This window comes from Camarhynchus parvulus, chromosome 9 (genome assembly GCF_901933205.1).
Source record: "Camarhynchus parvulus chromosome 9, STF_HiC, whole genome shotgun sequence".
Taxonomy (NCBI): domain Eukaryota; kingdom Metazoa; phylum Chordata; class Aves; order Passeriformes; family Thraupidae; genus Camarhynchus; species Camarhynchus parvulus.
The window spans coordinates 17,097,863-17,242,041 of NC_044579.1; the positions used below are offsets into that span (position 1 = coordinate 17,097,863).

Sequence of the window (144,179 nt, forward strand, 5' to 3'; positions counted from 1 at the left end):
TTCGCCCGCTCCTGCGGCGGAGGGCACGGCCGCAGCTCCAGCACCGGCAACACGCTTCTCCGGTCCTTTCCCCTCCTTCGTGATTTCTTTCTCTTTCCTTCTTTCCTTCTTTCCTTCTTTCCTTCTTTCCTTCTTTCCTTCTTTCCTTCTTTCCTTCTTTCCTTCTTTCCTTCTTTCTTTTGCTCTTTCTCATTTTCTCTCCTTTTCACTCTCTTTCTCCTTATCCTTTCCCAAATTTTAATTCAGTTCGTCTTTAAAAGTATAAGCGGTGAAATCATATAGCTGTGGGCGAAATACCGATTAATGAATTCAACGTCTGTGCTAGAAGGGCCGCTTCTCCCTTAATATCGTTAATTCCTGGCTCAATCATATTGGACGGAGGGTGAGGAAGCAGGGAGGGAAGTAAGAATGTCCCGGGAGACGTTTGGGACCTTTGGGATGGAGTGCTGGGTGCCTGCCGGTGCCTGTCTGTTGGCAGACCCGGAGCGGGTGGCGCAGGGCCGCGGGTGTTCCTCGTTTGTCCGGCCGCTGTGCAAACCCCTTGTTCCGCAGGCGAATGTATCCGATGGTCCGAGCTTCGCGTTCCTGCAGCCTCATGGTCTCTGCTGCAGTGAAACTGCCGGTGGAAATCCATGGTGACACTGCTGGGATTAATAATCTCTGGTGTTTTTACAGGTAATTAACGAGGATTAGCAATGGGGCCGTTAACTGCGGAGGAGGCGCGGAAGGCAGACGCGGGATTCCCGCCGTGACCCGCCCGTGTGCGGGGACCCGGCCCTGCCCTCCCGGCGGGGACACAGCACTGCCGCCGCTCTGTGACACGCACCCGAGCTCGATGGTAACATTTAAAACCATAAATAAATGAGTTACACCGCCTTTCCCTCCCGTGTGTTGGCAGGGAAGGACGGTCCCTCCCCAGCCCGCTGGAAGGAGCCCCCGGGGCTCTGCGGTCCGGGGCCCGCAGCCGCTGCCAGGAGCGCAGATGTGTCCCTGTCCTGGCTCGGAGGGCACGTGGCAGTGCGGAGTGGCAGCTGTAGGATCGCTTACTGCAGGATCTGGTAGCAATCAGAAAGGTGAGGAGTTAGTGGAATACATGTTGTATTTATTGCCATTTTACAGGGGGACAGAGGGCGGCCTTCGCCCACGGGCAGCCTCGCCGCTGACGGGGGGATGGATTTCGGCCCTTCCCGGGGCCACCTCTCACCCCCTGGCTGTTTGCTCCCTCTCACGGCTCCCTTCGGGGCCCCTGGGATGAGTTCTACCTCGGATATTCCCGCCACGGAAATATTTTGCCGTTCCCCTGCAGATTTCTCTTCCGTCTGTGATGCTGGCACAGGCGATCCCCGAGGATGTAACCCTCGGAGGAAACTCTTCCTTAGGAGTGACAGGGGCAGGGTGCCCTCCTTTCCCCTCGGCCCGGCCAGCCGAGCTCGAGAGTGGTCGCGGACTCGGCTCGGGGATCGCGGGTGTTCTGTCCCCTATTTCCCCTATTCCTGGCCTTCTGCAGACCCTCCTCCCGTACTGAGCTGCAGCTCCTCCGACTGCCAGGCGTACTGTGGCTGTAAATTAACGAAAACGTAACAACTCAAAAAGGAAAAAAAAAAAAAAAAAAGAGATGGTGCTGAAACATGCGGATGGGACATAAAAGCGATGGAAAAAGGTTCAAAGCTTTCAGTGATGACTTTTCAACCTTTATTTATGTGCCTATTAATGCAATATCCATCATGGAGATACGCATCTTTATCCTTTCAACTGATATGCTGGGAATCAATTGGATATGCAGATTACATTTCATAAGTTTCCAAATGTTAATCTCCCCGGCCCTTTGCTGGCAATTTCTTTTTTTTTTTTTTTTGCCAAATAGTGTTATGTTTCTGCCACCAAAAAAAAACCCAAAATAAAATAAAACAAAACAAAATTTAAAAAATAATAATAAAACAAGAAAACAAAACAAAACCCTCAGTAAAAATAATTAATCTTTAGGCTACTGTCTCTATTTACTGCTAAGGCTTGGGCCCAGGTGCCAGCCCAGGAGCCAGCCCCTCCTGTTTGCTCCACCGCCGGCTCGGGCCCTCCCAGGGCACCGGCCCGGTCCGGGCTTCTCCGGGGCGGAGAGGCCGCGCTGCCCTCGCAGCTCGGGGCTCTGGGGGCCGGGGAAGGTGTCCGAGCGGGTGCTTCCCCCTCCTAAACTACGGCTGCTTCCCTCCAGCCTTACAGCCTGGCGGCTGGGGAAGCGTCCCGCCGATCCCAGTGCCCCGTCCCGCCGGTCCCAGTGCCCCGTCCCGCCGGTCCCATCGCTTCCCGGGTGGCTGCCCCAGAGCACGGCGCGGGGCTCCGTCCCTCACAGCCCCCGGCTCCATGAGTGGTGTCCCCGGACACCTCTGGGTCTATAAACGGGAGGGGTGATGTGCGAAAACAGGGCACAGAGCGGCTTTCCTCGGAGGGCTCCATGGCGGAGCTGATCTCTGAGGGTGACACTGGGCTATGCGGAGCTGCCTGTCGCTGTGGTCGGGGGCTGTCGCGGCGGGGTGCCGCGGGATGCCACCACCTGCTGCCTCCCTACCTGCTCCGCTTCTCCGTCCCACCAGCCCCGACACTGCCCATCGCGTCCCCTCTCGAAGCAGGGGGTTCAATAACCGTTCATATTACACTGATGCCGAGTTTCTTGAACAGTATCGAAGTTTCTCTTCTGTGCCATTTTACAACTCGCCGTCCTACGGGCGTCACTCTCGTCCGAGCGCGTCCATAGCGGTTTGGTTTAACGCGCCTCTGGTCCAGGGCAGCCCTCGCACGTCCCCACGCCTGGCTTGCGGTGGGGAAGGATCCCCCTAACGCGGAGCACACGCTCGGGGCGGGACAGCGGTCCCTGGAAGCCGCAGCCCCGCAAGTCCAGCTGCCCATCCCGCCGGGCACACGCTCCTCTCCGGCGGGCAGCGGCTCCCGGCTCTGCCCCGTCCGGGAGGCCGTGAGCGGGCGGCACAGGGTCCCCCAAACACACACACACCCGCTCGCTCTGAGGGAGGGGGTAAGAGGGAAACCTGTGAAGGGAAAGCCGTGAGGCAGAGGGAAGCTGAACCGAGCAGCCCCGAGGGTCTCCTCGGCCGGAGACCCAAACCCAGAGGGGCTTTTTTTAGGTGTTTATGGCGAGGACAGCGTGGAGTACGAAACAGCAGTTGCAGGCGTCTATACTCAATAGTTGTGCCAGTCTTGACTTCCTTCGTTCCTTTTGGGGTTTTTTGTGTTGGTGTTTTTCAGTTTTCTTTCTTTCCTTTTCTCTTTCTTTTCTCTCTTTCTCTCCTACTCCCTCCTCCGCTTTCTCTCTTCCTTTCCTTTCCTTTCCTTTCCTTTCCTTTCCTTTCCTTTCCTTTCCTTTCCTTTCCTTTCCTTTCCTTTCCTTTCCTTTCCTTTCTTTTCTTTTCCTTTCCTTTCCTTTCCTTTCCTTTCCTTTCCTTTCCTTTCCTTTCCTTTCCTTTCCTTTCCTTTCCTTTCCTTTCCTTTCCTTTCCTTTCCTTTCCTTTCCTTTCCTTTCCTTTCCTTTCCTTTCCTTCTCCAAGCATATTTTTGATGTATCAAACTCTGTAATCTCCTCTCTACCTCCCTTGGAAATAGCCAGGGACTTCGCTTCGAAACCCGTATGAGAAATGAATTTGTGCACGCAAAACCGGAAACAGTGTAATTGATTTTTTTCTAATAGAGGGGAGACCAACACTGTTTATCGTTCAGAAATGATTGCCTGTGTTCTTAATAGCTGTAATTTTCACTGTCCATTTGATGTGCTGCAGGTTTAATATAGAGCACTTACTAATCCAATTAAAAGTGCACCTGGCCTGGAAGAGCTCTGTAATTAGCAGGAGCGTTTTTAGCTATTTCCACTGGAAAACCGTGAAATCATCTCTGCTGGCCTAAAGGACTGTAATATGGGGGTGGGGGTGAGGAGGGGAGGGAGGAGCGGGGCCAGGCATTCGTGCCTAATCTTTTTGCCTTGAATTTTTCACAGTTCCCGTGCGGGAAGATGAGGCTGTTTCATCGCGGGGCACTGGTGTCTGGTAGCGCAGGACCGCGAGGGCGAGACTAGGTGGGTTTCACGCGGCATTTTCCTGCCGTCCAGGCAAGCCCGGCCCGGGAGCCCGTCCTGGGGAAGCGCGGCTCGGCTTTGGGGCTGCGGGGTCGCGCTGGGGTTGCGGGGGCCCCGGCAGCCTCACGGGGCCGGGCGCGGAACGGGCAACTGGAGCTGCGGGAGCTGCCAGCGCTGTCGGGGGAAGCGTCCAGGCCCTGCCCCAGCCCCGAACGATCGCGGGGAGCAGCTCCGGAGCTGCCGAGAGGGTTTGTGGCTGGGCGGCACGGGGTGGGCCTGGGGCGGCCCCGGGCGCGACAGCGGCTCCACGCAAAAACACGCGGCACGCACAGCAAGGCGCGGCGCTAAAGGAGGGGGGAAGCAGCTGTGAAACACTGCCCAGGCTGGCTCTCCTGCCGGGATGAGGGGCTCCGCTCCTCCTCCTCCGCGGGTGAGGGGTTGAGACAGTCTCAGTCCGCACCCCTCCTCGCGTGGACGAGGATTACTGCCCACAGCATCACGATGGCACCCGTCCGATGGCTACCAAGGGTTTCTGCTCCCGTGCTCGGGGCCGCAGCGGTACCGGTGGGCAGTGAGGTGGCCGCGGGGATGCTGTTAACGCCGGGTGCACTTCGTGCGGCCCTGCTCCCCGCCGCGGGGTTCCCGAGCGAGATTTAAACCCTAAGGAGTTTAATCTCTTTTTTTAAGTGACACTTCTACCGACTCCCTCCAGTAACAGGCGCGTGGCGAGTGCCGCGGCGTGGTCCGTGGAACGACGGCTTCTGCCGCCCCGGCCCGCGGGCGCTCCGCCGCCCGGCTCGGCCCGGCTCTCACCGGACTGGGTTCCCATAGGGCTCACTGACGGGTTTCCCACCGCGGGGTTTGTAGGACACAACCGCTTTGTAAAATACACGCTGACTTTCACTGAGCGTGAACTTTTCCTGCTAGCCTCTTCCTCGGGGTGCGGGAGCGTTCCCGGGCAGCAGCCGGTGTTTGGGACTGTTTGTGTGCATTTGAAAGCAATGGAAACCACTCGGTTTGATGGCCGGCGCGTGGGGCTGGAGAGAGAGGGACCACGGGCCAGCGGCAGCCCGGCGTGCTCTGGGTGCCGCTTCTTCTGCCCACTCCTCGTCCCCCACTGCCGAGCGGATCTCGATGCAGACTCCGAGTTTCCCCGGGGGCCGCGCCGTGCTGCTGCCGGTCCCTTGACGGCCGGTTCGCTTATTATTAAGGCTCCGGGTTTCTGCCTAAATAACGCGAACCCCCGCCCACCCTGGGGCCGGCCCCGGCCCCGGCCCCGCAACGATCGTCCGGCTCGTAAAGGGAACGCGGACTGGGAGCCCAGAAAACATTTTCCCCCTTCATTTCAAAGGAGGAAACCTGAGCGATTCTCATCCTTTTGATTGATTAAGGTCTTGAATAACTTGAAGCTCGGGAGTGACAGTTCCTGAATAGACGATTGCAAATAAAGAGCCCTGTGGAAAGCCGGGCTGGCACTTCGGAGTGTAAAGGAGGCGAGTTTGCTGGCACTTACCAAGTTATAAATAAAAGGCCGTGCACAATGGTACCTTCTCTAAGGACAGACAGTCTTTACAACACTCCTGGCGTCATATCCTGCTGTGGGCACTCCAGCTCCGAGGCAGACTTTACCTCTTTTATTTTTCCAGCAGTTTAGTTTGAATACTACAATAAATTCCTGGGAACAAACGCTTGTTAGTAAGACTTTAACATGCACTGCCTTGCACCCATGCACATATAAACGCTCACGCACACGCATGAAACGCAGGGACACCCTTATCCCACCGGTTTTTAAATGCAGACATCCCCACGGAGATCTCACTGGCAGCTCTTCCTCTCCAAACAGTGAGCACCATTTGTTCCAGAGATGTTTCTTCTGGACGGAGAGAGATTTCGGTTCAAAGTAAATAAGTAAAAGGAAAGAATAAAGGAACACTTTTTTCTTTAAAATTAAAAACGTTGTTGCCCCCACCCCGCTGCTGATGCTCGGGGAGCAGAGCCAGGAGAAAAAACGCTTCATGGCAGCCAGGCGTGTGCTGTCCCGGGGAGTCCCGCAGTGACACGGGGTCCTGAGGGGTGCGATGTCCAGGCCGGCCCGGTTGGTGCTTCTCTCCCGGGGCTGGGGCGGCCGTCGGGGTACTGAGTAGATCCCCATCCCCGGCCGCCCTCCGCTTGCGGGGAAAGGATCCAGCGCGGCTCTGCCCGCGGGGTCAGCGCGGGGCCGTGCCGTGTCCTGCCGAGCCGAGCCGCGCGGTGCCGGTGCCGGTGCCGGTCGGGCCGCGCCGCCGTCGCGCCGGCCGGGCCGATGGGCGAGAGCCGCCGCTCGCCCAATCAGCGGGGGCGGCGCGGCCGGGCCGGACGGCGGTGGCCAATCGCGGCGGCGCCGCCGCGGAGCCGCGCCGGGCACGGAGCCGATAAATGCTCCCGGCCCCGCGGCCGCCGCTCCCCGCCGCACCGGGGACACCGCCGCCGCCCCCCGCCCCGCGCCCGCCCGCCCTCCCTGCGCCCAGCCCGGCGGGGCTCCGGCCCGGCCCTGCCCTCCCGGTGCGGGGCAGCGCGGGTCACTGACAAAGGGGCAGCGGCGGAGCTGCCTCCTCCCCGCCCCTCGGCGGCATCCCCCACCCCCTCCGGGACCGCTCCTGATTCGGCGGGGCCCGCTGACAGCGCGGGTCTCCCCTAGATCAGCCCTCACCTGGATATAACCCTGCCGGCCGCTGCCGCTGCGATGACAACTCTGGCCGGAGCTGTCCCCAGGATGATGCGCCCCGGGGCCGGGCAGAACTATCCCCGCAGCGGGTTCCCGCTGGAAGGTAAGGCCGCGCCTGTGCCGCTCCCGGTCGGGAAAGGGATAACCATTCCGTGCCGGGACCCCGGAACAAAGCGGCCCCCCCGGCCCGCCAGAACCGGCGCGCGGAGTCCTCCAGGACAGCCGCTCGGCTTCCCCCTGGGCCGTCAGAGCTGGGCTTGTCCCAGGACGGGCACGGCTCGGACCGCTGCAGCTCCGGCCTCGCACCCCGAGCGGCCCGGCCCGCGAGCAGGAGGTCGGCCGCACAGCCGGCCCCGGTTCTCTTAGTGGAGTGAAGGGGGGTGATTTGGGGTGCCCAAAGCTGGGGGAAAAGTTAGGGAAAAAAATTAAATTGGGGTAAAAGCGATGCGAATCGAAAGGAAATTTAGAGCTGTGGGTCGGGCCGCTGCGAGTGGCCGCTCTGCAGGCAGCGGCGGCGTGAGGGCCCCGCGGGGCCGGCACTGCCAGGCCCGTGCCCGACGGAGGACGGGCGGCGGCCGCGGCTCCCACCGCCGCTCCCGGGGACACTGCGGCCTTCCCGCAGCGCTTCCCCGTTCTCCGCCGCAGTCGGGCGGGCTCTGGAAGCCGGCTCCGGCTGAGTGCAACAGGTGAAGCCCGCGGCCGCCTCCCTGCCCTGCCCGCCGGGCCGGCGGCGGGGGCTCCCCGGGAGCTGCGGGCCCCGGGTGCGCGGCGGGGCGGGCGGGGGTGAGTTGCTTCATAGAAAAGCAACGACAAAAAAACAGTAACAACAACAACAAAAAAGACGCAGCAGGATCCGAAGGAGACGTTAACGCCATTTACCCCCCTGCCTCCCTTCCCTCCTTTTCTAGTCTCTACCCCTCTAGGCCAGGGCAGAGTCAATCAGCTCGGAGGAGTGTTTATCAATGGCAGGCCTTTACCCAACCATATCCGGCACAAGATAGTGGAGATGGCCCACCATGGCATAAGGCCCTGTGTCATCTCCCGCCAGCTGCGAGTGTCCCACGGCTGCGTCTCCAAAATTCTCTGCAGGTACCAGGAGACGGGCTCCATCCGGCCGGGGGCCATCGGCGGCAGCAAGCCCAAGGTGAGCCTCTCCTGCCCGCCCGGAACCGGGCAAACCCCGGTCGCGGTGGCGGGGAGCGAGTTCCGACAGGGACGCGGCCCAGGCTGGTCGGCACCGGGGTTTACAGGCGGGACGGCGGCCCCGGGAGGGCCGGGGGACCGTGCGAGGCCGAGGGTGGGTGCAGACATGGACGCAGCACCCCCGCCGTGTCCCCGCCTGTTGCTCTCAAACTTCCCGAGGTTTTAGAAAATATTGTTGGAGTTCTCGGCAATAATATTCTTTTAATTAAGGTAATGCTATTAAAAACAACTCAAACGAAAGTAGGGCGAAAAGGGCATTTTTTTTTAGCGCTTGGCTTCCCGGAGCCCCGCGTGCCCCACGGTCATTTTCCCCGCAGGAGCGCTGGCGGGCTCGGGGCTGCGGGACGGACCGGGACGCGATCGGTCCGGTGCTGGAGCTGACCCAGCACGGCTGGTTCGGACCCTGCCCGCTTTCGTTGAAAGCGCCACAAAACGACCTGTATTTCTGTCGGTCTCTTTACTGTTCCTTCTTCTGCTCTGTTTACTTTTTCTCTCTGCTCTAGAGCTGCGTGTATTTATAGCTACGCCACCGAAAAGTTTGCGCTAACAATAACGGAGACGAAATTTTTTCCTCAAGATTAGGCTTCTCCTTCTCTAGCATTTTTTTCCCACTAAAGCCAAGTATAGGCTTGAGTTTTTATTGGAAAATGTTGCTAGATTCTCCCCCCCTCCTTCTTTGATTCTTCTAAAGTAGCAAAGCGATGCCCGAACTTTTCCTTTCCGTGTTAGGAGTAGAGGTAATTTTTTATAAGCGTTCTACTCAAACCTAAGGCTATTGCCAGCTGGGAGATCGTTCTTTTTGTTCGGTTTTTAGATTTATTTTAAAATTACGAGGCTACTGAAGAAAAATGCCGACACTCGAACTTCTCCGCGTTTTTATTACGCTGGTTTTTGTTCGGAACTGCGAACTTTGTTCAGCCGAAACTTTACTGACCTGGAGCTTCGTTGCCCGGAGTCCTCCGCTGGTCGCAACCTGGTATTTTCTCAGCCGCACGGCAGCCGGTGCTGCCTAATTCGGGGTTTTCCATGCCCAAGGCTCTGTCCCACCTTCCCGGTAACCCCGGAGGATTTTCTGGGACGTTTCGTTTAGCGCGGAGTGTGTTCGTTTTATGCGGCCCGTTATTACTTTCTGCGTCCCTCTTTCTTTACCCTGCCCGCTTTCGGGTGTTTTGTATCGGCGTTTCTGAACGGGGCCGGTGTCGGCTCTCGCTGACGACGGCGCGGGCGGCTCCGAGCGCCCCGGGGCTCTGGCGGCGGCAGCCCCCGCTGCCCCGGCCCCACAGACTGTGCCCGCTCGCCTTGTCTTTACTGAAGCAGGTGACGACGCCGGATGTTGAGAAGAAAATAGAGGAATACAAGAGGGAAAACGCGGGCATGTTCAGCTGGGAGATCCGGGACAAGCTGCTGAAGGACGGCGTGTGTGACCGCAACTCGGTGCCGTCAGGTACGGAGCAGGGGGTTCGGGGTGTCCCGGAGGGTCGGGGGCGGCCCGGGGAGGGCAGCGCGGTAGCCGGGCGAGCCCCGTGCCCTCGGGATCGGAGCCCCGGGCCGGAGCGGTGCCCACGGAGCGGCCGGCGTTAGCACGCGGTGCCTCCCTCCCGGGAGGATTCCTGCTCTCGGCGGGGTGTTTTCAATTAAATCGCAACTGCATCCCCCTCCCCTCCTCCTCCCGGCGCTTCCCCGCCGTCCCCTCCGGGCTGCTGCCGCAGGAGGGCTCGGAGCTCGCCGGAGACGCGGAGCTGGGAAGCAGGAGCTGGGGAGCAGCTCCCTGTGCCGGCGGGGTGTTTGCAGGATGGGGCGAGGGGCACACGGAGCCGGAGCAGTGTTTGTGAGGGGTCCGGGGGTCTTTATCACCCGGCATGCGGGCTCGGGGGGAAAAACATTCTCGGGAACCGCTGTGCCCGTGCTGGAGTCCGGTGCGGGACGGTGCCCGTGAAACCCCCGCGGGGTCGGGAGGGACAGGCTGCCTGCCCTAAGTCCCGGCTGGCAGCGGCCGAGGGACACAGGCCAGTGGCTCTGAGGGGGGACTCGGCTTCCCGGGCTGGCCCGAGAGCCGCGGGGGGCTGCTGGGGACGAGCCGGTCACAGCTCTGCACTCCCCCCCCCCCGAAGTGAGCTCCATCAGCCGCATCCTGAGGAGCAAGTTTGGGAAAGGCGAGGAAGAGGAGGCTGAGCTGGAAAGAAAAGAGGTGGAGGAAGGCGACAAGAAGGCCAAGCACAGCATTGATGGCATCCTCAGCGAAAGAGGTAAAGTCCCGCTTGCCCCTGCCCTCTGTGGAGCCCTGCGGCGGCCAGTGCCAGCGGCTATCACTCCCCATCTCCCCGGTGCCAGGTGCTGGTGGCTGTCTCCCAGAGGCTGTCCTGGGGCCAGCCCAGCGGGAGGTGCGGGGCGAGTGAGCCCTGCCAGGCTGGCTGCCACATCCCATCGTGTCCCACTCCCCAGCAGAGCGACCCTGCTGCGTGTGGGAATGGCGTAGGGGCTGGAACAAAGATGGGAGGCACTGCTGGTTTGGCTTTCAGTAACCAGGGAGGGTTGGGGCCACCACAGAGCCCCTCACCACAGCCACAGAGCCCCTCGCCACAGCCGTGCAGGGGTTCCTCTCCCAAACCCAGCAAAAGGCTGCAGCTGCATAGAAGGGGCAGTTGTAGGAAAAGCCTGCGGAGCCTCAAGTCTCTGCAGTCTGAACAGGGCAGGGAGACACATGTTTTGTTTTTTCTGCTCTTAAAACTGCTGGGAAGAGCATGTGTTGGTGTTTGGCCCGGGACTGCTCGGAGGTTGCAACCTGCACGAGGCGGAGGTGAGGGGCTGCTCGGGGGACAGCTGCTGCTCCCGCCGCAGCCGCGCCTGGCTCCCGGCTGGGGTGCAGGGGCAGACGAGGGCCCGGCCCGGCCGCCTGTGTGTGGAAGTCTCTGCCCAGCACATGCACAGGCGCTGGAGAAGGCGAGACAAAAGTACCAAATGAGCTGGTCAAACATTTGTACAACTTTTCCAGCTTTTACAAAGAAGGCCTTCTATACACAATCTACACTTGGAGATGAACTTGGAAAACAAAGAGGGGGGAGTCCATTGAAACTCACACTTTGGCTTTGCACAGACAAAGCTTCAGCTAGCAGCAGCTTGATGTGAACAAAAGAAGGCAACCTTTTTATAATTCAAGGAGAAAAGAAGAGAAAACAGCCCCACAAAAGGCTGAGAAAAGACATTATGGGCTTGCAATGAGGGATGAATTATTCAATGAGCCCCTAATAGCTGATGCTCCACACAGTTTTATGGACTCTCAAACGTGGAAAAAAATAGCTGTTTTTAGAGAGAAAATGTTTATAGCATTTCTAGGCATCAAGGGATGCTGGTGTTGTGCAAGGACAACAGAAATCTGTTCTTTGACAGTAGCACATGTCCTTGTTTCGTTAGAACAAACACATAAACCCTCCTAAAACTTAGTTTTCAGCTGTTATTAAAACTCTCAGGGAAGCCTCATCTTCTGTGTGTTTGTGTTTGCAAGGAGGTGTGTAATACAGACATGCAGAAGATGCTAACAAAATTAGAGATTTTAAGACAGAAGGCACAGTTTGATTGTCTAGTCTAGTTGCTCCCATATGATGGGTCCAGAGTTCCCTCCAGCATCTCCTTCAACAGAGGATTTTTCAAGAGGCAGTGCACCAAGGGGAAAATGGCTAAATTCAGTGCCCTAGTTGTCTAGCTTTGCTGCCTTCTTCAATTTCTTGACAGAGATTAGAAACAGAAGATAAGTAAGCCTTGATAATATCACTGCTTTATGGGAGAAAGAGTGGTTAATAGAGACAGCAAGAGAAAAAATACTGTTATCGATACAACCCATCCTTCTGTTTCTCTTTGAAACAGTCTTCCTGTTCTTTGACTGTCTGCCTTTTAAAGTGGGCTTCCTGATTTATTATAAATCAGTGTCTGGGTGCATGGCTGCCTGCCACCAGCCTAGAGGAACCCCAAAATTTTTGCTGGAAAGCCACTGGGGCTGGTGATGCCTTTCTCCAACAGTGGCTCGCTCGTGCCTCCCAGCCCAGTCATAGGAGGAGGCCGCAACGTACCCTCTCTTTCACTTTCTGTGGATGTGAATGTCTAACTTTATTTGTTTTGAGTTCAATCAGTAGCAATTTTCCCCTTGATTACACGGGGTAGTGAAGTCCTCTCCTGCCCTAGGCATGCAGATTTTTGCTGTGTGAACGTGACCGGACAGTTCTGTGGAAACGGCAGCTTTGGTAATCCCATCTGTTCTGTGACAGTGGCTGGGAAGGCTTGGCAGTGTGAGGGAGAGTGTGCTCTTCCCCACAGCAATGCCTGCTCCCCCTCCCTGACTAGCAAGCTGTTGCTTAATCTCATTACTGGAGTGGCTGGGATGCTGCAGTGCGAGCGCGCTGCTGCTCCAGAAAACATTTGTTGCCACCCTCGTGCCCTGCATGGAGTGTGATTCTATAGCCACAGCACACCAGTGACACCATTACAAGAAAAGAATCACCATAAAAGAAGCCCACCACTGCTTTCTGTATCTGACCAACAAAAAAAAGTTCTGCTTCAACTCCATTGGCAGCCAAGGAGCTTTGATTTCACTCCATCTATAAAAACAATCCTGGTCTGTTACTAAAATAACTGGCAACACTCCTAAGGATTTTGATGCCACAGGATCATATTTGCCAGCACCCACCAGCTTGGCTACAAGGCCTGCTGTGGCAGAGGGTGCCTGCTGGCAATGCATCTCGGATGCCTTTCTGACATTCGGGTTGTTTACAGAATGTCCAAAGGGTGTCCATGTGCTGGGCATCAAACCCCTCAGTGCCAGCTCAGCGCTGAGTGCTCTATGTTATAGAGGGGGGAAAAGTGCAGGATTTTGTGCAACATGAGGAGTTTTTGTAGCTCTGTTCTCGGGGTCTTGAGGTATCCTGGAGCTTGAGTGCCAGGGAAGGCTGTGGGATAGGGCAGAAAGTGACTGCTGAGGCTGTTCACGATGGCTTTTCTGTTCGGGAGCACACATTAGTGCTGGACTTTTGCTGGCGCTGCCTGAAATCCCCTCCTCACCATGGGCCTTTGGGTGGCTCAAGGAGTGGCATTTTTTCCAAGAACAAGGACAAGAGTTGTCATTTTAATGTAGCTAATGCAAGATTTAGGGCGTATTTACAGCAGAGTGGGATTAGAGAGAATGGAAACATGATATTTTTAAAAAATGTGTGATAGAAACAGTGAATCATTGGGATCTCTCCCACCACATACATGGGTGTAGGTAAACTTTTGTATGGCTGGTGTGATTCCGTTTCATCCTCTCTTCTTGGACACTTACACGTGACTCTCACGCCGTTTACAGATGCCACATGTGCAGCCCTGTACGTGCTGTATTTCAATGTTTCTGCCAGTGTCACCCTCAACTCTGATTCTGAGGATATATTTAAAGAAAACTTGATTGTCAGAGTGTGTATCAGGAGGCTGATAGTTCTGTAACAGCATATATGCATTTCTACACACGTGATAATTTTTTTCTGAAAGGCACAAGCCATAAATATAGAACACCAGAAAGGTTTGTGCCTTTATGTGGCACATCAGGGCTTATTTTTAGCATAACCACTACGGAAGAGGGACTTGCTTGTACCTTTGGGGGCAGTTCTGAGCAGCATGGTTTGCTGACTAATCCGATAACTCCCCCTCCATAGGATAGCTGTTGTTTCCTGGCAGCACCCAGCGGCTTTCAGCACCGCAGTGATGGGGCAGAGCTGGTCCCCAGGCTGCTGTGAGCGGGATGGGGAGGGGGCTGGGGCCGGGACCCCCCCTCCTGGCCTCAAAGGGGGCCTCTGTTCCCAGCCAGCGGAATTGGCCCCCGGGCCCTGTCCTGGCGGATCCTCCCCCAGTCATGCGCACCCGTCCAAAAAGGGCCCTACTCATCCCAAGCCTCTACCCTTGGCTCTACTGAGAGCAATTCAGGCTACAGCAGACTAAATTGCCTCCTTTATTTTCTTCTTACTTTCATCTTGGACCAAACCCTTCCCCCTTTCCCTCCCCTTCCTCTTTTCTTTTTTTCTGTGTGCCTGAGGCTCACATTAATACAATTTCGGCACCACCCCTATTTTAGTGTGTGTATGTGGGGAGTTTGAGGGGGTAGGAAAAAAAAGAACCTTAGCACAAAAGCCCTGCTCAACAGCTCGAGAGTTCAAGCTGCTGCTGCCTCTCTAGCTGTGTGATGCTTTTCCTGTTTGTGAGTTTTGGGAAACATTTTTGCTTTGTACTGTAATGGAATTAGAGGACAGATGCTGACTGTAAATGGGACACGCGACTACCAGCCCCTAGCTTAAATATTTAGATGCAATGTTACAATTACTGACTTGATGCAGGAGGCTTTGAAGTGGTGGCACATGATCTAAAGGGTAGTTCGAGCTAGATGGGCTGGCAGATGTTTTGATTAGGGCTGGTCAGTATCATGCAACCAGTTATTTTTAGATTGCTAAACTAATAAAGACATTTTATTAAGGGAGAAGATTAACATGGAGGCACCAGATATCACTTTGAGTCGTTCATTTCTATATAGAAAACTGTTGGATTAGTGACTGGAGCATGGGATGAGTCAGATGCTGAGTTAGATTTTGATTTCAGGGATTGTCTTGGTTTTTCTCCGGTGTCCTGTCCCAAGGTGCAGTGGTGGGAGGACTTAGGTGCTGTTTGAAATGCTGCTGTGGGCTGGGAAGCACAGTTTGTTCCCCTGCTCAGTGTCCATGGAAAAGATTCACTTATTGAGTGAGATGTGATGGCTGTGGCTGCAGGCAGTTTTCTCCTAGATAACTGAAATTTTGTGCAGTACTTGATATATTTGGTCACTAGCAGGTCTAAGAAATCAACTCATATCACTTGAACAGTGTTGTTTCCGGGGGTCTCAGAGCTGACAAGAAAACAGTACTTAATTAGAGAAAATCTCCCCAGTGAGTCCAGAATTTGGCTCAAGGGAGACAGTGCCAACTATATTTTCTGTCTGTCTTTTTCCCCTTCTTTTTCCTCATATCTTAATAGTGAAAATCCAGGCCTGGGTAGAAAAGCCAGGTATTGCACAGGTGCAAATTGGTGCAGGCGATTCCATGCAAACCCAACACAACTTTGTTTCTTCTGCCTGACCCATCATCACTGTGGGGCTCTGGGCCAGGCTTCTTCTTCCAAATAATTATTTGAATAATAATAATAATAATAATAATAATAATAATAATAATAATAATAATAATAATAATAATAATAATAATAGTAGTAGTAGTAGTAGTAGTAGTACAACCAACAACAATAATAGTAATAATAACAACTGATGACCTCAGCAGTGAATAATGGCCTCACCATCAAGTGAGAGTGTGATGTCCCCGCAAGCTGAGCATTTTTAGAAAGGTGCTAAATGTTTGACTTTAGGGTGACTTCAAAGTGGAGTTTGCTCTTCCAGAGCTGCCGGGGGCAGTCCATTCCCTCCTGTCTTGAAGTGGGGGATTTTGAGGAGAGTGCTAATTGTCAGACTAACTGCAGGCTAATCGTCTGACAAAAGCACCAGTAATATTTCCAGCTGTGGGAAGAAAGGGTGTTAATCTAGCAGCGACTCTGAAGTAATATATGTACACATCATATCCTTGGCTTGGAATCATGATTTTATTAGTGGCTTTGAATGTTTTGCCATCTGAGGGACGCTCTCTTCAACTTAGGAGTCAGCGCCTGTTCGAGCAGAATTGCTGTTGGGCATCCTTTCCAGTTTTCCTAATTGCATATATCTAGAACAAAGCTGAATGTTATTTCAGCAAATGTCAGGATTGCTTCACACACAGCAGTCAATTAACTTGAATTTGTACCCGAGTTAGCACCTTATTTGGTTGCTTTGAAGATTTTCATCTATTAGACTAAAAGGGTGTCGTTCCAGAGAGGCAGAGGCAACAAACAGTTGGTTGACTTCGGTGTGGCTAGGACTTCCTCGGAGAGTGTGATTTATGTATTTGGTTTCCAGATTCTCCTGTGGTTGCAGGATCTGTGATGTCAGTAAGAATTTACCCTAATAGACATCAGGCTTTTCTTGGCACCAGCCCTGTGATGTGCTGAGGACCTGCAGCTCTGGGGGAAATGCTCAGGTTTGGGATGTGAGAGGGGTTTGGTCACTCTCCAGTCCTGCAGATGCTGCACGGACTGTGCCGAGGAGTCCCCTCAAAGGGCCTATTCATGTGTGTAACGCTGCTCACGTGGGCTGGGCCAGCCAGGAATGGGGCCCAAATTTGTTCTGTTCTGTCAGTACAAAGCACCCACTGCACAGAGTGGGACTTTCATCCCCAGTGAAACTCTGGCAAAACTCTCACTGAGGGCAGGGATCTTTGTGTCTCAGTTTACACAGAGGTAGCAGTGGAATCGGAAGAGAGACAGAGGTTTTAATCAGATAAATAGCTGATTAGCAATTAATGCTGTAAGTAATAGCCAATACCGATAAAATTCTTAAAACAAATAATTTCCCGTGTCTGAGTTTGAATAGTGATTCTCTGTTATATCATGCAAATACTTTTATCTAACACTTATTTGGGGAACATTTAGTTTAGTTTGGGTTTACTTATTGATAAGGGTTGGAACAGGGTTTAGGAGAGGGAAGCCAATAAAGCTGATAGTGATAAATTATCATGAGTCCCCAGAGCTGTGTAATAAAACTGCATTGGGAAATGAAGCAGAACTACAAAGTGCTCTCTGGTTAATTTAAGAAGAAATTGAGTGAAACACAAAGCAATAAATCAGAGCAAGCCAGTCAATGTGAATTTCTCCATGTAAATGTCACTTTAAATCCTATGTAGCAAACATATATGGCCAGAGAAAGAGCAAAATATAGAAATAAAAATGCAGGATACTTCCAAGTGGTCCCTGAACGCTGAGCTTTCTGGCTAATAAAAATGATGTACAGTAATGTAATTCACCACAAGACCTTGTTTAGCCTAGTGTGAATGTGGCATTTTACTTTACGTGCCCTGGAGTCCTCCTGCCCCATGCTGTTAAACTAATTCAGTTTAAATCACTCTGCCTAGAAAAAAGTGAAGCCTAATGAAATTAAAACTCACTGAGGACACATTAGAGTTAAAGTGTGTCATGTGCTGAGATTATTTAGTTAGGGGAATTTGATGTAATTGTTGACAGGTCGTTTATTCATCCTAGTAAATAAAGATTCACGAACTATTAAGAATGTGCATATATAACTAGTAAGACAGTAAAAGGCAATTAAGCAGTCAGTTTAATGTCTTATCTTGCTGGTTGCCCTACAGTTGTTTTACAACTAGGAATTAAAATTTGAAAAGAAAGTTTTCAGTGTCCCTGGCCAAATATTGATTAAGTAGTTGTTTGCTGATGCCATTGTGGCACATAAAAAGGCCAGTGGTTCTGCCCCTTGTTGTTCATCTTCCATTGTTGCTGATTCTTAACCTCGGAGATCAAAGGAGGATCATTTCAGTTTATCTGTCCTGGAAAATCCTTCTTTGCTCCTAAACCCGTATGGATTAATGGCCAAATTGTCTTTAATGAGATGTGAAATTTGAATGGAATCCTTATTTTGCATGGTCTGTTGAATGTATACACTGTATACTCTTACAGTTTTGTGTTTTTGGTTTTTTTTGTTTGTTTTTTTTTTCTTTTGCATTACTGGATTTGATTTTGTTTTAATCACTTTATTTTTAGTATACAGTGCATTGAAATGTTACTAGTGTAGCAGGTAAAATACAATGTACTTAGCTGAATTTTACTGAAGCTATTTGTATTGCGCAAAATCTTTTTGATAAGTGTAGCCTGAAGGGGGAAAAAAAAGTTGTCTTCGTATACCAAATCACAGAGGAGATAAATAATCCAGGGCTGCCAATAAAAGAAAGGGAGCTCGAGAAGCCAGCCCATTCTCCAGACTGGAATATAGGGGACACAAACAAGCTTGCAACATTTGTTTGGTCATTTTCTTCAGTTTGGATTTTACGGCCCCTACTTGCCTCAGCTAGAATAGTTGTGCTGTGCCTTCTCCCAAAAAAAGGGAAGTTGGATTGACGAGGCTGCGCAGAAAAACAAGCAAGAGCCCTTGAGAACAATCAGTTCCTTGTTGCATGGCAGAAAGCTATATTTATTTCAGAGACAGTAAAATGTATCCCACCACATCCTCAGTAGAAGAGGCTGTGCAATCTGGATGTGTTTTCTTGTTATTATGACACGAGTTTTCATCTGAATTGTGAGGTATGGGAGTGTTAGATCCAGGTCCCACTGCGTCCACCAGACACAGTTTGTGAATTTAGCCTCACAAACAGTAGTAAGAAACCAGGTGAAACCAGAAAGCCTCTCCTGGTGTTGCATTTTTAGGTGGGTGGGTGGGTCTCCTCTGCTGTTGTGCAAAACAGCAGAGTAAAGGACAAGACAAAATTTTCAAATAATCTTTTTCTCATTCCCTTTCTTAAATACATTCTGCTTCCATTCTGTCCGGTTACTGCTGATTAAAATATCAGTCTACGCATGCTTTGCAAGTGCTCAGCAACTTTAGGAGACATTTTGTCCCAGAGTAAGAGCTACCACTCTTTGAAAACATTTTAGATACAAATTTCCTCAAAGTCTGTGAACTCACCTTTTTTGTTTCCATAGAGAACACAGTGATATTCATGCTACTTTTGATTTTTTTTAACAGATTGTTGCCTGGTTATAGACTTTCTGGCAAACACAATCAATGTTTATATCATGCACAAGCCCATATAAGGACCAGTCTTAAGGATTTTTATATTTATGATATGCCTCATGTTGGATGTCTGATCTAAAAATGACTATGCAGTAATTTCTTTATCAGATATATTGTCACATAGGTGGTTGTGCTTTGAATAGTATGAGGAATAAACTGTCTGTGGCTGACAATTCTGCAAGCAGACAGCTTATTCAGCCCCTGTCAAATCTTATTCACCTTACTTAAATGAGCAGGACTGTTCATGCCAATATAATCAGAATCTCTTCCACGTACTAGCCTGGAAAAGCAACAGCAACCACAGCTCTTTTGGCAAAATTACCCTGCACTTTGTTAAAAATGTAACCCATCTACCCCCTGCGAGGCAGTAGCACCAGCCATACTCAAATTGTAATCAAATTGTACTTAAAATTGGTTTTCATCTCTGTTTTTAACTGTCCTAGGGAGGATGGAGATGTGTACAGACAGGCTTTACAGAAACCAGGCTAGCAAGTAGCAGGGAATGTTTCCACAGAAAATCCGTTTTTACTGAAGATGGTGTGGCAGGACTTCCTTTTCGTTTTGACCTCAGGGCTGGCTGTTTGATCTGGTGTGAAGTGCTGAAGGGTCAGAGCGTGGGGTGGGAGGATCTGTGCCCCAGTAAATACTCTGACACCTACCCAGCCCCTCCTGTCAGGCTGAGTGCTGAGAAAAAGCTCGCACAGAACTATCTGGAAGTCGGGACTCAGCTGGTTTCACAAACAGCAAAATAAGTTATTTTCAGAAGGAAGGTGTTAAAAAAAAAAACAAACAAAAGGAAGTGGAAATTATTCAGCTCAAGAAAATGGGAAGTGAAATACACTGTTTCACAATGAAATCCTGAAAAGTACAGATTTTGGAGGAAAAAAAATATCTCTGGAATTCCATTTACCAAGGGATAAATCAAGTAACTCCACTGCAGATGGTGAACTGATGCTGTTGCGTGAGTGAACGTTGACTTAAATTGTCAGTATTTGCATAGAAAAAGAGATACTTACAAATAACTGCTAGCTAAGCAGTGATGGTTTAAGTGAGCAGTCATCCAATCTTTATGGTGTGATGTTATAGATGGAGATCTACTAATTTTTTCTGTAGAGTTTTAACACATGTGGTGCAGAGAAAGGCATCGTGTGTACCTCCCTTGCTGTGTGGTGGCTATTCCCTGTATGGTATATGACTTCACTGTGTTCTTTGTCTGTGGAACTGGAAAATAATAGAAGAAAACATTCAGGAATCTATTTAGAAGATTATACAATAGATGTCACAGTTAGGAAAAAGCCCTGTGGGTTCATCCCTGCTTTAGCACAGTTGATTTGACCTGCTCTCTTTTAAATCAACAGGCTCAAGCAAAAATGCTCGAATATTTGGCAGCTGCATAGAAAACCACACAAACCCCTGTTGCTTTAGTACCCACAACTTGTTTTCCAACAAATACAGTGTTGTCTTTTGAAAGCCCCTTAAAGCTAACTGCTTTCTCTTCTGAACAGCACTGGGACTGGTGTGAGCTGCGTGTGTGTGCTGGGGCAGGGGCTGAAGCAGCCAGAAGCATTGCTGGGTCTCAGGATGCTCACATGTCCTGGGGGAAATGCAAAATGGCTGCATCCAGCAGACATATTTTCAGTCTTTTTGTTATTTTCATCTCTATGTTTTAAAAGTTTCTTGAGACCAAATGGTATTGGCATTTACATCAGAACAGTCCTGTGCTCTCAGCAGGGCTGTGCAGGTTACTTAGCATTGGATTTGGCCCTGCATGAAAGTTTAATCACATTCCAGATTTGAGGGAATACCTTCACTTTCTCAGACTTAGCAAGACCTTGTAGTGCTAAACATCTATTTTTGCTGGTAAAGACCTGACACAGCCAGTAAGTGTAGTTAAAATGCTGCAAGCAGAGCAAATTAAAAAAAGCTGCTTTAGAGAATGGCACTTAATTTTTCTAACATATGATTTAGCAAAAAAAAGCACACAACCCCCCTAGCTCTCTGCTGTAAGGAGCTCTGTAACCAATCTGCTCCACCAGTCCTGGCAGGGTGGGAGGCAGTGCTGCTCCCTCTGATTTCTGGCTCCTCCCTGGCTGAAGGGTATCAGGATGGGAGGCACACTCTGTCCCCATATGCAACATTCCTGTCCTTGGTCCCAGTCGACACAACAAATGAAATTTTTGGAAGGACACCATGTAATTTGAATGGTTGTCAAACCTTATACTATGATGGGTGTAAAGAGGGTTTGTCCCAAGGCTGTGGGAAGTCACTTAGCCAAGGAAGAGCTTAAATCAGAATTCAATGTTACTGTGCTTCTCCTGTGTTGGCAGTCAAAAAGATGGAATGATGATTGATGACATAAATACTTCTGTTAATCTGATATCAGAAACGAATTTTCAGCCCTGAAAGACTAAATCAGAGACAGAAATTTAGAGTGAATATTACAAAAATCATGACTATAGCTAGTATCTGAATCCTGGTAATGATAGTCATAAATAAAACACCCTAGGAAAGTGTTATGAGGGGGAAAAAAGACCCTCCTGGTGATGAAATTGTAGGGGGGGCTCACCTGTTCCTATTCTTGAGTGCTACCATGCAGAAAAGTGACCCCTATTAAAGAAATAAGCCAGCTGGTGCTGAATGCTTGGCTGCTGGCAGCACAGGGGGGCCTGTGCAGCAGAGGCTTTCCAGGATGGCAAAGGGGGAACCCCTTTGGATGCACTTCTGTGCTGCTCCCCCTGTTTCAGCCTCGGGGTTTCTGTGGAGTGCCGTGCCCTTAGGGTGCCTTGGGCCCCTTCTCAGGGCCAGATCCTTTGGCTGAAAGAGCCATTGTGCTTCTCTGAGTGCGAACTGAAGCAGTGAGCAGAGTCCCTGCAACTGAGGGCTGGGTGCAGGGCTGACTCCCAGCCCAGGTGGGAGCTGGGGCTGCCCTGTTTGCAGCCCAGGCAGCTCCTCACTTGGCCCTGTTCTTCTGAGAGGCTTGCAAGTGATTTTTTAATATTTATTGTGAGGTTTCAAGCTTGCACAGGACCGTTGTGCTCTTGGTCACACACACGGGGGGTCACAGTGGTGCTTTGCAGGCAGTGCTTTGCACTTGGTGACATTCAGCTGTTGCAGTGGATGCCTCAGGTCCCTGGGGTTTGGGCTGAAGGGCTTGCTCCCACCCTTGCACAGCTGCTGCTGGTTTGCCGCTGTAGAAAAGGGGCTGCCCAGCCCACCTTTCCATAGGCTTTGACTTTCTTCTGACTGGGCTGGGGTGAGTGTGGTTCTCTGTCTTTGAATTGGGCTAAAGGAACTTTTTAATACCCCTTTCGAGTAGTAAGGAGCGATCTTAGTGACTAATGTGTTTATAAGTAAGCGATACCCCTATACAAACAAACAACAGAAATGTGGTTATAGCAAAATTGGTGCTGGAAGAGTTGGCTTTAGTTTGAGGGAGAACCGGTTGGAATTGGAATTTGCTCTGTGTTTCTTCTAGTGACTTTCTGCATTGCTTGTGCCTGGGGACAGCTGAGATAGGACTGCTTGCTCCTCCTTCCCTCTTACTGGTCTCTTGCTCCTCTGTGGTTCAATTTTCTCCTTGTATCTGTGGTGGTTTTTTCTTTTTGCGGTTTTTTTTTTTTTTTTGTGTTTGCATTTGTTTTTTAAGACATGGGACCAATGATATTTTCCTCCCTCAATGGTATTTCCAAATGTCTGGTGTCCAGGAATCAAAAGTGTTCCACAGGTTTAACTGTCATCATTCATCTGCTGAAACTGCAAATCCAGATGGAATGATACTTTAGAATGAATGTTTGTGGCTAGAGAGGATTGCAGCCTGTCCTTGGAGGAGCAGCTGGGCTTTCAACTTCGGGGTTTGCAGAGTTGGGGAACATCAGGGGTTGTTTGTAGAGGGGACAGAGGGTACCCTCTCGTTGACTCACCAGAAGCACAGAGCAGCAGAGATGTGCTTTGGTGAAGTGGTAAACACTCTGCACCTTTATTTTTAGTGGTTTTATTACTATTTTTTAAAGCTAAAGCAGATCAGTAGCTAGTGTGGTCTGGGATTAAGTCCAAGAATCTGGAGGTGTTACCTCAATTTCCATTGGGGCTCTGAGCCACCATGTATTTACTGGAGTACAGCAGGAATTGATACATATTTTATGCTGGTTTTGCTGAGTCTCCCATGAATACCCTGCAATTCTCTCAAATATGTGGTGTGAAAAATCTATTCAATAATATGTATGAATAATCATTGGTTCTAAGAAAGTATTCAATGCTTGAAATTTATGTGGTTGTGACTGGGCACGCAGGTCTTGCACTGATTTCTCTTCTACAACTGCTCTTGCACTCACTAAAAATGTGTATTTCCTGGATAACTGTTAAAACTTTTTTTCTTCTTTTAAAATTATATCTATTTTTTTACTGTTGTACTTGTTAAAACAGAAACATGTACTGAGCAGAAAAAGGAGACAACAATCATGCTTTAAGCATTCTTTTGTTGTACATTGCCAGTATTTATAGTTTAAAACTGTAGCTTTCCATCCTTATTCAAGAGACCGCGTTTCTCAGTGGTGGGATTTTGTGTTATTGGTTTGATTTTAAACTTTTATTAAATGAAATCTGTAATTTATTTTATAAGCATTATTCTTGACAAAGAGAAATAGTCCAGCAACTTGGACATGAAGTTATGAGACAAAAAGTCCTGGGAGCCAGTTGCAATTGATAGACTGGCTTAAACTTGTCAACAGGTCTTAAATAAAGAAAAGTTTTAAACCTAAAAACTGCAGTACAACTTGCAGTAAGGCAAGATTTGATTTCTAGAGTTGGTGAAACAAATATTTTGTACTGATTTCTAAAATTTCAAGGAAAATTGTATTGTTACAGTGTATTCCTTAAACAGTAAATTTATAGGTTGGTTTTGTGTGTTTTTCTTCTTTCTTAGCATCACTAATTCCTCTAATTAATAGTGTCAAGCATGTGAGATTGCTCATAAATCTGAAAAAAGGCCTATTGAATTTAATAGTGAGACTTGCATTGTCTTTAAAGAAATTTGGTCAGACCCTAAACAGAAAGGTTTTTTTCCCCATCTCTCTCTTTGTTTTTTCTTCCCCCCCACCCCCTCTCCTTTCCTTGAGGCAGAAAAAGTTTTGAGTTTTTCTGAGGAAACTGAGGAATTTTAGCATTCCTGGGCATGAGAGGAGAATACTGATTAGAATCAGGCAGAGAGCAAGCAGGTGCTGAGCATGTTCATTGCTTAACCCCCTGCCCTGCTCCTGCATCCCTGCCTGACCCAGCGCTCAGACCCTGCAAATAGCAGCAAGTTGCCAGATGTTGGAGATGTTTTCAGTAGGGTGATTATTCACCAAGTCTTGTCTGAAACCAGGAAGTTCCTACAATGCCTGTATTTCATGTTTAAAGCTGGGCTGAGTGAGCCATGGGAGAGAGTGCTGAGAAAAATACAGTATTTCTGGGGATGGGAGCTGGCTGTTCTGTTGCTGGCTGCTCTGTGGCATCCTTTTGCAATAAACTGACAAGCAGAGTAGATTGCCTGAGGGGGAGAAAGCTGTCTATTTTTAATTTTTTTTAAATAACAGAAAAAGATTTTATGGGTTAGAAAGAGTGCACCCTAAAGAGAGGTGTGTTTAAAAGTTAAGACTCGAAAGCTTTTGTCTGGAGAATAATACACTTGGAGTAAAGAGCTGCACAATGGAAGTCTTTTCTTCCAGTTATGTATGGATGAGCATCAGTCAGCCAAGGAAGAACTTCAAAGGACAATGTGAACCCTTGCTAGGCTCTTTCTTTCCTGACAGGTTCTTCTTGAGGTAAGATGGGGAGAGCTGTTTGTGCTGGGAGCTGGAGCTCCCCTCCTGCAATAAATAATGTGCAAACAGAGGTACCCAGCCTCAGACATCTCTCTCTCCAGATCTGCATTTTTGAAAGTTGCTAAACCATCCCACTTCATGAGTCTTTTATTGCTTATTCATAAAGAGGTCTCAAATTCCACTTTTGCCTTGCTGGAAAGGCACCATGCCAGATGGAGGGGGAAGATGATCCATTTCTCTGCCTCCAAAAAGTCTCATTATTGATACACTGTAATTTGCTTTTAAGGTGGAAAAACCAGCCTCAATGTATTTTAATATAAATGGTCCAAGGGTATAGCTGCTGTGCATTAAAACAGCAACCAAACTTCATGCCTGCAAGAAGACATGGAGACATGTCTATGGAGAGTGTCCGGGCTGGTAAAGGAGATGCTTCTCTAATATAGGAAGGAGAAACTCCAAATAGCATCCAGAGAAATCTCTTCAACTTGACCTAATAATTTCATTTTATGAATTTTAAAATACTTTACTTGGGTTGGAAATTTATTTATGTTCAATACTGCAGTCTAGAGTGATTTATCTCATTTTAAAATGGGTTTAAGGAGCAATTTCAGTGTTACCTGTGAGGCTGTGCTCAGAGGCACTACTTTAGAAGTCTGTGTGTGTCACATCAGTCTTTGTTAAAGGCAGACACACAACAGACAAACCAGAGGATGTCTGATGGAGAAAGCAGCTCTTCAGAGTTCCCAGGAGCACAAAGCAGAGCAGTCTGTACTGCAAGCCCAAACAGGGCTGATGCTCCTGCTGATGCATACAGTGCTATTCACTTTTTGGGGGGCGGGGTAGGGAAGGCCAGGCCCCTTCTGTGACAAAAGAAACCCTGCAGCGTCTTGTCTCTAATATCTGAGAAATGCTTGCCCAGGTGAGTGGGTGACCCCTCTGCCAGCCCATGGCCATGAGCAGTGTGTGAGCATCCCTGGGTGCCACTTGTGCAGCCACAGAGCTGGGGCCAAGCAAAGCTGTGGGAGCAGAGTGCTGGCTGTCCTTGCTCAGGAAATTTGTAGCAGTTTTCCTGAGGTTCAGGAAAGGGCCACGTAGGATGTTCTCAAAGTGTTTGTGGTGCAAGCCTGGATTTGGGACTTGACTGCTGCAAAGATGAGGCTGTGGGGTTTTTGTGTGCTTTCTCTCTGTTCCTATCCTCATCATCCAGCTCTGCCAGACAACATTTGAGTCCCTTTCCATGACAGCCCTCATTCATTTAGCTATGCATTAGGCAGGGAAGAAGAACCAGTAATTATAAGCAAGCTGGCAATGCTGTGTTCCAGTAACTGTTTCATGGTGTGTTTGAGCTGATGGCTGCAAGAATGGAAAATAAGTCTTTGGGATGATGTGGAAGATCTCTGTTTGCATGCTCTGTCTCTTGGCTCAAGCCTGCCCTACGTGCTCAGGCACCCTTGGCTTCAGTCAGGCTGTTTGAAGGAAATGGGGTTTCTCTGAAGGTTGGGTTCAAAATAAATGATTTGCCCACAGCAGCAGCAGTTGTGATATTCTCTAGGAGCGCATTGCATGACTTATCTAGACACAGCCTATGAGCTGCTTTGAAGCCAGCAGTGGAAGGTGGCAGAAAAGCCAGATGAGTGTTGGCTGGCTTAAATTTTCTGTATAAGTCTTTGCACACATACTGAGAAAAAATTCTTTGAATGAAAAAAATATGGATTCCCACTGCATTAACGATTTCAGGTGAGTTCAGCTTCACTGCTGGGAAAATTTCATTTAGCAAAGCAAAGGGGTGTTTCACACAAGGAAGACATGCAGTTGTGGAAAATGATCATTTGAAACAATGATACTTTGTAATAAATTTCAGAATGTGCAATCCTGCAACCGATCCTTTTTTTTTTTTACTTTCAGCATAACCCAATGCCATCTAACTCCTTGAAAATCAAGTATATGAACATTCACTTACATTGAATTTTATCTTTCATTTCAGGAAAAGGGTGAAAGAATAAATAGGATTTAGAGCTGAAAACAGGACAATAGAATTGAATTTTGTAGGGTGTTGTCAGCAGGATTTTAGTTTTTCAAAAGTAAGGGAAAGAGGAGCATTTTGGATTTTTGTCATGTTGTGGGCTGACAGTCTTAGACCATTAGTAGAAATTAGATAATAGTCCTTGTTTTGCATCAGCTGTACAGAGCTTAAAATGTATTTAGGAAATTAAAGAATTTGGTTCCTACTTTCCTGAAACAATTTTAGACTCTTGCAATATAAATGGAACATTTTTGACCATGATAATATCTCTATAGTCCCATCTCCAAAGTGCTTCTTTTTATAAAATAATAAATGTCCTTTGACTTCCCTGCTGGAAAAATTTTAGATAAATTTTTACCCTATTCCTTCCCCAAATTTAAAGCAGTCTCTGTTTGCTAAAGATTGAGATAGGCAGAGTTAAGGACCAGGAGTGATTCTTATTGTGCTGCCACTTTTCATCAGATGTTCATCAGTCATAGAGTGCCACAGGCACTTGTAGAATGAATTTCTAAAGATATCAAAATAGAATACAAACTTGAAAATTTGTCTAACAAGTTTCTGTTACACAATTATTCAGGAGATGTTTGAGCATTTATCTGTCTCTGCCCTTGTTGCATGGGGAGGAGAGCTGCGTAAGGAGCTCAGCATCAGCTTCAGTCCATGTAGATGCAGCCATTCTCTCCTTTTTCCTGTATATTTGTGTAGTTGCTGTGTATCCCTGATTTGAATTTTAGTAAAAGAAAAAAATTTTAATGTCTTTTTGTTTTTGGTTTTTTTTTTGATGGGTTATAAAGAGTAAACCAACATAATCTGAGGTATTCTCTTAACGATTCTTGTGGAACAAGCAATAGTGGATGGAGGAATTACAAATTTGTATTTTCAGGTAGATTTTCCAATAATCTGTCAGGAAATAGTGCTACAGCATAGAATATGTTTTTAGATCAGATCCTGGACCTGGCATCAAATCAGAATGGTTCCTTTGTTGAAGTTCCTTGATTTCCAGGAATATAAGAGATCTCAACCCGGCTAATGGAACATTTTGTAGTTTGAATAACTGAGGACTCTTTCCTGAGCAAGGGCATATAGAATGCACAGCCAGATATTGGATTATTTGTGCTGTGAGGTTAAGTTATTTTTCTAATTTTTCTTTGGAGATAATAGTTGCTTTTATAGCGAATCTCATTCTATTTAATAATATAAAACAAGTTATGGAATCAACAATATTCTATTTTGGGGAGAATCTGAAAGATTTCTAGTCCCTTTTAATGCAGCTTCTGTAAAAAGGTGGTAAAGCACACTTCAGTGTGATATATGTGCCTGCTGGTATCAGTCTCCTGAATGTATTGTTAAGGAATATTGCAGATTTTGAAGAATGATGCTTAGTAACTTCTGCTTGTTCTATGTGTCACATTTCACACACATTCTGCAGGTATACACAAACTGTGAAGCTGGGTTTCAGAGCTAGGTCTGGCCAGGCACATTGTTTGTACAGCCAGAAGAAATTTGTGTACTTGGTACAAAAGATGAGTTTGTAAGTGTTTAAGCAAAGCTGTACCTCTTTTTATTAGTAAAAGAATGCAAATGGAGGATTTTATGCAGATTAAGAAACATTTATTTTGCTGCTCAGAGGGCTTGCTGTCAGCACCCATTAAAGTCTCCAAATTAAAATAAAAATAAAACAAACAGAGCAACAAACACCCCCCTCCAATCCTCGAATTTCAAACAAAACCAATCCTATGGATATGCTCTGTGTGGTAGATAATTTAGGAAAGTAGGCTATATCCTCAAGACGTTCCTCTGGCACCTCTCCATGTGAACACTGCTAATATCCTTTGAGTTACTTGGTGCTATTGTCTGTCTAAATGCTATTTGGAGGTTGGGCTGCTCTGGAGATCTCGGAACTGTTTTTTCTGCTGGGAAGATACAAGTCCATTGAATGTGAAACTCTGTCAAATCATGACACTTATGGCAACATTTTGTTCTAAAGAAAACAAAAGGAAGAATTCAGGCTACATAAAATCACTCTTTTCAACATTTGGCAAAACAAAATATTTTTGTTCGTTAATTTTAAAATTTTGTTTGTAATTTAAAAATTTTTATTCTTAGAAAATGAATATTAAAGACCTGATTATTATTCTGAATGCAAGTAAAAAACAATTTTCCTCTGCAGTTTTTTACTGTTGAGACATATTTAGATTTCTCTTAGCCAGAAGGAAAACAAATGCTGAGATACTCAAACTCTTTAGGGACAGTTTCTCACTCCACAAAGTGTCCTTTAGAGGGCTGGCTGAGAAGAAATGTCAGAAACAATCTTTTCACTTTTCCTTGCCCCAGCAGACTCTGGTTTGCCCAGGTCACTCAGCCCATGGGATGTGCAGAAGTTGGCAGCCTCTGGCAGGGTGAAGAACAAGAGGGATTTTGTGGTGCTGCTGAGCACAGGGAGAGCAGCCCCAGAGCTGGCAGCAAGGACCCAGAGTGTGAGCTCTGCCTTCCCCAGCTGGGACAGTCCCTCAGAGGAAAAAAGAGGCTGTCACAGCAAACAGTAGGAGTACTCATTTGCACCAGAGCAGCCGATTTTCTCCGTCCGTGCAGTGTTAATGTTGAGCAAATTTGGTTTGCACTTAGCTTAGAAAAAAAAGCCATTACAGCTATTTATGCAATAGCTGTAATGGCTTTTTAAGTTTGTTTTGCAGAGTTTTATTAATTTAAAATCATAGGAGCTGTTGAGGGAAATAGCAGACAACTTACCAGCAAAGCAGTTAATTATGACTGTGCAGTGGTTTGGAATAGAGACATGAATATTAATTCTTTTAAAGCTGCTTGACGTATAAGCTGAGTTTGATTGGGGCTGCTTCTTTCTCTGTGTCCCTTTAGCATTCTTTCATTTTTTCATTCTTTTGTCCACTTGACACACAGCCTCTCAAAAGTGGTTTTGCAGAAACTGTTGGCATGATCCCTGAACAGTTTTTCCGTGGAGTAAATTGCTCCCCCAATGCATAGCCCGACTTTTAATTAAAAAATCTGTCTACACTGTTTCAAACAGATGAAGAAGTATCTCTTGGTGTGAAGGCGTGAGTAGAAGGTTGGTGTGGTACTGACAGTACTGAGCATCTCTGTGCCTATTGGATGTTGGGGATAAAAAAGGTTTGTGGTGAAAAAGATGTGGAGTGTTTTTTTCTTTTGGAAGATTTCTGGGGCTGCCAGAAGTTTGCAGTGAGGCTAGATTCAGTGCTTTTGAAATTTAAATACAGGTTGAGAAATGAGTTTTGTTTATTAACTCAAGTTATGGGTGCTGCCAGTCTTCTGCAGGGGGGAAAAAAAAGGAAAGAAAGGTGTAACTTTAAGCACACACTGATTTGTTCTTATTACATAACAAAAGTCTATTTCTTTATCATGTTATCATTCAGTTAATAAAAATTAGCTACAATAACAGCACCAACTTAGAAACCCCTCAAAGTCCAGGGGATTTTCTTTCACAATGAACATGAATACTGTTCAGAAATACAAACAGTCAAAGGATAACTTTAGGTCTGAAAGAGAAACCTGGCAAGGGTAATTGAATAAGCCTGGATCTCCTGAATATGTCATGGTGAGTGCAGTCAACATGTCATAATTAGGTTTATTGAGGGCCATTCCAACAATCTGCTTCTATTCTTCCTGCCTTATTGTCCACAGCTAGGCAAATAGCCAGGGGACAAAAGGAATCAAGTGCTGACAAAACATGAAAGAGGAAAAAGATTTAGCTGCTTTTATCAAAGAAACTGAGAAGGACTTTGTGTAAATAAAGTAAGTAACTGGCCATCCTGCATTTAGGCAATGCCGTTTTCATTAGAATTAATTCTTGACATATTGGAAGGGTTCCAAGGGAAGGATTTCTACTTCTGACAAGTTTAATTTGTAAATTAAAAACAGTTGGTTAAACATGAGCTGCCATCAACAAAACTTAACTAAAGCCATACATGGTCAAGTCCTAAGCAGGTGAAAAAGAGAATTACTTTGAAAACAAAGTATTCCCCAAAATTATGCAAATTCTTAGAATCTCATAACAAATGTTTTCTATTGAGACCTTCAGTAGATAGCTGTTTGGAAATCTTTGGATCCTGTTTATTTTGCTATTTAAATTCTGTTAGCTTGCACAGTACTTGCTGCTTGCCCTTTATGGTGGATAAGAAAAAGTGACCTCAAGGTTTTGGGATCTGTAGGGGTCTAATAGTAGAAAAAAAAAAAGTAGGGTTGATGCAAATGCCTGTGCTTTGGGTAGGAAGTGGAGAAGAGCTTTTCAGGTGGGTTTCTCCTGCCTCTCCTTTAACTCTTCCAGTGGTGGTGATTCAAATGATGGCTTTGTTTGGGCACAGGGGCAAATGAATGTTCTCTGGATTCACACATGGTGGTTTGATTAAGAGCAGCTCAGCACTGCCATCCTTGTCTGGGAGCTGCTCCTGGAGAATCCTCCTCTTCCTGAGGTCAATGTGAGCTTCTTCCTGCATTGGTGGAAGTGGGATTAGTCCCTCTGGGCTGAGCACAGTACACATTATATCAGAGCATGTGCTTTGGGGCCATACCAGTGGTCTTTAAAGAATTAACATATGGTCACATTTTCATTCTACTGTACAGCTTTTAATTTTCCTTTAAGAAAACTAGGTTGTGTTGTATGTGTGAAAGCTAGACACTGCTGTTCTGTAACTATCTGAAGTGTTTGTTTTCTGAAAAGTTTGCCACTGAACATTTCCAGACCAAAAACCTCCAAACCCTTTTGTTAATTTAGCCTTAAGGTTAAGCAGATGTAGTATGAAACCTTTAGGGGAAAAAAAAAATAAACACACATAAATCCCTTTTTTCAGAACTTTAGAATGTCTTGAAATTAAATAGGAAGACTGAAATTTATGAAATAAAAATTCAGTACAGAAAACTTCATAAAATGTGTCCAAAGCCTTTTGGTGCTTCCTAGGACTCTGTGAAGTTAGAACTAACAGCTTTGGGAGAGCAGCTGTCCTGCAGAGGAGCTGGCATGCCACTGCACAGATCAGTTTATCTGGGTGCTTTCCCATGGATTGGAGTTTTGCTGGAAATTCAAACTTGTCTTTGAGTTTATATTTTTTCTAAGATTCAATTTAATTTTCAGCTTCAGTGATATTTCAAGATTTTTCTTTTTGTTTTTTTCTTAAAAAAAATTTCCAGACTTGGTTTCATTGATCTTCTGTCCAGAAACATCCTGGGCTCTTAAAGACAACCTAAAAGTTTTGATAAAATGTCTGGCAGCAGGTGGGGCTTGGGCAGGAGATGAAGGAGGATGTGCCCATCTGCATCAGGCTATAAACCCCAGGAGTGCTGGCACTCTTGGTAGCAAAGAGCAGATTATCTGACTTTTGGGACTGTATTCCCACCCACAGGACATAGATGGTAGGGGAATGCTGTTCTCCAAAGTTTAAGTTGGCTACTTTCAGTCAATTCCCTGATCATAAGATTAGATGGTGCTTATTAAGCTCTAAAGTATTTTGGTTTATTTTTTTCAGTTTATGTATTTAATTTCTTCCCCCCTTTTTTTTTTTTTAGTAACAGTAATAAACCCACTGCCAGTATTAAATTACTTTGTATAGGATTTACTACTGAAGTTGCAGATAATAAGAAAAGCTGGATAATCAGACATTCAAGCGTGGTGGTGAAGCTATTTACATGAAAACCAAAACCAGAAATAATATTACAAATGACAAAAAGCAGAGAATAGCTGAATCCAGTTATTACAAAGCGGTCTTGTGGTGTTTGTCACACAATTTTCAGGAGAATATTGTCCAGGAGCACGCACGCCCCAGGCAGTGCTGGAAGGACAGCTAATTGTAGGGGAGCGGGGCTGGTTGTGTGCATGCCCCTGTCCAGCGTGAAGTGGTTTGTCTCTATGAATGGCTCTGTTCTGCTTTGTATCACCAAAGAACTGATGTAATACAAAACAAATCCATTTGCTTATGTTTCAAATTTTATGGTGGTTCTTGATAATTCAATAATGATAATGATGATAATCAATGGTCCCTTTGCTTCACAAAACGTTGTGATTTATCTGTTTTTATGGTAGTGAATATGTAAGATGGCTTGACTAATATTTTTCTGGTTTGCCCAGCATTAGGCTATTCTAGAACTGCTATTATCAAAACACTGTGTATGTTTTATGTACTGATAGAGGCTAGAGTGACAGATTGGACAAAATACAGAATAAATTTAATAGGCAAATAAATATTTCCCCCAATTTCATGTTGGGAGGGTTAATGTATAAGGGTAAAGCAATTTACCAAAATTTGAAAGATGGAAAGCATCTAAGCTATTTGTTTTATTTTATTGGGTTGATTCTTAACATGTTCCAAATGGAAAGTTTATGTATCCTTGTTGGAGACTTGTGTTTAGCTTTGCATGTGTAATTTAGACATTATAGTTGGGAATTATTGTGGCACTTTGCTGTATTTCTAGACTGTGTATAACAAATAAGAGCAGTTTGTACAGGCTGTAAACCCCACTGTACTGCTAGTTAAGAGAGGACAGTCTGTGTGTTTGGTGCTTGTTTCAATAATGTAATAATTGTGGCACTTGGTGTGTGTGTAGATTTGACCTATTAATTGTCACCTGGTGGGGGTCAAAATGCAGGTCTCAGCTCCTGTAATGGCACCGTGGTGTCTGTCACGGGTGAGATCCCTCATCCCTCCTGGTGGTGAGGCTGGGGCTGTGCCACCTCGGGAGCCCCTGCTGCCTGTATCCGAGCCTCACCTTTGCCTTGTGAAGCAAACCAACCTGGTGGCACCTGGCTGGGGCTGCTGCTCTGTCCTCTGTGGGGCTGTGGCATGGAGGAGGGTGCATGGTTCAGGGCTGGGAGCTGACTGAGCAGTCCCTCAGCCTGGAGCAACCCTTGGGAACAGCTTTGCCATCTCCAGCCCCGAGCTCCTGCCACATGTCAGGCAACCTGCTGTCCCCATTGCACCCGCAGCCTTGCTCTGAAGTGCACTGCATCTGGGAAACATTGCTGTTCTACGAGTGGAGGTGGCATATAAATGATTATTTCTAAATGTACTGTGATGCAGTTTTACTTCCAGTGCCCTTCAGAGGCTGGGATTTCTAGAAGAGGAATCCAAGTGGGGCAGAATGTTTTATGTTGACAGCTAACAATGTCATCTAGCCTAATGTACAGAGCTGCCTGTGAATATATGAAGAAAAGTGAAATTAATAACGTGAAGTTTGGAAAATATAGGGAAAGTAAATTAGCTAATATTTTTTGAAAATTGTGTTAGAAAATATAACACTTCTAAAACAGAAGAGCATCAGGAGTTAGAGGAGCACTGCAGCAGTGGTGTTTAACATTAAATGAAATAAATCTCTGAGTTAATCCAGAGTTTTGAGGGCCTTGACTAATGTTAGAGCAAGATTGCAAACTAGGGTAGCTCAAAAAACCCCATCCAAATTTCAGTAGTACCGTTAATTTAATGCAGTGCAGTTGAGCAGTTTTCTAGCAGGCTGCTCAACATATGGCTTTGTATTCCAAAAAAAGAGCAATTTAACCATGCTGGTGCTGGCAGTGAAACCTCCAAGTCTCTTCTGTCCCTCTTCTGCAGCTGAGACCTTTTCTTCTGTTGCATGTTTTTCATTTCTGTGCTGCTTCTTTCCCTTCATAAATGCAAGATGCTTTTCCAGAGTTTGTCAGTACTGAGTTTCCAGCTGGATGTTTAAGGTCAAAGTTCTCCACGTTCTGGTGAGTAAGAAAGATTCTGATCCGGGGTTGAGGTGATGAACACTCTTGCTAAGCAAGGCAGGGGAAGGGTAGCAGTGGAGGAGTAAAAAAAAAAAAAATCCCAGGAAGTGTTGGTGAGGGAAAGTCTTGTGACAGGTTGCACACAGAATTAGGCTTGAGGGGATGCAATATTAATGAAAAAACCTTTTTGAAGAAACGCGGCTAAAAATGTGGTCTGTGTTTTTTCCAGGTTGTTTGTCCTCCTACAGCCTTCTTAGTTATGGGAGATACCAGCACAATTCCTGGTGTGAATGCACTCATAAGTCACTTTTACACAGTTATGAGTATAGCTAATCCTCTTTCATGGGGGAGTAATTCTTCTGCAAGGAAACAACCTTGTATTTGTTAAGTAAATTATTTCTGTGTAAAGAGAAGTCTGAGTCTATAAATAATAAGTCAGAACTTATAAAGAGGACACCTGGGAACTTCTTGTTTCTGTGTACTTGCATTGTGGCTGTAATTATATTACATTATATTTTATGTTGAAGCTTCTCATTTCAATTTTATATTCTTGCTACTTTAAAGAGAAAACAGAAGACTTCTTAGGCAGAATTTAGTTCAATAAGATTTCCTAGTGCAGCTTCCTAAGTCTCAAATAATCAAAACTTATCAAACCAACTTGACAAAATCCCCAAGTATTGTAATTTTAACCAAAATATTCGAGACCTTTAGGCAATTAAGAAAGTTGAGCAGCCACACATTTTAACACGGTACTGAATTAATTAGGAAAATGTAAATCAGTAATAATTTAAGTAAAGACTTTTTTATTCCTTAGGCACTAAAATGCAAACTACTGAATGTGCTTTGTCTCAGGAAAAAAATAAGCAAAGTTAAATTGCTGATTCCTTTTCTTTATAACCCTGGAAAAAATACATATTAAAACTATTTGTTTCTTCGGTCTGAGTCTAAGGGTGAAAGTTTAAACCCCAAAGTGTTTTTTGTGGAGGGTAAGGGAAGCAAGCAGAGGCTGAACTGGACCCCCAGCATTTTGCCAAGGGTTAAGGCCTTATGAACACAATGGGATGTTGATGCTTTTTTAACACATTCAGCCATATTAACTTATTTTCTGTTGTGGGGATGTTTGCGTTGTTTTTTATTTGTTTACTCTTGTTTGTTTGAACTAATCACCACTTAAGTAAAAGCCTCACTGCCTGCCCTGCCTCCTCTTCACCCAGCATTTAGCCATGGTGACCAGTCAGGCATAAAAACGTGCTTATCTGCAAATGAATGGCAGCTCTTTGCTTCATTAAAGCCTCTTTCTCTTCTGGCACTCGCATTGTGACCCTTTGATATTAATTCAAAGGGCAATTAAAGAATGCGGCCCATCTTTGAAGTAGAGCATTCAGGGCAAGGAATGGGATGAACCTGGGACTCTGATGGACTGTGCACATTCAACAGGCCTTTTCAAGGCAGTTTGAAGTGACTCAAAGAAAATGGGCAGGAGAAGGTCAAAGAGAAAAAAGGGGCTAAAGAAACAGTCTGTATTTGTTCGAAGTATTAGCCAAGCAAACTGCAAATAGCAACAAAATGAAACAGTTAATAGAGCAGCCAGACAGAGGCATGTCAATCACTTAACTTGAACAGCATTGGGCTAACCAAGGCTTCAGTCCACTGTGTTACCTAATTATCTTGGGAAAGCCAGTAGCTGGAAGTAATAGTATTGTATTTCTTTCTGCTTACTGCTCAGAAAAGGTGATAAATACTCACAGCTTCATAATTATTCAACATATATACATAAAGAGTGGTGGGTTGGTGGATTGTAGGCAAGCTGCTAGTAGAAAACCAACAAAAAACCCTTCTCGATTAACCTGAGATGCAGAATGTGAGCATTAGCATGTTTAAAATCGTGTAAGGGTTTGCTTATGGAGCGAGCTAAGACACGCATGGTTTCCTCTGGAACAAACCTTAAAGACAAACACATTTACAGACCTTGGAGCGTCGTTTTCGATCTTTCCTCCAAATATAGTTTTAAACCACACATAATGTGAAGGGTCAGACTTTAAACCACAATAAACAATGAGATTAAGAGCCAAGACTGCAACTCTCCTAACTTAGCATATGCTGTTTTACCTAAGCGATGTAGCACACATGGTATGAGATTCCTGCCTCATTTTGCCCTAACAGGGTAAATTAAGGACAAAGTTTCACATTTGCCTCACGATTTTTCTTGGTATTGTTGGTTAAATTATCCCCATGGGGCTTGATTTTCCACTGGCCCGAATTTGCACATGAAAAGCATTTTATTTTATTTGCCCAAATGGATGTGCCCATAAACTGGCATATTTTAAAGTCCTGGCGTAAGAAGAGATTCCTGAACTTATCTTCATAGTTGCATTAAATTGTCAAATTATTGAAACAAGGAAATAATAATGAATTTGCAATGTGAGAAAGTGTTCTGGCCTTGGTTCAGATGATGCAGAAGATTGTAAATAAATATGAGCAGAAGTGTGTGGCAAGAATCATCTTGAAATATATGAAGTTTTGCAACATTACCGAGCTACTTGCATCTTGGAGGTGCTTTTTTGGTCTTGATATTTTTATCTTTCCTTTTTTTTTTTCTGTTTTTAATGTGAATGGATTTTAATTGGAAAGAGTGGCTGTTGCTTTGTGCTGGTTAAATCTACTGCACAGGTTTGCATCAGTTTGCAGGTTCTGCTGTGGCCACCTTGGTGTAAATGTAGCTTCAGTCTCCAGTATGGTCCTGTTTGGTGGGATCCCACTTGTGTTCACAAGCCCTAAGCTGTGTAGTAAGATTGGGTGGTACACTTGGTTTAACGTGGTAAAGGATTTGTAGCAAAAAATGCTCCACACACATGAAATGGACAATATACAATATGACTTAACGCATGTTAAAAAAATACTCCGTCAACAGCTGGTAATGGTTTACTGTGGAGGAGAAGGAAGAAATAATTTTTTGTTGCTGTTGTTAAGAAAACAAAAGCATTGGCACAGTCAAAAAAATCACTTTTGTTGAGATCTTGCATGCTAAATTTTAACCAGAGGAACTATTTTTTTTCCTGGCTACATTGCACCCTCCTTTGAACTTCAGTCTAACAAATAATCTAAAAGGCTATTCAGTGCGGTTGTGCTTGTATGAAGGGTTTTGCCATCATACAAGAAGAAATATCATCTTTTCTTTTATAGTGGCCACTGTATTTTCTTTTTTAGGACCAGAAGAAAGAGGAATTCTTGTATATGTTAGGCATAGCACTGTTTTGAAGTTACATAGTAATAGAAAAAATGGCACCGTGTGAACATTTCACTGTCTAAGAATTCCAGCTGGAATAACTGTACAGAACCAATGACCATTGTTTTATATGGGTCCCTCCTGATGTCCATAGGTTTTAGCTGTAGTTCATTGGAGTCAAAGCCATAAATTATATTAGTTCAGTTTTAAAAGGTTTTCCACTTACAGAAGAGATAAGGCTTTATAAGGATCCCTCTGAATATATCAAGACTGACAAAGTATCATTTCATCAGCTGAAAATAGAGAGAGTTTCTACAAGGAGCACAGAGCCTGAGCTGGTATAAGCTGCCTTGCTTGTATCTCCAGCTGGACTTGGACCAGGATCTGTGGCAGTGGCAGCCCTGTTAGGTGTAGTTGTCTAGTGGGCTGTTTTCATCATCACTCTCCTTTGATTTTAGCTGTTTCCAATATTATCTAAACTTCTTTCTTCTGCTGCAAATGGAAAGTGCACTATTCTCACTCCCTGGGGGAGCTGTATCTGCCCAGAGCAAGGAAGGTCAGTGCATGTCCCAGACAGGTTGTTCCCTCCCCTGCTGGATAGCATACCAGTTCAATGGGCTCTGCCAAGGTAAAATTGCAAAATACTGCAAAAGAAAGCAGTAGTCTTCATGTTGTGACCAGAGCAAAAGAAGGATGACTGGATGGAGTCAACTGACTGACGAAACGAAACAGAGAAAGCACTGAAGTTCCATGACATGTGTTACCTATTATCTGAACATACAGCAAACCCCTTGGGGTTTGAACACCCTGTTCTATGGAAACTTGGAGAGTTGGGATATCTGCCCAAATCTCATTTGCATGAGTTTTGGGGAGCTTTGTTTCCTCCTTAGATTTTGGTTTCAAACCAAGCGAAGCCTGGCTGCAACATGCCTTGGTGGGACAGGTGCTGCAGCCAGGGCCTTGCTTGGAACAGGTTTTCTTTCTTTGTTGCAGTTGTCTCTACCCTCATGGTTTTGTCCTACAGAAATCTGTTCCCATTGCCTGATCCAAGGGAGCCATCAAAACCCCAAACACTAAAAAGACTACTCCAAACCTCACATTTTCTTCCTTCCAAAAGAGGGGTATTTCCTCTTTTGGAAGGAGGAAAGAGCATTTTAGGTCTTCTCAGATGTGCATAAGGATTTAATAAAAACCCCAATCTTTGACTTTTTGCTGCTTGCCTGGTAGAGTTTCCTAGGTGCTATGTGTGTGACTGAGTCCCTCTGTCCATGAGACGAGTGTGCTTTGAGGCTGGACACTGCCCTGAGCCACTCCTGATTGTCAGCCAGGGGACCTAAGATGTGAGGTGAGTGCTTGGGTTGCACCCCTCAGGGGGTAGTGGGATGCTTGAAAGCATAAAATTTCTTATCTGGCTATTCCCCCACCCAACTAAACTGAAGTCTAGTTTAGCCGCACGACAAGAGGTAGAACCTGAGCATGTTTTTCATTTAACTGGGGCCTGTTTTTTCTTGTTGATGCAAGTGCCTGATGTGTCCAGCATCTTTGATTTCTTCAGTGAGTGTTGGTTTGTGCTATGTGGATTTAGCTTTATAAATGCAAAACTTAATTTTCAGCTGCTTTTCTCTCAGAGCTTTTGGGAAATATTTTTGCCTAGCAAGAATGAAGAGCCAGCTCTTAGAATACGAGGCTATACTGCATTTTCTGAACAAAAATAACAGGTACTCTCTTTGCTTTGCTAAAACCCCTCATTTGCTGTGTCCCAGGGCTTCTCCTGGAGACTGGAGGCCTTTTATTTGCTGGTGCTCCTTCCCAGATGTTGGTTGCTGTAGTGCTGTGTGTGCAGCGTACACTCGATACATTGTCTAAGCACTGGAAAGCGTTCATTCCCTTTGTGCAGTCTCTCAGGCCTGATGTAAAACAGGCAGAAGTGCAGCAATTCCTGCCATAATGTAACATGATTCCAGGAATTAGAAATTTCCAACTCTGAATGTACCAGGAAGCAGCAGCACGCCCTATGCCGGCGGGGATGGCCTGTTGGTGGGTTCCTCAGCCTCTCCTTTTAGTGCACAGTGTGTGTGTATGGCTGAAAGAACAGAGGCTACAGAGGGGAGGAAAGATGTCTATATAAATGGATTTTCTTTTTACTGTAAACTCTGAAAGTTCTTCCAAGAATTAAGTCTAAAAACACCAAGTGTTAGCTAGCAAGTGGTTCTGAGTGCCTCAGCTGAAAGGCTGGATCCTGCTGACATGGGAATCTATGGAAGTTTTGCCTTTGGCTTTTTTGGCGGTGGGACTGCATCTGAAAAATGCCATAAAGTGATCTGAAAAAAGTTGTGAAGCTGCAGAAATACACAGACTAACCTGAAAAGCATGAAAGGAGCCTTTTTAGAATATATTATCATTCATGGGCAGGTTTTTGTAATGTCAAAGTGCTTGAGTGTTACTGGGAGTTTTACAAAGCTTGGAAACAAAAGATTAAACTGTAAAGGAGTATCTTTAGGTTTATTTTTTTTTTTTATCTGGAAACCCACTAAATGAAGAAAACAACAATTTTACTCAAAATCAAATAACAACAAGTTAAAAAGAGACAAGAAATGCTTAATAAAACATGTCTAAAATTAATTATTACTAGAAAATAAGTTTTTTCCACTTGAAAACAATTGACAGGGTTTAGGAATCAAGTCTGGGGTCAAAGGGTCTTGATGGCCAAGTCAAAGGGCACCCAGAGATGTATATTAATGCGTGTCAGCTTCTAGATCCTAGAGTCAAGCAGAAGTTCATAAAAGAAACAAGGCATCTGAAGGAGAAGTGTTATTAGCAAACATCAGGTCAAAGTTTATCTTTGGGTCAGTGTGTACGGGAGGGTCATCCATTCATGTTCCTAACGCAGGCGTTATCCTTAAAGCTGCCTTGGTGCAAGGTGTAAAGGGAAAATAGAAAAACTGTGAAAACTTGGTTATTTATCAGAACAATTTGCAAGACTAAGACTCAAATTGAGCATCCTTAATGGAGCAAAGGAAAATAGGATTTTTATTTCAATTACTCTTGGTAGTGTTTTTTGTTCAATTATTTTTTAAATCGAAAGATAAAACTTTATTTTTGTATGGACATGTAGGATTCTCAGCAATGTCTTTGCACTCTTGCCTGAGTCAGAGTTGACGCTATAGGGGACAGACACGTCTTTCTTTTGAAAGGACCAGTATAGCCAATGTCAAACCCTTTGATGTGGAGGTATTGTAAATCTTTACACGTGATCCTTCCTGGAAGCCATGGATTTCCTAAGAAGCGCGTTGACCAGTTCATCCCATTTACAACGCTGCTTCTGCAGCTCTGCTTTCTCCTCTTCCCACCGCCTTGGGTGTGGGAACCCTGGCGCCCAGGGCAGCCGTGGCCGGGGGCGCTCCGCCACTCAGACCTGGAGGAATGCTCCTGCTGTGCTGGAGCACACAAAGGCTGCCTACTTGCTTTGACAAGCCCATGCTGCAGAAAATCCTTGCAATCTTTTGTGCTGCGTGGTGTTGACTTATTTTAGTTCCACGCTAAGATGCTCCCCATTGAAACAAGCCAAAAAAAAGAAGAAAAAATGGAATACGGTTCTTTTAAAAACTGTTATTCTGATGCCTTTAGGAGGCACTTTGCCTGACTTTCTAAAGAGATGTGTTTGAACGGTGCAACTTTGCTTATGCTTTGGAGGGGAAGAGAATGGCATGGTTGTAGGAATAATAAATATGACTGTTCACTAAAGCCCATTATGTTTGCATTGAATGGCGATTGGAATATAATGTGCAATGATAACTGAGTATTTCTGGGAACCAGTGTGACAAGAGGTGACAGAAGAGAGATTATCTGTTGGACCTTTATTTGTATAGTGTGAATATTGTAGACCTGAATTGTGCATTTAGTACACACGTTGTGCGCTGGAAAAGTCCTGAGCTCCAGAGACATCAGCATAATGGAAAGCCTTGGAATGCTCAGGAAACAGTCATGTGCTTGCTGCTCTTCAGCGCAGTTATAACAGAAGACTCCCAGCCTCTTAATTAAGTTTTTCATTAAATCTTTCTGAATTTTGAGTTGGTAAAATATATGAGGAAAGTCTTAAGAAAAAGCCTTGAGCTGTAACAAACTTCAATATTGTTTAGACAAAATGCTTTTCCTGTTGGACCCTGGCAGTCGGAAAAAATGACTTTTTTTGGGAGCACAAAATATTTGCTAGGAGAAGTTTCTTGACTCCAGATGGAATTCCTGGTTGGGAGTAAGGGAGAAAGTGCCTGTCCTGTCTGCTATGAGCAGGGCATGTCCCTGCATTAGGAAGGGAATGTGTTTCCCTGGCACTGAGGTAAAAGCTGTAACCAGACCTCTCTAGGTCCTCCAAGTTCCTCCACTTCATCTGTTTAGCTGCACTCTACTGGGAATTTGGAGTGTGGGAGAGTAAAACTCAGATGCTTGGGGCTTATTTTGGGGTGTGTGTTGGGTTTTTGTTTGGTTGGTTTTTGATCTGACTTTTTTCAAGCACTCATTGAACCTTCTGAAGAGTGGAAATATAGAAGGAGCTACTGGTATCCTAGACTGTTCCGTTGGTCTCCACTCTAAAGCATCCTGAGTGACTGCCATGACCACATGCCTCTCCCTCTAGAAGACAAATGACTCCTTCTCTTTCCATTTTTCACAAAAGACTTTAACTAGATTTTGGTTTTTTTTCCACTAGCACAGAATTGGGAAGGCGGGGGAGAAAGCTTGGAAGGAGAAATGTGAAATGAAGAGAAGGGCAAATATTCCCTTTCTCACCAAGTTGCAACCATGGTCTGAAAGCATGAAATGACATCAATTGGAAACATACCCAAAAGGCAGAGCAGCTGAACCTTTGCTGCTATAATCTGTCATGGCTCCACCAAAGTTAATTTGAAAGTCTGCCTGTTCCTAAATAGGTGCAAAGGCCTTCCAGTGAATTGTGTGTTACCACAGGAAATCACATTAAAGAGAATGGCATTTTGGGAGTCAGTAAGTCGTCGCTTCTAATGGTAGCTGCATTGAGTTTGATATAAGCTCTCAGGAAATTTGTGGCATTGACTTTAACTTTGTGAGAATATCTTTTCTGCTAAACTGAGGGTTGAAACTCTAAAATACTTTGTACTAGAGCCTGGTCCTGACAGAATTCTGCTAAATAATGTGAGCTGTGTCATGGGAACAGACTCCTGAAACCATGTTGTACATGTGGCACAGAATTCAGAAAGCCAAAAGTTTGTTCAGTGTCTTCATGAACTCCAAGGCTAAGGAGGACTGTGGCAATTTGCTTCCTTCAGTGTCTTAACAGGATCAAATTTACTTCTAATTCTGGTTGCAAAAATTAACCAAGTAACTTGAGTTTATCAGACAAAATTAGGAGTTTGTCATGTTCCTAATGAAGCTTATGGCAGCATTAGTTTACTGCAAGATGGTGCCCACTAAAATAATAAACAATTACTTTAAAAGAGAAAAACAACTGAATGCCAATTAAGACAAGCATCAGAATGACAATGTTCCGTTTTCCCACTGTACAGAGAATGATTTGTAGCCAAGGGATTACTTTTGAAATTGTTTTGAATTCTGCCCTTTAATTTATTAAATGAATCCTTCTTAGGAACTTGATTGCTAATTCACTTTAATTTAGAAAAGCCCCACTGTCTTTGGATGTAGGCAGAGCCCTCAGGGGTCTATAAAACTGTCAATAGGGCTGTTAATTTGGCTTTTCTTTTTTTCTTATGGCTTCAAGCTTAATTGTGAGAGCTGGGAAGATGCCACAGTTTTGGTTTGCAGGGACTCAGTGTCTCATGGGTTTCAGATCCCATCAGAAGTCGTAGGAACCCTCCTGCTGCTGCTGACATGCCAAGCTAGCAAAGGTGCAAAAGTCTGGGGTTTGCTGAAAGTCCCACCTGTTTTTTTTGCTGGAATCAGGGATGGACAAGAACCAAGTCACTCAGTCTAAATGTCCCTCAGCTTTGGGCGGGTCTGGATCCTGATCAGGATCTGAACTTTTTGTGCCTTAGGCTTGTCTCTAATTGAATCCATGCAAAACCAGACATTTCACATGACTTTGATGCAAAACCATAAATAGGCCCATTTTTTATTCAAAACGAAGTCCAGGCTGGCTTAGAAAGATCACAAACCTCCTACTGAACCTTGATGGTCCCAGATTATAATGAAAATTGAAGTCTCCAATGCAATAGCATTCCTGGAGGCAAAGATTTTGTCTTTCTAGTTAAATGTGTTCCTGTTCAGAGGCAGGCAATGATGTCCCACTTGCTGCAAGTTGGACAGAAGATGGTCTAGACCCTTCCTTATACAGACCCTGGTTGTAATTAGGTTTCTTGGGTTAGATCCCAATAAAAAAAAATCTTAATGGTACTTCTAGTGGTTTTGTGTCTGACATAAAACAGTATAGGAATAATTCCAAATGATATGGGATTAAAAATGCAAAACAAAGTATGGAAGCTTGGATGAGATTTTGTTTGGATTGAAACAGTCTTTGCAAACTCTTTTCCTGACTAGTCAGATAGGAAATAAAACCCAAAACTCTGGATGTTTGAATTTTGCAAAACAATTTTCAAGTTGAAGGTGACTTTCAAAAAGTGCAAGGATTTTGGCAATACAAATTCTAGTACCTGAGCAGAACAGCATGACTGTTATTTAATTTTAATGACAGATGCAGGCTCTTCTTTGAATATCCCAATCTGAGCATTCATTGTGAAATTTTCCACTGCACATATCAGCTAATCCATTCATAAATGATCATGTATGTTAGAATTAAGTGGACGTTCATCAGAACACAGCCTGGGTCAAAGTTTGTTTGTAAAATATATTTATAAAATATTGTTTGCAACTGCCCTTAGACTGTGATTTGGAAAGTCTGATTGGAGTGTCTGAATAGGTAATTGTCACTGAAAAATCAGAAATGTTTCCAGGCCATCTGTCACTCAGCCACTTGTTGTTATTTGTATTTCTATGGTAAACAGGAGCCCTACTCGTGGACTGCCACTGTGCTGGGAGCTGCACCAACACAGATCTTGGGATTTCTCTGTGAGAAGGACCTAATGATGTAAGCACATGAAAGTGCACAGACATGTTTAGACCTTTAAGTAGAGATGGGGGCGATTGAGCTCTATGATGAGCACTGGTTTCAGCTCACTGGTACCCAAAAACTGCAGCAGGTGATGGCAAGCTGTCACAGTAGCAAAGCCCCTCTAGAATTCCTGTCTCATTTGATGTCTATTGAGACAACAAATGTTCTAGGCTTCTGCTGTGAGGCCACAGGCACATTTATATGCTACCAGGCACAGAAGAACACTGATTACTTGTCCAACAGTAGATGAAGGCAAAAAGTCCACTACCCTCACAGGGCAGCCCTCTTGCATTTGTTTCTGTGCTTTGTGATCCCCTTGGGCAGGATTAGACCTGGGACCCTGGATCTCCCTGTCCTGCTTGTCTAACAATAAAAAGGAAGCCACTTAGAAAAGCTGCCAAGAGCTGGTTTCTCCGTTGATGCTGGTTTTCCTTTGCAGACACAGGAGGCTGGCTGGCAGTGTGCAGCTTTTATTCTTTCCTGTCTCTCTGCTATTGTGCAGGGTTCACTCTGGCAGCCTCCCCCTGGACGCATCTGGGGCATCTGTCAGGCCCCTCCTCGGGCTCTGTCCGGCTGGCTTGCAGGCCAAGTTTTGACTTCCTAATCTGTATTAACCACTTTGATGTGGCTCTCAGCAGGGTTTGACCTAAAGCAGGCAGAGAATCACATTGCACAATCCATAGGGTATGAATTGAAGGAAAAAATTAGCATTTTAAAAATTTGCTGTCAAATAAAAAGAGCATGATTTTTTGCTGAAATTCAGTAGGGTTTGAATGCTTGTCTTTTCTAAGCTTCCTAGAAAAGCCCAGCAAAATATGTGCTGCTTGTTTGCATAGGAAGGGAAGGCAGGCTCTGTGTTAGCGGTTGATGTTCTTCCACTATTCATCATGAAGGTATTTCTCTTTGTCTGGATTTACAAGTTGAGATTTTAGGCTTCAAGCTTCCATTTTAGGACCTGTTATGTTTTCATATGGTGGCAGGAAAATGCCAAGCACTCTGCAGAGTCTACTTTCAAGAAGCCTCTTGGTTTTGAATATGCTATAATATGATATTTTCAGGAGAAATTAGAAACAAGGAGGACTACTTTTATTCCCACCTAAGAAAGCTCTCTTGTTGCATGTTTTGTGATGGAGCTTTTAGGGCTCTCATCTGTGATGTTCCTGGGTGCCCAGCAGTGCACATAAGAGTGCTTGCAGGCTGTGGTGCTCTTAGCTGAGTACAAGTGGAAGCGAAAAAGAACTGAGTGGTGCCAGAGCACTGGAAGGCAAGATGAAGCAGGAGCCAGGATTTTTACGGATTACACGAAGCTTCTCCCAGATCTTCTCCTGCTTCCCGCTGAAATGTTGAGGACCTCTGGGGAAACAGAGAACCTTTAAATAGATGCTATCAATTAACCCTACAGCCTAACAATTTAGGACAGCTGATTTTACAGAGATGAAAGACTGTATTTTAGCTTTTCTGGATTCATCAGTTTGTATTTTGGCGATTTTCCCCTCTAATTTTAAATATTGCAAATCTGTTTTGGAGCCACTTTCACTGTTATCTTTGAGAATTTGCCCTATTTCTGGAGGGTAAAATAATCAATTTTTATGAAACCATTGATTTTCAGTCTGTAGGAGATCATCAAAAAGTGAGCTCCTCTTCATTCTCCAAAAAAACCCGCAGGGTTTTTCCATTGGTTTCCCTGTTTGGGTAAAAGGAACTAAAGTATAAACCTTGTGTTTTCTGAGTGTGAACATTCCTGATGCCTGAGGGTGGGTGAGGGATACATCTGAGTCTCGAGGGTGGATCCAAAGACCACTGACAGAATGTGGCTTGCATTTAATACTGGGAATGTAGAGCTAGATTCTTCAGAATATCTTTTTTTGGGAATGGCAGGGAGCAAATGAGTTGTATGTGTGGTTTTGTACCTTATATATACTTAAATACTCTCTTTAGACAATCACATAATTTTAAGTCATTGAAATTCTGGATGCTTATGTTGTAGGGACACTGTGGGAGTAGAAAAAAAGAAAATGAGTGAACATATATTTTGTAATGTTAGTGTCCAAGCAAAGCCTACAGGACTCATCAACAGGCATCCTGCCACTTCTGCTGTATGTGTATGGTGAATAGTTAGGAGAAACCAGTGTGTTTATTGCACTAAATTTGGTGCAGAGTTACTTTTTCAGTTTTTGGGACTGCAAATAATTCAGAGAGACAGTTATAAATTGGTTAATATATGTAGAGATTTCAAAGCTGGTGATATTATGTATGCGTATATTTAGTCAAATAATTTTTGACATCTCTGCCATTAGGCATTCACCAGCAACCATCCTTCCTGCAGGTTTTCAAGAACATTTATCAGCATCTGTCAACAAGCAGTAAATGAGAGCAAATGTAAGGGAATTACATATGTCTGTGGTGTAGAGACTGGGATCCAGAGTGACTCCCAGCAGGCACGTTTTCCATGCTGTAAAGGTGCTGTGGGGCTGGCTGCAGCCCAGCACAGCCCATCACTCTCTTTTACTGACTGCTCTGAGGTCAGCTCATGCAGCGCTTTGTTCTCTTTTTTTTATTTGGACTGAAAAATTGAGTTTTCTTTGGAAACGAAGCTCCCTCTGTTTCTTTGGAATAGATAGCAATCTGTATACCTTGCTTCATTATTAGCAAGCCAAGGTCCATGTCCTCAAAGCACTGTGTGTGTGCTTTATTTTCTTGTGTTTGTTTAGTGTCTGTATTATGGCAGTGCTCTGGTCAGGTGACATCTGTGAGCTCCAATAGCTTTTGTGAAGTTGGTAGAAGACAGTCCCCAGGAAATGTAATTAAAGGATGATGCCAGGAGCTCATGGGCGTGCAAACCTCACAGGGTGAGGAACAAGGAGCCACCTGCAGGTGACCAGTTCTTGGATGGACTCAAGGTAATTACTGTAACAGCATCACAGGCACTGTAATGAATGAAAGAGCATTGTGTGCTTCAGGGAGTCTTGGGCACAGTCCTGCACCCCCTCATGCTGGCACCCAAAGTAGGGGCTGGAATGAGAAACCCCAGAGGGAGTAACACAAAGAGACACTGAGCACCCTGCTGCTATCCTGTTGTAGGGTCCTTTTATCCCAAACACTGCAACAACCATAAAGGCAGGGGCTGTCTTTGACCAGTGGGACTGGAGGGCTCAATACCCAGTAGGACCTGGTTTCATGACAGAAGATGATGGATTTTGAGGTCAGCACCCCAATTCTTATGTAGTTGTGATGGAAGTGACCTAGAGTTACTAACAGCTTTGGCTGGAAAATAAGTATTTTGCAGGAGTAGGTAGTGCCTTTGGAAATCAATCATAGGAAAAATATTTGATGAAAAAGATCAGCTATTTTTATTGACTGAAATCTGAAAAGCGGAGGGGGAAAAAAGTCAGTACTTTTAGTTTTCTTTCACAAAAGTCTCCTGCAGAGTTAAGTAATTTCTAGAGGAAATGAAGTTGTATTCAATGACAAAAACCAATATTCTATTTAAGGAAAAAAAACCCATCTGGAAATATTTTGGCCATTCTAAGTCCTGAAAGCGATAAATAGAGATGGTCATAATACTCAGTGTACTTCTGTAGTGGGTGAAAGTGGCTTGAGGGGTAGTCTGGCTGCAGCTGTGGGTTTAAGAAATGATGATAAACTTGATTTCCCACTGAAACTTTGAGGTCTGTAATCATGACATGGAGATGAAGCTATCTATAACAGCTCGCTCTGCTAGTTTTTTTTTGGAATCAAGAATGTTATTAATTTAGGTGCCAGAACTAGTTGAGACAAATAGGAAGTTTATTAAAATATTCTATTTTTTTTTTTTTTAGCCATCTGTACAGTTTTTGTTTTCTTCAAAAATGTTTTAACATTACTACAAGTGGAATCAGTGAAGAGATACAGAGCTGATGTTGGAAAATGCTTGTAAGCCTTTTCTATCTTGGTGTGATCAGTAGTTTGATCAACTCATATAACTTTAGGAGTTCTTTTTGCATGGTGTTGCTGCAAAGGATTGAGGCAAATATAATTTATAGATTTTTTTTTCTTCTGAAAAATCCACATTGCCTTAGACAATTGCAAGATTGCTGACAACTCAATTATTTGCAGTGCTTTAACTCACTAATACAGTCTCATGATTTATCCAGAGACCCCTTCATTTGCTTTATTTAATTTCTCAGCTGACATATTCCATCTCCCAGGATACTCAGTGTTTTCAGTCTTAATTGGTTATCAATCAGCTCTTCCATCAGCTGATACTGGCTTGAAGACATGACACCAATCCTTTCTTAATATGTTCTGGGATTTCTGCAAGAGACATCTCACTTTCCTTTAAGTCTCCCTGTCTTATATTAAAATATCACCTAAAATTCTTAAAGTTTCTTGGGAGAAACTCAAATCCCAATGAGGTTATTTGGTTTCCTTATTTTTTATTTATTTTTTTTTAAATTTAGGAGACAAAGTTCTTTAATCCTCTGGAAGTTTTTCCTTGAAATGTCCTAGTATTCGTAAGTGAACAGACAACATAACATGCCGCAACACTTACAGTTCTCAGCGTTACCAGGGATGCTCCCTGTGGGCAGGGCTGGAAAAACCCCCAGACGTGGGCACTCGTGAGCTCCCGGAGAGAAACAATGAGCGGTGCTTTTGCTTCGTTTTGCCGCTTTTGCGGAGCCGCTCGGGGCGGCCGGGCCGGGCACGGTCCGGGCTGCGCTCGGAGCGCGCCCGGGTCACCGCAGCGCCGGCTGCCGCTCACTGCACTCTGCCCGCGTCCGCCGGGAAAGGAGGGACAGACAGACAGACTGAGCAAGGGGCAAAGCTTGCCTGGATCCAGCTTCGCTCGTGTACCACTAGAAACAGCAGAGCATTGAGGCTAGTGAATGGAAACTCTGCACAGTCAGCGAGGAAGTCTTGGTTTCGTGGGGAAAACTGTAGCAACTTAAATTTTATTTAGTCATTAAACCTGAGCTAACCCTTATATAAATACCAGCTTCTGAAACCACAGGGAAACCTCCCACAGGCTACATGACTTTTACCAAATCACAGTATTTATTTGACTATTTTTATTTTTTTTATACATGTGTGTATGTACTCCCTGTACACAGGATCTAAGTGCTAACTGCAGCTCCTTTATATTTAGTTTTCAATGTAAGTAATAAGAATAAATAATAATAATGTCAATAATGATAATAAGAATAATTATAATAATGACAATAATAGTAATAAAAATAGTAATCCCCAGTGCAAATTTACAGCAGTGAAAGTTGGGATCAGACCCACATGCAAAGCTGGTAAGTACTTTAGCGTTACTTGTATCAACAAAGCAAATCTCTTTTTGGCAAAGGAGGTGGGGGAATAAGAAGAGATTTTTGTAGTTGTATTTGCAGTTTCCTTTTCCCTTCCTTTCACTCTAGAAATTCTTTATCCTTTCATGCACAGTTGAGAATTAGCCATTTATTCTTAGTGCTGGCGATGCAGTCTTTGATATTTAAAATGGAATGTGTTCCTTTTTGATGCTCTGTGATTTTGAATGAAGTACATGCTAGCAGATTAATGGTGCAGAACAGTTAGACACTGTACATTTTTTTCTTTTTCATATTATTTCATCATTGCAAAAAAAATTTAATATATTTTTAAAAAAGAAGAGCCTGTGAATTGTCTACTGTTTATGCGGTAAAATTGTTTTCACAGTGTTGTCATTCTCTTCTAAGCTGAAATCATTGAATAGCTATGAGCTGTCACATTTTTTGTCACTTATAACTGCATCAAGCTGTGCTGACAAAATGTCCCTGCATAACTGTTAATATGCATTGTCATTTTAAGCATGAAACAGTTTAGCTAATGATTTATCTCTTATAATGCAGCACTTGGGGCAGCTGTATGATTTGTCTCTTTAGCAAGTCAAGTAATTTCTTTAACAAAATGTTAAGCACAGATGGGCCATAGGCTGTCAGTTAACCATTATTGTGCATGCATCTGCTTGCCTTCAATGCACTGTTTTATGTATTCAGCCACTTACTTAGGCACAGTTCTCTGAAAAGCGGAACCTACTCTGATTGGCAAATAAAATGTTCATTTGTCTCTTCTTCCTATTGTTTTGTTTTGGTAACACATGTCAGCAGCTCAATTACCCAGTTCATTAACAGCTCCCAGTGGACATGATGGCCAACCCATGATAAGGAGGGCGATTGTGGCACATATGGTCAATAATAGCCTGTCTCTTGGTAATTGTAAATAAAAGTCACTGTTGGCCTTTTCCTTTTACTGCAGCTACTGTTTTCCTTTTCACTTTGCCGTACAAAGCACATTTCTCTATGTGAATCAGCCCAAACAAAATAAAAATACCATCAATTTTTCTCAAGAAGATCACTTTTATCACTGCTATGGTGGTTGTTTCGTTTCTGTGCTGACTTTTCAGCTTAGAGCTCACAGGATACGGGCTTGATCTTTTCCAATTCCAGCAACGGATTAATTGCTGTTATCAACGAGTTTACTTAAGTAGCAACATATTTTCTCAACATTTCTCTCATTCTCTCATTGCAGACTTTTTTTAAAGTGTCTGTGGAGTTAAAGTCATTTACAATTTTTTTGTAAGTATGCCCTTTACAAATAGCAGTGGTTTTCAAAGGAGTAATTGAAGTGTGACTTAATCCCTGTTAGATGAGCGATATTCCTGTCTAGAACAGAGGCTTTCTTTTTGGTTTCATTTCTCCTTCTTTGATATATCATAGTCAAAATGCCAGTAGAACTGGTTAAAAGCAATTCTTCTATTTGTGGGTATTTCCCATTGTATCAGGTACTCTGCTGCTTTCTACCAAGGTTGAGAATTTCTTTATATATTTGCTGATTCCTAAATTTTCACTTTTAATAGGAAAAAAGAAGCATGTAGCAGCAGCATTAGCATGTTTTATCGTAAACCCATCTGAGAAATCTTTTATGGCTTCTTGTTTCATTCTTTGTTTCTTGAAATCTGATTTCATTTTTCCTTTCAAAGAAAAGGAGTCCAGTTGATAACAAGTTTTGTGCTGTGACTTAATAGGGTGAAACTTAGTGTATCCAAATCTCCCTTCTGTCCTCTTACCCCACGGATGTTGAAGCACAGAAAATGAACATTGAATCGGGTAAAACTGCAGCTCTGAGTGTCAGTAACCTTGCCCAAAAGTGCTTTGGGGGGAGAACCTAAACTTTAGGGGTGCTCTCCTGTTCCTTGAAGCATGCTTTATCTTGGATAAACACAGCTTCAGTTGTGTCTAAAGAGCTCACAGGTGGCTGTGGGGTGACTTGGGACCCCTGAGCTCGTCCCCTGCTGCCTGCCATATTCATAACTAATCTGTAGTCTCCTCCCCGGGCTGCAGGCACTCGGGGAGTTGTTGAGTGTCAGAGTTTATTTGTCCTGTTTGATTAGCACAGACCTGGCAGGGCGTATTTTCTTTTTAATGGCTCCTTGCTGTGACAGTGAGGTTTTGAGAGGAGGAGGAGAGGGGGGAGCCTGGCGTCATGTTTCCCCAGGCAAACACAGAAAAATGAAGGGCTCATGTACTGGGAGGGAGAGAGGCGCTCCAGAGCCTTCATTATAGTTTGTATCGATATAAGAGCCTGCCCCTAAACAGGACTGCTGAGAGGGAAGGAGAGAGAGGGATAAGGATGCCATTTTATCTTCCTGTGGACTTTATTTTGAGGAAGAAAAGGATGCATGGTGCCTTTCTATCTTGTTGAGTGTTAAAAGCCAGCTGCTGAAAGCCTACCCTAACACAAACAAGGATGCAGGCAGGAATGCCCTACTGCTCCATGGTGGGGAGCCAGCACCAGCCATGCGTTCGGGGAGCACCTCGGGTGCCTGTGACACCCCCATCCTGGGGCAGTTCTGCCGCTCTCCCTCCCTTTCCTCCTTAATTCCCCCTCGGTGTGAGGAGGGCTGTTTGAGCCCCTCACCTCTGGTGGAGGAGGCAGTGTTGGAGGGACGCCTCCAGGTGCGGAGGTTTGGGGAGGGGGAGCTGGATTAACCCCTGCTGTGCATCCCCTTCACCCGGCTGCCCTCCCCAGCCCCCCGGCGCAGCGCCCCCGCCTCCACGGCAGCCGCCTTTGTGCCTCCCGCATCCTGCCAGGCAGGTGTCAGAGCCCTGAATGCGGGCAAAGGCCCCGCTGATGGATACCACAGATGGAGCGTGGAAATCGGCCCAATAGGCCTCAGCCACAGGCCATTTCTTAGGACCCAACAAAAGCCTCCAAATAAGTCAACAAAAATCCCAAAGATCACAAAGAGAAAGTGTCATTTGTCATTTGCTGTGGGTTTGTGTGGGGGTGGCGGCCCCGCTGCACTCCCCTTGCCTGCACCCGAGCAAACACGAGGAGGTCACTCGCCATGCCTCAGCCGGGATGGCTGTGGGGATCACACGGGCGCCGGCAGCCACTGCTGCCATGGTGAGCCCCGGCGTGGCAGAGAGAGCACCCCAGTGAGCCCCAGGGCTCAGGGAGCCCCAGGCTGGCAGAGAGAGCTCCCCAGGGAACCCCAGGGTGGCGGAGAGAGCTCCCCAGTGAGCCCCAGGCTGGCAAAGTGAACCCCCCAGTAAGCCCAAGGCTGGCACAGAGAGCACCCCAGGGCCTAGGGAGCCCCAGGGCCAGCCGAGAGAGCACCCCGTGAGCCTGAGGGTGGCAGAGTGAACACACCAGTGAGCCCCAGGCTGGCAAAGTGAACACCCCAGGGAGCCCCAGGGCTGCAGTGGCACAAGAGGGAGACTCTGAAATTAATCTTGCTTAAATAAAGAACTGAGAAGATGGATGTGTGGAGGGTAGCTAGCTAACAAACCCCTAGCTACCGAACCCCTCTCTGGCCTTTGCTATATTTTTTCATTTGCCTTATTTTAGTGAGATCCCCAGCTAAGCAGAATTCATTCTGGCTGTTACACTAGGAGGAAGAGACTGTGTAATATGTTATTAAAAAAGGCTACAGGGTGTGAAGAGCTGTGAGAGAGCTTCTGCTTCCCTAGGTTGCAGATGATAACCTCTCCATGATAACCCCTCTGCCTGCCTCTGTCAGGTGCACTGTGTTGCAGCCCTAATGCATGGGCTTTAAATGGTTGTCATGTTATTGTTATTTAATTATTCAAATGAAATGTCTTGCTGAGAGGAAGAACAGCCCACAGAATGACCCCTTGTGTGTCATTTTGTTGGGTTTTTGCCTCATGTGTCTATTTACAGTGTTTGGAAAAGGGATGGTTGCAGAACTCCAGGTGACCAAATGCCTGTGACATTGGGCAGTGGGGTTGTGCATTTGTGGTGATAATCAGCATGCAGCGTTTCCTTAGGCCACCAGATAGGTCATGAGCAGTTAAGGGACAAATAATTTCTCTTTAATTTTGTAATTCCTTTTTAAATTACTCTTTGTGACTCAGCAACTGGTAGTGCTATTGCTGTCTCTCCAATTTTGAGCTGTATAGTGAGAGAGGTCCTGGTGATCCCAAGGAGCCCAGCCAGGCAATCTCCCATGGCAGTGAGTCTCCTTCTATTTATGACTTGAGGGGTTGGAAAATTAGGATCAGTAGGACACATGTAAAGGTTAGTGATATGCATGTTTTGTGTTTGTGGAGGTGATGGATGTAGAAATGACCCAGCTAGAATCTCACCACCTTTGTCAGTGCTGAATAATATCTTTGTATGTCATGGAAGTCAGTAGAACTGAGTTAGTGAGATACTGCTTAGAGAGAGGGCAATGCACTGTGACTATTGAACATATATTGTATGTATATTGCTTGTCTAAAGGCTGAGGTGTATCCAATTTTTGTGCTCAGCCAGTACTCTGACCCTTCTCACTATACAAAAGTTAATAGGAAAAAATAAGAATAAAGGCTTCCTTGATGATAGTGGTGTTTAAGAATACTTTGTAAGAAATAAGAACACTACAGTTTGTAGTACAGACATGTAGCTATCCTTTGAGATTACATTTGTCTGACTTTCATACTACAGGGCAAATAAGACAAAATAAACCAATGTTTTCAATAAAGCTGCGTATAGCAGCCAGGCCTGGCAAAAGGTAATGCCAATGAGAACAGATAGATATGAAAGTAGTTTCATGTTATATACATTTTCTCCCTACTGTAATTTTATTATTTTCTCTTTAAATTCTTGCCCTTGATTACACATATTGTTCTGGACTCTTAGATGCTATAGAGTTGGTTTTTAAAATTGGTTTACCTTTGTGCATTTTATATACTGCTAATGAAATACAAAATGAAAATGAAATGAAGTCAGGGTTTTAGTTCTACATTCTTCTGCAGAAAGGAATGAGAGCATAGGGAAACATGTCAAGATTTTGCCAAGTCTTTATAAAATATTTTAAAAAAGATAATGATATGTCTTCTGATACTTCCACTCAGCTGGTGAGGAAGATAATTTCAGGAATTCAGCAGTAAATATCCCCTTTAAATTGCACAGTTTAAGCTGGCTTTTTATAGGCATATACATAGATGTGTGAAGAGGTTGTACTCATACATGTAGAGCCTGTAAGTGCATTGAAAGTGCTCCTGACATCTTCCTGATAACTTCCTTTACTTTTAACTCATTGTACACAATTAAAGCCAGCTTTTGTCAGAGAAGTTGTCTCCAAAAGGGACATTTCTGAGCTTTGTTTCAGATCTCACCCCACCAGGTAAGGGCAGAGTGCAGTGGTAGCCAGTGTGACCCTGGTACCCAGCGTGGCTGGTGTGCTCTGCTCCAGCCTAGCTGGGCACTAAGAGCTGTTTTGCTTAAGGTGGGTGATTTGTATCTCAGAGGGACAATGGGGAACTATATTTAAAATAGTCTATATTTCTTTTTGCTGCTGGATGACAGTGTGGAGCCATCCTGCAGGGTTGTGACTTGGCAGTTGATGAGGAATGCAGGTGTCTAGCTGAGAAGGTTTGGGATTTGTCACTAATTCAGACAATGTATGATGTTAATTTTGGGATACTCTAGATTGCCTGTTTAATAAGGACTGGACTTGAACTGTTTAGGATAGGATGTTTGTGCTGATTCTCCTTTGTTCTAGAGAACAATATTCTCAAGAATGAGAACCTCTTAGTCCAGTCTTGGGACAAACCTTCACTGCAAATAAGTGACTCTGGGAGCTGATGTTTGTTCAGTATATTGATGCTGAGATCCACAGGAGTTTTTCCTTATGTCTGTGTTTGCTGCGTCCAAGATATTGATGCTGTCTGGAAAATGAAGACACCTTTCACAAAAGAGCCTCTGGTCTAGCAGTAATTGGTGATTTGGTTTTTTTTTTTTTTTTCCTGGTGTGCAGAAATTAATAAACTTTTCAGCTGAATTGTCTGAAAAAGCACTTAGTGTTTCTCATGCTCTAAGTAAACAGATTAGCTGTATTTATTAGCTCAAACAGCTTGAGTGAAATTGGAAATGTAAGATAGCTAGAAATGAACCTGGTAGGGGGCTTTAGCTGGAGCTTGAGAAACAGTTTGCTTCCAAATAAATTACATTAAAAGGATCATATTAAATCAATGTCTATATCAATAATTTCTTTGGCATTGTTGAAGTAGTAGCAGCAATGCTTGTATTTCCATTGAACAAGCAATTTCACCATCGCTGGGGAGTGTCTGCCCTCTTTAGGTGGTTTCCCTTGAAGACTCAGGCAAGAAGGAATGCTGGTTGCCTGGACAGCAGCTGGTGCAAGTAAAGACTGGCTTTGAAAGTGTACTTTTTTGGTTCATTACCATTTACTGGAGAGAGTGAGTGTGGTTGGGTACTGGAATGGGTTCTTCTGCCTCCACAGTTATAGCTCTGAGTTCAGCTGTGGCTGGAGTTCACTTGATGGCCAGGGGAAAAAAGCAGGGCTGCTGGGATCTATCTGGCCTGTCTGTGACCTCCCTATCTGCATGTCTGTGCAGTCCAGAAGGAGTTTCCATATTGATTTCTCTATAAACTGCTGATTGCAAGAGTTGAGCCCCTTCCTGGGTCATGGTCATGCTGGATGCGTTTTTTTTTCTTGCTGACTTTTCTCAAGTTCTCACTCAGGGTTTGTGAGGGGCCTTTGGTCCAAGACAGCCTCCATATGAAAGGATGTCATTGACTGAGTCAATATTTTGCTGTTCTTTCTCCTTAACTAAAGCTAATTTTGTCTTTTTTTTGTTTATTTTTTGAGCATCAGCACCTCAGTCTGATGAAGGCTCTGACATCGATTCTGAACCAGATTTGCCTTTAAAAAGAAAGCAGCGTCGCAGCAGGACAACCTTCACAGCAGAACAACTGGAAGAGCTGGAAAGAGCTTTTGAGAGGACACACTACCCTGACATTTACACCAGGGAAGAACTTGCACAGAGAGCCAAGCTCACAGAGGCTCGTGTCCAGGTATGTATAACACAAGCTGCCTAATGAAAGGAGTTTCCTTTTCTGTTAGCATGTGAGTCCTTTTATATTCCTACATGATCCTGCTCTGGAATCGAAGGAAAATGTGAAACAACATTGTTTACAGCTGTAGGATTTTTACATCTATACAAGGACTTTTTTTTTAACTGTTTAAGAGAACTGCTTTGAAAAAACTTTTGTGTCTTCCCATTAATTGTTCCATACTTACCATGAGTATAGTACAGAATCTTTGAAGAAGAAGAAAGTCTGATATCCCCATTTATTTGCTTTATGCACTTGACAGCACTCTGCATGCAGCAGCTCAGCTGTGGCCAGTTTATAGTTACCTAACTGATTTCATCTGTTGTTGTCTGGGTCTTTCAGGCATTAAAAAAGGAGAGACAAACATTTTTTAAAGGAAAATATATCTATAGAGCCATGCAAGTGAGAAAGGTGGCTGGTGCACAATCTACAGTTCACTTTTAGGTTAGATTTTGATTAGAAGTTGACTTGGTATAAATTCTGTAATATCTCTTTTATCCCCACTCTCAGCTAAATTCAAAAGAAAATAATTTCTCAAATAACTTCTAAGTCTTCACAGCCTCATGTATATCTGGGTTGTCTAAAGCAAGCTAATGTACCATGAGCAGTTACATGGAGTTGATTTAAATTTTTTTAAAAAGCATGAGCCTGGATTTTTAGCTGTCTAAACCTAGGAAAATAGCTGCCAAATTATCCTGGAATAAACTGCACCTCACAGTTCAAGTTTTGATTACAACTTCTCCTGTTTAATATCAAAGAAACACATGCTGTGAAAAGTTTAATACTGGAGGCAGAATCTTCTGCTGCTCTTTCACCACTTGACATCTACAAATTGCTGGGAAAAGTTTAAAATCCTTTTAAATCAGTCTGAGTTGCAAGTGTTACCAAGCCAATGTGATTGGGTCACAAGCAAGATGTTGAAGCATGTGATCTAACAAAGGAAGAGAAATGAGTGGTGACTTGTGGTCTGACCAAGGATACAGGTGAATTTGGTTTCTTTGGTAAAACTCTTATTATGGTTTGACCTTTAAAACACCCTGATGCATTCAGACTGTGCAAACTGAAATAAGCAATACAAAACACCTCTCTGACTTTTGAAGACAATCACACCTATTGCAGCATGGCTGCATTATTGAGTGTCTGTCTTGAAAAGCTCAGATTTTTACCTGCTAAATGTTTTTGCAGAAAACTTCACGCCTTACATTTCTTGTAAGTGTTTATTATGACTGTGGGAGAAAATCAGATGTGTGGATGAATTTGTCTGGAAGGCAAACTCAGTTGTGCATGACTCTTTTCTTAACATGTTTACTGAGTGAAATGCTTGCAAAACAGCTCCACAGATAGACTTGGGCCAGGTAAGACCAAATCAAGCCCCAGGAATCATTTGCACACAAACATAACAAAGATAACTTGCTTCACAAATGTTGTTAGCAAGATGAATGGGATCTCGGAGATGATGTTTTGGTCTACATTAGCTTCAGTGGAAAAATACGATAAAATGAAAAAGACCTTGTTCATGTTTTTCTAAATCAATGACCCACAGCTAGAAGAAAAGCAGAACTCTCATTAACATAACAGCTGTCTTAATGTGGCTTTAACCCTGTGACTTTTTGCATTCCTCATGGCTTCCTTGGTTCCCTCGAGACACATCCTGTCTCACACCACTCGTATGATCTACAGCCTCACGAATTCCCCAGTACCTCTGACATGGATATTTTACCTAACCCAGCATGGAAGAGAGTTCCCAGTCAATCAATGATTAAAATACCAGAACAAAACCTTTCTGGATTAAAGATGAGCTGGGGTTGAAGTAACCAGCCTGTGGGCAGTTTCCTAGTGCACTCCATCTGTCTGGTACACTTGAAGGCTGGCAGAATGATTTAGCAGTGGATTAAGGGATACAGGATTTGCCTTATCAGCATTCAGCACCTCTCTATAGCCCCTTAAAATAGCCACGTATTATGGGCATGAAATAAAAGACGATCTGTGAAAAGAAAATAACCCTAAGAGACTTGAGGCTGAGAGGGCTGGATAGCCATACTGAAGTAGCATTCAGGCTTTCTTAGTCACACTTCTTTTTTGGTAACATTATGATAGAGATCAGAGATACCAAATTTTATATGGATATATACACAAAGGTCTCTTTGACTGCTTCCCAATAAAGCATTATCTAAAAGAGCTGGCTCTTGCAGCCTGAATCCAACTAAGCCCAGAAATTTATTTATTTATTTCCTTTGGAGCTGTAAGGTCCAATTCTGTACAGTAATTTTATATTGCTTAGGCAGTTATTTAGTTGATAACAACTGGATCAACCTTGCTATTCCCCCAGTCCTGCTGTGTAGTACTTGCATCTCATGTTTTGTTTTCTCTACTCTGCCACCCTGTGCTTCCCCTTTCCTTCTGTTCTCTGAAGCTGTCTATTACTCTTGTGAAAGAAAGAGTCTTACACCACTGAACCATGGTTTTCCTCACTTTCCCGCTGCTGAAGGGCAACCAAATGCGTGTTTCTAACCTGGTTGCTTGGAAGTGGAGGAAAAAACTTGCCTCTGGTCTAGGATCAAGACTAGAACATGTCAGCCCCTAAGGGGAATTTTTTGAGAGCAACAAGCAACTGAAAACAGACTTTACACTGTGAATGTTATTTGTGTACCTAATCATGGGAACAGGAAAGGCTTTTGGGGAAAGAAGTGTTCCAACAAGCTCCACATTGTAAGAGTCACAAGATGTGTAACTGTAATCATGGCAAATATCTCAACACTGGGTGTAATAACGAGTTAAAATGCTCCCTGCAATTCCTCCTGCAGCACCTTTCCACTCAAGGACCATTGAGTTTTATCCCCCCTGTGTTTGAACCTAAATGTGATATAAGCCAGGAAAACCTCTTCTCCTGCCTCTTCCAAAGGCACTTGCTCTTCTCTGCATATTAGATGCAGAAGGAAGAGGAGAATTCTTTGGTCTTGTGAGATTATCAGATAAAATTCAGAAAGATAAGTACAGTTCCAAAGGAGGACCTTTCCTTTAAAAAAAAAAGTGATGCTCTGGGAATGTGGAATTAAAGATGCATGTTTTTGAGCAAAAATTGCAGTACTTTACCTGTCCAATTTAAAACCTCATTAAAACCATCATTGTGTTGCATTGCAGGCCCTTAAGGTCTGTGGCCTGTTTTTACTGACAGTCTGAAGGCAAGTTTGAAAAGTGAATTTATCTCCATTGTAGATCAAAAGGGTCTTTCTGAGCTGTGGAGTTATGGCATCAGGAATGAAGTGGGTAGTATCTTTTCTGGCCACCTTTGATTCCCACAGCAGACTTGTTTTTAGATGAACTGGGCAAGCTTTGGCAGCAGCTTGGGCCTGTTTCAGATCGATGGTGGGGAGTGTTTACGTCAATCTTTTGGCAAAGGATTTTTAAATAACGATCAGGTTTGTCCTGTGGCTGGCCAGGAACCTGTCTTGGCCAACAGGGGCTGGCCATGCAGGCAGATCTTTTGGGGCTGTGTTGATGGCAGGCATCCCAAATTGCCAGAAATGTGGGGCATTTATTGGATTGTATTTGGACCATGTTAAGGAGTGCCCCAGCTGTATGGATCCTTGGGGCAGGAGGCCCTGCTGTGAGAAGCAGCTGGCACATGGCCCCCCTGTTTAATTCCAAATGCAATAGGAAAAATTTGTTTGGATTCTTTTTCATCCATGAATAATGGTGAAAAAGAAGGGCAAGTCAGGAATAATTCTGAATCATGACTATTTCCCACCCTGAAGAGTTTCTTCTCAGCCAAATCCCAGCTTTAAACTGATTTGCCCGAAGACATATGAAAAAAAAAAAAGTTGTTTATCAACAGAGCATGTCTGAAAATTTAGGCACATCTCTCCAGGCTACTAGCATGGAATTGAATGTTCCCATGTCAAACTTGTAATCAGCTTGTTAGCTATTGTAAAAACCTTATTATAACCTCAACAAATAAGTCCCAAGAGCTCAGTTGTCTTGAGTAGCTAGAAGAAAAATTATTAAAAATTTATTTTAAGTGTTGTGCTTGGATATTATTTTCTTTGCTTCATTGTGGTGCAGGGAGGGAAAGAGTTTGGAGAGGAGTAAGGGGAAAGGTGAGAGAAGTTATGACTCTTGAGCTAGTAGTAAAGTTTGAAGGCTCTGGAGTCCAATTTCTCAGTTTTAGTAGTATTTTCTCAGTAGAAAACAGTGAAAAGCACTCTCTGAGAAATCACTGGGGAGGGGGAATCTGTGCCAAAGAAAAGTCTTAATTTGCTTTCAGCTCCTCTGAAATGGTTTGAGCATTTACTGAACTGCCCAGTCCTGTGGGAAGATGGGGCGAAGGAATGCAGGATGGATTCAAGAACACTCAAGACTCACTTTCATCAGATCTTTAGTTATTCCTGATGTGGTTTTATGGAGAATTTCTGATGCCTTTTCTTGAGACTGAATCTCTTGCATCACAAAAAGGCTAAAGAAAGAAAAGTCTGTGTGCATCCTTGCAGCAGATAACCCTGTAATTACAGGTCCCCCCTCCCCTGTAAAGGGGAAATTCTTATGGGTAAATTAACCAACTGCATTCATATGCAGGCCCAAGAGGACATTTTAAAATATAAAGGAAAAGAGGAATGTGATTTTGATTGTCTCTTTCTGGTCCCTGCTGCCTAAGGGCTCTAATTAGTGTCACTTTAACTTATAAATATACAGCTCAATTTGCTTATTACTTAATCATTTTTAGAACTATTCAGCTGCAGATTTTTAGAAGTATTTTTGTAGGACCGAGTCAAAGTTTTCTCAAAGAAACCTAAGAGATTAGAATAAGTTGGATCACACTGGGAAGTAAGTGGTTGGGTGTCCCTATTCCCTTTGGCACAGGCTAGTGACTTTTTGGTCTGTGTTGGTTTTTTTGTTTTATTTTGTGTATGGTGTGTTGGGTTTCATTCTGACTTTCTTTGCTTTTGGGGTTTTTTTTGTGTGTGTTTTTTTTTGTTTTTATTTTTTTGTTTTTTTTTTGTTTGGTTTTTTTTTTTTTTTTGTTTCTGTTTGTTTTTTGGTTTTGTTTTTTTTTTTGTTTGGTTGTTTTGTTTTGGGGTTTTGTTTGGTATATTTTTCCCTTTTACTCCCATCTCCCTCCCTCCCCCCTGTATGTTTTCAAAGAACTCTGGTTTCTAGTACACTGATAACTTGTAGTATCCTGAGCAGCATCACTTCCCATGTCCATAAAGAGCAGGCTTTGGCAGGCAGGGAACCCCCAGCTTTGTGACATTCCCTTTGGTGGCCGTGGCAGTCTGCTCTCAGCAGGTTTTGGGATGCTGTGAGGGAACATGGTGTGCATCTGTATGCAGTGAACCTTATCCCTGTGAGGCTGAGAGTGTGCAGATGTCACAGTCAAGCTGATTTTTCAACTATGTGCTAAAAAGCAATTCTGTTTCTACTCTTTCTTCATCCTGTGGCTGCTCCCTGGCAGTGCTCTCCCTGCAGCTCATAGTACTGATACCCTGGTGAGCCAGGATGGAAGCTCTCCCTAGTGCAAAAACAAAGAAAAGGGAGGATAAAAACTTGTTTCCTGTGCATGCCCTTGAAGGGCTGCTGAAGTAAGCAAGGTCTGGCATCTGTAGGGGACTGCAGGAGCAGACCCTGAAGGTGTCTGTAGCAGTCACACTGCCATGTTTTGCAAAGGTAGCAGAGTAAGTTCTGCCTGGGCTGGTGAAGCTCAGCTTTGTTTGCAGTTTCCTCTTCAGCCTCCCCTCTTCCCAAGGCACACCTGCTGCTTCTGGCACAGCCCACATTCTCTCCCTGGTGGAACATCCGCTGACTCTGGCTTCCAGGATGGTCAGACTTTGTTTTGAACATATGAATTTTGTGGGAAGGGAGAGGTGGGGAATAAGAGGGTGGGGGAGGCAGTTACCATGAAAAATATCATGAGGAAAAGCCAAACCAACTTCTCCCTCCCCCCATCTAGAATCCATCTAAAATTAGAAGTGCCATTAACAATACATCAGTCTCTCGACTTTTGCGTTTCTGGCACTTGTTCTTGCAATGGTCAGGACTTCATATAACAAAATATGCACGGGTTTTTGTAACATTCACATCTTGAATGTTTTTCCCTGTTGAATCAGAGATCTTTTTGCCTTAAAAGCACATAGAGCACTCTGTGTTTATGATCAGACTGTCGAAATGTCAAGGCTAATTACACTAGTGTGTTCCCAAGTGAATAAATGCATCTTCTAAAGAATATCCTGTTGAGATCAACAAAATAAGATATTGGCATGATCACTTGCAAACTGCTTTAAGAAAAAATGATAATAAGATGCAGGATCCAAATATCAGGAAGTAGAGATGGAAGAAACCTATTAGTTCACCTTATCCAACTACATTGGTGCAAAATACAGTTTATATATTCTGTGGCAGAGTGATTTCTTTTTTGGTCAGTCCAGTCCCAGGTGTTTGGAAAACTGGAGCCTCCAGTACTTAAAGTGCTGCTTTCCCCCATTTTGTTCTGTATTTCATTCTCTTCAGTTCTATTTTTGAGTTTTAAATGTTGGCCAGATATTGGGATTCAAGTTTGTTTCCAAATCATCTGGATCATTTACATTCCATCTTTGAAAGTGACATAGGAACCGAGGAGTCCAAGCCTCACTACAGTGAGTGTGACTTGGCTTCTGTGCAGACATAGTTTCTGAATGCTTGGGTCCCTCAGCCAAGCTGTGTTTCCTCTGTCCATTTTTAGGTAGTTTAGAGTTTGACTTCTGTGGTGCCCACTGCAGGGTGGCGCTTTCTCACAGGATGACACTTGGGATCCCCTCCAGGGGCTGCTTTGTACTGGAAGCATCCCTACAGTCAGGTGATGATTGTGCCCCTCAAATGGAGGTTGTGGGAGAAAGGAGCATCCTATGGGGACCTGCTAGATTTGAAAAGGCCACTCATAAGATGAGAATTTTTTCATGTTGGTGGAAGTTGAAATCTGTTGCACATAAGGGGACATTGCGTTTAAGTCATATTGGAAATGCATAAACAAGAGAAAATATTCCCCCAGGTTTTTACAATATGTTTCTAAGCAGACACACTGACTTGTGGTGGCTGAATTTATTTTTAAGTCTTGGCTTGAGATTAGCAAAGTTTTTCAAGATTTCTTTAGTGGTAGTATTGTACACGGATTTTTCATGTTACATGAGGATTTAAGCAATGGAAAAAATTCTGGACTCTTGAAATAGATCAAGGCAACTGACTGTAGTCTAAGGGAAATATTATGATTAAAAACCCCAAAAATTTCAGTTAAAATAACATATTCTTAATATGTTCTGAATTCAACATTCACAATTCTGTTCAACCTTCTGAATAAAGCAAGGGATTTGACTAATTTTAATAAGTATTACATAAAAGGTAAATAAAATACTCTAGGCTTCAGTTATTTAGGTTTTGGTTATTTAGTTTTTAGTAACTTTTTCTTGATTTGGTGGCTTTTTAATTTTTGTTTTCTTATGTGCCTCTACCATTCTGTAGTGATGAACTTGTATGGTATTAGTGGCAGTAAGTCTTCCTCTGCAGTTTTGAACTTGTTCAAGGGGTTTTGGTGAGTTAATTTTGGACTAACTCTGGTACTAGTCAGGTGCCATCTGCCCTCCTGCCACCAGGGAAAGCAAGAGGCCAGTGCCAGAGGACTGTGCCTGTGCCATGTGACATGGGTGCCCATCAAGTAGCACTCATTTGGCACATCCCAATCACACAGGACTGAGGTGGGAATACACAGCCTTGTTTCTGCACCCCTGCAGAGTCTCACTCAGTATAATGGGGCTGCAGGTGGCAACAAAGCTCTGTGTGAGGATGTCCATTGTGTGGCTGCTGCAGACTTTTTGATACCGTTGAGTCTGTTCCTTTCAGAGATGTTTAATACACAGCTGCAGTTGTGGAAAAAATACAAGTCTACAAAATGAGCCAAAAAATCTGTCCATAAATAAAAAAAAGAAAACTTGTCATTTATGTGAATTGCTTACTACTGAATTAAAGTTTGGGATTTGACTCATTTTAATAAACACCTGGAGTTTGAAGGCAAATGCTTATCTGTAGAGAAAACAAAATCTTGTTACCTCACTTTTCTGAGTGAAATCCATTCATGTAGCCTAGTTCTGCTTGTGTTCCCAAAGCACTCAGAGATCATGAGATAACCCTCTTGACCTGAAGAAGAGAGAGTGTCAAGGCAAAACGCCAGAGTTAATGACCTGGGTCAGCTAATTACAACAAGGCTTTGCTGTTCCCTGGCCACTCTTTGACCTCCATTATCCTTCCTAAATGTTCTTTGGATCTTTAGCAAGGTCCCTTTCTTGCTCTGCAGGCTGAATCTAGACCCATCCTCAACTACTGCTCATTGCAGGTTTTGCATCTCCACTTTTGCCTTGTCCCTGCCAGCTGCTTTCAGAAATGGTTCATGTGGAGACAGGGGGCTCAGTATGTACAGCTAAACAACAAGAGAAGGATTTGTGACATAGAACAGAGGGTCCACCTATCCCTCTGTCCTAGATCTTAAACTGGAGTGGGAGTGTATAATTGAGGAGTAGATGCTGCGGCCAAAGGAGGAGGCAGCTGTGTGAACTGAGCATCTCATTCTGAAAAGAGGATGAAGTCAGAACAAACTACATGGTGACAGATGGCCTATGGCAGAAACCAGATGGCCCAGTGAGTCCCACCACTCCTGTCATGGAATAGCAAGCACAGGAGAAGCCCACAGTGTAGCCCAAAAGGTTGTTACCCTCTAGTGTGAGGGCCACTCATGGTTTATAAATGGTGTTACACTTAGAATCCCAATCTGTGATGCCTGATTCATAAGCCAGCAAGGGCTGCTTGCTCAAGGGTTACAGATCTGAGTCCCATCTTCTACAAACACATCTATATGTGGCTCATCAGCTAACATGCCTCAGTGGCTTTCAGGCCAGGCTGCCTTACAGGCCGTGCAGATCTACTTTATCAGGTATTAACACACAGCTGAGGTCTTATCTCCTGAATTGTATCTATAGATGAGCACCACAGCTGCTTCAGGGTGTAGGCTTATGAGCAACTGGCTGCTTGTTTACAAATGTGTGCAGTCTCTGTTACCTGAACCAACCATTCTTTCCCTCAGTGCTCCACCTGGAGCCGAGAGCTGTAGTCAGGAGTCTGCTCCTACCCCACAACAAGGCAATGTGCCTCACCCTTCTCCAGGCACCCCTGCACTCTTTGCCCTTCCAGTTTGTGTTGTGTGGAATTTTTATAATATCAAAATTAACAATTAATGTATTTTGCAAGTCCTATTATGTCTGCATTTGTGATGTCTTGCCTCTTTGCATCTTGGATGTAGTAAGAACTATCCAAGACTTGGAAAGCTTAAAACACAAACTGAGAATGATGTGAAGAAAAGCAGATTTATAGCTAAAATGTCCCACAATCTAAACACCATCTGGTTGGTGTGCAGTCCTGGGAACGGATTTCAAAGTGGTTCTGAAATGCTAATCTAGTACTGAAGTTCTGACCTACTGTTTTGTACATATGTGAACACATGAAAACTTGCTGGGAGGGATTTGTGTATTTTGTACATGGGGTTTGTATTTTTCTAATTAAAAGCTTGAAGTTCTGTTGGTCATTAGGGCAATATATTATCCCAATATATAAGTATGTGCACCTTCTAACAGTGCATTAAGCGATGCCACTAACTTGTCAGCAAGTTAAAGACAATACAGTACAGATGAAATAGCTTTGGCCGGCACTTAGATGAGAGATTTCCCCCTTGTCGTTAAATCTGGAACAGTAATGATAGTGATTAAAACCACTAAAACTTGAAAGAGTAGACAGCTTTTTTCTCAGGAGAGGCTGAATTTGAGAGGGAACTAGGGATCAGAATTCCTGTGTTGGATCTGTTGGACCATGGAAATGTGTGCCAAGGACAACTTTCTTGTCTAGGAGTACTGAGTTCAGTGTGCATCTTCTGCATCTCTCATCTTAGACACTGCCCGTGTTTGAAATGCAATGCCATTCTTTCTGCTACATCTGTATTAAATGTGCAAAAATCAAATGTTCGTGTTTAAAACATTTGCAGGTCTGGTTTAGCAATCGTCGTGCCAGATGGAGGAAACAGGCAGGAGCCAACCAACTGATGGCTTTCAACCATCTGATCCCTGGAGGATTCCCACCCAGTGCCATGCCAACTTTGCCAACGTACCAGCTCTCTGAGCCCTCCTACCAACCCACCTCCATACCCCAAGGTACAGTAGCCCACAGGTACTTGGTTAAAATAGTGTTACTGGGGGGTTTCCTGTGCTCATCCGCTGTAGAAATATTTTATTTTTTAATGAGTTGGCTAATTTAGGGTCTGACTCAGGGAGGATCCTGCAAGCCTGTTTATTTTAAGAACATAAGAACTGAGATTTGTTTTGCTGAAAGAATGGGGTGGTTCCATGTGAAGGGTGCTCTCCAGAGAAATAATCACCTTCTGCCCAGCAGGAATGCAACTTTGGTAAAGTGATGGACACTCATCCCTGTCCTGCCACTGCACTGGCCTCCTTCGCTGGAAGTGTCTGGTGTGATGTAGGAGACAGGTGCACTCTGTCTTTGTTGTGGCTATCAGTGCTGGAGCATTGGAACTTCTGTAAATACTCTGAATATTTATCTGAGGGTGGAAAAAACAGCTATTCAGACAACCTTGTTTCACATCAGTCAGTAGCCAGTCTCATTAGGGTAAAATTTTTTCTTAATGTTACCAGAAATTCTGTGATCTTTGATGGATTTGAGTGAGAGGGAACAGACCCTCAAATATAGGCTTTGTTAGATTTTAGTATTAAATAAAAACCTTATGAGTGAGATTTTATAAAATAATTTGTGTCCTCTTATTGCTTCATCCTTGAGATTTGGATCCTAACTCTCAGTGGAGGCTCTAATTGAGGGAACTTTTCAAAGCCTAGGGCTTCTCCTGTCCATTGCTTGACTTGATACAAGCCATGGTGGGATTTCTGAGCTGTGAGCAGGAGGGGAAAGATGGTCCTATAAGTAAATAAATATTTTCCTTTATTTTGATATATAGACATATTAAAAAAATTGCTGACGATATGTGCTCACTAAGGGTTGTCTGAAAACCACATGCCTATTGTTATGATATTTACAGTCTGTTTAAGAATTTTTTGTGTAAATTCACAGGCTGGTTAAATATCTAGCAAAATTATAGATTTACTTTTCTACTTAACCAGTATTTAGATGCAGGTTCTGATGCAGTTCTCTTAGGCTGAGCTTCACACAATGAACTTGTTATGCCAGAAGTAATGGAGGAAAACATACCAACATATTTCTTCTGCTTCCAGCCGTGTCTGATCCAAGCAGTACCGTCCACAGACCTCAGCCTCTCCCTCCAAGCACTGTACACCAAAGCAGCCTCCCTTCGAACCCCGAGAGCAGCTCTGCCTATTGCCTGCCCAGCACCAGGCATGGATTTTCCAGCTATACAGACAGCTTTGTGCCTCCATCCGGGCCCTCCAATCCCATGAACCCTGCCATTGGCAATGGCCTCTCACCTCAGGTCAGTCCTGTGTTTTCAGACAGAGGATTTGCTGTATACCAGAACCAAAGAGTCTATTCCCTCAGGCCACAGTATAATGAATTGCCAAATTTAAACCATAATGTATTCTTTATATAAGCCACATGATTTCAGTTTGCTAGTTTCCTTTTTTTTTTTTTTTTTAATATTTTTTCCTCCTACTGGCTGAATAAAGAGTCATAGCTTTTATTTAATTTCAACTGATTTATAATGGAATCATGCAGACTTCATGTTTTCATTCAGTTGTCAAGCATTTGTAATGTACTGCTCTTCTCCTGAAGATCCATGGCTAGGTACAGAAAACAGAGCTTGTATTTTTTCTGTGAATAAAATATCTCATTAAAATAACATCATCAAGATTTTACCAAGTGGTCCAGGAAAATTATGGGCAAGTTGTTTGAGAAGAGTTCCAAGGACTGAGAAATGTGTGTTGAGATGAGCTGTAATCGAGTTATAAATACATAAATTAGAAGTATTACTGCTCTTTGGCAAGATATAAATGCATGAATACCATAATTGTTTTTCTAATTTGCGTGAGCTCTTTTAAGGAAATCAGGTTAATAAATTGCCTTGATAATTGAGTGTCAAAAGATTGGTTACATTTTCCTACACACGGCATCTGTCTGAAGCTGACATTATTAGTTAAAGCTTGAATAGATGGTATTTTATTTTATTAGCAAGAGCTTTGCCCAGGTGCTTGGAAAGAGATGTCCACTAAATTCTGAGGAGTCACAAAGAAGATGCAATCTATAATTACAATCAGGAATCTCTTCAGGGCTGAAAGTGAGAGTTTTAACAGCTTTATCTGCTTTCTACCCTTTTTTCCTCTCAGTGGTTAGAAAAACAGAGAGAAGCTCAGAATGACACAAATGAAAAGTGAAAAGACAATTATACTCAATTACACACTAATCACTGACTATCACCACTGCCTAAGCAGGGAGAGGGCATTCTAATAGGCAGAAAATGAGATTTTAATGGCACAAAGGGTGGCCAAAATAACGACTCGTATATCTGTGCCTCCTTCGTTTTCTTCAACTTGTGGTTTGCATCTCGGGAGTGCAGTTCCTGGTTCCTGTGCAACGGTGATAACTCTGTGCAGCTGAAAAGTTCAAAGGCTCTGGAGTTGAAAAGAATGAATAACAAAGGCAATGAAATAAACATTTTTGCCCAAAGGCAAAAGTTCATAAACCCTTTTTTGTAACGGTAAATGTAATTAAGATTCACAGATTCCTATAGCATGGAGTGTGGTACAAAACTTCATGGCTTGAAACCTCAGGAAAAAAATGCCAACAGAAAAACAAACGGATGTACTTCCAACAAGACTTGAATAGATTTTGTTTGAAAGAATTCTGATTTCTATATGCAAACTTCATCAAAATCCATGACATTATATTAGTTGTTTCTTTTTTTTTTTATTAATGGCTAGTTTCATAGTGTGCAAGGCTTCCACATTTTTGACATAATTATCTATCTGGTTTTCAATGTTAATCCATAAAAAGTAGTTGTTAGTGTCAGTTTAAATGTGTGTTGGTTCTCGTTATGGAAAATGTGGTCTCTTTTTTTCTCCTTTCACAAAGCTTTTATTGTCTGTGACACAGAAGTGGAGCACAACAACAGTAAAGAAGTCTTGTGATGGCTGGCTAAAATGGGACAAAAATGTGAGGCCAGGTCTCTTCCTGCCAAAGTCTTGCTGATTTGAGGTTTGATGTAATCAAAAGGAGATTCTGTGCTTTTTTACACCTAGCCCTGTCTTTACCCCAGGAGACTTCTGTTGCTTTATTGTTTATTTGTTTTCCTTAGACTTCTGAAACCTTTTTCTAACCCAGAGCTTAACACTTCTGGCTGTGTCCAGCAGCCCTACCAACAGATACAGCTAGGTTTCGGGGGATGCTGATCCCTTTAAAGTTGACATCATGCTTCCATTGCTCAGTGCATAAAGGAGGTTACTTATATCCATTTAGATTTGGAACAACTTCTTGGTAACTAAATGATTATCTTCAACAGATGTTAAAAATCTTCCCATCAAACAAACAAATGAAAAACCCAGACCTGAATTCATGTGGCATTGCCAAAAACTCCTCTATTCCAGTTTTGGTGCCTAAACAGTGAGTTAGAGACATGCATAAAATGTAGAGATGTATAAAGTGAATGACACATGCAGATTTTGTGTTTATATAATGCAGTAATACAGCCTCAAACGTAAATTGTGTGCAACAAATTGTGGGACTGTAGCAAACCAGTGAAACTGTTGATGCCCAAAGGAGCCTGAGCTGCTGGTCACAATGTTGGTGTGTGAAATGTCCCTTAGTTGTGGGGTGTGTCACTGTGCATCCCCTCTCCATGCTTCCTCAGGGCTCTTCCTGAGGTGCTGGAAGAGAGGCTGAGGTAAGGTAAAATTGAAGGCCAGCTCTGCATTTGGGGTTTCATGAAAAAGGGAAACAGGACTTTTCCTGCTGAGTGGGCATGTTGCACTGCCCTGCCTGTGTGCATGGAATTTAGATGAGAAAGAGAGAGGGTCTATTTACTAGCCAGTGCATTTTTGACCACAATAAATCTGGGTGTGTGAGCAATTAACATAATGTTTCCACCCATCCATGTGTCTCTTGCTGGCAAGTGCTCCTGACAAATTGAGTGTAAAGCTGAATTTGTGGTGACTGCAGCAGGGAGGGGGAAGGGGGGCTTTGTCTGAAGCCCAGATAATATTTTGTGATTAAGAAACCCCATCCTTAGAACATACAAAACAAAATCTTATACTAAGATACACAGGATCATATTGTTAAAGACTTAAACCTCTCTCTCCTCTTTGTCATTGATTTATTACAAATGAGGGTCTGACACAAAGACACCAGGGAAGCTTTATTTTCTATGTAGAATGGTTCCATTCTAACTTTTTTCTTAAATATGATGGACAAATATGGTGTTTAAGGCAAACACTGGTGAAGGTAGAAGATAAGCAGAGACACCTAGGGTGATGTTCGTTTGTTTTTATTGTGTTAGCCTTGAATTTTGGGGTGAGAGGGGACTGTATTTCTCAGTTCTAGGAAGCAGAATGCTCCATTTCATACCTGTCTTGCAAGCTGGGTGTTGAAAAGTTGTTGATCTTGTTTAAAAATAAGAGAACAGAAAGGGTTCCACCTTGTTTAATACTTTTTAACATTAAGACAAGATCTGCAGCTGTCCTTCAGATGACTGATTATTCTCCTTGCTCATCTGGTTTATTCATTACTACCTGGATGTGGTGAGAGAACCCCTGTCTTGCAGGCATGCAATGGGTTGACTTTTGCTGAAAAAAGTCAGGGATTAATGTCTTGGGGAGATGGCAGCCTGGAGTGTTTGTATTTCATGAAAAAGCAACTCAACTGCAAGCATGCCATCTCAGCCAGGGCTCTTTAAATATAATGTCAGAAAAGAGATTATTAGTGTGTAATATATGTAAATTGCATATTTTTATGTTTTCTATGCCTATTATGCAGCTTCTTGCCTGTCATGAATACATTTATGGCAATATTGTATTTCCTTTTCAAATTAGGTTTTAGTTGCTCAGTGAATTTTCTTTTAACAAATGTTTTTTAACTCAGAATTATGAGGGGATAGCATATCTGGATGTTAATGTATGTACACAGGACTTAGGCATGCTTTTGGATTGGCATGGTACTTTATGATTAGTGGCCATCACTGGCTTTTTGCTATGAAGCAGAGCAGTGACTGCAGAAACACTTGTCTCCCACCCGCAGGTGTATGGTCTTGGTGAAGGGCAGATTGTTTTAAAGACAGGATATCAGTATTTTGAACTGCTTCATTTAAGATAAGGAAAAAGGCTTTTCCGGTGTACATCAGCATCCCTTGACCTCCTCATGTGCTTTTTATTAGTGTGAGAGCAGCAGAGCTTGCCCTACACCAGGTCAGGCAGTTTGCTGGTTTGGAGAGTGCTGCTCTGGCTGCTGTGGATCCAGGTGGAGCAGCAATATTCTGCTGGGATTGCTGCCCACAAAGCTATGTGCTTCCTGTATTTAACCTGTAGGATATTTAACTTGTAGGATATTTAACCTGTAGGATAATCCAGGCTTAAACAGCACTTCAGTTTTAAGATTTTACTGGGAGAAGAGCAAACGTGTAACCTGTCTCCTGCTAGGCATAATTGTTTTTCCTCCTTGCCCTCTAGAAAACTTCTCAGATCTACTGTTTCCTCTTCCTTGCCTTCTCCCCCCATAATTGAATCAAACCCATAGCTTTAAAGGCTGCAGTTTGAAAATGGGAAGTGGATTGAATATTGAATTGGCTGTGTAGGAGATCATAACAGTCTTTAACAAAGTTTGCAGTTTCATGCCATTACCTGGAGCTCAGGAATAAGCTTGATAAGAAAATCCCAAACTTTTCCTTGAACAGTAGTAAAGAGGCAAGCTCTTTCAAGGTTTCTTTCTTCTACTGTCAAAACATTTCACTGCCTGAGTTTAAGAGTTACCCTGTAACTCCTTTTGGTGAGATGGATCTTAGGCGATGGGCTTCTCTTAAGTCTTTGAGAGCACTTGGTTTTCATTAACCTGACGTATGGAACTGATGGCAGCTGTCGAATCAGTTAGATATGTTCATATTGTCTTGTTAACTCTGTTTTTAGGGGAGGCACAGGAACCAGGGCTAAAAATTTTCATTCCCTCATTAAGAGGGACAAGAGCAGTGAAAAAAGCAACTATTAAAGCATTTTACTTTTCCCCATACCTTCTGTTGGATTACCTTGAGCTGGTTGCCCACAGAAACATTTAATTTGGGTTCAAGTCCCACAGCATTGAGAAGCTCATGATCTTTGGCACGATGCACTTGGCTTTGAGAGCTCTTTGCTTGATGACCCAAGAACATGAGACAGGGCATGGATTCCTTAGTAAGAAAGTTAATTCACATGACACAATCTTCATGAACACGAGTTTTTGTTCTTTTTTTAAATTTAAAGCTCAGACAATGGGGTTAATTATTTTTTGTTTCTCTGAGTAAAATAGATGAGATTCAATAGTATTGTAATTGTTACTGAGTAAAAATAACTACAAATATTATTTATTTTGTAAACATACTCATATTTTATATAAAATATTCTATATCTTATAGAAGTATACATTTTTAAATAACATATTTACTAAATACATTAATATAGCAGAAAAAAGAAACAGGTGACTGTTTAAACTGTATCTTTTTGAATGTCCACCTTAACTTTTCTCTTTTGGTTTGTTTTGCTTTCAGCCATAACAAATCCATATATCCCAATTGTTGAGGGAAGGTGTGCGAGAGCTGAGCTAGTGACAGCTGGGTTGGTGTTCATAATAGCCAGAATCCTTCTTTTGTGTTTGGGGCTGAGTAGAAGGTGGGAGGAGGAGAGTTCACAGGAAAGGAGCAACCTAATACCAAATTAGGCTTGTTATGAATTCTTTTGAGTAATATTGCCATAGTTGAGCATTTGAAGTCATGAGACTCTAGTCTCTGGGGCTGCCTGAAAAAGTTGTGAGATGTTTAATTGCACAGATCTGCTTATATATTCATAAAATATGAGTATATGTTCATCTTTGAGCTTCGTTTTAAGAAGTCATCTTTGGTTGCTTTTCATACCAGGGGCTCAAGCATTAGCTGATCGTAGAATTATTTTGGTGATGTTACCAAGTTCTGGGACTCTGTGATTTAGCACTTTAAAAAAGACATGATTTTTGTGACAGACTGTAGTAATGTTTTGAAACTTGGCAATTTTCAGTAGGTAAAAATGTATTTAATGAAAGAATCAAGTTATCCTCCTAATTATAGGAAGTGGTCCTAAATGAGCAATAGTGCACTTTCTCTAATTCCAGTGTAGGTACCAGTGATACCTGGTGGTGTGAAATCAGTATCAGGGCTCATTGATATGAGTATGCAGAGGGTCAGATCATCAGTGTCCAAAGTCAGGACATTTGCTCTTATTTTCATCAACCAAGTATGTGGTTGCCAGCTCTTGCCATTTGGCAAAAAATTGCTTTCTGTCAGGTTTCTTGTATTCAATAGAAATATTCATATATATGAAATGAATCAGCAGTGTGGTTCTAGGATCCTATAGCTATAGATCCATATAGCTAATTAGCTTTAATTAATCCTCTAAAATCTCTCATTATGGTGAGTGATAACAATCCTTTTTGTGCTCTTTCTTGTGCAATATTTTGTTTTTTTGAGAGATTTCTCTTCAGTGAAGAGAGCTAACAGCAGGTAATGCCATTCATCTCGGAAGGAGTTTAAAATTTTCAGTGTTAGTGATGAATGAGGGTATCTGACCCACATCTGTTTTACATTAGAATGGAACATTGCCCTGACATCGTTAGGAGCATTTGTCAAGATTCCCTGGACAGAGCTTCTGTAAATTACATGCTGCAAATGTGTCAGGGTCAGATAAGAGGATATCATTAACTGTGCTAAAGTTTACTCATGGTTCTGTCAGTTCAACTTAATATGTTAACTGCCAACCATTTTCCTTGAGCTGTTTCATTAAATCTTTCATTCACAGGAGGGGAAAAATAGTATCACTGTACTCAAAAAAATATTGCACATGTTCTTTTCTCATAAATCATATTAATTGCAGGCATGGTCACAAAGCATATTAAACACAAGCATGCGTAAATGAATTAAAACATGTGAGAATTTTATTGTGCCTATGGAGGGTCCTACATTCTCAAATACTAACCATGTTAACAGCCAGAATGTTTCATTTCAATAAAATAAGTTGGTTTTTTTAATGTAATTTAATGGCCTTTATTTTGATGATAATAGAAGTATTTTCCAGCAGCTGATAATGGACCAGACATTGTGTTCATGCCTTTAAGGCTTTCATCCCTCGAGTTCTCTTTCTCGATGGTACCCTCAGCTGGTGATTCTGTGCTGACTCCACCAGCAAGGGATTTGTCCTAGTGAATATTTTGAGTTGCTTCAGATGTGTTCTAAAAACTTCTCTGCAGACTTTGGTTGTAGCAGTCCACTGTGTTCTGTTTGCTTATTCCTAATTTCACCTTTGTTTTCAAATGGAGTGATTTCATCAATTATATATTGTATTTTATTGTATAAGCACAAAGACTGTGCCTTAACATTCCTATGTGTGTTTTGTAAAAGGTGAGAACAAAATATATTTAGCTAAAAAACTTAAATCTGATTTTTTTTTTTTGCATTTATGGGAGTTCTACTCTAAAACAAATAGAATAGTTATTGTGTCACTTTAATGCAGTGTTAGTTCAGCCCTTGGATTCTGGGTCAGTGAGGCTGATAATTACAAATTTAGCTTTCCCAAAGTGATTTAGAAGGAAGCACATCTTTTCCAGCAATTTGGATGGTATAGAGATTGAATAAATTTATTTTCTACCTTAACTATTCTAAAGCAATCATATTTGTTTTCTTAGAATAGAACTATACTGCTTCATACCCACAGAAGATCTGAGCTGCAAAATCCACATCCTTGTGTGTCTCCTGTGCAGCTAAGCTGAGGGTGCTGAGCATCTTGCAGACGTGGCCCGTTAATGGATTTCTAATTGATTAGGTGAAAGTTAGCCATGCCCTTCCTGTAACTCCTTGTATGGGTGAGAAGGTCATGGCACATACCGTAGCAAAGACTCCTGCCCTGAGGCTACTTCTCTTGGAGCTTTCAAAACAGACATGACCAAAAATCGAATTATTTAGATACTAATCAACTGCAGGATGATTCTGAAGGCCTCTGAGGAAGATATTTCTGGGAAGTTGGTTACTGTTCAGACTTCAGTTTTCTCCAGCTCCGAGACAGACAGTGAGTTCTGCTCCAGAATATTTACTAGTGAGTTCTGCTTCGGAATATTTACTAGGTGCATGTCCACTTAATAAAATTATGCCTAGTTATTTTCTAATTTAAAAAAAGTTAAAGTAAGTCTCACTAAATGCTAATTTTCATTTGTCAAAGAAAAGAAATCTCAATCTAAATAGAGTTGCTACTGGTGTTTGAGTGGCATTTGAGATTCTGTCTGGAGCCAGGTTTAAATTCCAAGACAAATCTCCAATTTTAAAATAGCTTCCCGTCTGAAAGTTTTTGAACTCACTCTTTTTGCTGGCAAAGTCCAAATAATTTTGTCTCGGGTTTTATTCTATTGAAAACATTAATTTAAAACAAACCTCTAGTTGAAATCCGCAGTTGGTAAAATAGTTATTTACCCAAATTAGCAATTGGTTCTAAAAGTGCTGGCAGCCAAGGCAGTGATGTGAGAGCCCTGAGGCACAGAGGAGCTCCCCCGGGACATGAGCCCAGCCCAGCCCCTTCTCTCTGCTCTTGAACTTGGAATAAAACGTGGGGAAGTCCTGCAAGTATCGGTGTCACACTGGCCCTGCACGGCAATGCAAAGGCTTGTGCACTTGAGATTTCTGACAAACCCCTGTGCAATTTAAACTGTAGTCAAAACCATTATACTCCTGCCAACATAAATATTTCCCAAAGTAGTAATTTTCAATCTAAATGTTTAAGTTATCCCTTTATTTTTTTTTTTTTTTAGTTCTTTCTCTTTTAACCCTACTAGTGTTAATTTCAAAGGACAAGGGTTAATATAACCTGAATGAACATAGGTTCTAATGCTGTGTCCTGCTGATGCATGTCAGGTCATTAACCATGCTACATTTTGGACCATATCAAATTCCAAAGTTATAAGAAAAATATTTGGAATTTCAGAAACAAAAAACTTGCTAAAATAATAGAAATTTTAAAGTTTTCACAACCAGTTATTAGAACAAAAACTTGAGAGCCCAGTATTTTCAACTTTTGGCACAAAATACAGATAACATGATTTTTCAATTTGTGATGATTTCAGAGTTGTTTTATTATTAACCACAATTATCTTTATTATTATTTCATATTAATTATTTATAGATTTATTATTATTTATTAACCAAAATTATTATTATTATCTTTTAACAGGTTTTGGGCATTGAATGTATTTGTTGAATTAAATAGAAAATATCTTACATCCTGAATCCAAATTAATCTTGTTTTTATAAACAAAAGTTTGTAAAAATCTTTTTAAAGTTGTAAGATTTCAATATCTGAATGCAGTCTTTGCATATATTTTGGAATTTTTTTTGCATGACTACTTCAGTTTGTGAAACATTCAGCAAATACCACTGGTTAAACTCATGTTTTTCAGCTCAGTGAATCAGAAGTGAATATTCCAGTGCTATATGTAGTAACTGAACTTCTTTCTCAGCATTTTTTTTTTCAGTGAGATATTTGGGTGCATTTAATGCAAACATACTTTGTGTTTTCAATGCAGGGATCTGAGATTCTCTTTCTGAGCTACTCTGTTTCTACTTCTTGCTCTTTTCCTAATCAGACATGTAAAAACTGGGCAGGTCTTCTTTCCTACCTAAATTACTATCTCTGGATCATATTTCATCTGTTTATTAAGGAAAAACCCCAAACCAACAAAGAAGCAAACAACTCAGAGCTGGAAACACAAGCTCGCTGCAATAATAATACTTTTTAGTTTGTGATGGAAAATAAGTACAATTTCAGGAGGAGCATCAGAACCTGAGGAAAAAGATCTGTTTTTATGAGATTTAATTTAGTCTATTAAAAATAGACTCCAATTTTAAAAATCTCTCTTTAGTTTATGGCAAGAACTGCTGCAAAGCAAAATGATTATCAAATAGCACATGTCAGATAATTGTAATGCCTTTTTGGAGCAAGAACAGCCTGTAAATTATCACAATATGCAGTTTTGGCAGAAACTATATGTCACTCATCTATTAGAAGCTGCAGAATGTTTGTCAGGCTCTGATATGCAGTTTATTTCAGCAAAAAGTAAGCAAATCTCAGTCATACACTTATTTTCAAAATGTTCTACAGTGGTGTACCAGGAGAGGAAATGTTCACCAACTTGTAGTGGGAGAGATTTTTGAACAACAAGAACTTTTCTCTGTAGTTTTGTGCTTGAAAATGCAGATGCTTTTGAATTTTTTTCTTGCTCTTCTACTGGAAATGATGGCCTGGGGGGCTGGGCTTTTATAGGGACAAGCATGTATTTTCCAGTAAACTCTTTTCAGCTACTGATTTCGTAACTGTCCCTGTAGAAGCAGTTTAATAAAGGAGTCACAGCTGACTTGAAGTTGCTCTGGACTGCCTGACCGTTTCTGTTGTGCGCTCTAACTCAGATGCTGGAATCAATAACTGCTGTTACGACCAGCACTTTACTCTTGCACGTTCACTTCTTTACAGCACACAGGGCATGCAGCACTGGGGGTACTCTGCCCCTCTCCCTACCCCAGAACATCAGGATTCTGTGGGGCTCTTTGTTACTTCTACCAGTAGTGCTACTGGGATATGCTCCAAACTGATTTCACTGTAATGGTTGCTGATCTTGGAGAAGAAAATTGTGTGAGCTTTTTCACAGCTTTTTATGTTTGTAGATCATGCAGGACATCATAGTTAAACTTTGTTCTCTTTTTGTTCTCTTATAATTTCATCCTCAAGGAATAAACATCTGCAGAACTCCCAGCTGGGGCTGAGATCAGGCACTCGAAAACCATAAAAGTTAAAATTTATTCCTTATTTGCCCCAGTATCGCTTCTTATTGCTTGCTAGCCATCAGATTTTCTTTTGGTGGATGATGCAACCAAATTCTACTTCCTCTTGGGATTAGCTACTCAAAGCACAGTTCAAGTATCAAGTCTACCTGGTTTAGGAAATCAAATTATAGATTTGAGAACTTCTGTGGTTCTGTAAGCAATGGAGTTCTTAATCTATTTTAACTCTTTCTATTATTCTGCTTTCTAGGTAATGGGACTCCTGACTAACCACGGTGGTGTGCCTCACCAGCCCCAAACTGATTATGCCCTGTCTCCTCTAACTGGGGGCCTGGAGCCCACCACTACTGTGTCAGCCAGCTGCAGCCAGAGGTTAGAGCACATGAAGAGCTTAGACAGCCTGCCCACATCCCAGTCCTACTGCCCACCAACCTACAGCACCACGGGATACAGCATGGACCCCGTCACGGGCTACCAGTACGGCCAGTACGGCCAAAGTGAGTATGGCACATTGGCACTGGGAAGGGCACCCAGCTGCCCACAGACTGAGCTGGCTGTCTGTCTGTCTGTCTGTGAGGAAGGGAGTTCTGAGCAGAGATCCTCAGGGCTCACTGCTACTTCTCCTCAAAGCCATGCACTGGTGAGATAGCTGATTGTTCAAGCAGGATTTCTGCTGCATAATTATTTTCTTAAGTGATGTCAACAACATCTTGATGTTATTAATTGTTGAGACATGAAACCTGATTGCCATTAGGTAAAACATAAGAGTTGTCCAAAATGAAATAACCGCTGGCATTCCACTATTAGAAACACATGTTCTTAATGAGGTCAGCTCAAGAATCATTACAGTATATAATCCCAGATACATAGAGTTTTGTCAAACTTGTCCTAGGAATAAAAATATTAGTCCCTTTCCTTTGATACATCAGTATTAAATATGACATTGTCAACCTGTAGTTGGCATGGCCCCATGCTGTGAGGTTGTCACAGCATGACTTAAAAAGCTTCTTTTGCTTTTTTGCAGGTGCCTTTCATTATCTGAAGCCAGATATTGCATAAATGAACTGTCCACTTCAAGTTAAAGCTGGTCTTGTTTTCCGGTCTCACTCCAAGGCTTGGATATGAGGGATCTTCTCAACACAGTGCAGCCTAAACTGGGGCAGTCCCACTGAGAGAAACAAGCTTGTTATATTCTCTCCAGTCATAGCTTTTAGTAGATTTTTGAAGGCTGGACAAAGCTATACAGAAGACAAAGGCCAAAAGCAATAATGAATAAATGTGACATGCTTCATTATGAGTGGGTATACAAAACAGAGCAGTATTTAACATCACAGCCTGGCAAATATTCCATTTTTTTTGTTGTTGTTGAAATTAATGTGCATTGATTGGGACAAATGGAACATTTCGAAACTAAACTTAGAGCAGTTGAGCTCTGTGTACTCTGACTCATCTGACATCCAGTGCTGACTTTAGTCTAACTTTAAAACAGCTCAGTTTCTGAAGCAAGGTTGGAAGAGCCTCTCACTGTACACACTGGAAATTGTCATCAAGAGGAAACGTCACAGTCCCTAGGAAGCTGGATAAGTGTGAAAGACTTCCCGAGCAACTCATTGGTTACCTTGCTGTGCTTTTGTAATCACCTTGTCAATAAACGTCACTCACAGGTTTGGCTTCACCAAGAGAGGAGATCTTGTGTAACATGGAACCCAGATTTTACCTTTTTGTATGTGTTTTCCCAGTGTGTTTTACCTTTTTAAACAAATATGGGAGACAAAAAACCCCACCAACAACGCGACTGATTTTTCACAACTGCCTAGCAATGTGCAATACTGTGTACCTCACACAAACTTTGGGATCATCCAAAGTCATAGATATAGAATCAGAACTATATTTTTGCAGGTACTTTTATTTTTGCAGTGCATAATTCCTGACGATAAAATACAGAAATGTTGCAGTCTGCTGGATTACTGAAATCCAGCTTGCTAATCATGATTTAAAGGTCATCTTCAGGAAACAATAGGAAGAAATTACGTTTACATGTTTTTTAGTGCTGTACAGGACATAGAGATGGACCTGTATTTGACACATCTGTTTAAATTATACAGCAATATCCAATATAGACAGTATAATTATAGGAACCAAGGTTTACAAGAAGTTTGCATCGTGACATTTTAGAATGTCAATAAATTTGTGTTTTGTGATGTTGAGAGGAAGAGGACGATGGAAGGTGGGATTATTTATTTCTCTCTATTCGTGGAACAAAGAGGGAGGCAGAACACAAATACATTCCTTTTAGAGTTAAGGACTATGAAGTAGTGAGTTAGACTAGGTTCAGTACAGAGGTTAGTTCACACAACGGTCTTAAGGGTGATGGAAAAATGAAATATTATCTTTGTGTTGCAGCCTCTACAACAAAATGTGTTGTAAAAAAAAGAAAAACCCAAACAAGCAAACAAAAAAAAAATCAAAAAAAGAAAACAAAAAACAAATGTCTTTCATGTAAAAAGTTCAGTAAATATTTACTATTTATAATGAATAAACATTATGAAGACTTTCAAAGCACTGATGATTTTGTCCTAAAATGTAGTATTGTGATAAATACATTGATACATTTTAATCTGAATATCATGAAGAAATAAACCATGTTATCTTCGATGCAGCCTGTATTCGTTATTTGAGTGTATTCTGCACACATCCTGGGCTGGGGGAGCATTGGGCAGCCTCTGTGGCCAGGTGCTGCTTGTGTGCCCTGTGGAACTCTGTGTGTGGCTGGCTGTGTGTGAGATAATGAACTTTGCATTTTCTGAGCACCGTGGGTACCAGTAGTGCATCTGCCCAACAAGGGAAAAGCCCTTGCCATGCATTCAAAATGAAATAGCATAGGTTTAAACCCAGCACAAGTAGGGCAATTGGGATGGCTTCAGAAAATGCAGGGACTTTGTAATCAGTTATGGGTGGTATCTGTCCTGAATTATATTTTTTTTTCCTCAGAAGCCTCAAGAATTTTTTAATAGGCCTACACACAAACTGATTGTAACATGGAGAAGACCCTTCAAAATGGGTGGAGTAAATTTTACTGCCAAATCAGTGTGCAAGGGAATTTTACTTCACCCCAGGCTTGGAGAACATTTAATTTCCTCACTATTTTGTAGGGGATGTAACCACCTTTAATTTCTTTCTGCCTTTTTTTCTGTGTGCATTTTATTTTTATTTTGTTCTTTTAAGTCTAGCCCTTTTCCCTCAGAAAAGGAAGGAATATATTTCTTGAACAGAGGCCATTAAAAAAGGGGAAAGGAGATTTCTTTTTTTTTTCCTTTCCAGTTTCTGTTTCTCTGATGCACTTTTTAACTTCTGAGACAACTGAAATTTAAAACTCTCTTATTAACACCTATTCCTTTCTCCAAACTGCTTTTTTTTCCTGAATTTTTCAATGTTGCTTCCCAGGACTTGGCCCTTGACAGGGGCCTCATGTCCTTGCTGCAAAGGCCATGTAAACTATTTCCCACTTGCAATTCCTTTTCTGTAAACCACTGGATAGAATCCTGCTTGCTTGCACAGTTTGGAACTGGGTGCTCCTTCCCAAGAGGAGCGTACCCTTGTCCCAGGGCGATTGAAAAATGTCACCTTCCTTTTCTGTTCCAGCAGCTGCAGGGCTGGGGGAGCTGTGATTTCTCCCCATCCCCTCAATCCCACTGAGGTGCTTCACTGACCTCACATTAGGGAATTTTGGGCATTTTGGCTGCTCCATCCTCTTCTCAAGGGTGTCCCAAGTACTTTCCTGTCTGAGAGCCTAATGCAGAGCAGGAGAGACTGGAAACAAGACAGATAGGGAGGAAAGGCCCTGTCCCTGCCCATGGTGGAGGGTTGGAACTGGATGATCTTTAGGGTCCCTACCAACCTCAACCATTCTATGATTCTTTGAAAATCATCCATTCTTCTCACACTCAAGCCACGCAATGGAGAACTGGGAGGAGCTCTTGTCATGGGAAGGGAGGAGCCTGGGCAGAGCAGTATCTTGATTTATTACATGCTGCAGAAATCTTTGACAGAGCTATAAGGATAATTTGGGATGCTGTTGATCCCTTCTTGTTATCACTGTCAAGACTGAAGAGGTTCTTGGGAACCACATGTGCTTCTGGAATATGAATCCTGAATGTTCAGAAAGTCAAAGGGGAATGAACCTGCCATGGATATTGCATTTGACAGAAAAGCCATGCAAAAGTTGGGAGGAATATACTCACAGCAATGGAGTCCAAACTCCACTCACTTATGAGTGCAGAAAGGGCAGGTCTCAGGTCTCTCCTCTTATTTTTCTGTGTATGAGTGTGCATATTTTACAAGATGGAAATAAATCACCACAGCTGCTTAACCAACTGTCTGTCATCTCATTAGAATTGGAAGCTTTTGAGAAACAGGTTTTCATAAAAAAATTTTTTCTTTGTGTCACAACCATGATTTTAAATTTATTATTGTCTTCCTTTATCTAGAAATGACTTCTACTCCCATCACAATACCCAGTATATGCACTTTGCCATACTTTAGTATCTATTGCTATTCCTTTATGCAGGTATTGATGAATGAGCTAAGAAAAGAATATTTTAATGACACCTATTATCCTTTTCCCTAGATATTTCAGTGTTTCTTGATTAAATAAAAGCTAGAAATAAGCATTTTTCTCCAATAATCGCACAGGGTTTTCTACTCAGTATTGCTCAAAAGTCTCCATCCAAATAACAAATGCTGTTGAAGTGTATCTTTCTGGGCTATTTTGAAAGGCACAAAATGCCTATCCCAATCTACAAATCTTCACTGAAAAGAGCTGATTGTCAAGCAGGTTTTGTGTCCTCAGAAATCTGTTTCTGCACCTATATTCAGAAGAGTTAGGTTTTTAATCCTTAACTCTAGGTTAAGGTCTGTGCAAATTCAAACACAAAATATCTGGCTACAGGTCTGTAACCTGTATCTCCAAATGTAATGAAAAAATATAAAGCTGCTTAACTTTGCAATTCCAAACCCCAACCCAAATTATCACATGCTACTAATATTTTTTGGTAGCAAGGATTTCTGCATTTTCTCAGAAGTATGGCAGACAGCAGCATGTAAACTATTTGTAATGTCTCAATTCTGTGCTTTATTCTTGCACATTTAAGAAATGCATTATCTCTGGTTACTGCTGGTGTGTAAAGCATACATTTTTGCTGTTTTAGTAACCATGAACATTCTCAACATTTGCTATCCATAAAGTCTTCTGGCCTTAAAGTCTATAAAGTGGATTACTAGAAGATACCTTTTTATGAAATAAGAAGAAAAGAATTTAAGGCAGTATCAATGCAACCATCAGAAACCTGGAACAGCTTGAATTTATAAACTTTTTTGTATTGCTCACTTCAATGTTCTGCTTAATTGCAAGGAAACGTGAATCCTGATTAGAAGATACCTTTTAAATTTATTTTCACTTTTCCAATAACATCAAGATATTCCCTGGAGCAACTGGAGAGTCCTAGGGTTATTTAAAGAAGCACATGAGTTGATTTGAATCTGTTCAAGATATTTGTTTATTATAAAATAATAAAACTAGCAGCCTGCTTCTGTGGTCATTGCAGGTAAAAGCCCATTTGACTTGTCAGATTTTCACTCCCAGCACTTCTGGGCAACTCATCACAGGCTGGGAAATTCTCATCAGTCTTGGGGAGCAAAATGCTAGAGCTAGAGGATTAGTCAGGCTCAAAAACTGACAGGTATTTATCATACAAACAGGCTTCAAAATCAGGATGTGTACACATTGCTAGTGCTTGGCTCTGTTTTGCCATAGTGGTTCCCACAAAAATATTTTGCAGTGTTCACACACAGTTTAAATCTTTGCTTAGTGCATTTACATCGCCTCAGAACCAGTGGCTGATTAACCCAGGGTGGCTGTGGCCAGCTTGGGCACTGCAGCATTTTGACATGCACTGTTTATTATTCAGCTACTCAGGCAATGTCATGAAAAATCATAATAAAACTAGAAAGACACATCACATTTGACCTTTGCTGAATAATTTAATAAAGCCAGCTCGATACACAAATATGAAAGAGCAGTTGCTGGTAAGAGCGGAACTATTGCTTCCTTGTCTGAGAATTGGAAACAGTTCAGAAGCTTTATTAACCATTCAGTGTCTTCATCCTCAGCAAAGTTTGTCCCTTAGGCCATAACCAAATGTTGAGCTACTTGTTTCTACCCACACTCCCCTCCTTTCAGTGCTCACATGGGTATCTTTGCTTATGCTGTACACAATTATGGTCTCAGTTCTTCTCATGGCTCTGAACAATTATCCAATTTTTTTTCTCACAGACTCAGTTTTATTTGCACAAACATTTTTCTCCCCATATATATGCATTTATTCATAATGATCTCAAATGTACATACCTTTAAAATTTTAGCTTTAAAAGGGTGATGGTTACAGGTATTCTGCACACTTAAACCATGTTTTATAATTCAGAAATTCAGAGATGGAAGAAATGTCTTTGGAGCCACTCTCATGTGAGTGTCCCCACAGTCAGTACCAGAATAATTAACTAATGGTACAAATCTCCTGTGTGTTTTTAAATGCTGTTTTGGCTGCACTTATCCTGGGGAAGGGTCTGTTGGGGCTGGGGATGGTGTGGCTTGCAGGGACCATCTGGTTCTGCACTACATGAGCCATAGAGCATCACTGGGGTTTTGTCCCTCTGTGGAGTTCATGACACAGTGTTTGACTGAACCCTTTTTCCATGTCCCCATCTGAAGTCTCCAGGTGGTGGAAGACACACCCTCAATATCATGGTTTCTCCTCATTGCTTCCCTTTCCCTTGTGGCTCTCCAACAAACTTGAGTCCTGCCACTCGGCAGGTGTCCAGTAGCCACACCTTTTATCCCAGTGCCTGCATCAGCTCAACGGAATTTCTCTTTCCCTTGCTCTTCCCAAAGACTGACCAGCAGCACCAGCACCAACTGCAGTGCTCCCAAAAAGTCACATCACTGTTTCACCTGGCACTGAAACCTGAGGGAAATATTGGTACAGCCATGGCTGCCTGATGTGAAAAGGGGATAGTGACTGTGTGTGAAAAGGCAGGGTGGAGCTCAGCTTTTCCTTGAGAGCCCAGAAGAGTTTCTGAGCGCAGTGCAGTGCAGCCATGCCAGGCATGGACTGGGGATGGTGGGGGGGTCAAGGGGAGCAACTGCAGAGTACGTGGGGAGCAGCCAAGACATGGCCCTCTCTGTGGAAACCCAGGGCACCACAGGGAATATTTCTCTGTCTGCTCTGGGGTGCCCTGTTCCCAGGGGAGCACTGACTTTGACCCTCATTCATGGAGAAAGTTTCCCAGACTTCAAGATAGACTGGAATCCACAAAAGTGTGAAATGGATTATAGAGAGCAGTGCAGGTATATCACTTGATGAGAAATTTAGGTTTTGGGATTTTTAGTATGTTGTGGATGGAAGCAAGATGGAGGGCACAGGGTGTCGTCCTGGGTTTCTTCTTCATGCTTCTTCTTCCTTCTTCCCATGGGTTTGGGTGGCATTTTGTAATTGGGCAGAAAAGTCTGCATTGCAGCCTCTGTGGGATCAGTTATTGGGTTAAAAGGGAAAATAATCTAGGTGTCAGTTCTTAATTGGATAGTTTAGTCTTAAAAGACCTTGTAACAAGAGCTTGTTGGCCGTTTTGTGCCTTCTAAGGAAAAGCTGCCCAACTCACAGTAGTGAGACTGTTTTACTGATGAGAAATAATAAACACCTGAGTCTGAACATGAATTACTGTCTCAAGGGCCTTCAATCCAGACCCAGGGAAACCCACAGCTGGGACCCCCACACCTCAGCAGCTGAGAGGACCCGGCCGTGAGGAGAGCACAGAGCCACGGCCAGGAGCAGCCTGGGGCCTGCTGGGCCTGGGGCACACCCGGGGGCCGGGCCTGGCCTGGAGGTGCCGGGGCTGGCTGGGCTCCGTGTGTGGCAGCCATCTGGTGTCTCTGGTGCCAGCATGTCCAGGAAACAGCCCAGCTCTCCCCGTGCGTGGGTGCAGAGACAGCAGGAGCCCTGCTGGGAATCCTCTGAGAAACCTGAGGGGATTTTTCTGCTGAGGGTTAGCCCTAAATACAGTTTTCCACATGGGAGTTGCTGTACAGTGGGAGGGGAGGTGGTGTTATGGCCCCTCAGGATCCTAAAAGTGCATTTCTCTCATGTGTGTGGGGTCAGCAAGGAGTGGCTGAGGGAAGCAGCCAGGGCAGAGATGTTCCCAGAGGTGCTGCCTTGGGGCAGAGCTCAGTCTGTCCTTTGAGAATGGCTGGGAACAGCGTGTGCCATTTCTGGAGCTGGCTCCTGGTGCATGGAGCACTGTGAGAATTAAATCCCCCTCCCTTTCAGGTGCTCCTGGGACATGGCAGGGCATGCCAGTGCTGCAGAGGTCCCAGGTGATCCATGTGGGATCAGCAGTGGGATATGGTGGGGAACAGGATCTCTGGGGTTTTGCTCCGTCACTGCACGTGCCAGGGTCACTGCTGTGAGCCTTTGCCTTAGCCTGGTTTGGTGTCAGAGCATTGTGTGGAGCCAGCCATGACCCAGACTGTGCCTGCTGTGCTGAGACAGGGGGAGCCTCAGGGGGGAGGTCTCTGCCTGTCCCAGCCAGGTGCTGACCCTGGGGACAGGCTGCAGGGCTGGCTTGCCCTGCTTTGCTGAGAACCAAGCACAGCAAAACCACCTGTGAGACTCAGTAAAGGTACTTGGTTTGGCTAAAATAACCCTGTGGATTCTGTAAATAAATCCTGGGGTTTAGACAGGCATCGAACTTGTGGTAGAAACCCTTACCCACCTCCTTTTGTAATCCTTACTCATAAAGGGCTGCATAAATGCCAGATATTTGAAGGATCTGGAAGGAAGCATTTTCTCCAGCCCCCATCTAAAGGAAAATATAATCTCTACTAGTGTGGATAACATCACAAGTGCTCTTGCCAAAGAGGAACTTGGAGTTGTTAATTTTTTTACTGCTAAATTAAAAAAAAATTCCTAAAAAAATACACAGAATAGATAAGGAGCTCAATCTTATGCCCATGTGCACCCATTTTCCTTTGATTTTTATTGGAAACTTTAGGTGTGTGGGGACCCAGAGATAGCAAAGGACAAGGCAATTTTAATCTGTGAAACTACAGTTCTGTTACTTCTATTCTGATTCTGCTCAAGATCATCAGGAAAGATTAACTTTGGCAGCTTGTTCAGTGACTAAATCTTGATATTTTTGTGGCTTAATTCATAACATAACTGTAAGCTATTGCCCTGTGTTTATATTTCCCATCCATTTCTCACATTTCCAAAGCATACTGATATGTGATCCTGGCAATTTAGCTACCATAATTGGCATTTTTCTAGGGCCAAAAGGAAACAAATTCCTTATCCTCCATACTTCTTTAATTTCTGAAAAACAACAAGTAACATGGTTAATCCTCTTTTTTGATCTTTTCCCCCCCTTTGAGTTTTTCTTATGGTCTTTTCCTTTTAATCTTTTACTTTCTTTTTAATCTTCACTCATTGTCCCCCTGCATTTGAAGAATTTCATGTACTTACATCTCTAAAAAGAATTGGATCACTTTATGGAAATAGCTCTTTAGGATCTTGTTCAAAGCACCATTATGTACTTTTAACTGTTTGGGGGAGGGTGAAAAAAGGAGAGAAAAAGCAACTTTAAAAGCCCTGTTTGTTTGTGTAACCTAGCAGAACACAAGATGCAGAAACAGTGTCTGGAAGCACCCCAAGCTAAAATAAGACCAGGCTACTCTAGATGAGCAGGAGGATGAATAAGCATCTGCCTTTGATAGGGGTTGGATCCCATCACCTGGCTCCTGGTGGAGGTGTGCTTGGGCAAGGGCATTTCAGGAGGGGCCGAGAAGCAGAGCAGCTTCACCCTGAGCAGCTCCTCCCAGTCTGGAGGGGATGAGCTGTGCTGTGAGCATGCAAACCCCTTAAAGCTTCCCTGCAGAGGCCACCATTACCACCCCAAGTAAGTGTTCCTTTGTGCAGCAGCCTTTCTCAGGTGGTGTGGGAGCAGCTCTGGGAGCAGCCACGTGGAGCTGGTGACATGTAGGATCAGTTTTGGTCAGGGTGGCCTCGAGTGGCCTCTCCTCTGAGTGACCTGGGCGTGTCACAACCCGGGTGTTGGACAGGGAATGTGTCACACTGAGGTTGTTGGGCTGGGATTCTGGATTTGGGAGATACCAGCATGGCCCAGTGTTAACACAGTAATTTATCTTCCAGGCTTAGGCTGATGTGGCTCTGACTGTCTGAATGCTGGAGAAAGAAAGTTTTTTGTGCCTTTCATCAAGCACTAAAAAACTGCTTAGATCTATGAGGATGCCAGTACATTGCATAGCATAAGACGAGTTAAAATACTTATTTCTAGGAAATAATGATTATGCATCTCAGGAATCAGGTGAAACTGTTTTAACAGGCAAGGTGAAGCACAGCATTCCTTGTTCATTGCAATTGCCACTGTGAATTCACTGGTGTGATTTTTGTCACCCAATTTTTGACTCCGTTGTGATGTCCTACCCCTCAAAACCCCCTTTAATTTTTTTAAATTTTATTTTGCCAATCTAAAAAGCCCCAGAAACTGACCAACAGAGGTTATGTGTTTCTCAAGCAGGCAAGAAATTTACAGGAATTAACATGTGTCCAACTTAATTTATGCAGAATTGCAGGCTTCTTTTACTGAAGCAAATTCCTTAAAAAAAACAAACAAACAGTAAGAATTTACAGACTTCTGGAAAAGTTACAAAACCTAAATGAAAATCCTTTTCCAGTTACGTGAATATAAATTGGGCATAGTTCCCCTGAATATTTTATACTAGTTTAATGCATGTATTTTATTTGTAGTTTGACTGCTGATAAAACTTTTCTTCTGTTGCCTCAAAACAAGATTCAGTCCCCTGAATCTCTTCTCCTTTACTGACAAGAATAGGTGAATTAGATCTCTCTTATAACTTGGCCCCAACCAAGAACAGGATTTGGCATTGCTCTTTATTGGAATTTTAAATCTTTTTTCTTTCTATTATTTTCTTTTTATTTTTTAAGGGCTGATTTTAAAACAAATAGTTAAAATGTGGAGCTGAGCATTTCTTCTAGAAGTTGCATATTCTAAATGTACTTATACCGTAGTCTGCTGCTTATATAAAATTACAGACTTCACTTTCATCTTTCTTTTTACAAGAAACCCTTAATGACAAACGCAGGCTGTTTAGTGATACCGATATACTGCAATCTTAGCATGTGAATTAGTCATCATACAATCAGTTCAGGGGGTCAGGCCTAAAGAAACAGTGCAGAGTTGGCAAACTGCTAGTCTGGTGATGTGCTCTCCACTTCAAAGTCATGGTGCTTATTCCCCAGAATTCAGATCACAGAAAGAAACAGCTGGTATTGTCGTTTGTGGCAGTAAGGACTTTTTTTTTTGTAGCAAGATAAGGTTTCACTACTTTGTAAAACAACAATTTACTTTAGAGTGACCCAGCCTGTAAAACACAATAGGAAGCAGGAATCCACGGAGCACTGCTCTGCTATTATTATGCAAGTAGACATGACCTGTGACAAACCACACTGGAGAAGACTTAACCTCCTTGCTCCTTGTCTGAAAATATTCAGTGTAGTCCACTTGTCAGTGGCAATCAAAGGTTTCATATTCCAGAATGACTTTGTAAGCAGTTCTTTTCTGTTTGGATATTGCTCTCTTGAATATTTCCAGTGTGGCACGTATTTTTGCCAGCACACAGCTACTGACCACCAGTCCTAATGCTCAATGCAAGCACATTAAAAGTTGCAACTTTACACCTAAGCTCCAAGGCTGTCAAATTTGAGTTCAAATTTAAGTTTTCATGTTCAACTTGTAGATAGCAGTTGACTGAAATGCCTTTTTTCTTCTTCCCCTTAACCCTCACTGGTGCTTTTAAAGTCATTTCCCCTAGTAACCTGAGCAGATTTGTTGCCCAAATATTGTGGGGGTAGGGGAATAAAAAATTAAATCACACATTTTAAACTTTCTGGCAGATGTGTGTCTCAGGGTTTTGTTATTGTTCAATTATTACTATTTGTAGACTTCAGAGGCAGACAAGGCAGGCTTATCAGCCAAATGCCTCATTATCAAATGACTGAGACCCAAAAAGTGCTTAACAGCATTCCTTACCAAAAGAGGAAATGGTTCCAGGCCAGATCCAACTCTGCCAGAGCTGGTGGACAGAGTCTCACTTCAATGAAGCATCACTTGGGGCCCCTGGATGCTCACTCCCCTTTATTTTCTGACATGCTTTTGAACTCCCCAAAATGAACCAAACAGCTTTAGCTTCTCTCATCTCGCAATGTGTTCTGCAACTTCTGGAAAGGAACCTGGACACAAGGAAAAATGCTACAGAACAAAAAGAGCCACAATACAAACCATATGACAACGCCTATTTCTTCATCCTCTTTGTCATGTTGTTTTACTCTTTCCTGGCATTAACTGTCTTCTTTGGTTATGTACGCTCGAAGAAAGCAGTTTCAAAGCAAGATCCTTACCAGGAGTTCATCGAGGACAGGAATCGAAATAAGAAGTGGAACATGACCCGGCCAGCGGTGATGAAATTTGACTTTGAAGAAGAAAGTATTCTTTGAACTCCTTAAACCAAAATACTCTGCAAAATGCACCGGGCTGTCTCTGCTGCCAAGATCTCAAGTGAGGATCTACACATTTATCTTGTTCAACTGTTACCCTCACAATAGGGCAGAGTATTGCTTAAAATAGGTAAAGGAAAAAGAATTTTCTTTCTTTTGTTTTCTTGTAATCCATTTGTTGCTGGAATATATATTTTCTAAATTTTGGAGATATCTTATGAACTTTAAAATGAGGGTGAAAAGCGGACATTTTTGGCTTTTGCTTCTGCTTTGATGCAACAAGAATGGGAATCCATCCTACACAGAGACCCTGAATTTAAGACTGTGCATATACCCACTCCAGTGGAATGCTGTTGCTTCTGATTCCTTCAGACCTGGGAACTGGAGTGTAGTATCCCTGGGAAGTGCCTCCCTGGAATAGCAGAATGCATTTTGCCTAGACCAGCAAATACTCTTGAACATGTAAATACAGAAAAGCTCCTCTTGTGTTCCCTCAAAAATTAATTTCATATGCTATGGCAAAAGATTGAAAAAAAACATCTGCAAAATGTAATTAAAATGCATCTATGGAAAAACAGGTTGTGTGTTCAGGGAGTTTAGAGTCCTTGCCTTGTCCATGTTTTGTATGTATTTATTCTTCACCAGTTTCTAATTGAAGTGTACGTTTCATTTATAGAGAATGGTAAATAGAGCTGATCACAAACCTAACATGGGAAGGGCTTCTCTGCGTCTGCAGTAAATATTTGCTAAAATATTGCACAAGCTTTGCTCAGAGTTGTACTGAACGCATCAGCCTACCATCTGATTTATTAATTTTTCTCCTGCTTAATAAGTATTGAAAAAAGAAGCATTTGATACAGAGCATATTGCTGTGCTTAATACAAAGGAGCAGTGCTGAAGTGCTCAGTGATATGCTGCCTGTGCCATGACACACTGCTCTGTGATAGCACACGTGTTCATCTTCTGAGCCTTTAACGTGGGTCCCCCTCAGCCAAGGTCTCCCATTAATGCTCTCCACTTGTATCCTGTGTGTAACTGCTTGGATACATTACACACAGGCTGCTCCACAGAGCCCCTGGCTGCTCACAGCCTCTCTGAGCATGCTAATCATTTCCAGGCAGTAGGTAGGCTCTGATTTTTCCTTACTATGTATACAAAGCCAAAGTAGGGCAAATAAATTTCCATGTATGTATTAACTTTTCCTGCTAGTGGAATTATAAGGTTAAGGATTTGGTTTTTCTAAAGTGTGTGGTGTTCATGATTATGTATGAACCATTTTATGGATGTGTAGGTTTTTAATTCTGTCAATATTCAGAGAAAGATTTTATATCTATTCAGCCTGGGCTAAATGATCAGATGTTCCTGTTTCCTGGTGGGATGTGTTCTGGCGTGTGTGCAAGCAGGGAGGTTGATGCTATGCATAACCCCTTCTCATAAAACTAACATTTTGCTTCCTGCTTACCAGCATGAATGTTTGTAGATGTAGGTGTTGATTCCGCTCAGAGTGCTCTGTCTCTGATAATAAGAATAAGGAAGATAATAAGAAAGATAAAGAATAATATAATAAGGGAGATAGAATAATAAGAATAAGTTGCTGCTTTCCCAGTTGTACTTGCTCAGCCTTCAAGGATTTGTTGGTCAAACAGGGGCCATCTGAGGCAGAGGCCACTCCTGTTGCCTAAATGCAGGGGTGGGATATGTGCAGAACACTGATGTGGAAGGGATGAACACAAGCTTTTCAACAGGCCAGAAAATGTTCACAGATGTACTTTTGCTCGATCCATCCAACTCCAATTTAAATGGTTTTGATTATATTAACAAGACCAGAGCTGCAGTTCTTGCACAAATCACTGTTTCGTCTATGTTATTTGTGTCCTGGCTGCTCCATCTACAGAGTTTGGAGTGGAAAAACGAAAGTTCAAGTTATCTGTGTTCACATCATGCTCCTGACTTTGGAGTATGTGAAATTGAAATCACTCTGAATTAAGTGGCTTGTTAGGGCTTGGAGCAAATGGGCAGATGGACTCTTCCAAACACAGAATTCTGGCTTTTTTTTGTGCTCTGAAAGGCTGTGTAAATGTGCTCTCCTGACAGAAGACCTTTTACTGTTTTTATCTTGTAGTCAGTGTTTTTTTATTCTTTGCAGTGTATGCTATAAATAATTTTAAAAATTAAAGAAACTTTCTTCAAACCCATGTCCTTTATTTCTGTAAGCTGTTTCTGCTTTTGTCTTACCAAGCAATTATCAGATTCGCCTAAGTCCCTTAAACATTCTTCAGCAATGTGCTGCCGTGTTTCCTTTTTGGAAACATTCACAGCTTGCTCAACAAGACTGAAAGTTCTTCAGACAATTTTACATCTTTCATGCCTGCCTTCCTGTGTGTGTGTGAACGAGATGAAGATTTCCCTGTCCTGTCTCTGTGCAGTAGTAAAGATGTCTCTTTGTCAATGTTAGACACATTGGTGGCATTATTGGCCTTTTATCTTCTGTATGTCAAAGCCCGTACATCCCTGCCCAGGAGACCTTATGAGTAACAAATGAGAAGGACAATTCCATGCTACAGCTCCATAGGCAGATCCTCAGCCATGACAGTGTTTCTGAGCCTTCAATGCAGCCATGTCCCTCTGCCCTCCCGACTGTCCTGTGAACCAGCTGCAGCTGGAGAAGCTTTAGGTTTGGAAGTGTGGCACAAGATCTGTGTACAGCCTTGGGAGCTGAATGCCATCTTTGTAGGACAAGCAAGATCCCTATCCGACCAATGCAGTGCATAGAGAAGGAGGTTAAAAGGTACAGTGTAGGCACACAGTTTGTGGTGATTGGGATGGAGCTGTGTGAGCCTGATCCCCAATGGGCTACAGCTGTGAGCAGCAGGTGAGCAGCGTTGAAGGTAACGAGCCATGGAGTGCCCAGAGGCACTGACCAACCACCAAAGGGAACAGAGGGCACACAGGTGCCGTGCATCAACAGGAGGGTATAAAAGGCTGGGCTAAAGAACAAGGAGGGCAGATGCTTGCAGCCTTCTGAGGTGCTATGGTGTTCCTCTGTGTGGGCAGGCGCCTGAAGCCTTCTGATGAGGTAAGGTGTTTTCCTGAATGGCTTGAAGCTTTCTGAAATTGTGTGGTAGCACTCTGTGTATTGTGGCCATGTCAGCTGTGACTTGTGCTGTGACAGTGCATGTCCTTCCCTCAACAGAAGGCTACATGACAAGGCACTGCAGTTTTGGTGCCTCCATAGAATGTGTTGGTTGCCTGCTCTGGAAACAGAAGGTGGTGAGGGTGGTAAGGGCAGGGACAAATGACACACATACCATGATGTGAAATTTCTAAGGAGTTAACCCACTGCCTATAAAGTGAGAATTATTCACTTCATTCTGTCTTCTGTGTATGAAACCAGCACCGTGCTTCCCGAGCTCACAGAACCCTCTGATGTGTAACCTTGTCAGTCTCCTTTACAGCCACCTCTGTTTTTTTTTTGTGTGTGGGGTGTGAAACAGGACTAGGAGAGCCAAAATAACTCCATTAATGGTGAGCTCTGGGCTGTGAAATATGATTTACACCTCTGAGATAACCAGAATGCTCCAGGCCAAGCTCTGGAGAAGGAGGGGATATGGGGAAGGGAGGGCATTAAAAAGCACCACAATGAGGACTTATACCAGGCACGGGGCTGTGGTGCTGTGGGAAATGGAGTTGGAGAGCTGTTTGTGGCAGCAAGCTCAGTTCTACATGCTGATAAGTGCCTTGAACTTTAAAAGTTTTAGCATTGCAAGAAGAGAGGGATTCATTAATTGTTTTTGGTTTGTATTTTTTCTCTCTGCTTACTGGTGTTCTGAATTAACATCACTCATCTGGTGATCTCACCAAGAACCTTCTTGTTCCTCCTTCCTTACTAGTAAGAAACATGCTAAAACCAATTAGATCATGGGTCTTGCTTTAGTTCCCCAACTTTTTGCTAATTCTTGTGGCCCTCTGTAACACATTGCAGCTGAAGTGTGTGGGCTGCTTTTGGGGAGGCGTCCACTTTGAATTTAGTTTGAGTATTCTGGGATACTTTAGGAAAGGCTTCACTGAAATGCAGGCATGTAGCAGTTTCCACCCAGCCTTTGTGAATTAGCACTGCAGCTCTCTGACTGCTTTGCAAGAAGGTCTACTTCTGGTGAAACTCCTGCTGAGAAATATTAGTGTCTTCTCTAATTTTATTTGACTGTGTGTATACCCTTGTGACACATTTTACTGTATTAGGGTTTTTCTTCCTTTGAATGCCAAAATTATGACAAATAACCTGGATCAGCTAGAATGGCAGATATGTTGTGGTGCCCTCGTACTGGTGTAAATCTGGAGTAAGTTGATTTGGCTGTGTAAGTTCTGATGTTTGCTGGTGTGTGAGTTATGTATAGAACAGAATCTTATAGGTATATTTTGACTACTTACCACTCTGAACTCCACAAATGAAGCTCTCTGCACCCATGTGGTGCCTAAAATACATATTGGGTGACCAAGTGTTCCTGCAGCCTGTAGGCAGCTGTAGACATTGAGCATTCTTTTGCTGTAGTTACTAACGCATAAAAAACTTCATGGCAGGGACTGCTGTTGCAGGAGAAGTTAAGTGTGCCTGAATTAAAGCAAGCCTGGCACTGTGTATGTCTCCACCTTGTTTACGTAGCATGGCAGTTGCTGCAAGCTTTTGGCTCTTCATCTGCAAGATACCTGTGTGCACAGACAAAAACAGCCTGATCTTTCAGTAAGGAAACACTTTTCTCACATTTTGTCACAGGAAGACACAAAATGTCTTTATGGAATTGTTCAAGTATCTCTGGCCTGGATTCAGAGGAGCACACAAGTCTACGCTGAAATGTTCTGTCAGTCATGTGTATGAGTGCAGTGAGGCTTGGAGAGCACATGCTGAAAATTAAACACATGCTGCCATGTTCTCCTGAGCTTGCCTGCTTCCTGAGCTTGGAAACTCAATAAGTGCAGCAATCTGCACTACAAACTTTAGCAGCTGAAATAGCCTGATTTTTTTTTTTTTTTTTTTGTGTGGGATGTGTAATAGGAAATCCTTTGCTGTGCAAGTAAGCTTAGTAACTTAATAGAATTGATACTTCTGGGAATAAGTAAATTCTGGGGGCTTGTTTTGAATCAAATTATTGTGAACCCTACAAAGACTTTTCCTCCGTAACAGAATGACACAGTTGGAGACCTTCCATCTTTTTTTGGCTATTCTAAAAAAAAAAAATTAGAAGGCACAGCAAACTTTGACTGACAACTTCTTGTAGTGTAACTGCACACTACCTTCAATTTGTTTTATAAATTCTCAGCAACAGAGCCTTTTTTGCAGCCTGGGAATGCTATGTGACCTAGCACATGAAACTGCAGTAAATATAGATGACAGTGCCCCCTCCCTGCCATGTATTTGCTTTCATCCCCCAAGACAAAGGACAACCAAAGGGGTCACAAAATTAACACAAAGATAAAATATTCTGCCAGTTGAGGTCACGTGGCTGGGTATCCCTGTGTGTACAAGAAAATGCTTAATATATATTCAATAAGTCAAAAGAAAATTGTGCTTTCTTCTGGCTCATTTAGAAGCCTGTGGTCAGGCCCAATATGTTTGCTGGGGCAGCTGTCCTTGTTTTCTGCCCTAAGCACTCCTTACCTAGTGTGGCATGCTGATGACACAATTCCGACCTCTGTGTCTGAAGAGGACTAAACTTGGATATCGTTTTGGTGGCATCAGTGTCAAAAGCTTACAAGTGATGGCTTTGTCCTTTGCCTTGAGTCACTGAGGTGTCAGTGTGGGAACAGAGTCAAACCTGTGTTGACCCTATGGTGTGGCTGCCCAGGCTCACTGGGAGGTGATTGGACCCTGGAGAAACCCTGTGGAACTGGGGGTTTTACAGACAGATCCAAATCTGTGATTTGGAAAGGACACCCCATGAGGGGTAGTGTGCTCCTGGTCTCCTAACACTGAGCAGTTACCTTGATGAACTAATGAGTTCCACAGGAATTTTTTAAGGGGAAGGAAAAAAAAATCTGTTTGGTATAATGCCAAGATTATAGTTTTTTTTCCTTCCCTCTAAATAAAATAGCTTTAAGTAAAGCTGTATCAGTTTTATTTTCAGCAGTGTATTTTTGCTGAAGAAGTCTTTGAAGGTTTTTGATGCACAGAATCATTAGATAATCACATAAATAGCTTGGTCATGCAGTGTCATGTGGTTTTACTTATATACACAAGTTCTGTCAAAACCCTTTCTGTCTCTTCTTTCTTCTATCTCTGTGGTATTTGCTGATTCATCCAAACTGCTGTGTATTGAGGGAGGGAGTTAATTGCAGTGGAGTGGTTCTGTCAGAGCCTCACATGGCTCCTCTCATGTTTGCTTATCAGTGCTGATCCTGATGGGCTGGAGGAGAGGGAGTGTAATCTGTCCTCAGCACTGAGCACTATCAGCCTGGCAGGGCTCCTGGCTTCCACAGGAGCTCTCTAGAAAATGACAGTTCTCATTTTGTGGTCATGTGAAGAAAACTCCCCTGCTGAATGCTGAAATTTGCTTCCAGTCTTGAAATTGTGAGCTAAATGGGAACTGGTTTTCCCCTAACTGTCCTCTGAAGTCACTTAAACATAGATTTTTTTTCCTTTTATTTTTAGGAAAAGAGGGGAAAAAGAAAAATGTTTTTCTAACTTTCAAAGCTGAGCCTGTATCCTTCTCTGTGTAGATTTGTTTCATTGCTGCAAGATCAGGATGTGGAGGATATTAGGCAGCTTTTTTCTCCAGCTTTATATTGGTGTCAGCTCAGATGCACATCTCACCTGAGGAGGGTGAAAATCATTTAAATTTGGCACAGGGAGGTTGCCCATAGCAACCAACTTTAGGCCCTGAGCAGAGTGGGCTGGTGAGGGGCAAGGCTGGAGCTCTCATCTGCTCTTCTTTCTTAGTGGTCCCACAGGATAAACACGCTAAATCCAAATTCACATCTCTAGCTGGGACCAAAACTGAAACATATCCCTCTTGGTAGACAGGTAGAGCTTTTCTTTAATAAATCTTTGTTTATATCAGCATTTTAATCATTATTTGTATTTAATGCTTTAAGAACTATCTGTATCCTGCACCATGTGACATGCTTTGAGCTGCTTTCTTATACACAGTTACTATACAACTACACAGAAAGCTGTAAATCAATGAGTTTAATCAAAAAGGCAAACTCTGCATTCAAAGAATCTCAGGGAATACAAGTTTTTCAGCTGTTCATTCTTGAAACTTACTGCAGTCAAAATTAAATGGTTCAAATTTCAGAAGAGCATATCTGAAGCACTGATATGTTCATTGGAGTGTGTTTGGTGTTTTAAGCTTATCACAAAAACTGTAGTGAGAATGTTGTGTCAGCTCTGAATTACACCATTGTGCCATGCAGAAAACAAATTTCCTTCAGCAGGCTAGGATGAGTGGGAGGTATCACACAGGTGTTACCCATGATTTGTGTCTGACTGCACAATTGCACTGGAAGAAAGGATAAACATCCCAACACTTCTAATCATATTCTCAGCCACTCTCAACAGCTGTTTAAACAACAGATTTCTCTTTCAGTTGTGTGTTTATGTCCTGGCATGACTCATGATTAAAATTTATACACTCTGTAAAGAAGAGGTGTTTTGGCTGGATGGGACTTTTGCCTCTTTGTGTGTGACCATGGGATTTCACAGTTTTGTGCTTGCACAGTTCTACTGGTTAGGTCTCTTTTCTCAGATCTGAGTTGCTTCAGGTCCTCTCCTGGAATGCAGAGCTCTTGGCTAGCATTGGTTATTTGTGCCAGAGCTGGCTGTGTTGCTGTTTTGGCTCCCCTGTGCTGGTTTAAGCCTCTGTCCCCTGCCCTGCTCGAGGGAAAGCTCCACTGCAGCACCCTGGGCCCTCACTGCCACCTCTTCACCACATCAGGTGGGCTGGTTATCGTGATTATTCAGTCAATTAACTGGATTTGATTATCCTCATTTCTTATTGTCACCTGATTGCCAGACTTTGCTGCACACAATGGAGCCATGTGAAAATCAAGAGGCAATTGGGCTCATTTAGTTGGCTTTTTTTTGGTCTGATGAAACACTTTGATTTATTTTTCCCTCTTTTGATTTAAACTTTCAAAATTTCTATTGGAATGGACAGTGCGGCCTCAGGAGAGGTTATGTTTGTCTTACTCTCTTATGCGGCATTTAGCAGAAATTTGGTCTTTTTTGGTACATTATTTTGAAATACTTGGTATTTTGCAGAGAGACAATAAGCAGGATTATGTGTACCAGACAGGATGAGGATTCCAAATCCAGAACATTTGTCATTTCAGTTAATGTTGTGTGACTGAGGGAGGAATTTGATCTGTGAGTTTTAGTTTTGAGTCTCTCAGTTCTGTTGCTGACCATTAATTTTGCATCAGCATAGACTAAAAATGCCATCCTTTATAAATACCTACTAGAGAAATAGTAAAAAAAAATTTAGAGGGCTGTGTCCGTTGTCATTTTAGTCACATCTATTGCAAATCAGTCTCCTGTTCCTGAAGTCAACCTTGCATCCTCAGCTCACAGCAGCTGAGGATGTGTCCAGTGCTGTTGATTTTTGTAAGACATTTCCTTCCATTGAGTTAACTATTTTGTACATGGAGTACTCTAAATTGTATGTGGCTTTTGTGAAAGGAAAGGAAAACTTTGGATTTTGTTTTTTTATTTACTTCTATTTTTCATAAATTCCTGCAAGAACAACATATTTGCTTATTTACTTAGTTTATTTTTATTCTGAGTCTCAGCTCTTCCTTCTTTCCTTCATCTCTAATTCATTTTACAGTCAGAAAATAGGACACCTGTTAGCCAACTGTGAGCTGAATTTCTATAATTTACAGAAAGACTGGTCATAAAGTGCTCAAAGCTCTGGGGACTTGGGTACCACCCACTGCAGAACAGATTAATTTCATGGTGTTTTTCTGCATTTGCACAAATTAAAAATATGAGAATCTGTACTTTGTTTGTTTGAACTTCTTGAATTAAATTTCTTCAATTCGTTTTGAGCTTGAGTTTGGACAGTCAGCGTTTTCAAAAGTCTCCAAATTCCAGGTTCAATGCCAGTTGGATGTGCAGGCCTCTTTCTCTGCCTGTATCCCATGAGTTTCTGATGAAAAAGGATTAATTTCTGTAGCCTTTGTTCCTCACCAGTTTTCTCCATTTGGGCATTACCCTTGTTTGCATGTCTCAGTCCTAGTGTTCTTCTATGACCTGTTATTGCTGGATGAAATGCTAATCTCTGGGACTTTAAATTTGTGTTCACTCCTCCCTCAAACAACGCTGCTTCTTGTTGGAATTGGTGTTTGAAGAGACAGAGCTGTGGCTTCAGGGATCTCTTTTGGCTGTTTGGGGGAAACTGTGCTTTGATTAACAATTCCCAGTGATTCCGTGATGCAATGTAATTCAACCATGCTCAAATTTAGCCAAACCAGTCCAGATCTTTTGTTTGTTTTTTTTTTTAAAATCTCTTGTCTCCTTCCTTGTAGTGACAGTGGATAGAAGTATTCACCCCCTTGGCCCTTGTGGGAGGTTGCCATGAAAACAAAACCTTTCAAACCTGCTGAAACATGGAAAACCCACTCATGGAAAACTTTTGTGCCAGAAAGAATAGCTGTAACAATGGTTTGGTAACTCAGAACTTATTGAATCGCATCTCCCTCTAGGGTTTAGATGTCCCTGGATGGGGTCAGGCTGCCAATTGATGACTCTGCCTGTAGCAAGTTTTGCCATTTATAAAATGTTTCCTTGCAGTTCCCATGATGTTTTTACATGCAAGAAACTGTTCTGAGTTAAAGCATCTCCTCACTGCTGGCACTGTACAGGAGTTAACCTGAATCATCATCTTGATGACTGAACTGCAGCTTTTGGGTTTTCCACAAAATTTTGCCACTGAGTGTGGTTTTGTTGCTGGTGTGGGGTTTTTTCTCTCTAATTATTTTTTTCTATTTTGGTAAATTTAGATGGGTCTTCTACTCAGCACTGAGCAGTTCAGTCACAGCTGCTCAGATTAGGCTCAGTGTTAGCATTAACTCTCTTTGGTTAATGAAGTGAAATAGGAGCCTTCCTGAAGGCATTTATACTGAACTATACAAAAATTTCTTTTAAGACTGGTCTGTCAGCTTCTGGTTTATCTCTGCCCACTGACCAGGTAGGCTAACATTTATTTACTTCACTTTATGAAATTATTAGGAAGGAATTATACATATGAAAGAGCAAGCAGTAGTATGTAACACTTAGAAGAGGAGATTATTTTTGTGTGAGATTTCTTCATGGTCATAATTTCTTTATATCCTAAATGGAATAGATGCAGCCATTAACTGGGGAATTAGTCTGGTTTTCTGTTCTGAGATGTGGATCATTGGTTTGTAGGGACTTAGTTCTTTAGGGCTGAGAGTGCATCTTTACTACAGCAGGATAGTTTACTAAATATCTAGTAGCTGTTGCCCAGTTTCATGCCTCTTCATTCCACCATAATTGGACAAACTGCAGAATGTTGTGAATTTATTGCATGTTTTGTTGAAATAGAACTGAGTCAATGGTGTGATCAAGGCTAAAGCAGGTACCAATCTGAATTGGCTGTTGCTACCTGCTAGCATAAATCACTTGAATAGATCAGCCCTGGGGTGCCCAGACTAAATAAAGACAAGTTGGACATAGGACCTACATTTCATAAACATTTCAAAGGCTGTTCTGAAATTGGGAAGAAATTATTTTGTTCTTGCTGCCGGCCCTTTAAAAAAATCACTGCAATGACACTGCTCTCCTTGTATTAATAAAGAGTGCAAAGGTAAAGGCACAGTGGTACCTGGATGGATTTTGCAGACTCCAGAAATACTGTTTGCCTTTCCTGCATTTATTCCATAAAGGAGGGCTAATCTACAGCAGTACTTTTTTTTTCCACAGACCATGCCTAACTCACATGTACAACTTTTCCATTCTAGAAAATTAGTTTTGGTTGAGTAACTCATCAACATTAAGTAACAATAAGAATCATATTTCCAGGAACACTTTCCTTGTTACAGAAAGTAGGAATCAACTGTGGAAGTATGGTTACTGAATCTACTTACTTTTTACAGAGGCTTTTTTTTTTTAAAGACAGAGCTTCCTCCTGTAATACAAAGTCTTTTAAATGTAGTTGATTAGGTGATTGGACTGTAGTTGTAAAATTTTAGACTGTGAATGTAAAGTTTTGTTGCTCTCTGATTTTAATAGAAAGATTTGCATATTCTGAAAAGCTTCCCAATGTGAGGGGTAGTTCTGCTAACAGAAAACTTTAAGAAAACTCTTCTCTGGAGTCTTTTAAGAATAGATAAGTGTTGGCTCAGGGTGGAGCTCTGAAAATCCCTCCAGTTTCACACTTTCTGTGAGCCATACAATCTGTTTAGTCCATTTGTGTTACACAGGACTGCAACTGGTTTCAGTTACAAAAGTTTTGTTTACCCTGACTGGGCTTCAACCTTCAGTTTAGGGGCAGATTCTGCCACTGAAGAATCATATACAGTGCCTCTCTCCCTAAAAATCAGCCTGGACTTCCTTTTTCATTCTTTAAGGATATGGCTAGTGTCTACCAACTGCTATTCCTTCTGTACCAGAGAAATTTCAGCCCTTCCCCTTTTGTGCCTATTTTCTCCTCACCCTCTGTGCCAGAGGATGCACCTTCTGCTGGTTTTTATCTACCTGGAGGCTGCTTGCCTCAGTCTCCTCCTTCCTCAGCTATTGCTGGCCTGTCTCTGAGGAGGATGCAAGGATGTATGTCCTGAGGTCTGAGTTTTGGGCTGTTTGATCACTCTTGGGTAAATGATTTCTGCATATTCTCCCTTTTTGGTCTCTCTTGAGAATCTTCTGCTGCAGTTCTGCTTTGATTTCACACTCTGTCCATTTACAGTCAGGCAAGGTTCCAGTAAAATAAATGGATTCCCCCGATGCACTGTGGGACATATTTCTTTTGAATGGTGTCATGTTCTTTGTGGCTTGTTTTTTCATTACTCAGAAAAGAGAGAGAAAGGTGAAGACCTTGGGTTTTTACATTTCTCAGTTGTCTCCTTGCTTTTCATTTTAACTTTCACTTCTTGTCTTTCATCATTATACCACCCAAATGTGCTTAGGTCAAAATGAAAGGATTCACCCTTTCACTGTTTTACATCCAGGCTTTGTTGCAGAAACCGCAGTTCAGGACATCAACCTCATGGCAAGGGAAAGCAGGTATTGAGGAACAAAAGAACCTAATCACTTTTTTTTTCGTTTTCCCCCCTTGCTTTGACTGTCTAATGTTGTTAATTTACTTACCACTAGAATATACAAGTGAGGAGCTTATTGACCCACTGAGGCCTGCCCTTATTAACCCGGAAAAAATCTAATCAACCAATCCATCAGCACTGTGAACTAACAAGTTCAATTGGTGGCTGCAGTTTCTGGTTTCTTTCACAAACATGGATCCAAGGCTCTTTGAACTGACCATCGATGTTTACTTTCCTTGCTGAGTGTGTTCATTTGTTTCTCAACTCAGCTGTGTGATGGGTGGATAAATGTTGTCTGTTCCTTGCTACAGCCTCATGTTTAACTTTGTGCTACCTTCTTTTTTGGCACCAACTTAATTCAAAGAGTTGAGTGATACCAACTTGTCAAATTCCTTTAATGCACATGTACCACGTTCATTTCTGGAGCAGACTTTGGTACATGCAGATATAAAACCTCACTGCAGAGTTGCCCTGACCTGACCACACTCGTGACTCCACTTTCAGCCTGGAAATTGAGATCAGCTACAGCGGTGGGCAGCACAGAAAAGGGGCACAGTGACTTTGTAGCAGCTCTTGTCTTGGGCTCTCTGTGCTAAGCCAGTCAAATCAGGCTTGAACATTCACATTTCTGAGTTTGTCACCTGTGTTGTGCTCAGCCCACCAGCCACAGCTCCAGGGAAGCTGCAGTTGAAAGAGCCCTGTAGTTTTTCCGGGTTTCCTCCTGATCATTCCACAATGCCCAACACCTTCCTTATTTACAGAGTCTAAAGGAATTGTGTTTACAGAGTGTTAAATTCCAGGGAATGTTGTACAGTGGAGAGAAGGGTTGTGTAGCTTTAACTTTTACAGCTCTGCTTTCATGTGACTGCTTTTTCAGGAGAACAGGAGTGTCACCAACCTGAAGTTGGGGTTAATGTAATGATAGCAGGTCCTGCTCTTCTGACTGGCTCCATGGATGCACTGTGGCTCTCAGGCTGTGTTTCAGCTGGAGTCGAGGGAATCTTGTTGGGCAGAGAGAAGAAATCATAATTAATAAAAAAAACCAAACCAACAAGACAAGAGAGCACAAATGTAGACCAGCAGTTTTCCTGGGCACTGTAGGTTTCCAATACTGCCCAAGAACAGTCACACCTTATCTGTTCTCACATCTGGGCCAAACCTTTAGTTCATGTGGAAAGGGTACAGCTGCACAATGCCAAAGCAGCAAGTGAGGATCCAACTCCCCAATTTTCCTTTTGCTGGTTACTGTGCATTGCATGTCATGTATTCCAGGCAATGTGTTTCCTATTTGCATAGCTGTTTATATTTTAAACAATCCTATCTCAGAGCAACAATGTGTATTTGCTTTTTAAATATTTGTTTTGATATGTTTCCCAATTTCTGGTCCTGGCACATCAAACTCAATAGAATACACTCTGGCTTTGGCAAGATGAAATCAGCCAGTGATGTAATCTTTGTAACTGATGTCTCTCTTTGCTTCATGGCTTGACTAAGTTTGCTTTTTTAATTTTATCTCTCATAAATTCAACAACAAAGGATAGACAATAAAAGTTAGAGATTTCAGATGCTGCTTGTGTTTTAAATTTGTAAGAAAATCATCTAAGTGACTGAGCTGGGACAGAAGTCAGTAAGAAACAGAGCTAAGACAAACAACCACTAGACTCAATGCCTGTCAGTCAGCAGAGATATGTGTCTTTAATGTGGAAAGGGATTGTTACTCTAAATTCACTGCAAAGACTCTCCCTGTTAGCAGGAATACCCCTTATCCTGGTGCTGCAAACCATGGCTGGTAGCCAGGATACAGTGAGATGAGGAAGCTGTCCTCACTGCTGAATGACAGGTTTGAATCTGATGTGTCACATGTCCAGTGGCAGTCAGGCTTTGGTGCTGGCAGATCAGATCCTGGGTGCTTATTCTTATTATATTATATTATTATCTTATTTATATGGTATTTATTAATTATTATATTATTTATATGGTTGTTATTATTATATGGTATTGTTGCCATTGACTTTACAGCTGACACTTGCAAACCTTCTGAGCCCTGACAGAAAAGCTGAGGGAGTATAGAAAGTCCTGTCAAAGCAAAACCTTCAAGAAACTTCAAAGCTGTACTGACAGGAAAATTAATTTTTTTTCCTAATTCCTTTTGTTAATTTGCTCATTTTTGCTAAATCAATTTAGGAAGCTCACTTGAATTAATTTTCAATCCCCTCCCACTGCTGGCACATTGTAACATAGGGATCTCAGTATCAGTCAGGATCCATCTGAAGACAGCAAGGTGTTCCTGACTTTTGAACCATTTATTTGTGTAAGAACCACTCTACTGTTAGAGATGTGGATTTAACCTTTTTCTGGTTTCAGAAAACAGACCCAATTCAAGAGAGTGAAGGTAATAAAACATTTTCCTACTACAAATGTTATTTCCTTTGAAATATCACCTCATTCAATTTATTAATTTGTAATTGTTATGCCTATACACACATGTGAGAAGCAGAACAATCTTGTTTTCCTGCAAGGAGAAAATACCATCTTTTTTAGCAGCATACAAATTCTGAGATGCTTTGAGTAATATTTTGGCCTAGGATTTTATGGGAAATGATGGAAAATAGCTAAAAATATTTAAGGAAAAACAACAGCAGACAAATAACACTCAACAATACAGCTTTTCTAATTATCTGGAATTCAAAAGAACAGATGTTAAAAAGAATAATTTTTTCCTTTGTTCTTTCCCTTACAAAACCCCCAATTTCTAACTCTCTTCAAAAACCTAAATGAAGCAAAAGTACTACTGAGGCCGGAAGTCAACCAAACCCATTTGTTTAAATATCCTAAGTTTAGTGGAAATTATGAGACACTGAAAGGAAACCTGAGTTGTGAGACATCACATTAAGGGTGGAGGAGCAGTAACTGGGTGCAGGGGCTGTGTAGTGGTATCTGAGCAGACACTCTGAGTAGGTGTCATTGTCACACATTCAGCATTTCTCTTTGTGTTGCTAGAAGCTCATCTATGAAAAATGCAAGCCCTTTATGTTGCTTTGACCCCAGTAATGCTTAAGGTAAACACTTTCAAAGTCATAGGTGAATGGCCACATGTGGCTTCTGTTGACTTTAGTGGAGCCTCTGCATGAGCTTCTGTGCTCAGTGTTTGGTTTGTCTGTGAGAGTGTGGAATCCTGCCTGTTCTGCTTCATCTTGTGTTGGAGACCACAAAAAATAAATTTTTGAACTAGTGGCCTAAGGAACCACAGAAACATATCACAGAGTTGCAACAATATTCAGGGACAAGTACAGAGATGATATGACAGATGGAAATGAAGGCAGAAAAAGGAATATGGTCTGGAGACCAAATATGTTGGGTAAATTTAGCCCACAATGGAAATTTTGAAGTTCGAGCAATCACACCAATCCCATCATCCACAAAGCTTGGTTAAAACTTTTGATGGAATTCCAGTGGTATTTGTAAAAGGTTGATTTTAGTCCTAGCAGCATTTTTCCATAATGAAACAGAAAAAATAAAAGGAAATAAAACGAGATTTATAGTTATGTTTGACATTGACAAAAAACCCCCAGTGCAGATTTGCTGATCCTTGCCTGGGAAATCCATGGAGTCTGTGAGTTCTTGTTAAATGGGACCCAAAACAGCTCACATTCTCTCCCCTGTACCCCTCCTTTTGTTGTTGCCAGCTCTGAAAACAAATTCTTGAGTTATGTGGTCAAAAATCTTCTGAGTAACCCACATAGCACAGGTGTAACTCAAGAATCCTTCAGTGTGCTTCCTACCCCTGTTCCATCTGCTCCTGGCACCTGATTTATTACAGCACACAGGTCAAACCTGTCTCTGCTGCTTGACTGCTCATAAACTCCTTTTTGTCTGAGGAAGAGGGGATAGTATTAGCACTCAATAAATCATAAAGTGAAAGAGGAGTAGGAGTAACAATATCACAGCTCTTAGCCTGGCTTTGAAGCCCCGTGTTGGGCAGTAGAATTACAAGCGTTTTGGCCAGAGGAATCTGAGGCCACCTTGGATCCTGATGTTTGCTGAGCTTTGGTTACCTTCACTGGGCTGTGGGATGCCACTGCCCTGGACTCTCAGGGCAGGGGAAGGAGTGCAGGGGTTGGGAGCTGCCTCTCCCCTTCCAGCAGGAGCAGCTGCTGCTGCTGCAATATTTGGATAGCCAGGTTGGCTTTGCCACAAGTGGCCTTCAAGCTCCTGGTGACCCAAGCTGTCAACACTTGCCTGGGAATTCAGGATGGGATTTTCTGAAGAACCCTGTAGAGGCCCAGCTCTGTTCCCCTGAACACCGGTGGTGATTCTTGTATTGTTTTTTGTTGGAAATGCTACTTCGGAGGCAAAAAAAAAATCTTAGTGTCTTTGTGGTTTTGATGGACAAAATAGAGGTGCAAAATGCTGGTGTTTAATCTCACATTTCCTTTTGCTTTGGTGCTCTGGTGAGTTGTTTATTTTCAACCTTTTCCTCACTGGAGGAGTAGCTGGGAGTTTTTTCTCAAGCTGTCATGGCACAAGCTGAATAAATAGAGCTGCAGAGAGCTTTATCCTGACTGTGTTTTTCCACAGTGCTGAAGAAAACTGCAGACTTAGGAGAAGATCCAAAGGAGAAGATCCAAAGCAGAGGGAAGTCAATGAAAGCATTTTTGTTGTTTTCACTAAAATTTGGATTGGGATGGCTCTCATAAAAAGTGGAACGTTTCCTGTACAAAAATTCCACCAAAATAATTAGTATTCCTTAGTATCACACTTTCCTGTAGTGTAGTAAAATCAGAAAATTATAGTGATTTTTGAATGATGGAAAGGGGTAGAGTGCAGCAATTAATTTTTCACTCCATCCTCATTCCTACTAAAGACTGAAAGAATTGCACTACTGTTCAGTGTGAAGTTTGAAGACTGAAGGGTGGGTAAGGATTGAGATGATGATACTTAACAAGACTGAGGTGTGAGTGGATGCTGTTAATTCTGCTGTTGGGCTGGATGGTTACATTGTGCTCAAGTAGCTCAACTGACTTGCTATACTCTAAAAAACAGACATAAACAACTTAAACCACAAGTCCTGCTATGTGGCTGAGAGAGGATTTGATATATCTGTTTAACACTCTTTTCTCTAAAGGTATTTAGTAGCATTAGTCAGATATTTTGTATAATGATAAATTGTAAAGATGGGCAGGATTGCTCTTCAAGGCTGAAAAATGAGCTTGCAAATGTCATGCTGTGGTTCTGTGTGCACTGGGGCTCTGCCTTGGGAGGCAGAAAAGTTATCTTTCTGGCATTCTGGTAACCTTACCACAGCTTGAAAGAGTTTGTTCCAAACCCTGGCTGTAGTTGTGCCCAGATTTTCTTCTGTCGATTTTGATGATAAAAGAGGAAACTGTGAATTTTGTCTCAATGGCTCATAGATGTGTTGAGGATTAACTGAAAGGGGGGAAAAGTCACAAACGCCTTTATTTGTAATAGGCAACTCAGAGTTTTCCTGGTTTTAGAGATTAAACTGTTTTCCAAACCAGCAGCAGGATTTTAGGTACCTGAAATTCTATGTCAAGGTCTATGTGCAGAGAACTGTTTTATCCAAATTGACAGTTTGTGCTGAATGGCACAACTGTGTCCTCTCCAAGAGAGGATCTGAAAGGCAGAGGCTGATCTGCGCCAGTGAGTTGCAGGGCATGAGAGTCTGTGAATTAGCCCATGTTTTGAACTGATGCCATGAAATTGTGCTAAAGGCTGTTCTCCTGTGAGCCTGGGTGCTTTGGGATTTTCTTGGTGTCTTACACTCAGAACCAAACCTGATGTAGTCAGAGTCACTAGCAAAATACCATCAGCACTAAACCCTCTTGTAATGTTATTCATGTTTTCTGTTTCCTGAAGTATAAGGGGAGGTGGAATAGCTTTATTTTGTTCCACAACTGGAATTTAGACATTTGCTTCTCTGGCAAGAGAACTTGTGAAGGTACCAGAACTGAGTTGCTGTTAGATTATAGTGTGTGCTCTCATCTAGCACACACTATTAATTAAGACTCTTTGAAGCTGCTACAACACAGTTGCAAGCTTTTATATAGATTTAAACACAGATGTAATTTAAATCAATATATCAGATCCCACTGGAAATGTGGTTTGGAAATTCTGTTAAAATTTCCAAAGGAAGTGTCTCCATGGTCACTTTGCTACTTGCTGGAAATGATTAGCAGTTGCACCTCAAAAAAGTGAGGTGGGTACCACAAGATCCTGTGGAAGGACAGGCAAAATGTGCGAACCAATCTGGCTTTACAATTCAGATGATGGGAAAATCTGTTTCACAGTAAATATCCATTTGGACAATATAATCTAATTTTTGCCAAACACAGATATTGGTGGATTTTTTAAGCGGTCAAAAATATGTATCTTAAAAAAACCCAATCAAACAAATAAAAATCCCAAACCATCCAGACTACTTTATTTCACTCTCCTGTCTCTCCTGTTATACCTAAAACTTCTTGTGTATTTCCATGGCTGATAATGAATTAGCTCCTCTGAGGAGGGAAAAGAAAACTTTCAGAGGCATGGAGATGATGAATGTTTTAAATTTGAGTAGCTCTGCAAAAGGTATGCTGAGACAACTTTATAAACCATGTATTCAAGGGGATTGCAACACATCATGAATTTAGATAATCTAGTGTGGCCATGGATTACAGTGCTGAATGTCTGGGAAAAGTGGAAAAAAGGCAGCAGGGGAAAAGAAAAAAAGCTGTGTTCTGACTAATCAGTCCATCAGCCACTGCACTTGTGTGGTGTGCCATGCAACCACGCTCTTCCCAGGCACAGAGACTCTCACATGACATGAGATATGCCCGGGGCCATAAATCCTAGCAGTCACATTATACACCAAAACAAGAGATAAATGCATGTTGTATTTATCTTGCTGTAGCCTGGAGTTTACAGTTGTTCTGTCTTTTACTGCAGAGTCTCTCACTTCAGCCTTTCCCAGCCCCATCTCCCACATGAGTGATCGGTACAGATTTAGAGCAGCAATGAATATCTTCTAAGGTAAATGGTGAGATCTGTTCAGGCTGCCAGAGAAATTATACACACACCCCCATGGAATTAATGGGCTATAAAGAAATATTCAATATCCTTTTGTCCTCTTCCCTTTCATTTGGACACACAGGTTCAGTGCTTTTTTGGTTTTTTTCTCGAGGATAGAGGTACTGTGGCTGAGTCAGGCCATGAACAATATCTGTGAAAGCTGCAGCCTTTTACTCGCACCAAGGGGAACTTGAAACAAGCCCGCAGATACTATCCAACTGTGTAATCACAGATGTTTCACTGAAAAACCTTCTGTGCAGCTTCCCACTAAACCTCTGTTGGAGTGACAAGAGCATGAGCTGTCAGTTGTTTTGCTTTTTGGAAGAATTATGAGGAACGTTAATTCTCAGGCTGGAGTACAGCAAGTAACTTCTCTGTGCTGTGAAGCACTAACACGAGGTGCTTTTCTGTGATGGCTGTAAGCAAAAGCTGTGAGTTTCATCAGCTTTTCAATGGCTGTCCTGACTCCTTGTGGCCACTGAAGACACTTGCCATGCATAAGCTAATTTTTCAGACCACAGGTTTTTCTCTATTCTAAATGTTGTGTAGGTCAATGTTTGGTGTATTTAATTGAAATATGTCACTTATTCTTCAATTCTGTAGAAATCTCCACCTTCCTGACTAGAGGGCTCTGTGAATTAGGGGGTGACTGGTGGATCTTCATTAATTCTGAACTTTTGCTTGCTGAAAAAGTATTCAGGGCAAGGTAGAAAATGCTGTAAATGTTCTTTGCTGTTAGCCTTGCCTGTCCTGTGTGGCGAGTACACGTCCCACAGCTAAAAGGGCAGCAGGTATAAAAGGTGGAGAGTATCAGATATATTTTTGTCTGGAAATCTGTGATACAAGGATGTAGTGAAAACCACACAGGTTTTCCATTTCTGAGTCTTCATTTTGCCTTAGTTTTAATTTGTTGGGTTGTGTAGCAGGCAGTTTGACAGAAGGGAAATTATCTATCTATGTAATGCTGACAGGAGCTTTCCCCTGCTTTATGGGATTAGTTTGCAGTGGTAGATTGGTTTGTTTGCTTTTCTTTTGGGTCCTTGCCTGTGTAAGAATAGATGACAAATATCCTGACTGATGTAGTTACCCAAACATCAGTAGCAGGCACTGCTTAAGAGTATTTCAAAATTAATGTAGGTACAGAGAGACAATATCTGAGCACTTCCAACACCTGAAAACTGCCTACACCTCTTTGGATGTGCTTGGGACAGCTTCTGGGAGGGGCTGGGAGCAAAACAAAACAAAGGAGATCTTGCTCAGGGTCATTAAATTAAATCCTAGATTTAGCAATGTAGGCAGCTCAGCACAGTTTTGCTCCTACATAATTGTGGGTGTTTTTTCCTGGTGCTGACTGTTGTAACTAGTGCTGGATAAAATGTAGCACTCAAAAACTGCTGATGGTTGTAAGTGGCTTGTGTAGATAATTTGCTGTTATCTTCACTCCCCAAGGTGTTTTACATAAAATGAGTCTTTTAAAATAAATTCACCTGTGACTTTCTCCTCCTTCCTCAGAAGCTGAATATAGCAATTCACAGGGTAACAATATAGAATTCAAGTAACATTTTCCACTTTTCCTGGCTTTTACATGTGTAATTTGTAAACTAAAGAGCAACCTCTGAGTTATTTTTATGCAAGCTTTCTGAAAGTGGCATTTTAGTTGCCACAAGTGAATGCTTACTATCCCACTCCTACTGGATTCTGATGAGGTCCTACTTCACAGGTATGAAAATAGGAACAATTATAATGAACATGGTGCATAGAAACTATCCTATTGGAAATTAATGCTTTAATTTGGCAGCTCAAAATTCAGCTTTTGCAAGAACCAAGTGAATGTCTTGTGCTTCTTTCTGTAATTAGGCAAAAGAATTGCTGGCTGTTACTCCCATAGTGATTTCTTTTTGTGATAGATCCTCTAAGTTATTGCTGGGGATGGTATAGGTGAGAGATCCATCATAAACACCTGTATACTTTATGGAAGCACAAATTCTTCCTTTGTTGTTATCTCTGCAGTCCTCTGGTGGAGAAAGCTTTGGAAATAAATTGTTTACTGACTACAGAGCTCATAGTTAGCCCTGCTGAAGGACTTAGTAAAGAAGGTGTAGTGTAGAATAGTCTGCTGTCCTCAATGTGTCCTGAGCACTCCAAATGTCTGTCTAGAATCAGATTAAAGTTTTGCTTAATAAGAAGTTTGCCCCTTTTTTTTGCTGGCTGCCATCCTGCCAGCTGCCAGCTCCCATCAGCATGTTTTCACTCTGGCATCTCACATTGCAGGTGCTGGAGTGCCTCATGCAGTCCAAAAAGCTCCATATCACAGGCAGCCCCCAAAATGTGCTGAGCAAGCCAGGGATGCAGAATTCCCAGCGGGTTCCCCAGCTCTCAGCTGGCAGGAGCTCACAGGACATCCCTGGAGGGACACTTGGTCTGTGTGAGGGGAACACCACCAAATGGTCTGTGCAGCTGTGCTGCTCCTGCATGGGATGGAGATGGGGCTGGTGAGAGCTCGAGGCCTTGGTGCCTTAGGATCTAGCTTCTATTTTCCAGATCCTGCACTGCTTTAGTGTGTAACTCTGTCACCTGCTGTTCTCCCACTTTATTCAGACAAAACCACTCCTCTCTAGGCCTGGGACTCAAGGGCACCTCTCTGTCTCAGGCTTTGAGAAGTATAAACAAAGATGAGTTGGAGGGGGGAGCAAACTGGGGGTAAATGACTTCATTACCTGGAGCTGTAATGGGAGGATCAACCCCTGATATGTAAATGGATCAAATGTGTATCTGTCTGAAAAACCTGTGACCATTGTCCATCCTGGGTGTAGCCCCTTGGAGGCTTTGGACTGCCCAAGGTGCACCTAGTTAAGGCCTTTAGGAGAATGAAAGTGAGTATTTATTAATCTTGTCTAGCCTCTGCTTCAGGTGGCCACTCCAAGGCATCAGCCTTCATTGCCCTATCTAAAGAGGGGGTATAACCATCAGAAAATGAAAGATTGGCAGCAATTCAAATTTTATACTACATCTTCTGTCTTCCCTGTAAAAATCTGATGTCACAGCAACTTCTTTCAATGGCTTTTTAGGGAGAACTCAAAGACCCTAAATAAGAATCAGATATACAAGAGGTTGCTTCTCACTAACTGTGTTAAAAAATGGTGGAGCTTTATTTTGTTTATACTGGCCAGTTTGAACAAGCCAGGAATTTCCTTCTTCCATTGGACAGCAACAATCTGAGGTGGGCAGGAATCATGGACATCTTGAGGGACACTCAGGACCTGCAGCCGGGCTAGGAAGCAAAAGAAGCATTTTCCTAAGTGTGAGTTTGTAGCATGTGAATGTACCTTTGGGCTGCTTGCTTTTGTCCATTTGGGTTTGGAAGAGTTTGAAGCAAGGAGTTTGAGCCAGCACCAAGAGATCCAGCTGCCAGAGGGACAGAGCTGCTCTTGCCCTCAGCCTGTGCCTCTTGCTGCCCTCTCTGCTCCCCCTCTTCTGGCACAGCCTTTTGGGGACCTGCAGGGAAGGTGGGAAGGGGAGGAGATCTGGGTAAAAATGTGGCAGATTTGCAGGTCTGGCTTCCCAGGAACTGGGGGAGTTGTGTTTGTGCTGGTGGTGAGTAGGCAGGCCTTGTGTGACACACAGAAACTTCAGGAAACCTGCGTGGCTCATTAAAGGGGGTGTGGAGGCGGCAGTGAACAAAGGGAATTTGTCAAAGCCTGCTCTGAGGAGTGGGAAGGAGAGTGGCAAATGGGATAAGCAATTGGCAGAGGAGGCTGAAGAAGGGGTTTGAGAAACAAGGAAGTTTGGGAGAAGAAGAAAGGAGTGGCACAAGCTTAGGGAAGAGGGGATTGTTCTTGCTGGAGCAGGTTTTGAGGAAGTGAGGGGAGTCTGGCCAGGTCTGTGCCAGAAGGGGAGCTCCTAAGTGCCTGGCAGCATCCTAACCAAACCCTACTAAGTTCTCTGTGGTGAGGAAATGTTAATATAGGATTGTATATATATTTTTAGACATAAGTTTAAAAAAATTAACCTGTGTGCTCGTGCTCAGGGGTTGAAATTTTGCAAGACAGCAGGTAAATAAGGAATTTGCATGGATAGCCAAGGAAAGTGATTGATTGAAAAATATGAATATGTCCAAAATAATGATGAAAATGGGATGTTTCAATTAAAAAATCAGCCTATGTTTCATTAGTTGTCCAAAGAGATATTGGCTGCCATTTAATGTAACTATAAGGAAAAAAATGCCTTGATTCAGGATGCCTGCAGTGCTAAATGTGTTGGGCTGCTGAGGGAAGGCTTGAGGGGTCTCAGTCCTTGCTTCCCAATTCAGAGGCCTGGCTTCACTTTAAATTGGTGCTTCTTGTGTTAAAAGAGCCATTTTCCTAACCTTCCTCACAGCTGCTGCTGAGAGTTGGAATGTGTGCCCCATCTCAGAGAGAATATATCCCCTCTTGTAAATAAGGCGTGAGAACCTTGGGGGTGGAAGTGTTGTTTTATGAAGAGTAGATGTGGGAACTGCCACAGTGCAGCGTGTGTGCTGTCCTGGCTGAGGGTGCAGGAGGACCAGGAGCCCATCTCGGCTGCAGTTCTGAGGGCCCTGGAGGGCCATGCCTTGGGGGTTGTGCTGTTCCTCTGTGACAGCCACTCTGTCCTTCAGAGAAGTCACAATTTTCCCATTTTCCACTGTTACTCCTTTCCTCACACTGCAGCTCCTCCTGCTCTTCTTGCTGTTTCTGTTTATGCAATTAAGCCTCCTTTAAGACTGTGCTATAAGAAAATTTCTCCGAAACCAGATGTCCCTTGTGAGTGCAGGAATTAACATGCCTTGTTTCACATCACAAACTGAGACAAATAAGACAGTCCTTTGTAGCAAACCCCATGGAGCTGGGCAAGGCCCCATGGAGAGTTGAACAGTAGGAACTGCTGAGACAGCAAAATAAGTTCCTGTGTCTCTGACCCCTACCCCAAAGCTTATCTCTGTAACCCTATAGGCTGTGATACCTAACCCTTACTATTGGTCATGTTTGGATCCCCCTTACCCCTATAAAAGGGGCCTACTTTAGCCCATTCGAGAGAAGAAGAGCTGTTGTTGGAACCTTCATGGCCTCCCCTGCAATAAACATCGCTGTGGAGCCCCAACACGCTCCTTCTCCTCTCTTGCCGCCTCCTGCAGCCTCAGCCGAGGGCACCCTACCTAGCAGGCTAAGAGCTGAGACCCTGAGAGAGCTGATACCACTATAGAGCTGGCAATCCCCAAGCTTGCTGAGGGAGTTGCCCGCGGCATTGGCCTCGTGCTGGCCCAGCCTTTGGGCACTCTGTCTCCCCGAGGGACTGGGCTCCTGGGCCATCTTGCGCTGCTCGATAATAAGGCCAGAATAGAGGCTTTATTACAGTCCTTCCCCTCTGCAGGCAGGCCACTGTTGTTCCTTCCCAGAGGAGCTCTGATATCAGCGCTCTAAACCTTGTTAGCTTTTGCTGTGTGCCTCTCACAGTGCTGAGGCTGCCCAGGCTGTGAATTCAGGGCATCCCCACCCAGCTGCTGTGTTTTTGCTACTTGTTTGGGACAGCACTGGAAGCAGTGGGAAGGTCACTGCCCCCAGCAGCAATGCTGCTCCTGCTTTTCCTAGGCTTGGAGGAGCTCTGCAAACCCTGGGAAGAGCTTTTGCAAATGTACCAGTCTCTAAATACAGCTGGAAGGTGCTGGAGGGTGGGATGATCTTATTCTCTGTGTCCTTGGCCTGCACTGGAGGAAAGAAATGGGGTTGTATTCCTTGGTCTGACACTAATGACTCCCAATGCCTCCACAGCTGAAAAGCTCTGAGTAGTGACAGAGAGAAGGAAAACAGTGGTGGGAAGAATGAAAAATGTACATTTTCTTGGGTAGGAAAATAAAACATTAAATATTTGTTTGTGGAAAAATGCATATTTTAAAAGGGAAAACCTTGTTGTGTTTTGGAACAAGTTGCATGCAAATCTTGGTCTTTGTTTGCTTGTTGCCTTGTGCAAGATGGTTGATTTGTTTATTTGACCATAGAAACTTTCTGTTGGGGATTTTTGTTTTCTGTGCTGACATGCAAAAATATCTTGCATCTAAACCTTCAGCTGCTTTTGATGGCTGGAGCTGCTGTTGTGCTTTGGGAGCACAGGTAGCGTGGGTCATGCAGGAGATGTTCAAATCATGCAGTTGGTCCTAAAGGCTTATTTGTGCATGCAAATGGATGGTCCTACTGAAGTGTTAGCCTGTCTTTTGTATATAATTGTGCATATTTGTGTCTTGAACTCACAGTATTTTTATGTAAATATTCTAGACATAAAAATGCCTTCAGTTTAAAAAGACATTTTAGTCTGCACTTTCTATATTTGTTTGCAAATTCTTATCGGTGAAGGAGGAAAAATTGAAAATGTGTAAGAGACTGGAGTGTTCTAAGCTGTGCTGGATCCTGCAGACAGCGCAGGGTAGAGGGGGTGTAGACAGACATGTCCATTAAGGTAACATAAGTGGTGAATCATTAAGGTCAGGGAATTAGTTATAAATAGAAGTGGTGGCAGAAGGTTATTTCTGTGAAGGACTTCAAAATGAGGGCAAGAAGTCTGAATGTGATGTTGAGCAAGTCAGTCAACAGGGAATGACAGGAATGGAGCACAGTGTCCTGCAGCCAAGAGGTGGGAGCTGTATTTTTAACAACAGGAAGAGAAACTGTGGCACTTGATTGTAAATTGTTGGCTTGTTGAAAGTGACAACATTAAAATCTGCTTAGGTTTGGGGGGCTTGTTTGTTGACCAAGCATTAATTTCTCAGGTTTATAACTTATTTAATTTTTTATAGGGCTCGTGTACTCAGAGTTCTCCAAACTGATGGAAGTTTAGACAACATTAAAATATTATAGTTAATTATATTTGCTGGCCCTTTCTATGGCTTCAGCCCCACCAATTAATTAGTTTGGGCAGGATTTGTCCCTCTCATGACAAGTCCTGACAGAGTGGTTCTATCATGCACTTGACAATGACCTCCTGACAGGCAAATGGACCCTCCTCACTTTCTGAGGCATTAAGAAATATTAAGAAATATGCCTTCAAATGAAGTCTGGAAAGCACTGAAGAAATATCATTACAGAATAAATATTTAATAATTATTAAATGTGGTGATGTAACAGGTCCCTGTATGAAATTTCCCCAATACATATTGTTAAAGTGCATTAAGTATAGTGTGATAATTCCAGTGATAATAAAATGTGAGGGGAGAAGACAACATCAAACAGCACCATCTGCCGTTCCCACTTGGACTGCAGTAAGGTGGGGAATGTTTGCTCCAAAAGGGACATTGTCACAAAGTGGTTTTTCATATGAAAACTTTGTTAGCAGTCCTACTGACTTGTGCAGAAATGTGGGCATGTCATGATTTTATTTTGGTAGTTTTGATAAAACTCTGTTTCTCTAAAGCCTGAAAAGCTTTGGGTGTATCTGCTTATATATGACAGTCAGAAATTTGGTCACGAGAAGATCAGTATTTCCCTTCAGATAAATATATTGGATTTAATATTGACTTATTTACATATTTTTAAAGCATGCCTAAACTAATACCTGCTTTAGCCCATAAAACAAAGCATAAACACATACAATGAAATACACATCAATGCATACAATAATTAATACATGCAATAAAACTTAGTTACAGTCTTCTTGTGGCAGTTTCCACAGCCTGAAACATATGTTCTGCCCTGAGCTTTATTGCCTATAATTTTGGTAATATCCAACATTTTAAACCGTTGTAAATACATCCAATTAAATAGGAAGTAGAATGCAAATAGGAGTATTTCTATTAAATAATATGAGGTCTGTGGGAGAAGGGATTCCTTCAGTCCCCAGTGAGAGCAGCTTGTGCATCCCTAGAGGGAGTATAAATAAAAATGGGATATTTAATGGCACATGGGAATAGAAAAATTGGCCACAAGAGCATATGATTGAAAGAAGGAAGTTTCAGAAACTCCATTGTTACTCATGCTTGCAGTGAGTGGAGGATGAAGACATGCAATGAACAACAGCAATCTAGAAGTCAGGTTCCCAGCGCTGAAAGAAGACTCATGCCTGCTGTCCTTTCTGGGATTACAGCTGTTTTCCCTGGGAGCAGAGAGTGGGAGTGAGGCCGGGTTAGGGCCCAGGGCACTGTGCACCCTGCATGGGTGCTGCCCTTGGCTCAGCACTGGGCAGGAGCTGGGAGCCAGGGCTGGGTTTCAGAGGGAGGTGTTGCAAACACAGGGTGTTTGCTGAGGCAGGGCTGGAGGCAGTGTGTGAGCAGGCACTTAGATGGTTCAGCCATGTGTGCACAATTCCTGGAGCAGAAACTGGGCTGCCACGGCTGTTAGTGTGCTCCCACTGTGCACTGAGAGCTGCTCAGGGGCAAGGTGTTGCCACTGGCACTGCAGCCTGCTCATGGCAGAGGAATAGTGTGGAAGCTGCCTGCAGCAAAGGCAAAGCTTGTTTGTATCTGTCTGCAGAAGGCTCTGTACACATCCCCTCAGCCTGGCTTACTAGAGAGAGAGAGGCTTGCTGGGAAGCGCAAAACTGGGTCAAAACTCTTCCAGACTGGTTTGATAGTGGGATCTGGTTTTGATTGAGTTCCTATTCAAAAAGCACATTTACTCCAGATACTTTTTTTATGGATGAGATGATAGAGTATCTTGTTTTTGAAGACTGCACAAATGCATTTAATTACTTTAAGATGTATTTACCACTACAGTGTAGGGACTTTCAGAGCACACACATAACTTGAGGAAAATCCTCCAGTATATATAATAATAGTTTAATGAAACTAGAATGTCATTTAATAAGGCATACAGCTGTTCAAACAGCTCTGTTATCAGCATCACTGTCCTGTGATGCTCTGGGCTCTCCTATGGCTCAATGATGATGTAACATTGTCAGAAGCCCTGAACTGGCAGAGAGGATGAAGGGAAGGGGTAATTTGTGCCTTCTGCAGCTTGTTGCTGTGGTGATGGTCACCTCAATTTGGTTCTAAATGAACACCTTTGATTAGGGAGACCCATTGATTGTGATTACTATTACTTGTTTTCAATGCTGCTACTGTGAAATTCAAAACAAAGTTTAAAGGTATGATTTGGTGGCTTTATCACATTATCTGTAAGTGTGATAAAGAAATATTTGATACTAGTGACAAATAACATCTTTGTGATTTAGTAGTGAGAAAGTACTTAAAAACACATTTTGTCCAGAATGTATGGAATGGATTCATTGAAGTATTTTAACTATTCATTTTTTTCCAATCAAACATGTGGTAGAAAACAGAAATTACTTAATTGAGTCTTTAAACTCCTATTAATCTAGCTGGATGGCACATGAAATTTTGATTTTTGTCTCAAATGTAATACTTTGTTTGACTCTCAAAGATATTTTGCTAAGAGTGAGGAGTGAGAGGGTTCATTTCAATGTAAAGATGGAACACTGACAGTTTAGATTACCTTGCTTAATTTTTCTGGAAATCTAATATTTGCACAGTTCTAATTATGAGCTCTGACATAATACCAGATTCTGTACATTGCTTTTCGAGAGGAATGAGTGGCTTGATTTAAGAGGACTGTGTCCCTGTGAACAATCTGGCCCTGAAACTTGCAGTTCACACATAATTTCCAGTAATGTGCTGCTAGAATAATTACAGAATCTCTGAAGTGTGTGCAAGAGGGGAAGAGCAGTAAACAAGTTCCTAGCATGTACTTTTACGAGCAGGTGGCTTAATCTTCCCTTAAATAGAGCAATAATTTCAGCATATTCTGGTGATTACAGATAATAGTTATTCAGGTAATATTAGCTTTTTCAGGTGTGGCATCTTGTTCTAGGTGTTGTAACCTGTCGTTTACTCCTTCAGTGTGTTCAAATTTACTTAGTAATTGCTTTGCTGAAAAACAGATTATGTATTATTTAGCTGTCAGTTGTATTGGAACAGTGCCAAATAACTCTTAAACAACCAAATATTAGCCAATAAACATCAGTGAGAACACTCATGCATGAAACAAGGATCTGACTTATTTTCTTGTTGGATGGTTGTTATTGGAGAGAAGCTCTGAATCAGGTCTTTCTGCCTTTGCCTTATTGTCCAAGTAAGTCATCTGATGGGCTTGCAGATATTTAACTCTGAGACAGCAGACAGACACCTAGGCTGTCTCAAAAAGACCCTCAAGCAATTTAATGCAAGGGAAAACCCCAAACAGCCCTCAGATCAGCAAGGTGCTGTTACATTAAGTGCTCCTGAAGCAGAATTTCACTGTAGGTTGTTACACTTTCATGAAACTGGTTGGAAAGAGCTAGTGGTGAGTGTTTGAATTTGAGTCTGGCCAGAAACCCTGTTCAAGCTTCCCTTAGAGCAGAGCAGAGGAACGGTCTGACCCCAGCTTAACTAACAGCTGCTTATATTACCTTATATTTTTGTATTAATGCAAAATGGGGATAGTGGCCAAAACCAGGACTGCACATGTGCTCACACTTAGAAGAAAAGGTTCTCCACCCAATTTTATTATAAGCTAGTGAGGTTTAAATTTGGCTAAGCAGGAAATCTGGCATTTTATAGGTGTCAGTGTGTGTCTGTGACTAGCAAATCACCCAACCTCTGTTATTATCAGCTCTTTGGGATAGGGAAATTCTATCCCTGCTGTGGTATGTCTGGGCAACAGAGAGAAGACCACAAAGGAAATAAGTGGCAATGTAAGGACTGGAGATAGGTGTCCAGCCTTAAAGACTAGCCCTGAGACTTCTGAAAACCTTCAGGGGTCTTGGCTGTACACTTACATGGAAGGCTCTCTTGTAAGGATGGGGCTATTTTGGGTGAAACAACTGAGCGTCTGTCCTTCGAGGCTGTCTCTTTTCCTGCTCCCCTGTCTCTCCTCCTGCTCTCTTGTAAGAATGAGGCTATTTTGGGTCAAACAACTGAGCATCTGTCCTTCCAGGCTGTCTCTTTTCCCCTGAAGAGCTCTTCCCTGGGGCCAGCTGGCAGCAGGGAGCCCGTGGCAGGAGGGCTGTTTGCTCCAGCAGGTCCTTGCAGCCTCTTGTGAGCTTCACGTTGCAACAGCTTGAGGTCAGTGAGCTGAAAGCAGGAGTGGAAACTATTTGAAGAGTGTGCTTCCCACCCTTCCCTCCTGCTCTGCTCTGCCTGAAGCAAGTTGTTTGATTCCATGTATATTATTTTCCCTGTTGGAAAATGACTCCCACTCAAAACAGGATTAGCGAGCTTGGCAAAGGGAGGGTGAACTTAATTATAGGACAAACCAACATTCCCTCCCCCAGGAGTCTTGGCTTCACTTGTCACTGCTGGTGCTTATTCTCTATAAATGGTATCTCCTTGGCCTGTGTTCCTTTTCATCTGATAAAATGACATCTTTTTCACTCCTGTGTTGTTGCCCCAGTGTACAGATTCCAGATATTGATGGATTAACATAGGCTGTCAGCAGAACAGTGACTGATGCTTTTAACTGTACTCAGATTATGGCATTAGGTTGAGATCCCATCTGACTTTAGACACTAAGAAGCACTAAAGTATGGGGGAAGTCCCTCCAGACTTTTCCCATTTGATGAAGCAGGACAACATCTCCAGTCAGGCATAAGGAAGACTGAATAGCTTTCTGCACATAAGCTTTTTTCTGTCTAAGGGAAGAACCTACAGGAACAAAAGTCCTAAAGACTACTGAAACAAATCTGAATGTTATGCAGAAATACTTAACATTTTGGCTTTGCTCCTGTAAGAGTTTTATATGTCCTTAGCATAGTGCACAGCAAAGTAAACAAAGTGTTTGTAACATTATGCATTGTTCTGTGATGATTTTGATAATCTTAATAATCATTTTAAGTCATGAAGATAAAAAGCATCAGAGGATAAAGGGCATGCTTGTAGCTGACAGGGTTCCTCCTTGTCTTCAGGTATCCTGGGCTGAAAGTTACATTATTTTGGCTTTTTCTGTCCTTAAATAGAAGAGACCTGTGGAATACTTTTCATGCCATCTCTGCAAAGACGTTGTCTTCATTAAACAGATATGGTCTTGCCAGATTGCACAGCTTGATAGATCTTATCATTATTGCCAGCCTTCAGTAAAGCTTTTCTTGATGTGTATCTGCCACTGAAAAGTAGTATAAGTTAACAGATGTCTGCCTGTATTACAAAGCAGAAATGAATTAGAAAAAAAGGGAACATGGGCAAAGAATGACATATAAAAGGGTAAAAGAAGGTGAAGAAAAAAACAGAACAGGAATTTAAACATTGCCTGATGGTTCTTGAATGGTTTTCCATTTCAGTGTACTGCCAGTGAAAGATCATGGTCTTACCCATCACTTGCTACTTGCCCTGCAATAGTTTTGGTGCAAACCCCACCTGTTTGAGAGGTCAGTCCCTGTGCCGGTTGTGGAACAGGAGGAGGGTGACCTGTGCCTTATGGCCCTGGGTATGAACAGATATCAGAGGGGATTCAGCTCTGGAGAGGAGCCTTAAGCCTGAGACACGCCTCACATGGTTCTGTTGTGTTTCTCTGCCCTGCTCTAGGGCTGCCTGAACGAATGCAGGATCCCTCATCAATACAGTAGAATTTAGTAAAGCTCTTGCTAACAGCTGAATAGGAAGCAGAATTTCTGTCTACTGGTTTCATCCTGAATGAAAGCAAAAGGATTTTTAACCAAAAGAAGTAATAGGCTTTTTTTATCCTTATCAGAATATTTGATAAGGCTTCTGTAGTTATTTCTTCTAATGCAAATTTAAAAAGTGACATGGTTCAATATTGTAAGTGTGAAAAGACATTTATTGTGGGATATTGTAATTTAATCAAATCTGCATTTTTCATTGGGAAGCTATTGTGTATGATCTTTTTTGATCATTGTAAGCTGAGATATTTCAAAATGCTGTTGTAATTTAGGAAAATAAGACTTTGGATTAGTGGTGTTCTGGTTCAGAGTTTCTGCTATCCAGCACCAAATATGCTGAGCAGAAAAAGAAAGAAAATGGCAAAAGTTACTTTGTGGGTTCTTTTGTTTACATTAAAAAACCCAAATCAAACAATTCCACTCCAGAATTCCACTTTAACAACAAGAAACCATTTCTTTGCTATCTTCATTTGCCACAAGAGGACTTACAGTCCTCACAGGGTAATTTCCCTTCAGCTGTGTTGGGTGCTTTGTGTTTTACAATTGTAGAATTAATTTAAAGTTTTTATTTGGATTTGAAACTTGACTAAACTGCGAGTGTTTAACATTCCTGTTTCAATGAATGAGTACTTGAGACAAAATTTATTTTATTAAACCTCATTTTATTTCTTTCTTCCGTGTACCCCATTTTTATCTTCTGTTTCCATATTTCAAATGAAATACCCATAATTCTTCATATTTACACCGTAGTGTTTCCTCACATATAGTAATTACTGTAGAACTAAAATTATGCAAATTAGAAGGCAGGCAATATCTGTTTCTTTGTGTGGTGGAGGATCAAGAATGTGGATGAGTTGAGTTTCATTAGTTTTGTTACCAGGAAGGTATTGAGAACTCTGAATTACAGAATGCTGCTCACTGGGACATGCAGTGCATTTTCTTACTTATAGGTATTTGAGAAAAGAGGAGGTTGAGTCTTAAATATTATTGATATTACTGGCTCATTGACACTGATCCTTCAAAGGTCAGCAGGGTTATAAGATGTCTGGGATGTTTTGGTTCTGGTCTTGGTTTCCCCAGGCTTCATCCCTCAGTGCAACTTTCAGTGCTTCTATTTCATTTATTCTTTCAGTGCTTCTATTTCATTTATTCTTTCAGTGCTTCTATTTCATTTATGAATCTCCAATACTTCTTTTACCTCATAGATTTTTTCTTTTGGCATCTTCCTATGTGCTGTTCTTAACATGTTATGAAGGATTCTTTTGTTGGCTGGCCAAGGGTAGAGACCTTGCTGGGGCTGGTTCTGGTTCCTCCCTTTCTGTTTGATGTTCCCCTGGAGTGAGATTGGTTTAGCGGGGGTTGTCTTCTGGGGAAGAAAGGGACTGGATGACAAAATACAGAAATTTGCTGTAGTTATTTCCAAGAGGTAAGCTCCTAAACACATTTCTTATTTGAACTGAGCTGTTATTAGCCAAGAAGGCCTTCAGACAGTCTGTAATGAATCCTCTGGTTCATTGCAAATCTTTGCAAATGGGCAAAATCTGGCCTTGCTGCATGACTTAAGTGCTCATGATGCAGTGATGCTCATGTGGGTAAAAAGTCTTGCTTAAATATAGATGATTACAAGTTAACCTGAAAGTGTCATAGGAAGCTTGTGGAGCAGGCCAATCCAAAAATTTATTTCTATCTAATCGAAGGATTTGTATGGAAGATGAAAGTGGGTCTTTCATTGGCCAGCCTTCCTGTACTGGGCAACATAGGTACACTCACCAAAAATACACTGCCCTGGACAGAACATTGCATTTCAGAATAAGAGAAGAAATAGAAATAGCAATGTGATGGGAGGGCAGAGGACCAAGGAGCTGCTGTTGCTCTCTAATGCCAAAGACAGTCATCACCCCAAGTCCACATCTGGTAACTCCCTCTTTGAACAGAAGTCATACCACTTTTGGTTTGGCTATTGAAAAGATTTGCTTCTGTCTTTGCTGCTGCCTGAATGTGTATCCCATGGCTGTGGTGATGAATTGGGAGCTATGGTCATGATTCCAAAGCCAGTAAGTGCTCTTATCAACACTGGGGCTTTAAGTGCCAAAGTGTAAAGCATGTAAAAAGTACAATTTGAATACATATGTATGGATGTAGTGAACATTTATATACCTTAGTTCAGTGGGATCTCATATCACAAATGTTAAAAATGTCATCGTCTGGGGACAGAACATTTCTCTGTTGCAATAAGTGAGGGATATGTCTTTCTCTTCTGTGCCTTTTAAAGTGTCTTGAACTCAATGATATTTACTGAAGTTATTCTAAATGCAGTGAAGCTGCCAGCAGGTTTTCAGCAGCAGAACTGGTGGTGGTGTTTCACTCTGGGGACTCAGGGACCCAGCAGGTGAGCTGAAAGCCACCCTGCATTGCTCAGGGGACAGGTTTTGTGTCACAGACTGCTGTCAGCAGCACGAATGGGTGTCCTTTTCAGCCAGCCTTGCAGAAGTACAACACAACATTTCCCCTCCAGTCCCACAAAAGGCTGTGTCAGAGAGGTGCCCAAGCAGAGGGGGGGTGGCTGTGGAGGAAACCTCAGGGATCTGCCAGTCCTGATGGATAGATAATCTGCAGGTAGGAAAGGAATTTGAGATTGCAGTGCTGCTGGTTCAGTGCAAAGCCTGAGCACCCCAAAGGCCTCAGTTCAGTGGGCTTAATGCAGACAGCCCTGGGAATTGTTACCCCTAAAGACACTTGGGTCTAATTCCCAGTGCTGCTGTAAATTCACTATATTCTTTACCCTTTTAAATTGAGGCTGCGGACTGTAAACAGACATGAACATTTCCTTACCAGTTTCAAGTTCCCTTTGGAGCCATGTCTGGTTGGTTTGGATGTTTTTTAGTGCAACATGAATCCAAATAACCCAGATGAGAAAATAAAGTCTGCAGTAAAAATGTGTGACTCTCTGAAGGCTGGGTGCAAACTATCAACAGCTGGTACCCATAAAAAATGCCATAATTATGCTATCTAGAAGATTTATGGTTCTGTCTGGTATGATCAGACATCTGAATTTTTTTTCTCTGTGGAGAGCGCTGAAGTCTTAGAATAAGGGTCAATTTTCTTCCAGAAAGCAGAGGGAGAAGCACTGTGCCACTCCTGATATGCTGGAGAAAGGCTGCTCTCTAGTGTTCACTGATGGGGGAATTCAGGGAGCACTGGAATCAGGCACATTGCAGCAGGCAGGCAGGGCTGAGGTCTGATTTAGGCTTGTTTGACTTGCAGCAGTAACAATTTGATGAAGAACATTCAGAGAAGATATTTGCTGAGAATCTGAGACACTTTGTTATTTCTTCTCGAATTTTTTTTTTTTTTGGAATATACTTGATGGTAATCCACCTCTGAGTGATTAGGAAAAGTGAAATTCTCCTGCCAGTCTCAACTGGTTGCTGGAATGTGACGGGTAGGTGTGGGCTATGCCTAGATTTTATTTTATATTTTAAATAGGAGCTAGCAAAAAGAAAAGCAAAAAATATCACACCATTCCTGGAAGTGTTGACAGGGATTATAAATTCTGTGGGTGAGCAATTGTGTGCATCAAGGCAGAGAGGCAGAGCTCCAGGGGAGTCAGAAGTTAAGCAATCCTAGCAGGAGGAAAGCTGTCACATTCAAAGACCTAAATACATTTTCACTTACTTTCTGCTTTGCCCTCTTCAGAGAGTGATTCTGCTTGGTCCAAGCACTTTACTATTTGCTGCCATGTTGATGGCTATAAATTGATATGAATAAACAAGTTAAGGATAAAAATGAGAAATATTTATTAAATAATAGCCTGTAACTGGAGCACAGGTTTTGGATCATTCTTCCCCTACCCTGCTGTGCGGCCAGGGGTGTTTAGAGGCTCAAGCAGAAATTAAGCTGAGTTTAGTAGAGTGATAAATTGTGCACAGGGGCACATTTGCCTTGTGCTCTGTTGCAGTGCATTGCTCTGCTTCTCCCAGGACTTCTCATTGCTAAGGAATTCCCATGCATGAACTAGTCTGGTGATGTTTCATAGCATATCCAGTGATGCTCTATAATACCTACTGGATAAAATAAAGATAATTCCTGTGGCTTCTGCATCCTAGTACAGATACACAGAAATGTAGGAACTGTGATTGGTAGCAGCAACTCATCCCTGTCTGATGTTGCCTGAGCTGCAATGGAAAACCTTCAAGGACTGAAACACCACAATCTCTTGTCTCTTGGTGATCTATTAATTATCCCCACCACTGTAAAGCTTTCCCTAATGGCTGACTGAAATCATCTTCGCTATATTAAGCTTACTACTGCCTGCAAATGTAAAGATGGATTTGTTCTCTCTCTTTTACCAGCAGTCTGTGCAGCAACCTATCTGAGAATATCTGAGCCCTTGTCCCATGTGTGAGTGGGCTTTATCAAGCCAAACAGCCAGGCTGAGCAGTTATGCTGATCAGTCAGACAGCCAGGTCTATATATACCTCACTAGAGCCCTACTTGTGCAATTAGGGTAGTGTTTAAAACTTGCCTTACAGAGAAGATTTGCATGGTTTAATGGAAAAGACACATCCTTTGTGACTGGCTGTGTTTCTTTTTCTCCCTCTTTTCCCTGGTTTTTCTTCTTGTTTTTCCTATTAATTTTATATTTTTTTAGTAACATGTACCAAAATGGTAAAAGGGGCTAAAACTAATCACTGGAACTCCTTACCCAGCCAAATCCAGCACTTGGAAAAGCTGTGCTTGTTGGAAGGATGTTAGCTGAAAGAGTAATGCTCTCATCTGGGATGTTAGTGTGTAAGGTCAGGTAAATTACGGAGCTTGGGAATCTGAGGTGAAACTGCAAAAGTGGCTGTGGTTATGTCTGCAGAGAGGAATACAAGAGTGGGATAACATTTAGGACAAGCCAAGGAAACCTGCAAATTGATCTAGAAACAGATATGTTTGCTTTCAGCTCATTTGTTGTCTGGAACAGATTAAGACCAGCAAATCTCCTTTTGAGGAAACAGAGCAGGTCAAACTGCAGCTTGGTTCAAGTGAAGCAAAGGATCCACGTGGAGCTGGTGAACTCCTGGCTCCCAGCCACACAGAGAATTGAGGAATCACTTTCTGATCATTTCAGTTGTTGCCCTGCAGGCTCTGATGGCATTAAGATGCATGTGATGCAAAAATGCAGGTATCTTTGAGAGCAGAATTCCCAGGGAAAAGCTGTTGCCACTGCTCTCCTCCCTGCTCAGAGTGGCAGGGGATGTCCCTGGGAGTCAGCCAGGGGCACAGTCCCAGGCTGCAGAGCTGAGCACGGAGTGAATTCCTGCTGCTGCCTGACTGACAGCTGGAAAAGCAGAAGGCAGCAGAGGTTGCTGAGGCTGGCTCTCCTACTGGAGGGAGCCTGAGGAGTTTGGGCTTGTTGGGTAAGTAAAGCAGAGGCAGAGCTCAGGGAGAGCACATCAGAGCAGCTGCAGGGAGTGTGGAGGATCTTTTCCAAAACAGAGCAAATGTTCTGCTGAGATGAGTTGACTAACAATTTCCCCCTGTCCTGGTTTCCCCCACACACAGTCAGCTTTCTCTCTGAGTTTTCATGGCCTGGCTGATGTTGGTGCCATCACCAGCAAGGCTGAGTCTTCCCCTTTCTGCTCTTGGAGAAAAGAACTTTTCTGTTCACCTGCCTTCAGGAGGTGGAGGGTGACTCTGATGCTCCTCAAGCAGCCTAGTCCAGCTCAGACAGAGACAAAAGAGGGCACTGATCCTGCTGGGGTCATGTGTGGCAGGTGACAAAGCTGCTGTCATTGCTGGCTTTGGAGGTAATTGGGTTTTCATACACAATTTCAATGATTCTTCAGAATCAGGGAAGCCACTGAGCAAAGATATGTCATATCAGAGGGAGCAAAAGCCTGGCTTATCTTAAGTAGGATATGTGATAATTTCTTTTTCCATTTCAAGGATGAGAGAGTATGTGGAATTAGTGGATGGTGCCATTAGAATTAGCAGTTCCATGTCCCAGTGAAAGTTTGGTAGGGAATGTGCCAGGAGGAAAATGTTTACTTCTGTGTAATTAGAATAGCAATCTGCAGAAAATCTGAAGATATCTGGCTTCAAATTAGTTCCAGACTCTTTTGCTGCCTCTTGAAACCATTATTTGTCCATGGAATAGAGTCCAAGCCCTGCATTTGATTCACCATGTGTCAGAAGTGTGGAAAAGAAGAAAACAATGTAGAAAGCATGGATAGGGTGTATCAGGAATATCTTGGCTTGCAGTCACTGTAACCTAGGAACCTTCTGCAGCCCATGGGGAGAAGTGTGGGCTAAAGGGGATTCACCAGAGAGTCAATATGGACTACAGGGAATTCTGTTTTCCTAGGTAAACTAGTAACCACGTCTGCCAAATGCTGACTGGCCTTATTTTATTACACTAGTGTGAAAAGCTAAACTCCCCAGTAAAGAATTCATGAAACAACTTGGAAAGGTGTTCTAGGCAAACTTAGTCGAGAGTCAGGGTATAGGTCTCTGTTGGGGAGCTGAGGTCAGTGGGTGGCACCACACCAGCATTTGAGAAGGATGCACTCGCTAAATGCTGCTCTCTACGTTGTGCAGGCTCTGGGGACACCTGATTGTGATGAACTGTGAGAGAAATCCAACAATTCCTTAGCAAGAGAAAATTTTACTTGAATAAATCAACAGCCACCATGGTGATGTGTGTGTAATGCATTTTTTACCCTACCTATAGATCGAGAGGGGGCGCTTGCTCTGTTTGCTATTTTCTATACACATGAAACACCTGCCTTCTCTCTATTTAGGCAAAAGTTCATCATTTAATCTGTAGGGTAAAAATCTTGATTTATCTTGAGATCTAATCAAATCCCACTGCAGTTGTGGTCTGTGATGAATGGACTTGAGTTAATACCTTGGTATCATCAGAGTAATTTGTGTTGTGAAGTCAAAACCCCACTGAAGTGCAGTTTAGCTCTTAATTCGCAGGTTCATACAGAATTTGAGCATTGTACAAGACTTGCATTCAGCCTGCCAATGAAGCATATATAATATTTTTGTCTAATTGTGCTAAAGACTATTTTTTCACCTCCACAGTTAAACAAGAAACAAATGGCCATAATTAGAATTTAGTGTATAATTACTGAACAAATGTGTATAAATAATGTTTCTTTCTGTTGCTTGTAGTTCTAAACATAATGTTTGTGATTACACAGGCTATCAGAGCTCTGCTCTGATATTATTATATTTGATATTTTCTGTTTTAATCAAGCATAAAGGTCAATTGGTTTAATTTCTGTTGCCAGTGGAGCTCTGGTTCAATTTGCTGTTCAGTAAGATATTAAAACATGATAGCATTTCAAGGAGTACCTACAGCAACAAAATTCCAGGTGAAAGGACAAAGTCTTGATGCTTTTTCTTACTTAAGTTTGCTCATTTTGATCATATTACATACTTAAATGCCAGTGCTTACATATTTAAATACACAGAAACATTGCAATGTTTAATACTGCTGTGTTAATGAGAAGCAAAATGTAGATGCATTTTGGTTTTCTAAGTAATTGGAGCAAAAAAAGAACTCAATTCTCCAGTCACTCAAATACTTCTAGTAATTTGAAACATATTTATCTGGGAAATGTGTTATTGGTACATTTATTATAAATCTCTGGTTATTATTTCAGACAGGCAAATTTCTGGCTCAATTTCCATTAGAAATTAAAGACCTATCAATGTTTGTGATCTGGAGTATTTTTCTTCTACACTGGTGATTTTAAATTTCTTTTAAACATGTACCATTATGGAGAGATCTTGCTTTCTCCTTTTCCAAGTAAAACTTAGATTGCTTTAAATGGATTTAGAGTTAATATAATTTTTGAGAAACAAAAAAAAATGCACATTTTAAAGTTAGAAAATATGTGAACGCTGATGCGACAAAGAGCTGCTCAAATATTTTTCTACTGGATCAGGGATTTTGGCTTAGCATCAGGAATCCTGATACATTTCTGCGCTTCTGCAGCCTGAAAAACTGGGAAGGAAATTTATAGGAGTGAGCTCTATGAACTAGCAGTGTTGTGAAACAGACTATCTTGTACTTCTGCCCTGGCTGGAATGATGGTTTCATACTTTTATTTCAGTAATTGGATTAAATAGAGAAAAGCAGAAACACTATTGAGAGGGGCAGTACAAGAATGACCTTATTAGGACAGTTCTAAACACAACAAAAGCCCCTACTACATTGTTGTTTTGTCAGGTGTGGGATGGCAGGTCCAGGTGAGCACTTTATGCTGGAAAATATCTTTGCACAAACCAGTATTTTCTCTATCTGTTACTTGGAAGTATTTCTGACAATAGTAAAAACTATTTGCCTTGGGTTGTTTTCATGAGGTAGTGGTAGTTTGTAAGTTTTATTTTTAAGTTAATCTGATCCAATTCAAAAGGGTTTTTTGACTGTATCTACAATTAAGGTTTTTACCTTGTAGGCGTTGCCTTCTGGAAATTGTAGTTTTTCAGTGCATGGAAGAAAATGGAGACTGATGACAAGAATTGCACTGATTTCTCTAAAGTTTTTTGAGAGGAGTATAGCAGGGTGCATTGGGAAAGAGGAAGTTTGCTTTGAGAATCTAATGATTGGGAAGAAAATGGTCTGTTTATTTATGGAATTTGAAGTTCAGGAGTCATGACTCAGTATAAGGTTAAGTCAGTTCATCAAAATGTCGACGAAATACATGGATTTAAGAAATGTCAATTGCTTGTTTTTCATGAAATATCAGAACGTGACAGCGCTTCAAAAACAGGATGTTCATGTTTTCTTGACAAGCAGGATTATGCAACATGTAGAGAAAATGGACCTTTTGGTCTCCAATTTTGGCAGTGCAACAAGGTAGCAAAACATCTAGCACATCCATAGAATTGGAAATTCCAATTCATGAGTGAGTTTTGTAGCGTTATGCAACAGTTGTCCACATATATTTTACACATATGTAAAAGACTGCAGTGCAGAGCAAGTCACAATTTCAGGTCAATAGCTGCACAGAAAAGTTGGGGTTGCAGGAAATCACAAGGAAATCTAAGCATCATCAGCGGAGTTTCTCCCACAGGAATTGTCCATGTGTCTGAATTTGCACAATCATCACTTCCATGAGTTTATCTCACATGTAGCAGTGACCACACCAGGACAAAACAGCGTTTGAAGGACCAAGATCTCAGCATCTCTGCTGCAGGGTAACCCAGCAATTGCAGCACCAGGAATTCCAGATGTTGCTCTTTTGGGCTCTGTTCTTCACAGTTGCTGCTGAGTCAGAAAGAGCAAAAGTACAATTAAAAGTACTATTAAAAAGTACTATTAAAAGTACAATGCTTTTTGCGCAGGGTTGGGGCAGGTCCCTACCTAGGCAGGGCAGGTGAGAATTGTGCTCCAAGGATTGTTTCATCTTATGAGTGTGGTTTTATGGAAGCTACATCAATATCCTTTGAGCAGAGTTACCCTGTTTGTGTGGAGTGCTTAGGTGGTGGTTGTGGTTGAGAACTTGAGTTCTCTTGCCTAAATCTGTTTGACAGGACAGCATTGCCTCAAAGTTGGGACATATCAATGAAGACCCTTACTATTTTTTCCTTTTTCCCTTTTTTTCCTCTCCTACCAATGACATGCAGCACTTAGCAGTCTCTCTGCCTTTGTCTCTCTACTGGTTAGAGGTATTTTAATATTCTCCTCAAATAAGAGAAGCATATTTAATATTTGTTAAAGGCGTCGAAGTCTTCAAAGAAGGGTACAAGAAGAACTTGAAATAATACAAATTCAGTTTTAAAAGGATCTAGCATTTTCTGTGCACTACAAAGGGTTATTTTGAAAGCTGGTGGGGGATGACTCCTGCTGCTGCCTACAGGGAATGCATTCCACTAAGATCTATGAATGGCTATTGAATTATAAAATGAATTTACAGTGCAAAACTCTGTGGGCACATATAGCAGATGCCTCCTGCCATGTTTCAGGTTGCCAGCCTAAACTAACTGGCACATGCAGGAGATATTTGAGCAGTCACAAAAGAAGGGAAAATTTCAGAAAGCTTGTGTCTTTCCATCCATTTCTGTCAATGAGGATGCTGCACAGCATAAGACTTGCAATATCTGAGGAAAACTGGCAAGAGGTAATCCTTGCTTTTTAATTTTGGTTGCTGTTGCTAATGACTGTCTTAGGAGGGTAATTCACTCACTGGGCTCCCAGTGGAGGATCAGTGTTATCCCCCTGAAAGTTTCCAAGCCCTTGTAGGTGAAGCTGCATCTGAAGGGCAGCACAGTCCAGTTTGAGCTCATCCCTCAGGCTCAGAATCTCTGGGTGATTCTTGCCAGCACAGCCACGGGGAAAACTGCCAGGATGCAATTTTTGTGTTGCTTTGTTGCCTCTTGGGAGGAGACCCAAGAGGTGAAAGCATCAAACCACACATGCACTGAGGGCATTTAGTCTGGGGCCAGATGAAATCTACAGGGAGGCAACTCTGCAATTCAGAGTGGAGATGTGGGTGGAGCACCAGCCACTTTCACTACTGATTCATTACCAAAATACTTGCTGATGTGGACCTGGCCTAGTGGTACTTAATCTGGACAAAAGCTAGGACAGTTTGGGAAGGGGAATGTGTGGGAAAGTACATTCTTGTAAATGTTGTGTGAATGCAAAGGTACCCAGCAAAGATTCTGAGGGGCTGGTTATTTATTCAGCCTTTCTCCTCCATGATGTCAGTTTTTCAGTAAACAAGATGCTGAGAAAACCACCTCTATTATTTATAGGGTGTGGGTTTTCCACTGTGTGCTCTCACCAGCAAAGGGAGATTTACAGATTGACTGTATTCTACTGTAGCTCTTCTCCTTTGCAAATGTCAGAGATAAAATGGCTTTTTAAAAACTGGTTACTAAGTAGGTCAGTATTTGTTTCAGGATTGTCATGTGTGGTCTTTAAGGCACTGATTTTCCTTTTGAAAACTTCCATTTTTCAGCAATGAAGAGTTCAGCAATGCTGGCTTATATTGGGTCCTTTTTAAAAACTGCATACTTCAGTGCTAAGGGGATTAGAGTTGAGCACACTTTAATGAACACCTGTGAAGAGAGTGAACCTGTTCAAAAGAATAGACATGTTGTGCTTCAAAGTAATCCACAGAGAGAAATATGGAGAGCCATTTAAAAAGAATACTGTGCATTTTAACTAACTAATCCAGTTAAAAGAATGAATTTTCAATGCCCAGAAAGGCAAAATACAAGAGGGAGCAGAGGAGAAGGGCTGTGTTACACAGTTATATCTTCCCCTGCTACATTTTTTGTTCTTAATCCTAATAAAAGAATACTTTAAGCCACCTACGTGAAACAGATATTCAAGGTGCAATTTCTGTGGGGTTTGTCGATGGCAATGGGATTATGCACATTTAATGGGTGTCAGTTGTACCTTCTCTGTGCTTTTTAGCTAATAGTTGTTCTGATCCCTCAGGAAACGAGAAACTTTTGAGTGAGGATGTAATGATCACATTTACTAAGGGAGAAGTAATAGAATTTTTGCTGACTGATTATTTTATCACCATTAATGCTTCCTTAGGATGGCAATGAACATGTTGAAATATTCAACTGATGAAATGTTTTATGATAAAGACTGAGCCAGTCTTTTGCAGAACTGAATTTGTGACCTGGCAATGGCTTTAGAAGGCTCCCAAAGATGGCAACAGTGAGGTACCCAATACCGGCAACAAATACTGGAGTGAAGGTCTTTAGCTACTTTTCCAGATTATTATCTTGTGCAGAATGTCTTTTGTGTGAGACACAAGCAGAACCTCCTGTGCTTGGGCAATGCTTCTGGAAAGGGCCCATCTGCTGTGGTAGGAAGACCAATAATAAGAGTTTGTTTTTCAAGATTTTTTGTTTTTAATTAGATGTCCTGTAACAGCTCTGTTCTTCAACCAGCCATTCATTTTTTCTGCTGATGCATGAAAACTTTTCCTGGAGTGGGACTTCTTCCCAGATGTTTTGATAGCAATCATACATCTTCTTGGCCTCTCCAAATAACTTTTTGTATGGAAGGTGTTCCATGTCCTCAAGCATAACGAATGTACACAGAGATAAAATCAATACAAGCATAAAAAAAATGAAATTTTGCTCATTGCAGCCCTTACTGTCTCAGCCTCATGAAATACTTTGCAAACTTAAGGTCTTCTTTGAAGAGTGTGGTGTTTGTGAGGTTCCCAAGATGAGATGAGAGATGGGGAATCTGACTCCATGTTCTCAGAAGGCTGATTTATTACTTTTTAATATTATATTAAAGAATGCTATACTGAAACTATACTAAAGAATGAGAGAGGATACAGACAGAAGGCTTAACAAGAATGAATAAAAAAACCTCGTGAGTGACTCAGTCTGACACAGCTGATGGTGATTGGTCATTAAGTTAAAACAATTCACATGAAACCAATCAAACAAGCACCTGTTGGTAAACAATGTCCAGACCACATTCCAAAGCAGCCAAACACAGGGGATGTGAGCCAGATTATTATTTACATTTCTCTCTGAGGCTTCTCACCCTCCCAGAAGAAATCCAGGTGAAGGTTCCTTGGGTTTAAGCTCCAGTGCTGTGAGTTTGAAAGAAGAGTTTTGAAGGTGTTTAGCTATTTTGTACAGGGTCCATTGCCTTTTAATGCTGCAGAGTAAAAACATTTATGCATCTCTTGAGTCTGGAGACCTCGATGTGTCCTAGCATCCTTCATAAAGGGAATTTCTGCTGTGAGGACTAACTCATTTAAAAGTGCATTTAGACCAGTTTAAGGGCAGATTTTTCTCTTATTGTCAGGTTTCTAAGCTGTTCTGATGAGACCCAGTTCAGCAGACACAGAAACAAAAGGACAGTGTAATCAAAAAATGTGTAAAATGAAGGGAATGAAAGTTTCTTAGATTGTGTGGAATCAGCTTAAAATGGGCCTAAAATAAGTAGGATTTAAGTGAAGTACAAAAGATCAAGCCTCAGAAAACATTGTCAGGTAATTTTAAGAAATCCTCTTTGCTCCTTGTGCTGGTGATGAGACTGCTCTGGAAACTCAGATCACTGCTGTTTTGGAACACACATCTCTTTATCTGTACAGCTGATCTTCCTCTCAGAAAATCACAGCTGAGCAACCTGTAGTGGTTTGTGACTACAAACCTGCAGTGGTTTGTGACTGAAAATGTCCCCTGGAATAATAAAACTGATCTCAAAGGTAATGTGAGATTTTCTTCTTGATAACTTTGATCCTTTGAATTGGGGTAAAAACTCAGTTCTCCTACTAAATATGGGTGTCATTCCTGCAAGGCTGCTTTGTGTTTCAGTCAGTGCTCTGACTGCTAATTTTCCCAGCTAAAAAAATTGTCTAAATCAAAGTACTGTAAAATTCAATATATGATAATAAAATCTTTTAAGACTTCAGCTAACGGGCATTAGTTAACGGGCAAATGGGAGAAGAGGCAATTTATGTGGATTCTGGGGATGGTTTTGGTGCACAAGGGTGCACAGCAACTACGGTGTTTTCTGGTTGCAGTTGGAAATATTTAGAATTGTTGCATGGTGGAGAGGTAAGAATCTAAAAAGTTTTATTTTCCCACATAATTTTGAAAGTCAGTCTCTAAAGGAACAGGTACAAGGGAGAGAGATGGGGAACAAGGAGGGGGAAGAGGCAGAGGAGAGAGGGGTTTTGCGCTGCTTTTCCTATTCCTCCCGTGTGTAGGGGAAAATCCTGGAACCCTTGAGGTGGTAATCGAGGTGAAATGCCCGGAGAGAGCCCCGGGAGGAGCCCTGGGAGCGCTCGGGGCTGCGGGGCCGCGGAGCGCGGGCAGGGGGCAGCGTCGGGCCGGGAACGGGGATCGAGGTACCGGAGAGGGAACCGCAGAGCCCCGCGGTCTGTCTGCCGCAAATCCTGTAAAAGAGGGAAAATTAAATGTCGGGGACCTGCTCCGGGTTTAGGGTGTACTGTCGGTGCTGGAAAAAGCTCCCCGTGCAGGAAAAAGGCATTCTCCCCGAGCGTGGGCTCCTCCGTGTTCATTGTGAATGCGGGTTTGCGGGGCTGGGGTTTTGGTGGGGGTTTTGTGCGGTCACTTTGGGGGATGGCTGGAGGCGTCCCCGGTTTTGTCCCTGTGCAGTCGGGTGTGCAGGGATTGAGGTCTCACACAGGGTATAGATGTGATTCCCATCCCCCGAGGTGCCAGCAGCCCGGGTTTGTCCCTGTGCTCTGTGCCGTAGGGGTGTGCAGGGATTGAGGTGTCACACAGGGTACAGATGTGATTCCCATCTCCGGGGTGCAGCCCGGTTGTGTCCCTGCGCCCCTTCCTACGGCCGTGGGCTGTGTCACGGCTCGGCACGGCCGTGCTGGCCGGGGCTGCGCTCTGCCGGTGCCACTCTGTGCTCAGCGGGGCTGCAGCTGCTCAATGGGAGCAAAAGGATTGCACTCTGACCCTTGCAGTGTCCCTGGGAATGTTCTTGATACTTTGGCCCTTATGCTATTTTTGAATTTTTTTTTTTTGGTAAGCTGGGCAACACTATAATGATTCAGAGCTGAGGTTCAGAACCAAACATAAAGAAGAGCAGTGTAGCTATTGTGATTAACTTGCTAGAGTGTAATCCTTATCAACCAGGAAATCTTGATAATTATTCTACCTACATGTCTGTCATAAAAAAACAAACGCCCCAAGCTCTTTTGTTTACTGTAGTTAAATTTTCTGATACTGCTATCCTCTTATTTTTGCCAACATATGCAAAGCAAGGACATTCTAGTGGTTCTTGCCTTCATATATAACAGCATGGAGATTTTTTCAATGAAAATTTCCTATACTCTTGCATTTACATACACAGTTATTTTTTAGGGATTCTGCTACTGCATAGTTTTGAATTGATTTGTTTTTAATTCTTATTAAAGAATAAGGAGATATTTTCCACACTGCTGCTATAATTCTGTTAAAAATGTAAATTCTAGAAGATGCTTCAGGAAGAAACTTTGATGTAATGCATGTGTTGTGCCATACTTGGGTGATTGAAAGGAGAGGGCTTTGCTGTTTGTTAGCACAGCAAGTGTCTCACAGGTGACTGTTTTGCAAACATGTTAAGGTTAATTTATTATGTAAAACATGAAGTATTTTGTTGATTGACTAGGCTGCTCAGAGTTTGAGACCTCATGTAAGTATTGAGGAGACTACATCCTGAAAAGTTGGTATAAGGAGAATTCTTTTATCTATATGGGAAAATACAGACTTAATACAGGCTTGAACTTTGTGTGCTGCATGAATCAGGCTGTATTCAGACTATAGGAGTTCCTATAGGGTAAAAGTGGTTAAAAAGCAATGTAGTCTTGCTGGTGTGATGGTTTGGGCAGAAAGTCTCAGAGTATGTTATGCTCTTGCAGCTCAGAAAGCTGAAGTGAACTTTCAAATGGTCCTGTGGGCTCACTGAGTATAGAAGACCCACAGCAGAGTTTAGCCTTAAACAGGTTTAAGTAAAAGTTTCTTTGCTCCTTCAGTGTAAAGAGGAGCTCTGACCAAGCCAGGATCCGGCTAAAACTGGTAAGGCAGGATCTGGATCAATAATTATGTGCTTCAATTTAGCACCTAACCTACAACCACTTGATATTCTGGAAGAATTGGGAACTGACTTGGTGAAAATGAGGGCTTGGTGTGCAGGGAATGGTGCAAAATGAAGGCTCACCTTATTGCTCATGTGCCTTGCAAAGCCCTGGTGTGCCCCTAAGTACAGCAGCTGTGCCACACTCAAATCTCAGTCTTTATCCTGAGTTCTTTCAGGCTTAGGCAAGGCAAAGTATTAGTGACCAGTGATACTGCTTGACGAAAATGAAATTTTGTTTTCCTTAGTTATTAGGTGCTGAATTTGTTCTTCTGGGGCTCTATGAATGTATATGGTGTCCTCAGCAGCCAGGTGTCCTCAGCAGTTGAAAAACTGCCTGTAATAGTCAGGACTTTCTGTAGGAGAAAGCAAAATTTCTGAAGTTACTTTGCAATCCAATGGCTTCAAAATGGCATTAAGGAACTGGCTTGATGCTAGAAATTGACTTTTTGTTTCATTAGATATCATTAATTTCAGTGTTGTCAATAAATTCTGAAAAAACACCTTGAGCAGAAGCTTAGCTGAAGTAAAACAGATATTAGGAACAATTTGGTTGTAAGTTGGATTTCCAACTTTCATGGCTGAAGTTTCAGCTATACTGAGCAATATATCTGGTCTCTAAGTTCCTGCCCACCTTTATTTTGCCCTGTCAGTAAGACAAGCCCAAGCCATGTTACGCTCGCTCGGAGCTCTCTGGGACAATGACATTCCTGATGCAGAATCATCAAGCCAGGTGCACAAAGACAGGGATACCTGAATTTTCTTTCTGCCAGTGAACTTAATCCCTAGATGCTCCGTTATCTGTATGAAGGAAAACAGCAAAAGGTTGTTGGTTTAACACCCAGGAGTCAGGTCTGATGGTGATGGGAGATGCAGTTTTACAGGTTTGATTTGCCTGTCATTTAGATTTGTTCTACTGACTTTGGTCCAACCTCTTTCCTCATGGTTTATCTCTGCTCACACCTAAACTTGGAAAAGGCTGGCAGGGCTGACCAGTGTGCAAAAGCCAGTTTGGTGGAAAACCTTCATCTTCCCCAGGGGACCAGCACCACCACATCTGCCACCTCCAGTGCTTGACTCACAGTGAGTGCTTCTTGTCAGCAGAGCAGCCCTTTTGCTCCCTTAGTTAAGGCTAATTTAGCTGACACATTTTTCTGATTTTTGGAAACTGAAAATAAGCCTTTAGGCTGTTAATAGACGTTTTTTGCAAAGAGAAGGAAATGCAGACATGATTTTTAGCTAGAGGAATTGCACTGTAGTTTTAGAGGAGAATATTAGGGGAACATGATTTCACAAATATATTGCACAACAATACACTAATTCTTTGTGTCTCCAGAGGCCTCAGCCCAAAGGTAGCTGAAATTCTATACCATAATTGCATTCTTTCAAAATTGCAGCTATAAGAGGCCGTAGTTGTTTCCAGAGAAATGTTAAAAATGGGATGTGCATTTTTCTCTACATACGTTGCATATGTTAGCATTCACTTATAGATTACTTCATTAACCTTTGCTCTTCAGAAGCCTTGGAAAGAAAAAAATACTTGAAGGAAAAATAGATTGGGAGAGCAGGCTGAAGGGATTTCATCAAAGGTCAAAATCCAGCAAGTTGGCTGTCCCTGCCCCCTCCCTCAACTACACAGCTTCTGCTCCTTCTGTCTCCACAAAGAAACAAATAAGTCTCACAGGTGCTGCAGAAGCAGAGATTATTTTGGTGCTTATTCCTCATGTGTGGTTTTAACTATTTTACAATGCTCTTTCATGATTTGCTTATTCAGGATTTTTCTAATTCTTGAATGGAAGCTATAGTAACAACCAAAAAAGAAACAATGCAAACCAAAAATCCAGATAAAAAGTACTTTTTTGTTTTAAAGACAGCAGAGCAATTACCTGAGTGACTTGGGCCTTAGATGCCTCTGGCATTGACAGCTCTTCAATACACCTGGTTTTAATTTAGCTGGTTTTTCTTTCATTTATTTCTATTACCTGTTTTTTGATGTCCACGTGGTGACAATAATATACTGAAAGTAGCTAAACTCACTCTATATTCTGGATTCAATTTTAAAAGTGACTTCTCATGGCCAAGTCATAAAGCTTTGAAATATGGGATCATAATAGAAATGCTGACAGCATCTTCACAGCGTCTGCAGTAGTGGGTGTTTCTCTAATATAAACAAATGGTGTTATTGGACTCTTTTTTCCCCCATGCTCCCTGCTTTCAATCAAAGGTGGTTTTATCACTCATTAGCTTCAAAACCATCATCTTTTTTGCTTAACCCACAACAGGGTTTGTTTGTTTTGTTTTGTTTTCCTCTTTGAATCTGGAGTGGAACAGGACAGATAGGAAAAATTTAGGTTGTAGCTTATCCGGACAACTTCCCTGCTGTCTGCTATTATGTGCTTATGTTCAGTAAGTGTGTAAATAAACACTTTGAATCTAAGCCTTGAAGGAGACAATATTTAAGGAAAGCGTCATGACAGTGTAATTAAAGAGATGAACACTTTAAGATGCTGTGTTTCTAGTCTATTTTGTTGATAGAAATTAAGCCTTTTTTCCGTAAAGGAATAACAAAAACCTCTGTAGCTTGTTTAGCTGATACCCAGGGAAAGGCTTACCCATTACATTAATTCAAAGCTCTCTGTAATACCCATGTTTTGGGCTGCAGTTGCGTGGGGAGATGAAGGTGGAGGGAGCACGTCCTCTTCTGTGTGGGGGACAGTGTTGGGGCTGCCCACAGGAACACTGCTGGCACAAAGCAGAGAGAGGACAGAGGTGAGGCAGCAGCACTGATGCACAGACAGGCGAGGGAGGTGCCTGAGCTGCCTCCTTTGTGCCTTCTCCCGGCTGTGGAAATACCCACGGGCTGGGGGCCGCCCTTGTAACTGCAGGATGCTGTGTAGCTTCCTGTAAATGCCGTGTTAATTGAAGTGTGTCTGCGTCTTCATCTGGGCTAGGTAGTATTTTCTCCTAGAAACCCTACCACACACTATTATTAACTGGCAGCAGTTGTGGATTCCTTTTCTTCAGCTATTTCCTTTAGCTAAAAATGCAAAACTGTGCTGCCCTGAAGGGTTGTGTAGCAAGAGTTTTAATGAAATAATAGAAATGTTGCACTCTAGTGATTTCCCCCATGCAGGGAAATGTCACAGTCCATTGGTCTTTCCCAGGGACATTACATGAGATTACACCTATTTTCATTACTCTGCTCAAGTACAATATTGTTAAGTAAATATTTGCACAAAAATGTGGCCATCCTAAGGTGTGAGCGGTCCTACAAGGTAAATAATTAAAGCATGTGCTCTCTCTGGTAGCAGAAACCAGTGCTTGATACGGGTTTGATCATTTCACATGTCCCTTTGTCAATCCATAACTGTCTTCTGCAATTATTTTCATCGCGCAGCCAAGCAAAGATAAAAGGTGGAACGTGCCCCTCTTGCCTGCTCCCAGGGAAACTCCATTATCCTGCCAGGCTCACGTGGCTGCAGGAAAGCCAATCTGAGTGGCAAGAGGCAGCCCACAAGGACGAGCTCAGTGTGAGCAGAAAATGAAGTTGTTAGCAGACAGCAAACTGCAGCCCTCGGTTCTTATGAATATTTGATTGAGTAACTAAAAACAGCTCGGTGGACTCTAAGCAACTGTGACAGCTGAAACTGCCTGGGAAACCAGCAGTCTACAAGGACCAGGATGAAAAGATCAGCAGTCACATTTCCACCTACACCACCAGTATATTGTAAAACATGAGCAGGTTCTTAGTCCCCAAATATTGTTTAGAAAGAAAAAGACCTTTTTCCCCCTATGAATTTTCATAACAGAGGTATGTACTGAATCTGGCAAGAAATTTTGAATCCATTGAAGTCCAATGATTTCTTACAACCAACTCAAGGCAAGAGAATAGCTGTGTTTTCAGACATTGAAATATTGATGTTGCTTATACTTATAGAAAATTTGCCCTAGTGAATTTTTCATTAATATTTTTCAGCTAGTTCCACGTGGCAAGAACGATGATGAGAACAGTTTCCCTGAAGCTGATTTGTTCTGAATAATCTGCACTAAAAAGAAAGGGTGAAAGAACCATAATAAGCAAACTAATGAAAGACTGGGGTTGTTTTCTAGCATTTGGAAATCAGTACAGGAGTTATAAAAAGAACAAAGCAGCTATATCTGTTTTCTCAAAAAAAAAAAAGAAGAAAAAAGGGAAAGTCTATTACACTAAAATGAAATTTTATGACAATGATTTTTTGTTCCTTTTATTCTCATGTATTTTATAAAACTGCTTAAAGATGTGTTTGGTATGACCTTCTTGATGGTATAGACCACAGTTAATGTCCTCTGCTGTGTTCATAACATGAACATTCCTGACTCAGTTGTTTTTGCTGGGATTTTGCCGCTCCTTACACAGGAGGAGGCTCCAGAATTGGTTTGGTATGATGTCTATGGTGTTGGCTTTACAGCAAAACTTTGAGGGTGACATCTTTCTCACGTTTTTTATTGCTATTGCAAGTTTACACTACAAATCTGACTTGAGAACCAGATGAATCGCTCAGATAAAATGTAACTGGCTTGCCGTAAATGAGTAACAAAGAAAGGAGTCTGCTTTTAAAGTAGTAAGATGAAGAGCCTTTTTAACAAAAACTGCACTTCCATCTGTCAAATGGCACTTTGTCCTGGCACTTGTGCCATTTGGTAGCAGTGATATTGGTTTCAGCAGTGCTGGAACTGAGCCCTTTGAAAAATTGTGGAGTTCCCACCAAACCTGTTCTTGTGCATCCACCAAGAATGATGGTGGAATAATTGATCCTGTAGTAATAAAACACAGCTATTGACTGGCAGCCCTCTTGAACTCCTGCCCAGAACTCTCTTCTGTGAGCTCAGGTTTTAGGGATCCACATTTGAGCCATGTCAGAGCAAGCTGGAAGGATTAGGTCTGATTCTACCTATATTAATATCTATCAAGGAAACTGAAGTTTCCCAGAAAATGTGAAGTAAATAAAAATTCAGTGAGCATGAGTGAACT

At 42.5% G+C, this 144,179-nt stretch overlaps 1 protein-coding gene across 9 annotated transcripts; it reads left to right on the plus strand.

The window, feature by feature from the left end:
• The first annotated feature begins 3,973 nt into the window (after window positions 1-3,973).
• Window positions 3,974-82,973, plus strand: PAX3 (paired box 3). Of its 9 annotated transcripts, none has more exons than XM_030954848.1 (9): window positions 3,974-4,075; window positions 6,753-6,882; window positions 7,688-7,923; window positions 9,297-9,426; window positions 10,094-10,228; window positions 56,675-56,880; window positions 66,968-67,133; window positions 68,223-68,437; window positions 79,233-81,707. In XM_030954848.1, exons 2-9 carry the CDS (start codon window positions 6,798-6,800, stop codon window positions 79,629-79,631), a joined length of 1,572 nt encoding a protein of 523 aa, XP_030810708.1. In that variant the 5' UTR covers window positions 3,974-4,075; window positions 6,753-6,797; the 3' UTR covers window positions 79,632-81,707. The 9 variants fall into 9 exon arrangements, with proteins under 9 accessions (XP_030810708.1, XP_030810715.1, XP_030810714.1 ...); XM_030954855.1 differs by lacking the exon at window positions 3,974-4,075 and having other exon boundaries at window positions 6,578-6,882; window positions 9,300-9,426; window positions 56,681-56,880; window positions 79,233-79,479; window positions 80,007-81,704; XM_030954854.1 differs by lacking the exon at window positions 3,974-4,075 and having other exon boundaries at window positions 6,578-6,882; window positions 56,681-56,880; window positions 79,233-79,479; window positions 80,007-81,703.
• Window positions 82,974-144,179: the final 61,206 nt, after the last annotated feature.

Excerpts from the sequence above, each read along its gene's own strand:
- PAX3 (XM_030954848.1), top strand. The coding sequence starts at position 6,798 with ATGACAACTCTGGCCGGAGCTGTCCCCAGGATGATGCGCCCCGGGGCC. Across the intron at positions 6,883-7,687 it reads CAGCGGGTTCCCGCTGGAAG|TCTCTACCCCTCTAGGCCAG; the intron begins GTAAGGCCGCGC and ends CTCCTTTTCTAG. Across the intron at positions 68,438-79,232 it reads GCAATGGCCTCTCACCTCAG|GTAATGGGACTCCTGACTAA; the intron begins GTCAGTCCTGTG and ends TCTGCTTTCTAG.